Source organism: Dermacentor albipictus, chromosome 2 (genome assembly GCF_038994185.2).
Source record: "Dermacentor albipictus isolate Rhodes 1998 colony chromosome 2, USDA_Dalb.pri_finalv2, whole genome shotgun sequence".
NCBI classification, from domain to species: Eukaryota; Metazoa; Arthropoda; class Arachnida; order Ixodida; family Ixodidae; genus Dermacentor; species Dermacentor albipictus.
Genome location: NC_091822.1, coordinates 142,578,562 through 142,685,650, shown reverse-complemented (window position 1 = coordinate 142,685,650; position 107,089 = coordinate 142,578,562). Strand labels below are relative to the sequence as shown.

The 107,089-nt window shown below is 46.5% G+C and overlaps 3 protein-coding genes and 2 non-coding genes across 7 annotated transcripts; 4 read left to right on the top strand and 1 right to left on the bottom strand.

The window, feature by feature from the left end:
• Nucleotides 1-380: 380 nt before the first annotated feature.
• Nucleotides 381-10,899, top strand: LOC139056130 (vacuolar protein sorting-associated protein 37B-like). Of its 2 annotated transcripts, none has more exons than XM_070534028.1 (5): nt 381-520; nt 2,027-2,174; nt 3,021-3,192; nt 5,332-5,414; nt 6,784-10,899. In XM_070534028.1, the coding sequence occupies exons 1-5, from the start codon at nt 474-476 to the stop codon at nt 7,045-7,047; spliced, it is 714 nt and encodes a 237-aa protein (XP_070390129.1). In that variant the 5' UTR covers nt 381-473; the 3' UTR covers nt 7,048-10,899. The 2 variants fall into 2 exon arrangements, with proteins under 2 accessions (XP_070390129.1, XP_070390130.1); XM_070534029.1 differs by lacking the exon at nt 381-520 and adding an exon at nt 1,388-1,638.
• An 814-nt stretch (nt 10,900-11,713) lies between these two features.
• Nucleotides 11,714-11,785, top strand: TRNAA-UGC (transfer RNA alanine (anticodon UGC)). Its single transcript has one exon. It is a non-coding gene; the product is annotated as a tRNA-Ala (tRNA).
• Nucleotides 11,786-14,408: 2,623 nt separating this feature from the next.
• On the top strand, nt 14,409-14,481 carry TRNAK-CUU (transfer RNA lysine (anticodon CUU)). The gene has a single exon. It is a non-coding gene; the product is annotated as a tRNA-Lys (tRNA).
• A 4,337-nt stretch (nt 14,482-18,818) lies between these two features.
• On the top strand, nt 18,819-23,476 carry LOC139055561 (uncharacterized). Its single transcript, XM_070533075.1, has 2 exons — nt 18,819-20,266; nt 23,301-23,476. Exon 1 carries the CDS (start codon nt 18,845-18,847, stop codon nt 20,060-20,062), a length of 1,218 nt encoding a protein of 405 aa, XP_070389176.1. The 5' UTR covers nt 18,819-18,844; the 3' UTR covers nt 20,063-20,266; nt 23,301-23,476.
• A 2,728-nt stretch (nt 23,477-26,204) lies between these two features.
• LOC139056129 (spidroin-2-like) lies at nt 26,205-56,213 on the bottom strand. Of its 2 annotated transcripts, XM_070534027.1 has the most exons (5): nt 55,870-56,213; nt 47,163-47,365; nt 34,299-34,394; nt 27,523-27,610; nt 26,205-27,489 (listed from the first exon to the last, which is right to left on the bottom strand). In XM_070534027.1, exons 1-5 carry the CDS (start codon nt 55,967-55,969, stop codon nt 27,371-27,373), a joined length of 606 nt encoding a protein of 201 aa, XP_070390128.1. In that variant the 5' UTR covers nt 55,970-56,213; the 3' UTR covers nt 26,205-27,370. The 2 variants fall into 2 exon arrangements, with proteins under 2 accessions (XP_070390128.1, XP_070390127.1); XM_070534026.1 differs by having other exon boundaries at nt 26,205-27,610.
• Between the last annotated feature and the right edge of the window lie 50,876 nt (nt 56,214-107,089).

The following is a 107,089-nucleotide window of genomic DNA, read 5'->3' as shown; positions in this document are numbered from 1 at the left end:
CATTGAAACTGCTTGGATCACTCAGTATGCAATACCGGATGTGTGCCTCTCTTCAAAGAAACTGTGTGACACCAACTTGGGTACCTGGGTACATGCCACTGATTATGTGTCGCTCTTCAATAAACCTCTTTCATGCCAACTTGGCTCACTAGGTACGAGCTGTTCTTCAATGAAACTGATGGCAACTTGGATCATTGGGCATGTGCCACTTTTCATAAACGACAAAAAAAAATCGTTTAAAATTTCTCCTGTACTGGGCAGAATCAAGCACATGCCATATATATTCAGACAATCTGGTTTGAATATATATTCACATGTGCGCCAAACCTTCGCAACAGTGCCCCTACATGCTGCAGCATGTCCAGAGGGAATCGCGGGAGGGGCATGGCTGCATACATGGCGCATCTCCACATTGGCAATACATTTTTTCGCTGCATTACTTCAATGCCACTGCATTAACGTCGACAACCATCATGAGATCGCTGCTGCTGGAATTTTTTCAGTGTCTTGACTCGTACAGGTATGCTTACTGGTTCTGCGCTATCGGCTGTTGTGGTGTAAACATGGTATGTTTAACATCCCCAGAGATGGGAAAGGTATGCTGTGGCATAGCATAAAGAGGCCTACAAAAATATTTGGGGTTCAACCTTTCCTGTTGACATTTAATTTACTCTCCTTATGCTTTTAATGTTCTTGCCCTTTCCCATTGTGCTTTGACCCTTGGATTGAATGTTCTATGCATGCACAAGGTCTGAAGTTCTTTATCCTAATTCCGGGTTGCCACATGACATGGCAGTAAGGTACGTGAGATAACAGGCGATGTTATCTCACGTACCTTACTGCCATGTCTACTTACGTACATACTTCCTTATCTCACGTATGGAAGTATGTTTCCTAGCACTGTTTGCTATGTAAGTAAATTAACAACTCGTAAAAATCTCATCATGGACCTCTTTCAGTGGAAATGCGAAATTTCGCAGCTTTTTTCTTTGCACTATAGATAGAGTCCGCCAACGCTACATTTTATAGAATCTCCATGGCCTATAGACCATGACTACAGTACACTGTAACCATGACAAAGATTGAATGAAGCGGCTATTGGAATAATGAAATGTGACTTTATTGCAGCAAAGGGTGACAAGCAAGGTTCGATACAAGTGGCGACAAATATTTGGGTACGCAAGCTTTATTCGAATGAAGAGAATATTTTCTGTAGGATTTTGTTCCGTACTTTCTGTTAGTAGACCAGCTAGCTTTTGCTGTTTCGACGGCGTTCTTTCTGTATTACTTTTTTAGCGCTTGCACCAAATGCCCACTCTGTGCTCGCAGATAACGCGCTCGTCCGTCCACAAAACGTTTAGGTTTAACGAGAGGGAAAATGAACACGACTGCGTTTTTAAACATTGTACGACGAGGACCACAATGCCCCGAGTTTCGCTTAGGTGTTCTCTGGTGGCACGGTTTATATGATCTAGCAACACTGCGGCCATTTGTTGTCGCTTGCCATTGCTCGCTCGCTGCTTCCTCTTCGGAAGAGCTCTTTCCAAAAATATTGTTTACGTTCTCCTGCCTCATGGATCTGTAATTTGAAGCACATGTTACGAACGAGCTAATACGCGAAGACGTCCGAGACCACAGGTAATTCGCCGTTTCCTTTATTCCAAACGAAGCTGTTGCAATGCCATGAAATGCCCGTTCGTCAGCGCAACTAAAGTTCGTCTGACGCCGGGAGGCTGCATCGGCCCCCTAGGCACGCCCGCAAGCTTCGTCATCTTCCTGTAATTTCTCTTAGCGTCCCGCATAAAGTTAGCCGAGCTTTTCCGATTGGCTGTTGCCATAGAAGCTCCAGTGTGCGCGTCACAGTGGAGCAAGCGATGCGATAACCGCACCTCCCGTGCCGTGGCGTATCCTCCCGATGAGCGTTCTGTATCGGGCAGTCGAATGACGGACGGGCCGTCATTCACTGCAACTAGCGGCGCAATATGCCTCGTCCGAAGCGGCCTCCACCACCTGCTCCTGCTCGCAGGTTGGTCGAGATGCCTTACTACGTGAGCGACGTGAACCCGGACTATACGGCTGCTCTGGGATTATTCCAGCACCTCAACACCGAGGAGCTACAAAAGCTCCTAAACGACGATGACCGAGTCGACAGTATGGTCAAGGATCTCCAACAGGTGTGTATTGCCCGATCGCATGTTCGCACTTGTAATCGGAGCTTATATTCGCGTGTACTGTACTTTCCATGCCTCGCCCTCTGTGAATTTAATACCTCTAACAGGTCGGTTGCGGTTTGTGTTTGCAGCGCTAGAGAACCCTTGCAACCGCGTCTCGATGTTTTGTAGTCAAAAAGCACAGCACAGCGTGCTCCGATTCGGGTGTCATGCAGGAGCTGTCATTGTTGATTAGTGTGATCATGACTTAAAAGACAAACTTTCATGTATTCGTGCTGTGAAGCGTCGTATGATAGTGTATCAGTGTGCGCTATTGCAGCTGCGACTTTCAAATAGATGCACTTTAAACCACTCAGAAGCTCGTCAACTGAGTAGAATGTGGTTCTTTGATTATACTACTTTCTGTAAAAGCTGTTTATCATTCAGTAACTGTATTTCTCTTTCTCTCTTTAGTTTTTTTGCCTTTGTGTGATTATTCAGCCCACCTTTTTTTTTAATGTCGAGCTGATATATGCAGGTTATTATGGCTAAAACTATTGAATGTTGCACTAATACAAATCAGAGGCTTCTAATGCCAGTGGTGACATCTTGTGAAGCTGAGATCAGCATTTGAACACAATGGCTTTCATCGAGCTCTCTCTCATGCATTGAAGCGACAGTAAGGTTAGTTTGTATGTGTTGTCGTCTGCTTTTCTCCTCGGTAGTGTGAATGCTGGTTGTAAAGCACGTCATGGCATCAAGTGATTTGGTGTACGTTGTATGTCATGTGACTGACTTTTCTGCAATTATGTCTGTCATGTGAATACAGCTTTACAGTGTTGTCATTGTACTGCTGTGTGGTTGCAACAGGTGAAGAACGCTGAGAATGAACGTGAGATGCTGCTGGCCAGCAACAAGAGTTTGGCCGACTTCAACTTGTCCCGGGAGCCCAAGCTCAGGCAGTCGCGGCAGCAGCTGAAGGAGCTGTACGAGCAGGCGCAGGAGCTAATGGCTGAAGTGGAGCAGAACAAGAAAGCATTAGGTCAGTCTGTTCATTTGTTTCGAACTTAGGTCAACATTCACTTGAAACTTGCTTGTCTTAGTCCTTTGTGTACTGTACATTCTTCATTGTTCAAGCATTGTACGACAGTAGCAATGCTGACTGGCACAACAAAGTTTGCGTTTGCTGCGTGTAAAATTAGCGCTTGCCTACTCAAGCGCAAAGCAAGATTGGACTCTCGGATATTTTGCTTTGTTTATGCGCTTTCAGTTATTTGTGTTAAAGCAACCTGAAACTGTTTGATGGTTGTGTAGAAATGCAATGAGTCAATAGGGTAGGCACCTGTGATCATCAAGAGCCAAATTTAAATGCTCTGCACAGACTGTGTAAATATTAGGGTTTAAACATCGGCATCACCACAGATCATATCAGTGCCGTTCCCTGTGTTTTCACCCACCTCTGCCAATTCTACATAGAATGGGCCAGTGAGGTTATTCAGGCGGGCGGTCCATTTAGCTTCCCGCGTGGCATAGTTGGGAATACTTAAAGCATGTTGCTGTACTAAGCTTCTCTTTAATAGTATATGCATGCATAGTAATTTGTGGACCTAATGCAATTAATGTAGACATTTTTTTCAAACCAATGGCTCATTTACACTTGAGAATGCGGATCATCTGCTGCAGCGGTTGTCTGTAAACGTGCAATTTGCATGTGTATTTGCGTGCAAGAGAAGGACGGCAATAAAGAGTTCCTTCCAAAAAGCCGATTGTGAGCCTGCTAGGAGGAAGAGGTGGGATGAGAAAGAATTCGACAAAAGATTACAGTAGCGCTTTGGTGATGCTCGCCCATGGGACATGGGGAGGTTACCTCACATGAACATAGGTGCAGCGATGGTAAACCAGCACTCATATTTTTGTGCTGCAGGTGCGTGCAGGATGTAAACTGCAACGACAATGCATGCTGTAAATGATTTAAGCACTGCGCATGAAATTCATTTTGAAGCCTCCATCACCACAGTGACAAGAAAAACTGCACCAGAAAGAGACGTGGGAACACAATCAGTTCAAACCAAGCAGAGGTAGACAACAGTTGTGTCACACCACCATGTAATGCCCGAGGAGACGGAACAGCCTTGATCACATGGAATACACGTTGAGGGGTAATGCCATGGCTTGAGAGGAGGATAATGTTTAGAAATTTGTAGGTCTTTCAGTACACCATGCTCATGTAAAATTCTTGTGATATATAAAATTCACTCATTCTACGAGAAGTGGTCTTTGCGTGGTACTTTTAGGTACGGCTAAAGTTGTTTCAGGGACCCTTTAAGTTAATATTGCTGTGAGGAAAAAGCAGGAGTACAGTCATAAGCAGGGGTGTACTTACAGTATCGTTTTCCAGATTAGATATCAAGGGAGCTTAGCCAGTGATAACAGTTTTGTGGTTGTCTACCCATGCATCATCACCACCCTCCTGGCAGTATAGATCTGTCACAGTGCAAGCTTATAGTGGAGCTCGTATGGCTGGCATAGGGTTTGAGTCCAGTGATGTGAACAACATTGGTGCTTGTGTTGGGATGCAGGGAGCAACTATTGCCGGCTGGAGCAATATTGTAGGCCAAGCCGAAAAGTGGGTGCGACGTCTTGTTGGGACCAGACTAACAAGAAAGCAGTTTCTCAAACTGCTTATGGTTGCATGCCTGCTTCCTTTTTGGAACAATATGCGTGTACACTCTGTAGCAACGTTCTCTCGGTTCGTGGAGAAATCAGCATTTCATCCCCCTTGTATGAAACCTGCAATAATCATCAAATCAAATGAGCACCAATGCAAGCCATGTCCTTCTATCCAGCTAGTTCTCAGCACAACCACAAGTCTTTCTGCCATGTTTGTTGAGCGCTTAGTTATATAAAATTTTATCTCCCATACCCAAGCCGTTAAGCTTCACTGTTGGATTATGAATCCCAGAGCCTCATGGTCAGAAGTGCAGTACCAGGAGCTACAACTATACATAAATGGTTCTTTGTCTTGGCAGCATCGAGCGCAAAAAAAAATAAATAACATAACATAAAATAAAATGTGAATTCAGTGTTTTTGTAACAAATAGACACAGGATTACAACATCACTTTATACTTCCTCACAACAGTGAATTTACTTTTGGGATGAATGCCTTGTTTTCCTCTCAGACTCACTGGGAGGCCAGTCATCCCTTGAGACAACGTTGGCACTACTACAAACCTCAGCAGCTGAGGCAGAGGAAGAGTCAGAGGTAAGGCAGTTTATTAGTAGTGGTGCTAGTTCTCGGCCATTGGTTGTTTGTGCATGTGATAAAAGATTAATGCAATTATTGGCTGTTCACTTCTTGAAAGTATCTGGGAATCTGGCCCCGTAGTAAAAGTGCCACAAAGTGATAACAATGACTAATGGGTACAGGCACCATAATTCCGATGAAATTTGTTTTCTTAGCGTTCATGAGCTGTCAAAGAATCGGTACACACAATTTGCCAGTGCACCATAGTTAATAAGCTATTGAGCCTGGTTACAGCCCGCTGCAGTGTGATTTATACACCATGTGCAGGACCCTGCATACAAAAATAAGTTATTGTGATACGTGTAGGATGCGAAAATGTGTACTGTGGCTTAAACTGCAGGAGAAAACGAGCAGTGAACTTGAGTGTTTTTCCACGTCTGGCATTCGAGCCAGAAGTTGTAGTCTGGTTTCTAAATAATGATGAATGGTGGTCATGGTGCAGCCTTTTCTGCTCTTCCTAGGGTAAAGGTTTATCAATGACAAAGTCGGGTGTGCGATTCCCATATTCCAATGAGTGACTGAGTGCAGATTTTGAGCTGTGACGACTCGGTGGAGCAGTCAAAGCTGCTCCCGCAAAAACCGGACAAGTGAACCGGAACTCCACATGGCGTATTTCTGCATGGTAGTTCTGGCTTCCGTGGTAATGACAGACGCCATGGACGACTTGTCACGGCATGCAGCGTTGCCTTTGCTGTTTGATAGTGACTCGGTTATCATAAGTTCTGGTGCGTGCAACAAATGAAACACAGACAGCGATGCTGAAGCCACCGACCGCTTCCGAGCGGGCATTTGACAGGTTGTTTTGCCTCTACTGGCTGCAAACACTGGAAGTTAATGATCACACACAGGATGTCCTGGGTAAATCTTGATCCGGTAGAGCATTTCCACTCTCACGCTATGCTCCAGCGGTGTGGGTTGTGTTCCAATCGCGGAATAGAGAGGAGTTCTTTACACCAGGAAGAAGGGCTCACTCGCTGAGTCAGTTGGATACTCCGAATCTGCCATTGGAATTTACTATTTAAGCTCCAGTCGAGCCTCCCTTCAATCCTTCACTGGGGCTTCAAGTGGGATTGCTAACTCCCAAGCACTTATGCTGATTGGCTGGGAAAGCACTCAGCTCTGCACACATATTATGGCTTACAAGTGGCGGCAGAGAACAGAGACTAATAAGGAGGCATCAAGATGATAACAAGGCACATCCATCCATCGCCTTCCAATCATCTTGATGTTCCCACATTTGTCCTTTGTGGTCTCTGGTGCTGTTTGTGAGCCATAACAAACCAACTAGCTCAACAATTTTGGTGTTTTTTTGTTTATGGCATTGCAGAAGATAGCCTCAAGCTTCCTGGATGGCGAGAAGACAGTAGAGTCATTCGTGGAAGAGTTTGTGGAAGCACGCAAGCTTGCACACTTGCGTCGCGTCAAGGCAGAGAAAATGACCGAGCTACTGACATGCCGCCTTCCAAGGCCCATGGGGGGCAGCATGCCTAGCCGGCCCGCACCACCGGCGCCTGGTTACCCCCTTCCATCTGCTGGTCCTATGCCTCCTTACCCCACCACACACTATCCAATGCCCATGCCTTTCATGTGAGCCTTAGAGAGTTATCTTTTTTTCCTAACTTCAAGAGTGCCTGCTCCAGGATAGGCTTGGCCGCGTGCTATATTACGCCAAGGAATTTCTATCAACGAGCGGGAATAGCTGACGAGCAATGGGGACATTTGAAAACCCCCCCAAGTTTGCTGCCTGCAGAGCATATTGTTGCCATTGTGGCATGTTGCCTTGTGAAGATTCTGTCTCTGATTGGTACTGTGGTTATGTTGACAATGTGATATTTCTTTCACACTTCTTACTTTCTTTGCTGCTAGTTGATCATGAGTGTAGAGGTGTGTGAATACCAGTAATTTTTTTGACAGAACCGAATACGAATCTAATAGTGCCAGAGGCTAATTAATATAAAACAGTGTTCACATCCTAGCATTTATAATGTTAGCAAGTTTATGTCACTACATTACGCATTACGAAGCATTGTTTACTACAAGCGGAAATGGAGAAAATAGGAAAAAAATAAGGAGTTTATTCGCATGCACAGGGCTCTTGACCGAGTGCGAATTATTATAATATAGTCGGTAAGGTCTGGCTCCCTGAGCATTGTTGCCTGCTCCACTACGTACAGTTCGCATGTTTTATGCTACCTATACTGTTCTCGCAGGGATTCAATTTATTGTACTTTTGTTACAACTTTGTTTGATTATGCAAAACTATGAAAAAAAATATTGTCTTTATAAATAGTAACAATTCACTTTGAAGACCTAATTCGATAGGACACTGTTTCATTCTTTATTAGAAAATTTCGAATTCATGGACCACTAGTCATGACCTTTCTTGCACATTACTATCATCTTTAGAATGTGATTTGTGGCAGATTGATTGTCCTTTTATGTACTGTATTTGCCATGAGGCCATGTTTGCAGCCTAAATCTACACTAGACATCTTGCTTCAGTAAAACTGTCATACAGTAGACATGTCAGGACCAAGCGAAATGTTTACTGAACCAAGTATGTGGGCTATACAATAAACCATGCCAGTAAAACTTTTCAGACCTGTTTCTTCAGTTGGCAAGATGTTGCAAAGGGTTTGGCATTGTGCTCTGCAAAGTAGTTTTAATGGAAAACTTAAAGTGTCCCCCATGAGCAAACAGTTTTTTATGTTGTGCCCATGGTGATGTAATACGCCTACAAGTGAGGATTGTTTTCTCCTCCAGGAGGTTGCTGTGCCTACTATGATCTGTGTATGTGAAATCGCTTACTTTGCACAGTTCTAATATGACCATCTCCTGTCTGGATTCTCTGCACTACTCCTTGCTGGGCTGAAGCAAAAGTGCGAGCGTGTGCGCGAGCTTTAGTTTTAGCCATCGCATTTGCTTCCTGTGCTGATGCTTTAGAGAAATTGTGAAAGACTTAGGCTGTCACTTTTATATTTCACTTTAGAAAGGACAGGCGTAATCTATTTACTATATTCAAGTGTAGGGTAGGAACGAGTGGTGGCAGGAGCGGGTTGGCTTGATATATAGAGAGAATGTGGTTTCGCAAAGTACAAATGTTGGGCCAGTTGGTGCGTAGCTGTTGATGTTTGTGGCACAAAAGGTTAGCAAGAGAAAGAAAAAAGATGGACAGATATTTCTGTTCTTTTCTTTGTTTTCTTTGGTAACCTTTTGTGCCACAAACACAGATGGCACGCACAGGAAATTTTGTCACTGAAATAAGATTGTGCGGTTCTTCGCACTTAGGTGTGATTGAATGCACTGGTGGTGTCAGTCATGTGAACGAAATGACTTGAGTTTTACTGTGTTGAAACATCTCTTGATTCTGCTTGACATTGATGCTGCGCTTTGTTTGCAGGGGCTCAATTTGCATGTTTCGCCTCCACACATTTTACATGTATGCGTATGTGGAGTGACATTGCATGACGCACTCTGGCTGCTTCAGCACAGTTGCATATAAGTTCTAGTTCCCCTGCAGAGTGCACCATGGATATTGCATCACTCCAGAAAACTGTATGCTATGTTTGTAGCTATTTGTGTGACTTCTGGGGTGAATACCTCATGGAATCGTGGAGCCTATGCAGTGGGGGGCGGAGGGGGGAGGAGGGTGGGTTGAGAATAGTGTCACAGTGGACATCGGTCACTGGATCTTGGGGACGGGTGATGACTCAGGATATTAGTGTAGAAATGGTTTGTTCGCTAGAACATTGTCATGTGACCTTTATGCCGTAGTTTCTTTGTATATTTAATCTTTCAAAAGGGTGAAGAGAGTCTGCAGACGCTTTGCGCCAACTTGACTTACACTATCTTGCAATCGGCACAGCCAATATAACGCTGCCTAATCTTGATAGCTTTCCTGGCTGAAATGTACTAGGTAGCCTTCGTCGGTTCTGGCTCCATGGCACATTGACACTGCGTGCTTTCGTACATACATAGAGTATCTTGGATGAAAAATCAGCCGGCTTTCCAGTCAGTTGTACTATGAGAGGAGTGATGCTTTTGTGCAAACTGTGCAGTGCAGAATGCAGTACACTGCAGGTGTCTCATGCTGGAGTCTAGGTATAACGTGTACAACTTTTTAACTTGAATCGCATTGCATCTGGTTGCTGCTTGTATGGATTCTGCCTATGAATGTTGGCATTGAATGCACTAAATTGATGTACAGTGCGAATTATGTGAGTTAAGCAGTGCAAAGCCATTGTGTCGCACACGAGTTGCATAATTCTTGCATAAGTTTATGTTGTTTAGTTGCACTATTTAATGTTGAAAAGTGGAGTGCTGGAACTCTCTAGAGCTGCTCCTTGTATGTACAGTTAAGCCAAAATTAATATCCTTGCTCACGTCATAAATGCTGAAAAAAGGAAGAAATTGTTCAACCATTGAGGCAGCTCTTCGAGTGCACACTGTAAAGCTTCTTTGCTTGTTTTTCTCAAGCTGACTGTCGTACAAACAACACAAATACTACTACTGAAGCCGCTTTGTAGATGTGCTTGTTGCCAGTGTACTAGCGAGGTTAAAAAAATAACAAAATACACGGCAAATAAAAAATTATTCCTGGAGCTATATTATGTGAGGATTCTTTTCCTTCGGTTCTGTTAATTTCTTAATACTTTTTGCATCATGTGGGTGATGCTCGTGTTAACAAATATGTGGCCTCGTGTAAGTTATCAACAAAGAGCAGAAAGACTAGAATGAGAAGAATTCTTGCAAAATACAGCCCTTGGTTTGCCTGGCAGTAATCTAGAGACCTGTCGTGGCCATGTAAGAACATATCAGTACTGCTGCTGTTAGGAATAAGCCATTAGATCTTTGTCTTGTGGGGAGTCATTGCTCTTGAAGAAGCGCATTTTAATTTTAGCTCCATTTATACATGTTATTCGTATATGCATATCTGCTCCTTCAATGTGAGGTCTGTTATTTTTTTTATTTGTCGTGCACGCACACAATGCTGAAGGCATCCAGTTGAATGAGCTGTTTTAATGATGCTATTTGCAGGCTTTCTTTGGTCACATCTTTCTGACACCGGAATAACATGATGCTACTCAGCATTGTTTTTTGAAGCTTGTGAAAAGCATAGCATACTTCTGCGTGATTACATCAGTGGCTGGCAGAATATTTTGCATTACTAGTGTATGCTCCAGTTTATGTGGAAAACACAGGTTGCAGCGTTTTGTTGTGTACTTTTTTTTTTGCCGACTGCAATAACTTTGGGCCTTGGTTTTGTAAAATTATGTGTGAACTCATTCGTCCTTCGTAATGAAATGTATATTGTGCTCTCACTGATGGATACTACGTTGTAGTATTTTATTTGCCAAATCAAAACGCAGTTGTGTGTGTCCCAAGCACAAGTGTGGAAATGCAGTGCTCATTTGCAAATAAAAGGCACATGGTTGTTTCCCTACTTAGGAGTGACTGCCATCTCAATAGTCAAGTTGATTGTGCTTCACTACTGCTGCATGAAGTGGCTATTTTGTGTGGGCGTTTGTTTCTGTGTTGTACATATGTCACTTTAAATGGGAAAAAGAAAAGAACAGTACATGTGGGCCTGCAAATTGTTTTTTCTTTATGGCATCCCAGGAAGCCCTTACTCATACCAGACTTCTCCAATGTTTTTTTGACTGCTCATTTCGATTAAAGAAAAGTAGCTGGAGGAAGAAGGATTCTGGGATAGCCACGACTGATCACTTCTACTTGCCTTTTGTTCACGCAGAAATGAATAAATGCTGTTGCACTTGGTTGCTTCAGGTTATGCTTCATTTTTCCGTAGGAATTCGCCACGATGAAGGTACCGAAAGGATGTGCAAGGTTGATGCGATATCGATATCGTACGTTAAGTGGGCGCACGCTGCTGTGTGTTGTCCACTCGAGCGTAGTGTTCGTTGCCAAATTACTATACTCGCTGCAAACGTTTGAAAGAAAACGGTCCACATAGCGCGCGTGTCGCTTGCGAGTGCTGCGACCGTTGGCGCCTCCGCCTCTCTGCACGCGAGCGTTGGCCTTTGCGCACGTTTGCCGCGTTGAGTCATCTCGCAAGCCGCTGTTTTCACTGCTTTAGATTCTGCAAGCGTGGTTGCGGTAGCATGGAGGAACGAAACACAAGTTAGCGCTTGGGAAATAGAACTAGCGATAGCAAAGTTGCACCGCTACAGAAAACTTGATAACAAAAATACACAAGTCTATGTTGATATACAACTCCGGTCACCCCCTCTGCATCTGGGGGTGTAGCTCAGTGGTAGAGCGTTCGCTTTGCATGTGAAAGGCCCCGGGTTCGATCCCCGGCACCTCCACGGGTATTTTTTGTACTTTTTTTTTTCCTATTCTTACTACATTGGCATTACAAATAATGATGAGCATACAGGTTCGCAAGCGGCGCATCCTCGATTTGAAGCTGCTCAATATTTCTAAGAGGTGGCAATTCATGGTACCCTAGATGATGGCACATAAAATAGTGCTCAGTGACATAAAATAGGCTCCAACTTCAGCATGTTATGCGGCACATCCTATATTTAATGGGCAACGGGAACTATCACGCACTCGTTATTTTGATATCCGATGGCCTGTACAACACGCAATTTATTGGGAACAGGTGCCCGGCAGACAGTCTAAAAGAACGCAAGGTCCTTCCATACTTTTCATGTCGGGGTCCTTCGGGTGAAAGCATGCGTGACGAGTGCGTGTGAGAGTGCGTGAGTGCGTCGCAAATGTGTGAAAGACAAATCTGTGGATTCGGCGTTTTTTGGGTTCAAACCGGGAAACGCACATCGATCTTTAACGGATACTGCAATCGAATTAAGAGCTATTTTTCGCCGTTTTATATCTTTGTATAGAAATAGTTGACGTCCTTCTCTGTGATATGGCCGTTATATTTGCCGGATTTTTGCGAGAACTGCTCAACACGGGCCAAAATGTGCTTTCCAAGCTCAGCGCGTGGTATTGCGGGGCAAAAATTAAAAATTTTGCAGATAATCTGCATTGTGGAAGTTCCTATGAAAGTATTTGTGGGCTTCTGTATTCGATCAATTTTTTTATTTGTGCGCATAGCTTTTAGACAACTCTATATTTTTGTCATCTCTAGGAATTAAATTACTATAGCAAAATAATAAAAGAAGTTTCCTTAATTGTTCTCTAAAAATATAGATTATGTCTACCAACTGTAATAATGAAAGTCTGGTGACAATGAAGAAGGCATAAAGTCGATTTTTGGAAACCATTAATATATTTCTCCTACCTGTTTGGTGCCGTTTGAAAAGAATTCAACTTGCCCGCAAGTGTACAATTTCCTCTTCAGTAATATTTCGGGGAAAGGTATTTCCTGTCACTATTATCTCATATATTCTTAAATAAACCCGTAGATTGTCAGGCGCACCGGATAATTGGGAAAGTTGGTGAAAGCAAAAGTATCAATAACTGCACAATTCTTTAACCCAGCAATAAATCAATAAAAAAAACCATCACAATTCTCTAGATTGTGTCTAATGGTGCATCCTAGGGGACAACATTTATGTCTTTACATAACTTTCACATACACCAGTGATCTGTGAGTGCGACTTTTGCAAAACCTTCGTGAACATCGCGACAGTTTTACTTTAATTTATTTACCTATTCTATTTTCGAAGCAGCTATCTGACTTTGGTGTTTGTAAACTTTGTGCTTGCTTGCTTTTTAACTTACAGAGCTGGGGCAATTTTTTTTCTTTAATTTGACGTGCCAAATAAAAATTTTGCTTCCCGGAGTTCCTAGTATATGAAACAAATCCTTTCTAATTAAATTTTTATTTAATTTTTCTAATGTAAAAAATTTCTTTCAAATCGGTCTAGTGGTTGCCCCGAAAGCATTTCCGCGTTTTACATGTATTTGTAGGGAAAATAATTTCGATCTGGTGTAGAGTAACTCTAAAGTAATGTATAACAGGGTGTTCCAACTTTCATACACCAAATTTAAAAATATGCAAATGCTGCGTAGCTGTAGAGAACCAAGGTAATGTTGTTTGCCGTCGCTTGGACATACTCAGATGAATTTTTCTTTTGCATTCCGCCTAATTACATAATTAGACTCAATTAATCAACTTCTCAAATATTATAATTAGGTGAAACCTGTCAATGAGAAAATTATAGAGCAACATGAAAAAAGCCGACAGATCCCACACCCCGTGTGAATGATGTTATACGAAGCAGTGTGCGGGTAGCCTATGCCAAGTACGGAACGTCAATGAGCGCACCGCGGCTGTTTCTTGAGCTACATGACCCGCATTTCACGACATTCATGTCATGACCTATCATTTATGTTCGTCATAGACTCTTGTCATACTATGCCAATTGTGGTACATACCAAGACACAGGCGGTTGTTTCATGACCTGCATGACACGCCCTCAGCGTGAGATCACTACGCGAAGGCTGATTTTTTCTATTTATTTATTTGCTTTATTTTTTCCTATCATGGCAGAGAGCGAGTATATCGTGATCGAAACGGGCAGCGTGGGCGCTGAGATAATGTTACGCAATGGCGATAACTGCTGGAAATGTATTTAGTGAAAGCTCGCACAATTTTTGTTGCAATGGCCGTTTGTAAGAGTTAATACTCACAAGTTTTTTTTTTTGTTATTATTATTATACCCTTGGTTCAGAGTCGTGCAACACACTAGAGCTTCTGATGGCCGTCACAAGATGGCACCAAATTATATTTAAACTACTTCTTACACTTTTTAATCCACATGAAAAGTAGGCGTCCGGATAGGGAACGTATTGTTTGATCCCTCACTACCCTCTTCTACCCATCCTGCCTCTTCCTTACTTATGCCGTGGCCTCCGCGATCTGCTCAGCACCGGCGCGCGCCGCCGGAGCCGATCGCGGAGGCCACGCTTATGCGAAGGATTAGCTTGGCATGGTCCCATGATGGCGCTGCCGTCGGTGCCCGGCTAGCTCAGTCGGTAGAGCATGAGACTCTTAATCTCAGGGTCGTGGGTTCGAGCCCCACGTTGGGCGCAGTTTTTTTACAATTTTTTTTTGTGGCTTAGGTCGGCTGAGACCGATGGCGGGTTTTGGTTGAAGTGGGGGGCCGTGAGACTTTGATGGCTGGTATGGAAGAATTGGCAATCAGAGGATACGCATGAGAGAGAACACGGTTGTGCTTTTATAATTTCTCCATATGGTATCGGTTATAGCTCAAAATCATTTAATAATCATGTTTCATTTTAAATTTGTTTTGTTTCTGACTTTTCTTCGCATATATATGTAGAATAAATTATTAGTCACAGAACCTTCAAATTTTGCAGAAAGAAGGACAATGTTATACTACACATTTGGAACTCTAACTGTAGATACGTAAAAAAACTAAGACAGAAATTTGACGTCCGAAATAAAAATTTCGCTAACCGGAGTTCCTAGAATTTAACTTTCTCTTTCTAATGAAACAAATCTTTCAAATCGGTCTAGTGGTTGCGCGTTTTACATGTATCTGTAAGAAAAATAATTTCGATCTAATGTAGAGTAACCCTAAAGTAATGTATATACACGGTGCCCCAACTATCATGCACCAAGACTTAAATATTATGCAAATACCGCTTAGCTATTAATTACCAAGGTAATGTTGTTTGCCGTCGCTTGGCGATACTCATATAATTTTTTTGCATTCCGCCTAATTACGTAATTAGTCTCAATTAATTATTGAACTTCTTAAATATTCGAATTAGATGAAACGCGTCAATGAGAAAATTGTAGAGCAACATGAAAAACGCCGATCCCACGTCCCGTGGGAATGATGTTACGCGAAGCCGTGTGCGAGTATAGCCTACCAAGTTAACGAACCGACAATGAGAGCACCAAGACGTAGGCGGCTGTTTCATGACCTACATGACACGCATTTCGCGACATTCATGTCACGACCTATCATTTATATTCGTCATAGACTCTGGTCTTACTACGACAGTTTTGGCACATACCAAAACGGAACCATATCATGGCAGCAGCAAGACGTAGTCACCCGCCGTGGTTGCTCAGTGGCTATGGTGTTGGGCTGCTGAGCACGAGGTCGCGGGATCGAATCCCGGCCACGGCGGCCGCATTTCGATGGGGGCGAAATGCGAAAACACCCGTGTGCTTAGATTTAGGTGCACGTTAAAGAACCGCAGGTGGTCGAAATTTCCGGAGTCCTCCACTACGGCGTGCCATCATAATCAGAAAGTGGTTTTGGCACGTAAAACCCCAAATATTATTATTAAGACGTAGTCGGCTGTATAGATAGATACTGTTAAAGTGGCAAATGTTCGCCAAGAAATGCTTCGCATTTAAGACTCTTGATACAGCTTCCTCGTTGCGCAATGCGAGCTGCATAAAAGCGTTTTTCCAATCGTGAAAGAATTCAGTTGACCTGCAACTGGGAGCAGTTGGTTTCCTATCGGAACCGGTTGGTCCCAGTCAATACCAGTGGGAACCAGTTGGATTCCAGTTGAATATTTTCACCTGGCGAGCCCGCGAATGCACGCGAAATTGCCGCGCGACCGGCCGCTCGAGGCACTTTGCGTGAATTCGCTGAATGCCGTCAATAAAACGTGAGGCGCGACGCTTACGTATGTGAACAGCCGCGATGGTGGCGCCATCTGATTGAGGCGCAAAGTTCAACCAGGGGATAAATACCCATTGCATAATCTGCCACTATCTAGGAGCAATTATGTATCTGATTAACTGCTGTCGTAAAACGCCGGTAGCGATATGCGGAACTGTTAACGTTCAGTTCTTTAATTTTATTCTATACGAGAACGCTTGAAGTAAAAAAAAAAAGAAGAATAAAAAATAGTCCCGAAGGAATTATTTAGTTGCACGAAGCGTCATAATATTTCACCATCAGCGGTTGCTGCCATCCTTGATCCCCCGAAGCCCCTATTCATTAGACACGCGCCGTCAATCACCCCAATACGCTGAATAGCCGTCTTCCACTGAAACTTATTATGGCAGGTTTGAATGTATGACACGCGTCTTAGGCAGAAGCTCCACATGTGTGTCACACACCTCGCTGGCGGCGGACTGAGCGCAACGGCCTTTTGTTTGAAGTTTCACCTGCTGCTCTCGGGCCTACGTCGATCATCAGGCGCAACTGCGCTTGTCTGTAACTCTAGGCCTACTCCCGCGATGTTCAAGAGACGCGACGACCAGACGCTGTCGCCCCCTCGCGGTGTGAAACAACCACTTGGAGGCGACAACGGGGAAAGAGTAACAAAGTACAATACTACGCCCGAAAAAAAACAAATAAAAAAAACAGTATTGCCGTTGTAGGCCTAACAGCGTCAAGCCAAGCAGTTCACTCCAATAATAGCGATAGAACATGACTGACTTAGCCCTCAATAGTGAGATGAGGCTACGCAACGGCAGATATTTCTCTATTTATTAATTTACTTTTTTTCTTCTGTCACCGCAGGGAGCGAGTATATCGTGATTAGAGTGTACTAGACTGGTACACTCTAATCGTGATTGAAACGGGCAGCGTGGGCGCTGCCATATTGTTACGCAGTGGTGATTACTGGGGGAAATGAATTTAATTTTTGTTGCAATCACCGCTTGTAAGAGGTGACATCATCATCGTCATCATCATCATGTTTTATGTCCACTGGAGTTACTGTATATGCTACCAAAGGGTAGCATGTACAGTAACTCTAATGTCCACTGCAGGACGAAGGCCTCTTCCTGCAATCTCCAATTGCCCCTGTCCTGTGCCAACCGATTCCAACTACCGCCCGCGAATTTCCTAATTTCATCTTTCCACCTTGTCTTCTGCCGCCCTCGACTGCGTTTCCCTTCTCTCGGAACCCATTCTGTAACTCTAATGGTCCAACGGTTATCTAACCGGCGCATTACATGACTTGTCCAGCTCCATGTTTTTTATGCGAAGCATATTACGAGAGCTCAACCCAGCTCCTCAGGCGCGGCGGTGTCGCCATGAAACCACGTGACACCGTGACGTCACGACAGAGGAGAAGTGGCTTTGGCTCAACTCTTGCAAGACGGGCTGGGTGGGAATCGAACCAGGGTCTCCGGAGTGTGGGACGGAGACGCTGCCACTGAGCCACGAGTACGATGCTTCAAAGCGGTACAAAAGCGCCTCTAGTGAATGCGGTGTTGCCTTAGAAACGAGCTGTTTCTAAGGCGTGCGTCTCTTGCTCAGGCGCACATTTCGTTGCCGCGCCGAACGCTGCTTTGCTCGACGCTCACCGCGTCCAATGCGGGGCGCGTAGTCGCTGCCCTGTAGCCCATTGTCTTACACCCCTTGGCGGGTCGACGGGAACGCTGTCGCGTTCCACTCTTGAAGGCGAAGCAGTAATGCATGAGTTGTTTCTTCGTCTAGCCGAACCAAATATAGCCAAGCAACAGCAGTTCACCAGGCTAAACAGTGGTTCAACAACTAAAATAAAGGCTAGTATGCTTCGCATCCTGGGCTTAACCTTACCTAAGCCACAGCCATTTTTTCTCTTAATGTCCATTAGAATATCGTCTGTGCCCGTTTGCTCTCTAATCCAAACCGCTGTCTTGCTGTCTCTTAACGTTACGTCTAGCAATCTTCGTTCTATCGCTCTTTGCGCGGTCCTCAACTTGTTCTCAAGCTTCTTTGTCAGTCTCCAAGTCTCTGCCCCATATGTCAGCACTGGTAAAATGCACTGATTGAACACCTTCCTTTTCAATGATAATGGTAAGCTTCCAGCCAGGAGCTGACAATGTCTGCCGTATGCGATCCAACCCACTTTTATTCTTCTATGAGTTTCCTTCTCATGATGAGGGTTCCTATGAATAATTGACCTAGGTAAACGTACTCCTTCACAGACTCTAGAGGCTGACTGGCGATCTTGAAATCTTGTTCCCTTGCCCGGCTATATATCATTATCTTTGTCTTCTGCGAATTAATCTTCATCCCCACTCTTACACTCTTTCTGCTAAGGTCCTCAATCATTTGTTGTAATTCGTCTGCATTGTTGCTGAATAGAACAATGTCATCGGCAAACCGAAGGTTTCTGAGATAATACTCGCAAATGCTTTTTTCTTTATACCAGATGGATGGTAGATGGTAGATGGTAGATGGCACCAAATTATATTTAAACTACTTCTTACACTTTTTAATCCGCATGAAAAGTTTTGTTTGATCCCTCACTACCCTCTTCTAGCCACCCTGCCCCTTCCTTACTCATGCGAAGAATTAGCTTGGCATGGTCCCATGATGGCGCTGACATCGGTGCCCGGCTAGCTCAGTCTTTTTTTTTTCTTTATTGCCTGCTAGGCATACAACAAAAGCAGATACAGTCAGTTATTTAGAAGTGTGTGAAGAGGAAGAAGAAGAAGCCGTGTGGAACGGCTGTGCTCTAAAATGCTCTCTGCTGGAAACAGCGTATCGGCCCCAGGCCGAGGATCGTCGACCCCGTTTTTGAATGAAGATGCAAGCTACAAAGTTGTCCTCCCGCGTCTACCAACCGGTAACGATGTTTTGAATTCTGTTTTCCTTCATGCGGACTTGAGTGGCAGACCATACCGTGCTCCCGACTTCCGAGACGCTCTGCTTGAGGTAGTGAATACTTCAGATATTGTAGGTGTCGGACAGTATCAAATGAGCCATGTATGGATGGTTACTTGCGCTAGTAGTGCGGCAAAACAGACCCTCGTCGCCTGTGGTGAGCTCCGTGTCAAAGGGCTGAAGTGCATGGTGATAGATCCGGAGACTAAAAACATCAAGCTTAAATTACTATGGCTTCCACCTCACCTTGAACCACGACGCGTTGAGGAAGCGTTCCAGGCCTATGGTCAGGTGAAGTCGGTGGAGAGAGAAGCATGGAGATGCACTGGCATGGAACAGTGGGTGACAACAAACCGGGAGGTTTCCTTGGTGCTCAAGGACACTATCACCGTAACCTCAATACCGCACATTATGTCCATTTATGGACACCAGTGCCTCGTACTTATCCCCGGTAGGCCTCCTCTGTGCCTTCGTTGCAAGCGCGTGGGACACGTTCGACGACAATGCAGAACACCGAGATGCTTACAGTGCCATCGATTTGGTCACTCAGCGGACGCCTGCGTGTCCACCTACGCCAATAAGCTTCGTTCTGGGCAATATAGCGCAGACGAGCCACAACTGGACCACCTCATGGATTCTACAGAGGTAGTAGATGCCACCGGAGAGACTACAGGTGGCATTAGGGACGAGGACCAGGAGACTTTGATGCCAATGCCAACCAGTCATAACAGCTCAAGTAAGACTAGCGAAGCTTCCGGCGAGGATGACTCAGTTTGCCCACCTGGCCTAGCAAGCCTTAAAGAAAAGCCCCCTGATGACAAGGAAGAAGAGGAAGAGGCGATGGACATCAGCAAGGCCAGGAAACGTCCAGCACCATGCAATGACGAAGCAACAGATTGTGCACTACCGGCGCCCGAGAAAGTGTCTCCTAGTGCTCAGCAAACTCCCTCTCCTGGTGATAATGTGCCCCGCCGGTTATATCAGCGTAGTCAGGAGAGTGGAACAAAGAAGCCCAAAGGGAGCAAGACCACAGATTTACCTGTGGCCAAGGGCAATGAAATACAAAAGCTTTAGGTGAGCAAAATGGCTACCGCCTTCACCCTCCCTTTATGTGTAGCGACACTCAACGTACGTGGGCTGAGGAATATAAGGCGTCAGCGGCAGTTACTACACGTGCTTAGGCAGCATGAAGTTGATGTTGGTGCAGTGCAAGAGACAAAGATATCGTCTGCTGGTGATGTCAACCTTGCGCTGCAATCTTTTCAACCTGATTACGAGGTGTGTATTAGCCAAGCATGTGGTGCTTCCGCTGGATGCTTTTTGTTAGTCAGAAAGCAGTTAAATCATTCTTCATTGTCGCTGCGTGTTGATGGGGAAGGCCGCCTTATATGCTGTGACCTCTCTTTTCATTCCCGTAATTGGCGATTCATTTGCGTTTATGCTCCCTCAAAAGTGAGTGACAGGAAGGCTTTCTTCCTCTCACTTGCTCCGCTCCTAGATACTGACAGAGATTTGGTACTGTTGGGAGACTTCAACTGTGTTTGTCATTCCAGAGACCACTCATACCTAACTAATCGTTATGATGCAAGTGCTGCTTCCCTGCATCAGTTAACGGAAAATCACAATCTAATAGACGTGGGCGCCTACACCCCATCTTGGGTGTGGTTCACGCACTTTCAAGGCGTCTCCCATGCTCGACTTGATCGTGTGTATGTTTCGACGAGTCTCTGGTCTAACATACACAACTACGCCGTGAAGCCTGTATTTTTCACAGACCACTGTTTAGTAGCTGTTTCATGGGGTCCCCGAAAATTCCGCAGGTTTGCTCCAAACTGGGAACTGTGGAAACTTAATACACAACTTTTGCGAGAGGAAAGTTTTGTAAACAAAGTGAAAGAATTATGGCTAGAAATAACACAATGTCAACAGCTTCCTTTGTTTGCTCGATGGGAAATGTTCAAAAGTAGAGTAAAAAATGAGGTGATTGCCATTTCATGTGAGCTGTCTCAAAGAAAAAAAGCTGAAAAGCATTACCTTCATGATCTACTTCACAAGCTGCACGCTTTCGAAAGCCAGGAACCAGGGTTGTATAGCGATGAAATAAACATAGTTCGCGCACAAGTACAGAAATATGAGACGGAAGTGTACAAAGGAGCAATGGTTCGTTCACGCACAACTCGCTTCACAGAGGAACAGCCCACAAAAAGGGCTCTCGGTGATGAGAAGCGATACGCGCTTTCTAAGCAAATATTAGAAATTGAGTCTGGTGGGTCTATATACACAGACACGCCCCAAATAATAAGCCTATTTGAAGCTCACTATAAAGATCTTTTCGCTGCAGTTAAGCCTCAGAATGGATACGAAGAAAACGCTGATCAGTTTATTTCGCTTATGCCACACTTAGAAGAAGATGATCGACTCAGCGTTGATGGGCCAATAACTCGAGAAGAAATTAATTTTGCCGTTGAAACGCTGCAGAGGAACAAGACGCCTGGTCCTGATGGCCTTAGTGCTGAATTTTATATAAAATTTCAGGAATTCCTGTGTCCTTTTCTGCAGCAACTTTTCGAGGAAGCTTATCAATATGGTGCGCTTCCTCCATCTTTCTATCAGGGCCACACAGCCTTAATACCAAAAAGCACTGATGATGAAACAATAAAGAGAGTAAACGGTTATAGGCCGATATCATTATGTAACGTGGATTACAAAATATTTGCAAAAATACTGACAAATAGATTGCAGACAGTCATTACTAAATTAGTAGGTGATCATCAAACATGCGGAATTCGAGGCCGCTCTATACAGACAAATGTTCATATCGCACGTTCAGTTCTTGAGTGCATTGAGGGTAGTACGGATCAAGTAGCTCTTCTCCAGATTGACCTCGCCAAAGCCTTTGATAAGGTTCAACACGAATTTTTATTCCAACTACTGCGACATCTTCAGTTAGGGGATGTATTATACAATGGTATAACACTTTGTTATAAACACTGCACTACAAAGTTAATTGTGAATCGTACCCTCTCAGATATAATACAACTACAGTCATCCGTTCGTCAAGGTTGTCCGCTCTCGCCTTTAATCTTCGCCATATACTTAGAACCGCTTTGCTTAAGCGTGCTTTGTGACTCGAGCATTAAAGGATATATGTATGCCGATGAGGAAATTAAAGTGCTAGCTTATGCAGATGACATTGCCTTCTTTTGCGTCGATAAGCCAAGCATTACCAAGGCAATAAACGCTACCCTGCGTTTCTGTGAGACTGCAGGAGCTACTGTAAATTTTGACAAAAGTAGAGGATTTTGGCTAGGCATGTGGGCGCTCACTCCCTCTGTATTCGCGAATATTCATTGGAATCAGTCTCCGTTGCGATATCTTGGAGTACCTCTCGATAACTTCCGTAATAGTGGACCTCATTGGGCGTCCACGATAACCACTATCCGTAGAAAGGTGACAACCTGGCAAGGACGTGATCTCTCCATTTTTGCGAGAGCTAAGGCATGCAATACATTTCTCGCTTCTAAGCTTCTTTATGTTCTGCAGGTCTTGCACTGCTCACGTGTCCATGTCCAGGCATTTCATAGAATATTTGCATGTTTTATTTGGCATTCATCATGGGAAGCCATGAGAAGGGACAACCTTTTTCTCCCGCTTGAAAAGGGAGGCCTGGGTCTTGTGCATTTGTTTGTGCGACAATTGGTCATGCGCTTATTTTACCTTAAAAATGTCCGTCATCCATTCCTTCTCGCAGTTAATCGAGCACGGCTTGCGTCACACCTCCCTTTTCTTTTTGTCACGACAAGCGTTGCTCAAGAACTACCGTTATGGGGCTTCTTAAAGGAACTTGTCGACACTATTTCATTCTTAAAAGCCAGATTCAACCTTGAATATTTGTTTACCGTTAATCGCACGTCGCTAAATGCAGCACTTATAGATAACCTTTTCCCTGAACCGCTGTACCGAAAGCCGTATCTGTCTCTATTTGGTCAAGATGTTCTTTGCCGTGTCCGTAGAATGTGCATTGCGCCAGCAGCAAAAACGTTTTTCTTTAAGCTGCACACCTCCACACTGCCAGTTAAAACGTGGCTTCAGGAAAAAGGACTCTATGTACCCTGGAATACAAATTGTAGGCTTTGCAATCAACCCGAGACAATAGAACATTGCTTTATACTTTGTCGTGACGCATTCCTTTTTTGGGACATTTTACAAAGAACTATCAAAAAAGACTTTCCTCTCACATGTTATGGTATCCGGTTCCTTCCTTTCAAAAAGACAGCCAGTAATACACCATATGATTTGTTTATGTTATTAGGACTTTATTCATTATGGAGAAGTCGAATGATCGACAGACATGCCGAGCCACCTCGCTCGACAAGGTCTATCTTCCGAGAAGAGACTGCTCAAGTCCGGAGTGTGGTGGCTACATATGATCCCGTCCCTGAATGGATTTCGCGTCTGGACGCTTGTGTTTGTTTACCAGAATTTTGAACTGTCATTGGACTGTATACTTTCTGTGAATTTGTTTCTCTTGTATGATCATATATGATGTAACTGTAGCGGTTTGACAGTAACGATAATTCCATGCAATAAAGAAAAAAAAAAGCAGATACAGTGCAGTCGGTAGAGCATGAGACTCTTAATCTCAGGGTCGTGGGTTCGAGCCCCACGTTGGGCGGATTTTTTTTTTTTATGGCTTAGGTTGGCTGAGACTGATGGCGGGTATGGAAGAATTTGCAATCAGAGGACACATGGCAGAACGCGGTAGTGCTTTTTAATTTTTCAATATGTTTTCAGTTATAGCTCAAAATCTTTAAATAACCGTTTCATATTTAATTTTATTCGTTCTGACTTACCACAAATGTATCATATATATATATATACATATATATATATACACACATATATATATATATATATATATATATATATATATATATATATATATATATATTATTAGTTACAGAACCTTTAAATTTTGCAGAAAGAAGGACAATCTTATTTGGAACTCTAACTCTGTAGATGCCTAAAGCAATCATAAGGCAAGAGCCTTTTTTTCTTCTTCTTTGTCATTGTGCGACGGCTGCTATGACGGGCTTTTTATTTGTTTCCTAATCTCTCATGAGCTTGCGGATGTTCAATGCAGTTCCGAAGTTGTAATAGCGCTAACTGAACTGTTCACAATATTTATTTTACATACTCCCAGCATACTTACAAAAAAGAAGAAAGGTCTCCTAAAATCGCGTTTCGAGAGAAATGCAAATAGAGCGGCGTCAAACCGCTTGAGTTAAAAAAAAATCCTAGGGTTATTTCATAATTATGATATTTTTCGTGGTAACTGTTATTGTGGCTTCACTCTCTGTTTCTGCGGTCCTTCAATTGCTGTTTTGCGTCGGCTTTCAGTCTGAAGTCACCTTTTTACCCGCCGTGCTTCCCTCTATTGTGTGCGCATTAAAAAAATAAATTATTGGGTTTTACGTGCCAAAACCACTTTCTGATTATGAGGCACGCCGTCGAGGGAGACTCCGGAAATTTCGACCACCTGGGGTTCTTTAACGTGCACCTAAATCTAAGTGCACGGGTGTTTTCGCATTTCACCCCCACCTAAATGCGGCCGCCGTGGCCGGGATTCGATCCCGCGACCTCAGCAGCCTAACGCCATAGCCACTAAGCAACCACAACCACGGCGGGTTAGTGTGCGCGTGGTAATACCCAAAGGTTCCAGAGTGACCACTATGGGTGGGTGTGCTCAGATAAGGATAGACTAAGGGAGGTTCCCTTCTATTTTTAGTTCTCGGCGAAACCTTTATATGAGGAGGGGAAATGTCTCTGTAGAGAGGAATCAACCTTCGTCTCGCTAAACTTGGCACGGATTTCCTCGCCCCCCCCCCCCCCCCCCTCCAAAAAAAAGATCTCATTTCACTAAAGTTGGAAAAGAGCGCTTAACGACTTGCAGATTTTACTAATTCGAAGCCATGTCACGCTAGAATTAACGCATTGCACCTCGCCGAGTTTCTGTTCTCGGTAAATCTACACAACTCGTAGTACTATTGGTCCACGGGAAGTTAAATTCATGTCTCACATTTAGCGAGTTTTTTTTGTTTGAAAAATTGCCGTAATATTGTTTTTGAGGAACTGCCTGCACTCTGGCTCGGACCCCTCATATTTTTCTTTTTTTTGGGTTGGGGGGGGGGGGAGGCATTTTAGCTAAGGCGGTGAAGCTGAAAAATATTTCTGACAAATATACAAAAGGTATCTCGCAAACTAAAAGAGAAGTATGCATCGTCTACACCACGTATTTATTTCTTTATAAAATCTAAAAACGCCAAAATTGCTAAAATATCGATAATTGGAACTTCTTATCGGCAGTTTAAAAAATAATTACCGCCGATCTTGATGAACATTTTATGGAATACCTACCTGGGACTGGTAAATTTAGCAGTAAAACACATGCTGCATTATTTTACTTTAAGTGAGAAAATTGAGCCTATTTAAATAAAAAATAACATATTAATTCTAAACTCATTCTTTCTGTTGTATATAGTAAAGAAGAGTGACCCATACTGTGCCCTTTTTGCCAGTTTTTAGCAATGAAATGAGTTGAGCTTGAGTTTTCGGGGCTCCTGCATCCGTATTCCTACTACGGTATACGTTGAATTGTCCAGCACGCGAGAGGAACCTGTTTCTAGCATTGTCCTCTAATTACATCTGCTATCTGAAACGCTCCCTGTGTAGATGAACGATGCACCCGCCTAGTGGGAAAGCGCGATGACGTCACCGGAGTGGATGAGCCAGCTGAGTTATGTTCAGATAAGGGCAGTCGCAAAACGGGTCCCCAATATCTTTAATTTTCGCCTAAGTGTTTATATTAGGCATAAAAATCCTTCCACACCTCGGAACTGCGACTACTTTTCCAACGCACAGTATTTCTCACACACAAGAAATCTGAACTGAGAGAAGATGCAAGAATGTCGTTAGCGAGTCGCGAAACGTCGCAAACTTTCAAAAGCTCGTGGCATAGAGAACAAAGGTTTCTACACGTTGACCCTCTCATTCCACATCTATACTAACTCTCACGCGGAGTTCATCACGAGACAGGTTTCTCCAGATGGTTTCCCTCGCACTCATTCATCCATCGGTGCGAGACGATGAAATTTTTCTTAGGAGGCCGCCAAGGATTGGCCACCGCACTTATTATATAGCTTACGCGAAAACACTGTCGAAGCAATCATACATGTCTTTATTATCGGATTACTGTACAACACGACGATGCCAGTGGCTACTCTGCTGAAGTCCGACGACGATGGATGCTCGCCATACACGTGATAATTTCGTATACAGTGCGTCCACTCCCTTCTTCGGGTCGCCACACGCGACGCCTATTGGACGTGGTAGCACCTCTCTTCTCCTTTCGTAAGGTCTCGTATAGTGAGTTAGTCATGGCCTCCGAGATTGCCGCGCGGTGCAGATCGCGCACAGTTCGTGTCAATCTTGGAATTTACTGACCGTGCGATTCGGCCGTCTCCAGCGATCGTTTTTGGGAACTAACAGATATACGAGCAATGCACAAACAATAGAAACTTGAGGCGTGCTTTATTTTTTTTCCTTCTGTTTTCGCACAGACGGCGGGATAGCTTATTCTTTTATCACACGTGCCACTTAATGAGCTATATTTCAAGATTGCGGGCTAAGCAGGCGTTTTGCTTTTTGAGAGGACCCCGCACCAAATCCAGTGAAAAAAACAATTTTTTTTTCTGAATTACTGTTTAATGAACATTCTTTTGCAAAGACGTTGCTACTCTGAGGTACAAATGTTGGAAGTAAGAAAGAAAAATACCTCTGCTTCGCACTTTTCTATGCCTCGTCCCCACGGTGCATCCAGCCTCAACAGGCCGTAGGCAAGTTACGAGTCTGCGCCAGAGTCCATGCAACGCTATAATCTTTTCTATGTTCCCCTCCCTCCCCTCTCTCTCCTCTCACACCCTACCGTTGCCTTGTGCTTCCGCCAGTACCGCCAGCTCATGCACCGTGCAGCTCCCCTGGCTACCGCTACTGACGTCACGATGCCGACAGTGACGTCAGCAGCCGCGACCGAAGAGCTTACGGCGAGGTAGACAGACGACAGGCGCCCGGCTCTAAACGCTCTGGCTCACGCTTGAGCTCGTGACCCTTAGGCGCTGAGAAATATCGAGTGACTCCCGCAGAATCACCACTGTACATACACATTTCGCCCGTTCACTCCTGCAGGTCTGTGTGTACAGGGGTCCACGAAGCCTATATGAGGAAGGAGTGTTGGAAGTTTACGGTTGAAGAGTTGCGCAAGGCGCCCGTTCGGCAATCTCGGAGGCCACTGTTGGGCAGGTACTTCCGCACGCTCTAGCTCTCTCAGGCCTTCTTGTGCTTGGCAGCGGCAGCCGCGGCATGTGCAGGGGGGGCGGCCGGATGACCCGCCGCGGGCGTGACTGCTCCTGCGGCCGCGGCACCCGGCGAGACTGCGGCTGCGGCTGCACCAGCAGCCGCAGCCGCACCGGCCGCACTGTGTGGACCGGAAGCGCCCTGATCCTTGACCATGCACAGTCCCTGGTGGCAGGCGCCGCTCAGCAGTTGGCCGTCGAGGGTCCGGGTCTGCGAGAGGTGCACAGAAGGGGCCATATTTAGGAAGTAGAAGCTGCGTAGTGACCGAACAAACATTATTCTTAATGAAAGAAGAAGAAAAAATGCAGGGAAACAGAAGCGCACATTGCTTACAGCAAAAAGGAAAAAAAAGAAAAGAAAACCCCGCAAAAGCAAGTAGCGTACGTACGACAGGATTATCCTGTGTCCCGTGTCCTGCACTTTCATAAAAATCTTGCAACTTCTGTTGATGATCATAATAGTTCCCCAACGATAACAGTAATCGATCTTGAGTGCATTTCCTTCCTTCAACGCTGCTATCCCGGTACATTTAGGTCACGAATGGCATGCGCGTATCAACAGCCATCGCAGAAACGCAGACTTAAGGCATATGAAAATTATTGCTTGGGGACATGATAATAAGCCTCAAAGTGCGTAAGATATTTTTTACAGTGTATACTGTAAAAAATACAGTGTATACGAGAAGAAGAAGAAGATCGAGGGACCCTGGCTGCTTCTTCACATGCACTCCGTAGTTTTCGGGATTTTTGACCCGTCTAACCCAATTGGACCGTCCAAATTTTGGTCGGAACCGACGCCGGAAGCGGAACGGACCACGAGGACACCATTTTCGAGCCGGTGGGTCCACTATTTTTGGATTTACACGAGCTTGAAGATTCCCTACGTGGCCGGCAGAAGCTAGGCCCATTAGGCCTAACACGGTAGCGGGGCTCCACGGCCCTCCCAGCCTCGGCCAGCGGCAGAGGAGCCTGGAGCGATTTCCCGAGTCATCAACCCCAACCTAGCACACCTACCACCCCAAGTTTCGACAAGTTTCATGGCGGAAACACACGATATTATGGATGAAGATTTCAGCGACGCCGCCGGGGAGACCCTCGCCCACGGAGCAGCGGTAACTACTCAAGCCCTGAAAGGCAGCACCCCAGCGACACCAATGTCACAAGCGAATCAAGGCAAGGACACAGATGCGGATTGGGAGATCGCCATATCCAAGCGGCAAAGAAAACGACAACGTAGCGGACAAGCAGAACTTTTGGCGGGAAAGAAGCTAGGGAATGAAAATCCCCTTGACTCGACGAAGCGCACAGATGGCGCACCAGCTGTGACCAAGCAAGGAGAGGGAGAGAGAGCGCCGAGGAGGAGACTGCCTCCGCTCCCCAGAGATGATTTAAAGGTAGTCCTCCGGCCGAAGGGACTGGCAGTGAAAAACCTGCAGACACACCAAGTGGCGCGAGCGGTGGTTGCGGCCACCGGACACGGATGCAGGGCTGAAGACCTCATCATCCGGCTCCGCACGGGCTCAAACATCATCATAATTAGTACAGACAACGAAAGTGCTGCTCAGCAAGTCAGGCGCATCACGCAACTGAAGATTGGTGAGCACAGCTACGACGTCAACGCGCACGTGGCGGCGCCGGAGGGAACGCTGCGCGGGGTCATTCACGGGGTGGACCCGGGGACCCCCGCCGAAGAACTCAAGACAAACTTACGAACACGCACGCAAGGGGTGAAGATTTTAGCGGCGAGAATGCTAGGCCGATCTAGCACAGCTGTTATCACCTTTGATGGCCCCATCCTCCCCAAGCAAGTTTTGTACTACGGGGGAGAGATGTGGTGTTATCCATACAGACCAACGCGGCAAGTTTGCTATATTTGCTGCCAGCAAGGTCACCGGTCGGACGTCTGCCCGACCCCCGGAATCAGAGCTTGCAAGCAATGTGGCCAGAAAGATCCGGAAGAACATCATCAATGTACACCCAAGTGTCTGCTGTGTGGGGGCTCCCACGCGGCGGGCACGAAGGACTGCAAACAACGCCTAAAGTCGACAAACGAACTACGATGGGGACCCCAGGCCCAGCAGCGGCGGGGACGCAGCAGGAGCAGAAGCGGAGCAAGGCGACCGCGCTGGTTCCGGAATGAAGATCAAGAGCGACAGACCGACTACCGGAGTGAATCCAGGAGCCGCAGCCGAGGGCGCAGCCACAGTCAAGGCCAGGGCCGAAGCCGGGAGAGGGACGAGTCCTACCCACCTCTGGGCGGCGCGGGCCAGCAGACCACGACGAAGCCAAATCAGCAGAAGAAAAGCGGCGGAGTTAAGGTGAGCTGGGGAGCCGGCCCTCCCAAAACGCTTTTTGCTCCGCACAACAACATAACCAATAACACAAGCATGCAGACAGAAAACGAGAAGAGGCTTTGTGCCGAAAACAGTAATCTTAAAAAGGAACTTGAGCTCTGCCGCGAAGAAACCCGGCAGCTCAGGAAAAGAATAGACGACCTAATTCAGGAAATGCAAGAGATGAGAAAGGCAGGTTTCTCACCAGTTAGCGCGCCACCACCGCCGCAGCAACATATAGAGAGCACGCAAACTAGCGAGGGGAACACCTCAATTGAAGACTTCAAAGCTTTCATGCAGCAAATGCAGCAGCAAATGCAGCAGCTCAATCAAAAGATAGCCCTGCAAGACCAGAGCTTCCGCAACTACGTAAAGAATCAAACTACACAGAGAACAGTAAACGACGCCAGAGACCGCCTCTACAACGAGCGCAGGTTTGGATCAGAATCCCAGGGAACAAATAACACCAATACATCAACATGGCAGGACCAAACCAACTAGAGATTTGGCAGTGGAACTGCAGGAGCTACAAGCGCAAGCAAGGGCTCCTGCAACAGTTCATTAACACTAGAGGAAATCCACCAGATTTAATACTATTACAGGAAACAAATTGCATCCCAACCCTGAAAGGATATACGTGTCAGGAAAATGGACGAACAGCGACTTTAATAAGCAACAAAATAACAACCATAACACATAAGGAACTAGAAGAGACACATCTAGAACATATAGTGACCGAAGTGATTCCAAAACGGAAAAAGAAAGCGAAGAGCACTTTCGTAATCAATCTATATAGCCCACCTAAAAACAGAGGAAACTTCATTAAGCTTTTTGCGGAAGCGAAGAAGCTTGCAGGGCAAAACACCCTAATAATAGCAGGAGACTTCAATGCGAAGAGTCCGCAGTGGGGCAGTAGAATCGAAGACAAGAAAGGGCGCAGTATCTGCACGGCTGCGGAAAACATAGGCTGCGAGCTACTCACAGATGAAAGCCAACCCACCAGACAGGGTAATAGCGTAAGCGTGGACACGTGTCCCGACCTAACCTTTGTCAGGGGCGCTAAGCAAGTCGAATGGGAGAACTTGCAAGAAAACCTCGGCAGCGACCACTACATCATCAGGGTCAGCACAGAGGCAGAAATCACCAGGAGGAAGATTGGCAAGGCAAGTCTAACAGACTGGGATGCCTTTAGAGTCCACTGTAAACAGCTAAAAGGGGACATAACCTCGGTAGAGGATTGGAGCCATCAACTCAGACAAATAAGAGATCTCTACACAAAAGAAGTGGAACGAACAGAACAAGCACCAGAAGTGGACAAACGACTCCTCAGGTTATGGGAGGCACGACGAGGCCTAACCAAGCGGTGGAAGCGTCAGAAGCTAAATAGAAAGCTTAAGAAGAAAATTGCCGAAATAACTCAGCAAGCAGAGGAGTATGCAACGCAGCTGGCAAGGCAGGGGTGGCAGCAGTTTAGTACCTCACTGAATGGCACTCTAAGCACAGCCAGAACATGGCATATCCTCAGAACACTCATGGATCCGAGCAAGAGCAAGGCGGAAAGCAGCAAATCCATTCAGAGGTTAATCCACCAGTATGAAGGAACAGAAGAACAACTGCTCCAAGCAGTACGGGAAAAATGCTACGGAAAGATCTCGATAGAAGGCTACCGAGGCGACTACCAGGGTGACGAAAACTCAACTACGGACCGACCCATCACAAGAGAAGAGGTCGTCGAGGCTGTAAGGGCTGCAACAAAGAACACAGCAGCAGGGGCGGACAAAATCCGAAACTCGCTAATTCGAAACCTCAGCGACGAAGCAATTGATCAGCTCACCCTCTACCTCAACAAACTATGGGAGGATGGCAAAGTACCAGCGGAGTGGAAACACGCCGTAGTGGTGATGATTCCCAAACCTGGCAAAAAACTCCAAATTGAAAATCTCAGACCAATTTCGCTTACATCATGCCTAGGCAAGCTGTACGAAAGAATAGTGACTCGAAGAATCCAAACGCATCTTGAAGACGGAGGATGGTACCCCAACACCATGTTCGGCTTCAGGGCAAACTTGTCTACCCAAGATATCTTGCTACAGCTAAAAGAAGAGGTACTCGAGACAATGCCGAAACACGGGGAAAACGTGGTCATGGCCATCGACATTAAGGGAGCCTTTGACAACGTCTCCCACGCCGCCATTATGGAGGGGATTAACACCACTAATTGCGGGAAGAAAGTCCATGACTATATCAGAAGCTCCCTAACCGACAGAACAGCGACAGTAGGCCTAGGAGACCTACGGAGTGACGCCTTTCAAACGCCATGCAAGGGCACTCCGCAGGGCTCAGTAATCTCGCCAGTACTCTTCAACATAGCGATGGTCAACCTTACCAAGAAACTTAGCAAGATCCAAGGAATCAGTCACGCAATGTACGCGGACGACATAACGATCTGGACTACTCAAGGCTCACTAGGGGACAAACAAGACGCACTACAAGAAGCTGCCACCTGCATCGAAGAATACACAAAGCAAAGAGGCCTCAGATGCTCCACGGAGAAATCTGAACTCCTCAGGGTGGGCAGACACCCCACTGATGCCCCGCTCGAAGTAAGGCTAGAAGGACAGAACATCCCGGAACAAAAGATGATTAGAATCCTCGGCATGTGGTTGCAAGGAAGCCGGAAATGCAGCCACACAATTTGCCTGCTAAACAAAGCAGCAGGACAGGTGGGCCGAATGATTAGCAGAGTGGCACACAAGCGATATGGCATGAAAGAGGAGGACACACTCAGGTTGGTCAACAGCCTGATAGTCAGCCGGGTCACATACTCACTGCCGTACCATGCAATCACCAAAACCGAAAAAGAGCAAGTGGAGACCATCCTCCGGAAAGCGTATAAAACAGCTCTCCACCTCCCAAGGAACACATCCAACGACAAACTCATGCAACTTGGAATCAGCAACACTTTTGAAGAACTAAGGGAATGCCAGCTCAACGCACAAGTACGAAGACTCAGCAATACAACGACGGGAAGGGCGCTCCTGACAAAGCTAGGTCGGGAAGTAGAAAAATCACAAAGTAGCAGGGCCACAATACCAGACCCACTAAGAAAGAACCTACGCATACAACCTATCCCCCGCAACATGGACCCAAACCTCCATGCGAGTAGGAGACAGGCTAGGGCAGAGTTTTACGAAAAGACGATGGGACATCGGGACAATACAGTCTATACCGATGCGTCCCTATACTCACACGCACACAAAAACAACGCGGCAGCGGTAGTAGTAAATAATCAAGGAGAATTAATCACAGGACTCACGGCCGAGGTGGCTAACATAACCGAGGCAGAGGAAATTGCTGTCGCACTGGCAGCGGAAGAAGGTTATAGAACAGGAATATCGCTCAATATTCTAACAGATTCACAAGAGGCGTGCCGGAGCTATATAAGAGGCAGAATAAGTAACACGGCGCTCAAGATCCTCAGCAGAGTTCCAATCGCTGAGGGACAACCCACACATAACATTATCTGGATACCAAGCCACGCAGGGATCAGGGGTAACGAAGGGGCGGACTGCCTAGCTCGAGGGATGACCAGCCGAGCAGGAACGTCAACCGCCCCAGAGGGGCCACAGATCAACTGCGGGAACAGCTATTCAGAGCTATTAAACCTCTATAAGGGTCTAAGATATCAATATCCGCCACCACATAAATCATTAACAAAGGAGGAGGCCGCAGGATGGCGGAGACTGCAAACGGGCACCTTTCCAAACTTACACCTACTAAGTAGGATGTTCCCCACGCAGTATAGCGCAACCTGTCCGTGGTGTGGAGCTAAGCCAACATTATATCACATTACATGGGAGTGTACAAGAAACCAGGCATTCCACAAACACAAAACACCAAGTGCGGAGCAATGGGAGAGCTGGCTCACCAGCCGCGAGCTAGAGACTCAAAGAGCTCTAATAGCGCACGCGTGCGAGGCGGCCCGGCTCAGTGGAGCCCTGGACTAGGGGCCCATCCATGGCTGAAGAGGACTCAAGCTTCAAGAATGAAGACTTCGGCCTCGACCCGCTAAAACCTTTAAAGAGTGAATAAAGTTTTCCATTCCATTCCATTACAGTGTATACTCCGTTTGTGCTTACGCTCTTCTTTGCGCTGTAAGAAATCTGAATCTCGGTCAACTGGTCAGCTGTACAGTTGCTGCATGCGAAAGTTCACAATCGGCTCTATAGAGACCCGCCGTCTAAAAACAAGTATACTGCTTTTCCTTGTTAAGAATGGGAAAGCGGGGTGGGGTAAAGGGGGGAGGGGGGGTGTACACCTTTTGCCATAGACTGCAACTGTCGCGCTCGGAGCGGACACTTGGACTTTTCAGCGGCAAATGGAAAGCCAGCAGTACCCGGCGTTCCGATGGTTCTCCTCGTTTAACTATTGACCAGCCACGACGCCGCTTAGCTTCGACAATACGTCGACATACGACGTACTCAACACGACATGGTCGTGCGCGAATTCCGGAGACGTTGAAGTCTATGCTTAGTCCACAGTGGCGTGAACACCGACACAGCTCACCTTGCAGGGCACGCCGTCCTCGCCGTCAGTGAAGATAAAGTAGGCTCCCTTGCCTTCGACCATGTACTCGCAGTTCACACGGCATTCCGAGAAGAGCTGCGACAGAAACAAAAGCGAGGCTCAGTCTTGTTGTTTTGCCGCCGGGATCTCGAGACGCGTAGCGCAACGCGGCAACCACATGGCGAGCGATGTGTTTTCAGAGGTGTACTGTCGTGCGGCGTCAGCGAGTTTGCGTTTTAAAGGGAAGCGCTTTTGGCGAACCCTTCCGGTTTCGCGAGAAAAGCAGGCCGTGGCTGCTGCTGATGCTGTAAAGCACAGTGCAGAAGATTAAGTTTTATAGCATTTAATTAAATGCTTCACGAATGCTTCGCATCACTTAGATTCCAACGTGGGCTTTGAATTTGCATGCTTATTAGAGCGCTAGCTCTTATACTCCAGGTACAAACCCAGAAAACGCCTCGTTCCGTAAATCTGACCTTCAAGCTCAGCCAAGGTCAAAGTGGGACTTGGCCTGCCACTATCAGCGGCTGCTGCGTACGCCGCGTGGGCGTCCATATCTTGAAAGCGATCTGCGATGTGTACAATGTACGCCGAGTGCTGGTAGCTTCGTATTCGCGGTGCTTTCGACGCTTAGTTCACGTTGAAGAGAGACGCAACTTGAAGGTCAATTCGCTCGCTACTGCTGCCGCGCCGAGCAGCGTCTGTGTGTTGCGTGATGCCATTGTAGATGCGGTAGTTGCTGACGGCGCCGAGCAGCGCCTGCGTCATTTCCCAAAGCAAAAAACCGTGCTATCGCTCGACAAACTTGCTTTAACCGCGTTCAGCCACGGCAATTTTTACTGACATGTACACATATTGAAACACGAACACTTTTGAGCAAATCATATCATCTGCAAATGCCTTTACACCTGTTGCACCCGGCTTTAGTTTTAGGAGACGACCCACTGGTGCCACTGATTGACTGGCTAAGACATGCTAAGATCTTAGACAAAACAGGCTTTTCACATAAACTGTAGAACGATGCCGCTTTTGCTGCTTTACTTGTTTTTCGAACACCCTGTGGTTGGCGCAGCATAGCCCAAGTCAATTTTGCCTCAATAAACGCTATTTACCCTACTAACTTTTGTTACGCGGTGAAAGTGCTGCCATCACAGACGAAATGCGTGCCACAGCTTATCGCTTCAATTGGCCACTACACGACTACACATTGAACACATTCTGGAACAACAACGCTGTGACCATGCAGTGTACTATATATTAACGCGCCGATGCCGGGCTACACTGACTGACCGACCGACTACGGCGGAAGAGAACAGCATACTGACCACCCATACATATATTTCAATGGAACTGACCTAGAAACGTTGGCAACTTGTCATGTTCGACAAGCATTTGTCGATAATATTCGATAGTATGCGCGTCAATATCCTTTTCTTTCTTGCTTCGTGTCGTTCGCGTATTTGATCGCAAATGAGTCTGCTTGTTACGACTTTTACTTCCTCTAAGTGGTAAAGTTTGGTCATATTTCCAACAGACCGATGCAATTCGAAAGGCCACGCCGAACATCGATCCAAAGACCTCACGAAATCATTGAATCGGTATAGTAGCGATAGACGGTGTGCACAAAGAGCAGAGACGTAGTCACCGCGAGCTTATCACTCACGCTTACTAGTAATTCCTCGTTCAAGGGGAACAATTGCAAGCTCCTATCCCAAACACGAACAAAGTTCCACGGGTTACTCAGTCTTTTCAGACAGGGATAAGAACACGCCGCTTCCTTCAGTAGACAACACGCGTGCGGCCCCGGACATCTAAGGACATCGCAGACCAGGCTATTGCTCTGTATCGTGTGGCTAGCAGCCAGTTGTTTCACTATAGAAGGTCGTATAAGGTGTTGGGAACCCCGCGTGCACCTATTCAATAGGCTAGAGTGTCGTTCGTTGCCCGAATTAACCAAACAGATCGATCCGCCAACTAAGAACCACGCCATCGGAGGAACAAACAGAGCTTTTTCTATACCTGCATCACTTGCGAACGCTGCTCTCTGAGCGAAGCTGCTCCGTTTGAGGCGCTTTGGCGGAAAGTTCCTGCTTTGGTACGTGGTAAACGAGCACCTACTTCCACCGACACAACTGCTTCGGCGTGACGATACCATGCAGCCCCCTTTCCTTCAAAAAAAGTCTGAAAGAAACCTGACTTTAATCTCAAGAAGCTTGCAGTTAATTATTCCGCCATGAACTCATGACTATGCTTCTTTAAGAGCGCCGTTAGCTTATTTGTGGCGATCCCATCCTTAACCCTTTCAGTGTCGGTTGTTTTCGCAGACCACACAGTCCTAGCGTCGGTTTCTTCTTTTTTTTTTCTCGGATATTAAAAAGCGAACAAAACGGGTTATTTTAATGCGATTAGCAGTCTTAGTACGTCACGTAGTTTCAGGGTACCAACCATATATATACATATATAAATAAATAATTTCCCACCAGTCCGGATCACTGGGTAGTCTATAAGGTCGATGGTTAAAGCATCGGGCTGCTGTGTTCAGGGAACAGGGTTCGAAAGCAACTGTCCGGCCAACTTGAGTCAGTGGGTCTGTGGCACGTGTACTTAGGCGGCGCTCTTCAGCGAACCTCTTTCACGCCGACGTAGTTCACTGGGGATGAGGAACTGTGTGTGTGGATCTGGGAATGTATGGCTCTTAAATGAATATCTTTGATGCCGACTTCGAACACTATAGGTATGCACCATTGGGTATGCGTCACTCTTCAATGAACTCCTTTGATGCCAACTTGGGTCGCTGGCTATGTGCCAGGAGGCGTGTGCCGGACTTCAGTGAACCTCTTTGACGCCTATACTTGGGTCACTTAGTACGTGATAGGTATGCGCAGCTCTTTATGTGACCCTCTCTGATGGCAACTACGGTCACTGAACACGTACCACAGGTTTGCGTCGCTCTTCAATGACCGTATTTCACGCCAACTTGGGTAACTATGTGCCACTTAGTGCTGCATACACGCGTCATACATAACGTGTTTGTGTGGTTCCAATACGTCTCTACGTTGTTTCAATGGTAATCGCATTACTGTCGACATTTATCATGAGGTAGGTTCTGCCAGAATTTTTTTTATGTAGCAGGGAAGAAATGACACGGATAATGGGAGTTGCTTTCTCGGTATTATCCACACTTTTATACCCGAGAAGAGGAATAAAACGCGCAGGCAGGCTCGAGCACACCATCGCTCTCTGTACACCTTCACGGCATCAGGGTCGGAATCCGAGGCGATTGAAGTTGCCTCTCTCGGACAACATGCTGTCATCTCCTGAGTCCCAGCTTGGCTCGTATTCCGAGTCAAAAGAGCCACCGCTCCAACCAGCATTTGAAGGCGCCACGCGAGCAGCCATCTCAAGGCGATCATGTGTCCACGCTCAAGGCAGGAACGCTGCCGCTCATTCGAACTCGACCAGACGAAGCGAAGAGAGCAACAGATGAACGAGATACGACAGAGGCCAGAGCCAGCCTGACGACAGCACACAGACCATCAGACCAAAGAACAGACACAGACCAAAGAAGCGACATCGTCGCTGGAAAGGAGGCACGCTGTATAGTGACCAAAAGTAGCGGGAGACAGAACAAGAAAACAGAAAAAAAGAACAACCATCTATAAGCATGTGACAAATGGCAGAACCAGACGAGAGAGGTGGTCTTGTGCTACAGCGCGAATGTTTGAACGGAGGATCGCCGCCGTAGCAGTGTGTACAAGTTCCGGGAGCCATGCATCCCTCCCGTCTGCGGACATACGTGTGCGCTCCGCGCGGTGTGCCCACGTCCACGCAGGAGAGCGTTCCGCAGTCGCTAACAAAAACCCAAACTGAGCAAAACCATGGAGAGGAGAAAATATGCTTCTATGGCTGACTCAACCACCTCGGAGCTTGCCAACTTCCTTTTACTGCGCACATCCGACTGGAGAGAATGGAGAAATTACGGGTTTACGCCACTGACATTGCGGGACAGAAACGCGGAAGCATACCGGTATATGTCAGCAACACTGAAAGGGTTAAATCGATGGGTCTGTCTTTAACCGGGAACACCAACAAACGGGATGCGCTATACACATAACGAATCGGCTTATAATCAGCCGTTTGTGCCACCTTAATAAATGTGCCGGTGGTCGGCCGTAGTGTCTACGGAGTTTCGCAAAGAAACAGGCTGCACCTAAATATCCTCACTACCCCAAATATTATTTGAGCCTTCAAGTCCATACGGTTTCTTTACCTTCCTCCCTTGATATGGCGCGTCCGATCGGCCGCTTTCACGCCGAATAAAGTGGATCGGTCCCGAAGATATGTTACTAAAACTGGGCCGTAATCCGCGGCCGCTTGGATCACGCGATGAGGTCACGTGGTGGAGTCACTGCGTGTATATCGCGCCGGTCTCTACCCGAATCTGTCGCGCGCTTGAGTTTGCCACGCATCCTTTAGGTCACATTATATAAAATGTCACTGAATGAAATTTTATCGAATTTCAAAGGAGCTGACGCTATCCATGACCATCACTACCGATAGTCTCTACTGGTTTAAAAAGAAACGAGATCGTTTCTGTACCTTTTGCAGCGACAACTGTTACCGGCTGTCAACTCGCTTGAATTTGCCAGGTGTCTGCAGTAACGCATTACATCCGAACGAGTTCGCGTCAGTACGTGCTACGAACTAAGTTGGAGAACCACCACCGTCGATGAGCGCATTCTGCGCAACGTGCAGATTTCCCCTGCGCGGCGACAACCATTAATCATCACGGAGTCATTAGAGGGTCTGCTCTATGATTGTGTGCTACACGTGTGCTGTGGCGTAGGCGCACATTTTACGATGCATGCGAAGATTAACTGCCAAACGCCGTGAAAAGGTGGGATACAATGGAGCCCCCACGAAATGTCAACGAAACTGCGCAATTTGCGACATGCTTGTGGGGAACAATGCGTTGTCCGCTCGGGCTGTAAGGCAGTGCAGTCGAAGTATGGAAGTGAGCCGATCCCGAAGGCAATGCATGCTAGCAGAAACGTGTCGAACTCGAATCCCGCGTGGGCGTAAAGGAGCGCTGAAGCCTTTGTTATGTCCAGAAAACGTGAAAAGGAGCAAACAACGCACAGACACGAAGTGGAGCAATAAAGAAAAAAAAAGGAGAAGAGAAAGACGAGCCTCTACAGATTTGCTCAAGTTGTCTATCCCACATAGTGTGTACGAAACAGATGCCTGATAGGAAACAACAACAGCAACAACGACACTGCTTTGAACGTTTCTCGAAACTGCTAATCTATCCTTTTAATTGAGCCTATCATCGTGTCAGTAGCGGCGACAGACGCCACGAAAACTGGAGAAAGTACTTCTAGTAACAGCTGCCGAGGTTAAAGAAAGAAAGAAACAACGAAAGACAAAAAGAAAAAAATCTCCGACAATTACGATACTTCCCAATGCGAAATTTGAGCGCAGCTGATTAGGTGTATTCAATTCTCGATATATTGAGGCAAAGAATTTTAATCTTAACGGCAGGGTTCTCTCGGCGGCGGCGCTGAGCCTCTGCTCAAGCAGCTCGTTTAGCAGCAGCGGCAGACGAAGAATTTCCACCGGTTATGTCTCTCATTGTTCAGTGAGAGAGCGTGAACACAGGAACACGTGGCTCGCGTGGAGCGCAATCTCTATCGGTGGCGGCGCAGGCAAAGTAGCGCATGCGTAGCGGTTCCGAAGCCTACGCCAGCACTTTGTTTCCAGATATGGCATTGGTGGACACGCTCGTCACATGCCTTAGTAATGACGTCATCGGCGACCGGTGGACAGCGTACACTACTATGGCGCCATCTAGTAGCAGGTCGCCGCCGTTGAACGCGTCTCATACGGCACTCCGCTTTACTGCTTACCCTTTCGCCGTGCCCACCTTCTCTGATTTGCTCCCCTTTCCTCCTCGCCCTATTCGCTTTCGCCGTCTTTCATCCTCCGCTGCGCTCCGCGCTCGCTCTCTTTTTAGAACATCGAACCCAGCCGTCTTCACGGCGCAAGCTCCATTTTCGGCAAGCGGTAATTGAATCTGCACGTCAACAGCATCTACTGCGCACCATCTGCGAGCATCATGACGTCGTCAGGTTGATACCGGCTTACCAGGCTCTTGGGCTTAAATGTGGCAGCGCCAACAACGGTCTTCAGTGGACGCGGCAGCACGGCCGTGACAATGTCGCCTCACGTACGATTGTCCGTGCAGTTTCTTGCCAGCCTTCTGGATTTCTCGGCGCACTGAGTGGTCCGGAATGCGTAAACCAATGCAAAACAACTTGCCGATCACTGTGGGTGCATGCGAATTGCCCTTCCTTTCTTTATGCCGAGTGATAATCTTAGCTTGTCCGCTGCGCCTGCCAGGAAAGTGTCAAGTGCCCACCGGTTCAACAAAATGTTGTCAAGGCCAACTTTGTGACGTCGTCAGCATTGGATATCAAAGACCCCCAGCCACAGTGCAGCTTCAGTGGGCGAGGCAGCATGCAGTACAATGCTCACGCGGTGCTTCTTTATGGTGCAGGTATGTTACTAAGATAACGATCACTGTATCCGTTCAGATAACCGTCACTCGCTGCTGTTTACTTGCCCACAAACCGTTGTTCATTCATTTACTCCGTTTGTGCTCGGCTTGTGCATTCTGTGAGTTGTTTTGTTTAAGTGGAGACGTTGAGCTAAACCTGGGATCAAGGGTACCTAAGGGTACTTCTGGAGGAAATTCTGGCACTGGCTCTGGAACACCTGCGCTGTTACCGAGTGGAGATGTGGATGGTTCCGACGGCGACTCGGCATCCACTCACAGAGAACGTTCCGTTTCTACCATGTTTTCCAGACTGCTTGCTGGACAAAATAAAATAGCACAGGATATTTCTGAACTTCGTTCTTCTCTCAATTCGCGCTTCGAGGCTACTGAGCTGCGTCTTAACGCTCTTGAGTCATGCCGCACTGCATCTAGTGTACCTAAAAAAATGATGGATGAATTAAAAGGTACAGTTGGTTCTTTTAATGAGAAAAGGATTTAGCTTTCGATTCTGAACGCCACCTAGAAAATAGACTGCGCCGTAATAATTTGATTCTGCATGAAATTTCTGAATCTTCAGATGATGACAATGGGCATTAGTCAAGGTTGTTACAAAATTTTTCACAGGAACCCTTTGCATGGATTGCCCACAAAATGAAAGGTGCCATAGGATCGGTAGACGTAACAAAGACCGCACCGACCCCATTGTTTTGAAACTTCTAGATTTTCGTGAGAAAGCTCAAATTCTTAAAAACGCGCCTAAGCTGAAGGGCTCCAGACAGTTAACGCATATCTGAGGACTATTCAGACAACGTACGATCTATTAGAAGAAAGCTACGGGAGGCAACTGGAACTGACCACAACAGCGGCTCCTCGACGCGAATAGTACACGAACACTTATTTATTGACAACGTGCGCTGTAACTGGGACGCGCGGACTAACACGATTGTGCAGTCTCGTAATCACGATACCAGGTCGTCTCCTAATTTTCGATGACGCCCATGTGTCTTCCCCGATAATCTCCGAATTTTAAATATTAACGCGAGAAGTTTAGTGAACAAGTTTCCTGGTTCGTTGTCATTAACCTTGTCCTCCTTCCCCCGTACCATTGTAGTTAGGGAAACGTGGTTTCATAGTGAAATTTCCAATGCCGAAGTATCGCTACCAGGCGTTAATGTTACAAGAACTGATAGAACAGAAGGTGGAGGCGGCGGCGTTGCCTTATATCTACACAACGACTTAAAATTTTCTGTGCTTGCTGCTCCTTCTCAAACTGAGTCGGTTTGGCGTAAAGTTTATTTTGAGTCATTGACTTTTGTTGTTGGTGTCTTTTACCGCCCACCTAACTTGATCACAGGCCCGTTGGTTTCCTTGAATGCTTTCATCCAAGAAATAGTACCTCGTTGGTCAAATGTAATATGCACGGGTGATTTTAATGTCCCCGATATACACTGACCGTCGTTATCTCGGCTAGGCCGTGATCCCCAACTATACAGAGAAGCATTGAACTTTTCACAGACTTCCGGCTCAAGAGGAAGCTTTAGCTCGTGCCCAACTCCGACGCGGCCTATTCAAATACATGTAAAAAGAAGAAACGCTTTTATGAGATAACCGCTGGACCGATTTTAATGAAATTTGTTGTATTTGAAAGATAAAGATAAATTCTAGTGACTGCTGGTCGCGGAATTTCGATTTAGGGCCTCAATTTGGTTAATTCGTTTTTCAAAAATTCGAAAGCTTGAAAAACAATAGAAGCACGAAGTTTACAAATTATTAGGTCTGCATCAAGAACAGATATGGCAGTTCTGTAAATGGCATCCATTAGATCATTCAAAGCGGACAAATTCACTATATCAATTTATATCTTACGTGACTTCGTTACGTTGTGTACAAGGGTTCTGCAAAGTCTGTGTTTCCATAATACTAAATGTTTGACATTCACGTGTAACATATCAATTTTGTCCGGTTTAGATGTACTATTAGATGCAATTCACATAATTTCGATACAATTTTTCATTGCAGAGAGACAGAGCTGTAAACGTGATAGTTTCGTTCTCTGAAAATTTGCGATTTTTGCCAATTTTTCATAAAAAATTGACGACTTAAATCAAAAATTCGAAACCAGCGGTCACTAAATTTTAAGTTTCTCTTTTAAATGCAACAAACCTAGTCAAATTTGATGTAGTGGTTGACGAGAAAAAACGAATTCTCCTTTTACATGTATTTAGATTGGAGCACCCGAGCTAAGGCTCGGGTGGTCAGGGATGCCACAAGAGACACGGCAATTTTAGATCTTTTTTTTTCAGCCCTAAGGTCTGTGGTTATGGTTACGAATGTGCTGTCGTTGACGGCATATCGGATCATAAAGCGGTCTTTACATCCATTTCCTATACTGTACGGAAAACCCGAAATATTTATTCTACTATCCGCGATATGAACCGTGCTAGAGTTGGTATAATTGATACACTTAGTGCTTCCTTCAGCCAGTTTGAAGCAGTTAGTCTTTTTGACGTTGTCGATACTTTAATTACATTTTTAGTGATCTCGCTACTTTTTGCATCACGCGTTTTGTACCGTTAAAAAACAAAAAAAAAGACGAATTCAGAGCTGCCTTGGATCCCACGAGAAATTTCGCACCTGTCACGACGACTTGGACTTTTTCGGCGTACTAAACGTACCGGTGACTCTGTTCTTATTGTACAATTCAGTGCTTTTATGGAGGAACTTCGAAACAAAACTAATGCTGCTCGTGATTTTTACTTCCAGGTAACACTGCCAGGTTTGCTTAGAAATAATCCACGCAAATTTTGGAGCTCTGTTTTGCCAAAAGTATCTATCACTGACACTTTTGAAGTAAAGGACACAGTACAAGTGATACTTCTATGATTACAAATGCATTTAATAGTTGCGGTAAATCTGTTTTACACTTGATAACTCCGTTGTTCCTCCTTTTATAGAGCAGACCCATAATTATATTAACGACATTGTTGTTTCGAAACAGGGTGTGCTGAATTTGATTTTAAAACTGGATCCAAAAAAGAAAGGTAGTCCCGACAATATAGACAATGCATTACTCTTTAGATACTCTTTATGGACTAGTCAATATTTAACTGTTATTATTCAGAAATATCTCTCGACTTCTGTTGTCCCTTCTGCCTGGAAAACGGCTAAAATTCTTCCACTATTCAAATCTGGGAATATGCAGTCCTTACTAAACTACAGACCCATCTCTATGACATCTCATTGTTGTAAAATACTTGAACACACAATTTACGAACATATAATTGAATTTATAGAATATAATAATGCTTTATCTGATGCTCAACACGGTTTTCGATTCGGATTTAGCACCACAACCCAGCTTAGTGAATTCACTCGCGATATCATCCCGGTCTCCGATGCAGGTGATCAAATTGATGCAATGTTTATTGATTATTCAAAAGCTTTCGACACTGTGTCACACTCCAAATTCTTGAAAAACCTTACTGTTATTCTTAACAACCAAGCATTGGTTAACTGGATTTCTTCTTTTTTATCCAATGCATCTCAGTACGTACTCTTTAGGTCTTCTCAATCCTCCACTTGCAGTGTAACGTCTGGCGTGCTTCAAGGTTCAATATTAGATCCGCTTCTATTTTTGATTTTCGTAAATTATCTACCAAGTAATATTCCTGTTAAAATCCGCATATATGCAGGTGATTGTGTTTTGTGAAATATTATCCTTAATGATTCATTTGCATCATTTCAATCATGACATGAGACTTGGCAGATGCAAATCAACTTCCGGAAAACTGTATCTATATCATTTACCAAACGTTATTTCCCTTCTCCGCTTTCCTATTCGTATAATGGCTACCCTCTAGGAGATGTTTCACAGTATAATTATCTAGGTCTTCTATTCACTCACGATTTATCTTGGTCACATCACATCGAACTCATGTGCAACCGTGCGCTTAGAAGGTTAGGCTTCTTGCAACGCACATTACGTTCAGCCCCACTTAGTACACGACTCCTCTCTTATAAAACACTGGTTCGTCCAATACTGGAGTATGGCTCTGTCGTGTGGAACCCACACAAAATATCTGACATCTACAAATTTGAATCGGTCCAGAAGAAAGCCGTACGCTTCATTTATCGTCGCGTTGACAGGTATTTTTCACCCAGTTCCCATCTTCTTAGTCTTCAACTCGCCAGTCTCTCTTCTCGTCGTCACATTGAATCTTTGAAGTTTCTTTATACTGTAATTACCTCCCCACGATTTTCCCTACTTAGCAAATACATCGCGCCCGCTGGACCCACAACCATGCACCAGACACCACCATGAGTTGCATATGTCCACTTTTCACCATCATAATTATGCGTTTAAATACAGTTTTTTTTGTCAGTTCTGTAGAATTGTGGAATGCCTTGCCTGGTTGCGTAAGATCTTTACCCCTCGATTAAATTGTATGGTATATTACTAATCATTGATGTTCAGTGCTCTATTTACGCTTTTCCATGCATTGTATTTCCCCACTCCTGCGATAGCCCTTCGGGGCTGCAGTATGTTGAAATAAAATAAATAAACAAATGAAAATATATGGACACAAAGCGCTGCATGAGCGGAGGTCTGTCTGCGGCGGTTGCTGTGAATCGCGCACTCACGTCACCAACGGGCTGCTTCTCGCGATCTCCCGATTGGCGAAGCAGTCGCGCCACTCTACGCTCAATTTGCAATGTTTGCTCCCGTTTGCAGGTTGTCCGCACCAGCCAATGTATCTCGAGATAGCACGTATAGAACAGCACTCAAATTATGCATTAGTGAGTATCGTAATCGCCAGTGAATTTTTTCATCCTTCGGTCAGCTCGTTCCTTCTGCCGGTTACACCGATGCCGAGGCCGACGCTCAATGGGCGCCTAGAGCTACGCTTTAAAAAAGAAAGAACAGTAAGATATACGTGTAACCAGGAGCCGTATTCTTGCTCGATTACTTTGTTATTTCTCTTCCGGTGCGCGTTCATTGCATACGACACCAGACAGAATGCCCATCGCCACAATGAGACACCACTCTGCACGTTACAACACGCAGAATATAGTGTTTCCGAAAGTGATCAATTAAGAATACGGCTCTAGATTGTACAACTCACCAGAATGCTGTATATCTTACTTTTTTATCACTAGCTACAGCGGTCATCTGCTCTGCACGCATTACATGACCTGAGAGAGAGATAGAGAAGTGGTTCTTGTAGGGAAAGGAGGAAAGGCTGGCACTATCTTCTGCAACCTTTGCGGGAGCACGGCCCAGCGCCAGCAGGGGGAAAGATATAGGAGATAGAAGGAGGAAGAAAGGTAGAGAGTCGCCACGGCAGCAGCGGAACAGCCCGGCCGGGAAGGCCCAGTGGCTTCGACCGGAGGAGTGGACTAGTGATAGCCCACAGGAGGTGGTCCAGCAAAAGCGAAGTTGAGGCGGATCAGGAGGCCCGAGGTGGTGAAAAGCCGTTAGGCTATTCGTCTTTGAAGAAATTCCCTAGAGTCTCGCCGAGAGCCCCGACGAGTCGTGGTACTCGATGACACTTGGGAAGGCTGGTAGCTGATTACGACTGGGGAAGAGGATGTCTTCCTGATGACGTGACATTACATGACAATAAAGAAGCAGAGTCGATGAGGCCATGTATTGTGAAGGAGGAAGGGGGAGGGGTAGCGTAAAGTAGATCAAGTTCTGTTATAGAGTGGAGAAAGGAGTGGCCAAGGAAAGGGAAACGCAATCGAAGACGGCAGAAGTTTAGGCGGCTGCGACGAGGTTGGAATATTGTAGGGCGAAGTACACTGACACAAGACAGGTGTAAAAAGCGGCGATCGCACCGGGAGAGGCCTTCGTTCCTGGGCCGCTATTTTGTAGCGATGCCTTATGCCTTATTCTATGCTATTCTTATCATCCACCAGACACGGCCGCCTGATCCCGTTGATAATGTGGGCAGACCGTCGCTCTGACCACTGGCCAAGCGCGAAAAGCCTGAAAAAGCATAGAATCGGAAAAGGCATCGCTACAAAATACCGGCCCTGGGCAGTGGACGTAAAAAAAATGACCAGGGTTAGCTTGGTTAAGCCAACAATGCGTTGCATATTGCGCGAGTTGGGGCCCAGCTTTTTCCTCCGGCTGTCGTGACGTCACGTCACGTGGTTGCGCTGAAGGTCAATGGTGGCTGCCCGGCCGCGCCCGAGGGCTGAACTGAGTGATTGCAATATGCGACGCATAAAAACGCGGGCTGACAAAGACTGCGCCAGCGTATAATCGTCACTCGCGCAACACTACTGCCTCGTGAGCGCGTCACCTTGACGTTGGTGCACTTGTGCGTCTTGTGCTGCGCCCCGTTGCGCGCCATGTCGGCTTGACCGTGGCCCGCTGGTGCTGCCGCCGCGGCGGCCGTCGCACTCTCGGCCGCCGCTCCGTGCTGCGGCGCGCCGCTGGCTGCGGCGGCAGCGGGAGCCGCTCCTGGGGCTGCGGCCGCAGCTGGAGTCGCGCCGTTGGCCCACGCTGAAAGAGTGAAGAAGAACGTGCGCGCTTTGTATGCGCGATCAAAGAGACAAAGTGAATAAGAGCCGGCAAGCAGTACAGCCCTCTATGACAAGCTTGCGGCTCGTCCGAATGTACAACCTCAAAAGGAGGGTGATGTTTCACCGAAAATATAAGCAACCGTAAGCGAGCAAGGACAGCCTCAGCCTGGAGCCAATGTTTGGACAAACGGACTTGTCCTTAGAACTGAGGTGAAACAGCGCGAAAAAGACGAGGACACAAGGAAACAAATACCACAGACAAGCGCTGACTGCCAACTGGAAGTTTATTTGAAAATCACCGGACATTTATAGCTTCATCAGCATAGGCATGCGCACATCATTCACAAAAGCATCTGCAAATCATCATTTTAATCTTTCTTCCAAAAATGTTATTTCTTTTCCCGACAAGGGGGTTGACATTTTGGCTTCGAGACCGGGCTTTCCCTTACGTGCCAACTGTTGGCTTAGTTGTTGTAAAGACACCCACCACGCACACACACACTCACAGACAAGAAGTTAAAAGGAAAATGGATAGACGTTACGGCTTCCGCACATCCCCTATACGACGGCCATCGTTGATCAATTAATATCCCTCATCTTCCTGTAAACCATTTGCCTTGTTTGATTTTTGCCCGAAAGAATGTATTTGGATATTCACTGTTCTTGCGAGATGAAAATAAGCTGCATCATTGCACGATTGTATCGGAACCAGTGTGAAAAGAACGGCGGTTATTAATTTGTGGTGGCTGTCGTGGTGATATTAGCCCAGGACCGTCTGAGCGTCTCTCTCTCTGTCATTAAATAGACACCAAAGGTAAACACGCATGATCTTAACTTGGTCGAGCAGAGGCCTGCATTTGTCATTGTCAGCCTGCATCATTTACCGATGCATTGCTTAGACCACAAATGCAGGCCTCTGCTCGACCAAGTTAAGATCCTGCGCAAGTGCCATAATGACAAAGCACGAGAACTTCTTGAATCATATTACATAAAAAAGAAGGGACAAGCATGTATCAGTGACACATCGGTCATGCTCTACAATAGGGAGGCACGTTTCTTAGATAGTATGTTTAGGTAAGCCACGCCATTGGTTTTTTCTGATTATGCTGCTGATACCCTGAAGCGCCTGCGCTGGCATTGTGTGATATATAAGTGTTTTTTTTTTCTCGAATAAACCTCAGTTGTTAGTTTGCGCCTGTCCTGTCTTCTTTTATGTGATTGTCTAGTAAGCGCAACCAATGTTCCCAATTCCGGGATACTGTTCTGAAGAAAACTCTCTTCTCACGCTGTCCAAAATCCTTTTCTTTTTAATTCAGATGCGCTCGCTTTATTGAACCAAAAGCGTGCAGTTGAGCTGAGAAGGCATCATTTAGAAATACATCAGCGCTACAACGGTTTCTGGTTGTCAGTAACAGCTGACAGACCTAATTATGTGACCGCGTGTCTCGGCAAGATTCTTGCGCCGGATACTGCACTATACATAATAACCGATTAATTTGCTGAAGTTTATACTTTCTTTTTAAATTCAAAAGAAACAACAACAACATCAACAACAATAGTGGCAGCAACACACGCACACACATGCAGATGAAATAATATAAAGAAACAATATGCAGTAGTAACTGGACACACTCCACGCAAGCGGTCACGCAATCATATCTTGCGAAAGTCAGCAACAGGCATGAGTGACTCTTTACGGCTAAACATAGGATTGCGAGAGTGGCAGTCATTATTTATTGATAAATAAATAAATGAATAAATAAATAAATAAATAAATAAATAAATAAATAAATAAATAAATAAATAAATAAATAGTTGTAGTGATGGAGCGACAGCTTAGCTCATTTGGCGTAGCCAGGTGCACTTTGTCGAAACAAACAAACAACCAAGCAAGCAGACATAAACAAACTGGCACTTGAGTATTCCCGTCACCATTTTCTCCCTTAGCGTTATCTGTCGTTTTTTTCTTTAAGGAAATAATGGAAGGAGAAATGCTGCCTACGACTTTGCACAGATATATTATTTTTTAATAGGAAATCTAACTTCAAGATGTTCAAGTACAGTTCAAGTATAGATGTTCAAGTAACTGCTGAGTTGGTGAGCGATCTTAAAAGATCGAATACGTGGCTGGGCAACTTGGTGTGAACGCTAATAACACTGAACCACAAGCTCCTCCGACAGCTAGACTTCGAGTTCGTGCGGTCAGTTCTTGCTTGTCAAGTTCTTGGTCTCGCTCGTAAAGACGGCCAATGTTCACCTAGCCACAACAGCTAGTTTCCTGCTTATGAAATTGTGAAGGTTAATACGTAAAACTGTTCCTTACTCAGTAAGCACCACATGCTTCAAAGAAAAACCACACGTGCGGCTTTACATTTTCCACAATAGGGAAGTGCAACAGGGAACAATCAGTGCATGTGAGCAGCGCAATAACAACAGCTGCGACACCGCAGAACAAAAATTTCTTGTGAGCTCGAAGCGAGAATTCGCCTCCGGCGCCGCACACGAGGACGCACCGCGGTGCCAAAAAAGAATAAAGGAGGATGAGGAAAGGTTTAGCATGATCCAATCATATCCTCACCAAGCATACATTGACATCAGCGTCTGCTGAACATGAACCCCTAGAGGCCCCGCGACAATATTGAAGTGTAATCTAAAGCTCATGCTGTGGAACCTCCGCAGTGGTCACTCAAGTCTAACGATGTTTACGTGAAGGAAGTTATACTCCATTGGAAGGCTTTCCTCTTTACCAAGGTTGATTGGGAATTTCGTGGACAATTGTGGGTTTTGAGATTTCACCACACAGTCTATAGACTGGTCTGCTCAGTTCCTGTGAACTTCGAAACGTCATCTCGACTGCGTGTGACGATGTCTTGAAATTTTGCCGTCGCATAGCCCATGCGACGCGGCAGAACCGGATGGGCGGAGGGCGCGGACAAGCGTAGTTGAAATTTTAACCGTATGTTGCGGTTTTTCCGTTGTACCGCGCCGCTGATGGCTGGTACATGGATTTTTCCAATGTCCGTGCTTGTGACTTCAAACGTTCTTGTGGCGTTTACGCTTTATCTTTCTTAACTTCCAAGAACTCAGTCTCTGCCCGTATGCGCAATCATTCTGAATTGTTGCATGTATATTGCAATATTTTGTTGAAGATTGTTAATTTGCAAAGGTACAACCCGCTTTGATGACAAGAGGACAGTGATTAGGCAAATCCATTTATATTGCCCATCATTCCCCCGCTGACCAGACAGCCGTACGTTCAGCTTCTGTATACGCTAGCGCCAGAGTTTTCTTTAGTAATTCCTGTAATTTCTAGCACTAATTATACGCTTTTAACAGCTGTCATTATCACGCGCACGTTCCATGTGGACCGAAGACGTGACAGAAAAGGCTTGCTGAGATGCGGAATGGCTCTTAAGCGCTGACGCTGTAAAAGTGACCACACCTCATGGCAAACAAGACGTGCGGGAGTGCGGATGGGCTGTTAAGAACTGATGTTATAAAGGTGACCATACGTCATGGTAGACAAGATGTGCCGGAGTGCGGATGGGCTCTTAAGAGCTGATGCTGTAGATGTTCCCATACGTTATGGCAGATAAGACGTGCCGGAGTGCGGATGGGCTCCTAGGAGCTGATGCTGTAGATGTTCCCACACGTTATGGCAGATAAGACGTGCCGGAGTGCGGATGAGCTCCTAAGAGCTGATGCTGTAGTTATGCCCATACGTTATGGCAGATAAGACGTGCCGGACTGCAGATGGGCTCCTAAGCGCCGATGCTGTAGATGTGCCCATACGTTATGGCAGATAAGACGTGCCGGAGTGCGGATGGGCTCTTAAGCGCTGATGCTGTAGAGGTGACCATGCGCCATGGCAGATAAGGCATCCCGGAGTACAGATTGACTCTTAAGAGCTGATGCTGTAAAAGTGCCCATACGTCATGGCATATAAGACGTGCCGGAGTGCAGATGTACTCCTTAAGAGCTGATTCTGTAAAGGGGACCATACGTCATGGCAGACAAGACGTGTCGTAGTGCGGAATGGCTCTTAAGAGCTGGTGCTGTGGAGCTGACCAGACGTCATTGCACATGTGTCGGAGTGTGGTTGGGCTTTTAAGAGCTGATGCTGTAAAGGTAACCATACGTCACGAGGGTCTATACCCAGGTGGTATATAGACGCGTGCTGTTCATGCTTTCTGAGCTGCCAAAGTGGCAGTTGTATGCACTTCGTGTTTGTGCGTAGTTTGCAGGCAGTCGCGTAGCGCCACGTTATGAGGCTAGGAAATATTATTACGATATCATCGAGCGATGCTAAAGGGACGAGCCGCCGCGAGAACGACGACGAAGTGGGTCTGCGCCCTTGGCGCGGGTGAGTGTCGGCCTGGTGGTCTGGCTCCAGTGAAAATACTCTGTATATAGCCTCATTCATCTGTGTTTTTCCACACGTAACATTCTGGTGAAGGTCAGCGATCCCCGTCCTCACCACGGAACTCCGGAGTGGTCGGTACATCGAGCTTGTCACCATGCCTTCCTGTGACGAGACAGGCTCCTAAACGGCTTCGGCTTGTCCGACTGCTCTAATCATCACGGTTGCCCAAAATCGCGACCCTGGTGTGTTCTCTGGCCTGGAGGGAGAGGACGTTCATGAATGGATCAAGCTCTATGAACACGCCAGTGCTAATAACAGATGGGATCCAACGATCATGCTCGCCAATGTAATCTTTTATCTGGACGGCACCCCACGCGTGTTGCACCGAATGCATGACGACGAGATAAACTGTTGGGACAGTTTCAAAGAAAAGCTCAGGGAACTGTTCGGCGACCCCATTGGGCGCAAGGCTGCCGCGAGAAAGGCTCTTGCGTCTCGTGTTCAGACATCTACAGAGCCGTACGTTTCGCACATCCTCGACGTCTTGGCTCTCTGCCGCAAAGCTGACGATACGATGCCTGAAGCAGATAAAGTGTCGCATGTGCTAAAAGGCATCGCCGACGATGCTTTCAGTTTGCTTGTTTTCGGTCACGTCTCGGCCATCGACGCCATCATCAAAGAATGCCGTCGCCTTGAACAAGCTGAGAGCCGCAGTATCACACATCACATCACGCGGCTACCCAACACTACTGCTACGTCGACACGTGAGGTTCGACCGCGTCAGACCACCCCCTGTGACGATGTAACCCATATTGTTCGCACGTAACCCACACGTAACAATATGATGTCGCCATGCTCTCGTTGCACCATCTTGCGACACCTACCTGGAATACATGCGCATTGTTCTTCATCAATACAACAATAATTTTTGACAAGGCTATCTGGGAGTATACGTTATGTATAATTTTGCTACTACACTGCGTCGACATGGAGTGAATATTGCGCGCAGAACGCATTGTTTTGTATGCTTTACAGAATACCCGAATGGGTTGCGCTACCAACACCGTGTATATAGTGCTATCTGTTCATTTTGACAAATTTACCGTTTATGGACACCGGGTGAATCGTGCTTTTGCTTTCTCTCCGTGGTGTCTCAAATGTATGATGGCTAGTAAAATTCCAAATACTGAAGACGTGTGTATAGAGAAAGAGGTAGAGCAAGGGCTGGGAATTTAACCAGACGACAGTTTCCGGTTCGCTGCCCTGCAAGCGTGTTGAGGAAAGCGGGGTTAGAAAGAAGGAAGGAGGAGCGAAAGAAATAACTAGAACTTAGTAACTACTGATATAGGCGTTTGCTGAGTTCTGCCCATGGAGAAAAAATGGCTGTGGCTTAGGTAAGGTTAAGCCCAGGATGCGAAGCATACTAGCCTTTATTTTAGTTGTTGAACCACTGTTTAGCCTGGTGAACTGCTGTTGCTTGGCTATATTTGGTTCGGCTAGACGAAGAAACAACTCATGCATTACTTCTTCGCCTTCAAGAGTGGAACGCGACAGCGTTCCCGTCGACCCGCCAAGGGGTGTAAGACAATGGGCTACAGGGCAGCGACTACGCGCCCCGCATTGGACGCGGTGAGCGTCGAGCAAAGCAGCGTTCGGCGCGGCAACGAAATGTGCGCCTGAGCAAGAGACGCACGCCTTAGAAACAGCGCGTTTCTAAGGCAACACCGCATTCACTAGAGGCGCTTTTGTACCGCTTTGAAGCGTTGTACTCGTGGCTCAGTGGTAGCGTCTCCGTCCCACACTCCGGAGACCCTGGTTCGATTCCCACCCAGCCCGTCTTGCAAGAGTTGAGCCAAAGCCACTTCTCCTCTGTCGTGACGTCACGGTGTCACGTGATTTCATGGTCACCGCCGCGCCTGAGGAGCTGGGTTGAGCCCTCGTAATATGCTTCGCATAAAAGCGCAACAATGTTTTGACGGTATTCTGATGGAATATTGGGTCACGTCTATGTTCGAGGATTATCTCTTCCGACGAAGAACGGTTGTCGAATTTGTTGAGCACAGCGGTTGTTGAGCACAGCGGTTGTTGAGCACAGCGTCTCTGTGCATAATAATAGAGATGTTTAGTTTGTCCGGTATTCCGCTAAAACGCAGGCGGACGCCGGGGCGTTGGGGCGGAGTCGTAAACGTGAGCAGTCTAAAACCCCTTAAACTTGTAAAGTAGTGACACTCTCTTCCTCCGCCTTCACTCCTCCTCGTTTCTTCTCTCTTTCACGCTCCCTCCTCGACCATGGCCCCGCCTACACTGCTCGAGCGTAGCGACGGCGCGAACATGCGCTCCTCGCCACTCCGTAGACGCTTCACGAGCAAAAATGGCGCTGATGCACGGCGCGAGGGTCCACCTGATGCTATTAGGCCAATAGCGACGCGGCGTCGGCCTCGGCCTGAGCGCGCGAGGAGGAGGCAGCATTCTTCAAAGCGTGGCACTACTTTACGAAGTTTAAGGGGTTTTAGAGCGGTCTGCATGGTGCAGCCACCGGGTGGAGCAGCGCTCAAACAGACAGAAACAGCTCATGTTGCAGTGGCCAAGTGTATTTTACTTTGTTGCGAGTGTAAATGTTTGGCAGCAACACGATTACGCCAGTATCGAAAACTTACACCAGCAGCAAAGAAGAATACGCTCGGTTAACGCAATATTAGCTGTTTCTGTCTGTTTGAGCACTGCGTCACCAGGTGGCTGCACCATGCAGACCGCTCACGTTTACGTCTCTGCCCCAACGCCCCGTCCGCCCGCGTTTTACCGGAATACCGGACAAGCTAAACCTCTCTAATACTTCGGACCCAGACAGAATTTCTTTGATAGGTTCCTCTTCACTGCAGTAGTCACGGGCTCTGGTGTCGGCCATCCCTATGCGGAAGGCATAGCCATTGGTGAACGCCACGCACAGCCAGTCTCCATTAAACTGTAATGTCACACAGGGGCAGGTCTGGTGGTACGCGGAGGCTTAAGATAGAGTTCCAGGGTATGTATAGTAGCGTATGTCTCAAGTTGGGCCTGTTCGAATGAGATAGCGTGTGTAAGATTCAAATGTGATCAAATGTATTTCGCAAACGCCTCACGTATGGTACATTGATCTTTATCTCGCCTACTTCTGATAACAGGTGTTAACGTGTTGAAAAATTCACTGCGCAGTGACACCTACGACATGAAATGGGTGCATGCCGATTGATGTGGTGCATCAAAGGTGCAGCACCTATTGGAGCCGACTGTAACCTACCTGTGTTTGCCAACGTGTTTCTCCCTACCCGTGTCTGCCAATAAAGAACCAACAGTTTTCCTGTGACATGTTCAGCTCGAATGTTTGTTTTCAGGCGACTTGCATGTTTGTAATTAGGGGTTTAGTTTCGTTCACAAATGTACCTATAGGCTAAAATCCCCAGTTTCAGGGCGGTTGAGTAAAAGCTTAAAGTGGTATCGCTTAGGCGCCGGATAGAAGCGAACCACTAACTATACTTCAATACTTAACTTAACTTAACTTAACTTAACTTATACTTAACTTTAATTTATGAGCTTATTTAGGCTAATTTATATTTTCTGCGTGAGAATTAGAGTAGCCGGAGACGTACTGCTTCCAATTTCTCCAGTTTGACGTCCCCTCGCCTCTCTGCCCTGTCACCCTAAATGCCTACCCTCCGAGGTTTCGGTGGATTCAAGGAAAAGCGTCGAATTGATGCGCATTTGCGCAAACTACGGTCCTCTGGGACATGGAAGCCTACACGTAACAGCTGCAGTGGTTCCAGGTCTGGAACGCCCATCTCCGCGCCGTTTCTTGTCCGTCACGTCTACTTGCTGCGTCACTATTATCTGACCTAGTAATTTTGCGGGGCTATAGCTCTTGCTGTGTACGACACTCAAAGACATCTTGTCTAACTGCACTTCGTCAAAGGGCTGCCATACGCCCCCCCTCCCCCCCCCCCCCTCCCTACTAACACTCTTTGCATTACGCGAGACACATTCCAAAAATTGTTAGCTTCCGAGATTCGCTCGAAAGGGGCAAAAAAGAAGGAAAAAGAAAGCTATCGCGGTAGCCTCAGACGGCGTTGTTGGATACGGCGGCTCACCTGCGGCGACCTGGAGCGCCAGGACGAGGCCGAACGACTTGAGGCAAGCCATCCTGAAAGCCGCGAACGCTTCTTCCGCTTGCCTCCGCCGCCGCAGCATTTCGGAATGGGAAGAAGACCGAGAAACCCGGCCGGAGCACTCCTTCTCGGAATAGCGAAAGAAAAAAAAAATACTACAACAAATTAAATAAATAAACGCTAAGAGGAGCCTAGCCGAGACGCTCGCAACTCCACCAACAACCGTCGTAATTGCCACGCGTCGGCGTCACGGTTTTATTCCGCGCGTGTCACCTGCGGGCATGCCCCACCGGCCCCGGAGCTGACTGGCTCGAGGGTTGGCGGCTGCGACCGTGGTCTGTGAGCGCGAGCGCAGCAGGCTTCTTTCTTTCTCACCGTGTCGCTCGGCGCCTTACCTTCAGCCACCCTCCTCTCCCATACCTCGCCTTTCCTCCTTCACACTTGCCTTCTTTTTAAAAAAAAAAAATGTCTTATTTAGGTGTTTACCTTCGTTCTCCCACACCCTCGCACCCATCCGCCGAGTTGCGAAGCGTTTAGTTCACATTCACTCACCTCGCTCGTTCGCGTGCGCCCGTGCATATACACTTGCTCGAGACTTGAAAGGACTCGGGCGGCGGCGGCGGCACTCTCACCTTCGACGCATTTTTCTTTTTTCTTTTTTCGAGCGCGCTCGCGGTGTAAAAGTAAATTGCGGTTCCGCTGGGGAGAAAATTACGTGCGCACCGATCACCGCCACGGAGTCAGTCCCGGTGCTGTCAGCCGGGTTTCCTCATATCCTTTTTTTTGTTGTTGTTGTTGCTTCGGTGTCCTATAGCAGCTTCGTTTTCTCCGCCCCCAACCCCTTGCCCTTCCACCACCTACCCACCCCTGCCCTTCTCTCTCTCTCTCTCCATCTCGCTGTGTTTTAGGCTTTAATTAGACGGTCGCCTTCCGTCACGGTTCACCTTTCGTTTGCGCTTGTTCGCATCTGCGGTGCCCTCATAAGATATAAGTGTCTCAAACAATTACGCGGCCGCACACCCCAAGCCGCAACACGAGCGCGCAATTTGGGGGTCGCTGCGTATACCTTGTCGCGCAGGTCCCACGGAGGACAATGTGATTCCTTCTAATAACAGAAACATAACGTCAGCTGCGCCTTTGTGTGTGTGTATGTACGTGACTGTACCTTTGGTATGTGCGAACGCGCACGCGTGTTTAAGGATGGGGGGAGGAGGCAACGGAGAGACGACTAATATTTATAGTTCCGCAACCGCCGAATTACTCGTGCGGGACTTAATTACTCGCAGAGCAGAGCCGCACCACACGCAGTAAGCGCGAATATCAAATTTTCGGGCGACGCCTTCGCACTCGCAAATGAAATCCAATGAGAGAGCGTGTCACACGCTGGTTCAAGTTACAACGGCGGAAACCTTTGAAGCAGCGCGGGGCGAACAAAGTTTCAGACTTTTATAAAACTCGGAGAGCGTGTGCGTTTTGACTTCTCGTAAGGCGTCGCTTGAAACTCGCATATGGTGGAAGGCGCTACCTTACGACGGTACGACGGCTCACCGCCTTCCAAAGCAGCGTGTGGAGCCCAGCTACGGCACTCCTTCCACTTTTCATGTTGTCACGCATACCTCATGTATGGGTATCTAGGCGCCCCCATTCAACATATAGGTATATATATATATATATATATATATATATATATATATATATATATATATATATATATATAACACCCGTGTGCTTAGATTTAGGTGCACGTTAAAGAACCCCAGGTGGTCAAAATTTCCGGAGTCCTCCACTACGGCGTGCCTCATAATCAGAAAGTGGTTTTGGCACGTAAAACCCCAAATATTATTATTATATATATATATATATATATATATATATATATATATATATATATATATATATATATATATATATATATTGGTTGTTTCGGCCAACACTTTCGAAAATCTTGAAAAGTTGCTGTGGCAGGTATCTGCCACAGCAACTTTTCAAGAGCAGCGTACAATACTTGCGCAAGAAACTGAGATGCAAAATCGTCTAAATAATACAAATTCACTAATTACGGTCTTAACTAATTATATTATGGCCGATATTGCAATTTACAAATTATAGCTGTGGAGTTCGCAAGGCGGATCCACTTGGAACGAATTTTCAAGCTGACACCAGTTTCGAGATGTAAATTACTGAACTTTGCGGAGAGATGCATTGGCGTTCCAATAATTTGTTAACGAAACGTCGTTTCATGCAGCGAAGCACACAAGTAACTGGAACGCCAATGCATTTCTCCGCAAAGTTCGGGAATTTATATCTCGAAACTGGTGTCGTCTTGAGAATTCGTTCCAAGTAGATCCGCCTTGCGAAGTCCACTGCTAGAGAGAGAGAGAGAAAATGATAAAAGGAAGGTAGGGAGGTTAACCAGGACTGAGCCCGGTTGGCTACCCTACACTGGGGAAAGGGAAAGGGGGACGGAAAGATGAAAAGAAGAGAAAGTCCACTGGAGATATCAGTCGGTCACTCAGTCCGAATCACAGGCGCTCACTCAATCCGGTCGCTTTCAAATACCGCAGCAGCGCTTTTGTGGCCTTTTGTAGCTGCGATATGCGAGGCCAAGGTCCCAAGATCTTCTTCAAGGTGAACGGCTTCCCATCCAGCTGATTGAGAGCTGTGCAGAGGTCTTGCCTTTCGTTTTCATAAGATGGGCAGTAGCACAGTAGGTGTTCTATGGTTTCCTCGACACCGCAGGCATTGCACTCGGCGCTATCAGCCATTCCAATCAGAAATGCATAAGCATTTGTGAATGCGACTCCCAAACGTAAGCGGCACAGCACTGTTTCCTCATTTCGCGGAAGACCTGGTAACAGCCGCAGTTGCATAGAGGGATCGAGGGAATGCAAGCGATGGTGAGTGAATTCAGATGTGTGCCACTTCTCCAATGTCAAAGAGTGCGCTAGCTTGCCTAAGTGTTGGGCTGCGTCGGTCCGCGATAAAGGTATTGAAACAAGGGTTGCTCCTTCGTGTGCTTTTCTAGCAGCTTCGTCAGCGAGGTCGTTGCCGGAGATACCGCAATGACCAGGCAGCCACTGAAACACGACGTCGTGTCCCTTCGCGATCATGAGATGGTGCATTTCTCGTATCTCCCCGACACGAGTTGTTCACATGACCCGCGACGAAGAGATGCCAGAAGACATTGTAAGGCTGCCTTGGAATCACAGAATATAGCCCACCGATTAGCCGGTTGGTTATTAATATAATCAACGGCACCTCGGAGGGCAACAAGCTCCGAACCAGTCGAGTTTGTCAAATGAGAAATCTTGTATTGGATGCTTAGTGATCGTGATGGTATAACCACTGCGCTGGTGGAGCTGGTCTGAGTGGAAGAGCCATCCGTATATATGTGTATTCGATCAAAGTAGAAAGTGTGCAAACAATCCAGAGCTGCTTGCTTCAAAGCCAAGGTAGGCAGGTCGGTCTTCTTTCTTATTCCTGGAACCGTAAGACGCACTTGAGGTTGTTTTAAACACCACAAAGCTGAGGTTGAACGTGAAGAGGGTGTGAAACCCGATGGTAAGGAGGCACGATGGATGTTGACCTTGTTGGAGAAGGACGCCTGTGGTCGTCGTTCCGGCAGGCACGCAAGAGAGCTTGACTGCATCCGTGAAACATGACGAACATGGGCTCTAAGCGTTTCGGTACTAATATAAGTCGTGATGGGATGGTCTTGAGCCGTTACAATGGTTCCAGCTGTTGAGGCGCTGCGCGGAAGGCTTAGGCAAACACGTAGTGCCTGCGCCTGCACGCTCTGAAGTTCTCGAAGATTTGACTTGCATGTTTTAGCAAGCACGGGAGAACTGTAGCGTAGGAATCCGATGAACAGTGCTCTATATAACTGTAGCATGGAGCCCACTGACGATCCCCATGTTTTGCCGGCGATAAACTTGAAAACGTGAACAATAGATGTGAGCTTCTTCTTTAAGTGGGCAACATGAGGGCTCCAAGTGAGGTCTCGGTCTACAATGACGCCCAAAAACCGGTGATTTCTCTTGTAGGAGATAGGCTGACCATTGATGCATACCGGATAAGGACTCATCGCTTTTCGCGTAAAAGCGACTATCGCACATTTTTCTGTTGAGATGGTAAGGCCTTGTGCGTGAAGGTAGTCAGATGCCTGCGTTGCTGCTTTCTGTAGCCGTGCGCGAACCTGCAGGCGAGTGACCGCTGATGTCCAGATGCAGATGTCGTCGGCGTAGATTGAAACACTCACTGTTTCTGGTAGGGATTTGGCCAGCCCAAGAAGCGCGAGGTTGAAAAGAATAGGGCTTAGAACACCACCTTGGGGAACGCCTCGGCATGTGTAGTGGTCGGTAGTCGGACCATCTTCCGTTCGTACGAACAAGGACCTTTGTGTCAAGTAGTTACTGACCCAACGATATACTCGTCCTCCTAGGTCAATTGTCAAAAGTGCGTCTAGAATGGTTTGATGGAAAACGTTGTCGTAAGCGCCTTTCACGTCAAGAAAGAGTGCTACTGATAATCGCTTCCGATATTTTTGTTGTTCCACAGATGTTACTAGATCGATGACATTGTCAATCGATGAACGACCCCGTCGAAATCCCGCCATAGAGTCAGGGTAAATCTTGTGGTGTTCAAGGTACCATTCGAGACGCATGAGGATCATACGTTCCATGAGCTTCCCGACGCAGCTGGCAAGAGCTATAGGCCGATAGGATGCCAGTTCGAGCGGTGACTTTCCTGCTTTTAGAAGCGGTACCAGGCGGCTGCGTTTCCATTCCTGTGGGACGACACCATCTTGCCATGAACTATTAAAAATGCTGAGGAGTTCTCTTCGTGCTTCTCTGCCTAAGTGGCGCAAAGCAGTATACGTTATGCCATCGGGCCCTGGTGAAGACGAACACTTACAGAGCGCCATAGCAGCTTCTAGCTCTTCCATAGAGAATGGAGCGTCCATACTTGCATCTCGTGTACCGGGGATGTTGCCTAGAGCCATGTCAGGGACTAAAACTGCGCCGCCGGCGACGTTCGCACAAAATTCCTCTGCGACGTCTATCTCACAGCGGTTTTGATAGAGAGCAAGGGTGTTGAATGGGTGTCGTTGCTGGGGACTTGAGCAAAGACCCCGTAGGGTACGCCATACACAGGACAATGGCTTGCGGGGGTCTAGTGAGTCGCAAAAACACTTCCATCTTTGATTCGCTAGCTTATCCATACGGCGTCTGATCTTCTTTTGCATGCGCCGAGCTTCCCTGAGGTCAAGAATTGACTTCGTGCGCCTGTACCTCCTTTCAGTTCGGCGACGTAGTGCACGAAGCCTTTCCAATTCAATGTCATTCTCTGTACGCTTTGATGGATGTGTGAAGCAGCGTGTACAATCTTGCATAGCGTCCGCAATTGTGTCTTCTAATCTGCGTGCAATATGTGTCTTGCATGTGTCTTCTACGCGATCTTGAAAGACTGACCAGTCGATTTGGCGAGAAACAACCGGTAATGTGGCGTCTAGTCCATCAATTCTCACATAGGTCGGTATATGATCACTTCCATGGGTTTCAATATCAGTGAACCACTGCACGCTCAAAGTCAGGCAACGTGACACCAAAGTCAAGTCAAGGCAGCTACTGTACTTAGTTCCTCGTAGAAATGTCGGGCTTCCGTCATTTAGAAGACACAGGTTGTGGCCTGATGCAAAGGATACTAGTGACCTGCCCCTCGAATTTATCCTGGAGCTTCCCCATATATGGTGGTGAGCGTTGAAGTCCCCTGTTATTATCCAAGGACCGGGAGTAGCAGCCATAATATATTCCAGTCTTTTTCTATCAAACTGACTTGTTGGGGAAAGGTAGACGCCGATAAGAGTAAAAGACAGCTTCTTCTTTTTCACAGTAACAGAGACGTATTGGTTACCGTCGTGTGGCGCTACTTGTTGGGAAAAATACGTAAGGTCCTTGCGAATGTAGACCAGAACCTTACTGCTACGGACACACGTGTTGGAAACAAAAGATTCATATCCCGACAGTCTTATGGAAGCTGATAAGTTCGGTTCACAGATGACTAGTATAGGAAAATGGTTTGCAAATACGAACTGTCGAAAATCCGAAATACGGGACCTCAGGCCTCTCGCATTCCATTGGAATATGGAGGCATTTCTCACATCATCCCGGAACGATCGTTGGTGGTGTCGATGAGCCATGGTTCTGCTGTAGAAGTTCTCAAGCACTGGACTTCTGAAGGCTCGCCAGAACCGGACTGATGGCATCCAGCACTTGCAATGCACTTCGAGCTGTTGGTGTCTGTAGCTTGTCCAGAAGAACACGAATAGCACTCACCAGAGAGCTGATCATAACAACAATTTGTTGATCTTGGTCCGCCAATTTATCAGGAACAGACGAAGTGTCCACTGCTGTAGAAGTATCACTCCGCTCAGTAGGGGCATGTAGCTTCGGGAGTGCAGGCCACGCGTCAGCAGCCGTGCTGTTCGATGCACCCGTGTCCTTGGAGCTGACTGCGTTTGGCCTGGGCGGAAGAGTGGGTGGTGATATACGTGTGTGGCGTTCTGCAGAGGCTTTGGAGGGTCTTGATCGACGCCGGCGACGTGATCGTCGTCGCTTAATAGATGCTGCTGCTTCTCGGTGAGACGAGTGGTCTCTAACCATTTTCTTCAATATTTGCATTTCCTTTCGAATCAAAGGGCATTCCTTCGAAGATGCATCGTGAGGGCCGCTGCAGTTTGTGCACTTCAGCACACTGGCCTCGCATGTGTTTGTGGTGTGGGGCCCAGTGCAGCGAGAACAGACGGTAGTGTTATTGCACACACTACTCACATGGCCAAGCTTCATGCACTTCCAGCACTGCAGTGGTTTTGGTATAAAAGGGCGAACTGCGTGTCGGAAGTGGCCCACTTTTACATGCGATGGGAGGGATTCGCCCTTAAATATGATCTTCACACACCGTGACGTGCCGAGACGAAACGCGTTTGTGATGATGGTGGTCTCTGTAGCTGGCTTGATTAAGATTGACAGGTCGGAGTCGACAATGGTCTCGTCAACATCGTAAATTACGCCAGTACGGACTTGTTTGCCCAGCGGAATATAAGGGCGGACTTTCATCCCGCCAAGTTCCGTGATCTTGCGCAAGGAATCCAACGCAGCCGCGTGTTCTACGTCAATCGCTAGCACGTTCTTACGGGTGTTCACTCTGATGTCTTTGATTTCGTTTGGAACCAGCGCTTCTAGATGAGAAGACACGGCTTGCCTGTTGAGGCGTCTCAGGTTGTCAGTGGCGAGAACAGGCGAGAACAGGATGGTGAGCTCCTCGGTATCCCGCGAAGATCTCACGGTGGACTCACTCGAACTCGATGATGCGCTGAGAAATCTGCGCTTTGCTTTACGACTCCGCACCAGCTCGAAGGTGTCGTCACAAGAATCTTCACCGCTGATATAGTAGTGCATGGTGTCGTCGCTGTCCGTGTCGCTCTCGGTGCCGTTGCGCTTCCTGGAGGCAGCCGCCGCGGGCACTGCCGAGTCCGGTGGACGCGCGTGAGACTCCATCTCCATGGCAGTTAAGGAGGAAATAGCAGTCCACTGGCAAAGTCTAGGAAATTCACAAAATGAGTAGAGCTGGAAGAGCCGGCGTTCTGCCTGAAGACACTTCGTCGTCTCAAGTCCACTGCTAGAATTTGCAAATCGCAATATGGGTCATAAGATAATGAGCTAAACGTTAATTAGTGCATTCTTGTTAATTAGTGGATCTTTTTGCGTACTACAGGGTAGCGTATCCTACTGCTGCCGAGTTTTAGCGACGCCTGTTTATCGAAGCTCGACCGACGTTACTATTGGGTAGCGTGGCGTTGTCGGCGGGCTGCAGGCATCCGGTAGACCATGGCGACCAAGCAAGGACGAGACGATTTCTAGTGCGAAACTTGCACGGTTTATTCAAAGGTTGGTGAAAGATGAAGAGAAGGGAATGAAGTGTAAAAAAGGTACCTTTCGGAGCCCCTAAATAGGCCCTCTACAATCATGGGAGGGATCTTGCTTCCGTCGACGTCACGTGACAGGCACAGAGTCTGATTCGCGGAAAGAGGGCCCCGCATCCGGTTATACCAAGCTTCCAGTGATATCAAGCCTCTGGTTATGCCAAGCCTCTGGGAATTGGAGACGCTTGTCCTTCTCTTTTGCGCGTTGCTGGTTCGGGAAAGTTCTCCTGTAGAGTTTGGCAGTTCGAGGAAAGGGTCCCTCTAAAGTCTCACACACACGCAAAAGAGGCCTGTAAACACTGCGGGGTTTCCGCGAGACCGGCAGACACTCGAGATGACCATTGCGAATTAGGAAGTCACGCTTCGTTTCGACGAGGCATGGTGGGTGAAAATCCTTTTTGCACGGCATGCGAGATGCCAACCGTAACACTCGGCGAGAGAAATCAGGAATGGCACTTCCAGGACAAAGGACGCTTACCAAGGAAATGATCGATTGATCTCGCGAGTTTGTCAGAGGCGTCGAAGCGTTAAACATAAGGGGGTTTTAAATTTTGCGCACTCAAGTGGCTCTGGGTACCCGCGAAGGGACCTTGGCGCACCCAAAGCGCCGTGCCTTGCTTGCGTTCTTTCGTACCCCTTTTGCTTTGCCTTTGTATAGACCCTTCGTGCGGAGTATAGTTTCCTCTAGAGGAACTAGGTGGCGCTTTCGGCGGCGCATCGAAAAAAAAAGAAAGATAGGTAAGGCATTAGGCAAAATAAGAAAAAGAGCTTGGTGGCACATCCCACTGCCCCGTTTCGAAGGGGACGGTCACAGCATCCATCCATCCGGCCATCCTTCCATCCATCCAGCCGCGCATTGTCACGAGCGAAAGCGCACAAAAGCGAAACCATGGCCGTTTCTGCACTGCTGCCGTGCGATCAGATGTCGGAGATGCAACTGGGTGATCGCTAATGCACTGTGCTCCATTTATGGTATACAGGATGTGGAACGATGGAGGGAGCACGTGTGCATTAGGTGACTGCAAAGTTAGTAAAGTATATATTAAGGAACGGAATGAACATGGGCAGCCAAATTCACGGACCGTTGTTACACGACGACTGCCTGTATTGTCGGCCTTTCGCTATGCGCGGCTTTCCTCGAGGATTGAAAAAAAAATTCCCTGATGCTCCAGCGCTGTATCGCTAACCGCTGACGAAACAACATAAACCCCGGAACGTCCTCAGGAGTCAATACCACTCGTTACGCAGTGACAAATGGAGTAGCGCCGCTTCCCGGCATAGTAAGTTTTTCGCACGTTACCTACCCACATCCACCCCAACTCACACACAAACTTACGCGCCAAGAATAAGTGAATGGGCACACACTTGAATCAGTGCGCAGAAGCATGTGGGCGACGGCGGACAACAGCACACGAATGTTCGATGCTGAACGCTTCGTGACTGCCCACCGAGTAAGCGAAGGACTAGCGGCAATGTGTCTTTGCTGCAAGCTATTACAAAGTACAGAACATCTACGTTCCAAGACTTGCGCAAGGACAAATTTACCGCAGTCGAGCACACCCGCAAGCGATTAGGTAGAAAGTAAACTATCAGATAGCACCAATGAACATTAATTACTGAGTCTGAAACATGACAAGCGACTGATTCAAAACTATTGGCATATGCAGAACAAAGAGCAAAAAAAGAAAGAAGGAACACTAATTTTGATTTAATTCAGTAGCGAAATGTTTGGACAGCTTCGAGTGCATTTCTAGCCACGCTTCTTGTACACGCACGTACACGCTGTTTGCGCCGTTAGGATAAAGCGTATACGAGCTCAGAAAGCGCTTACATGTCCTCTGAAGCCAGGCACGTACCCAGGGGGGGGCCCGGGGGGGCCCGGGCCCCCCCGAAATCAAGTGGCATGCCCCCCCCCCCCCCTCTCCCCACCCACGCCACCACTCCTCACACATTCCTAAAGCGCCGCCAGATTAATGTTGAGACTTGGCACCTGTTCATCGGTCAGCCTTATGCTGCCTTTTTCACTCCTTTTAGATGGCGGTAGTTATCGGCATTTCTTGTAATGTGAAGGACAGTTTTCTCATAGATTCCGCACCCGCGCGATTAACTCGAGATGCGCTCAGTTGTCACCATCTATTCAACCGTCACGCGCATAGCTGTTGCTTTTGTTAGTTCAACCTTCTTTGTTTAGGCTGATCCTGGGACGAGGAGAGGGATGCGGCTGTCACTGAGCTGGTCTGTACTCTCATGGAACGAGTTGCGGCCGGAGAAAACACCAATTGCGTTTAACTTTTCCCTTTGCTTCATTATTTCCTTGAGTTACGGCTCGCCGCGACGCTGGCAGATGCCCGGAACCATATACACGTGATATGGGTTAGATAAGGTGGGAAATAAAATGATGTGAAAGAGCGTCCATCATGAAACCCTGCAATAACCCAATAACACTTAAACCCATAAGCAAGGTGACTGTCGCCAGTTACCTCATCTCTTTTCCTTAATTGTATAGCACTTTTCGTGCAAAATTGGAAACCGGAAACAAAAATCGCAAGGAGTTGAGAAATTAAGCGATCTACTAAGGGAGAGAGCCAACGCAACAACCAAACTGCAAGCAAAAGCGAATAATAAAAATGTTAACCGTTGTTTATGAGATTATTTATGGATCAACATCTTTTTATTTAAAAAGGAAGCAGAGAAAATGCCGCCGGAAGTGGAGAATAATTACTTGCTTTGAATGACGCTTCTACAGTTATCGGTCGAACCGCCTCACGTAGCCACTTCTCTGCTGTGCTTATGTGGGTGTTTTTCTAACCTTTCTCGGTGAGCGCAGTACGTCTAGAATCGCAGAGTCCTGCGCTCGACGCGGTTGTATGGGACTGGCGGCCGCACAGCGTTACGCAATTCGCGGAACTGTCAAAACTGATCCACAAGGCGAAAATAACTGATATTCGAAACTATAACAAGTGAAAGACTGAAGAAGCCGTAAAAAATGGACGCAGCCTGAAATCAGTAAAAAAGAAACCTGGCATAGGACAAACCATGATGTATGCACTAAAAGATAAGAGGGATAATACCATAAGCAATCTCGAAGATACAGTAAAAGCAGCGGAAAAATTCTAAGCTGACCTGTATACAGTACCCAGAGGAGTCACGATCCCTCACTTAGAAACAGTAATGAACAGGATGCAGAAACTCTCCTATAACTAGCGATGAGGTCAGAAGGGTGCTGCAAGACATGAAACGATGAAGAGCGGGAGGAGAAGGTGGAATAACAGTCCATTTAATCAAAGATGGAGGAGACATAATGCTTAGAAAACTGGCGGCTCTTTATACGAAGTGTATATCGACTGCAAGGGTCCCAGAAAACTGGAAGAATGCAGACATTTTACTAATCCACAAAAAAGGAGACGGTAAAGAATTGAAAAATTATAGGACCATTAGCTTGCTCCCAGTATTATATAAGATATTTACCAAAATAATCTCCAATAGAATAAGGGCAACACTGGATTTTGTCAACCAAGGGAACAGGCTGGCTTCAGGAAGAGATACCTTACAATGGATCACATCCATGTCATCAATCAGGCTATCGCGAAATCTGCAGAGTATGTGGCTTATATAGATTACGAAAATGCATTTGATTCAGTAGAGATACCAGCAGTCTAGAGGCACTACGTAATCAAGGACTACAGAACGCTTACGTAAAAAGCTTGAAAAATATTGCTACATGCGTGTGGTATTTGTTTGTTTGAACGAGGTGCGTGGGCGCCATCACTCCAGAAAAGAGGAGGAAGAACGAACTGGGCTCGCGCTGTGAATCCAACCGGTCAGCGCTGCAACCGTTGTTGTAGATATAATCTGTAAATAGTTTCTCGTCTTACTGGCTCGTCCTTCGCGTAAGAATATATGCAGAGGTTCTACAGCTACCTTAATTCTGCACAAGAAAAGCAGGGAGATACCTATAGGGAAATGGGTCGGACAGGGAGACAGTTTCTCCAAAGCTATTCACTGCGTGTTTAGATGAAGTCAAGCTATTAAACTGGGAAGGCTTAGTAGTAAAGATCGACGGCAAATATCTCAGCAACCTTCGGTTTGCCGATGACATTGTTATATTCAACAACAATGCAGACGAGTTACAACAAATGATTGGAGACCTGAACAGAGAGAGTGTAAGAGTGGGGTTGAATATTAATATGCAGAAGATGACGATAATGATAAATAGCCGGGCAAAGGAACAAGAGATCAGGATCGCCAGTCGGCCACTAGAGACTGTGAAGGAGTACGTTTACCTAGGTCAATTAATCACAGGGAACCCTGATCATGAGAAGGAAATTCACAGAAGAATAAAAAATAGTTTGGATCGCATACGGCAGACATTGCCAGCTCCTGACTGGAAGCTTACCATTATTATTGAAAAGTAAGGTGTGCAATCAGTGCATTTTGCCAGTGCTGACATATGGGGAAGAGACTTGAGAATGAGTTAAGGACCGTGCAAAGAGCGATGGAACGAAGATTGCTAGGCATGACGTTAAGAGAGAGAAAGAGAGCGCTTTGGATCAGAGAGCGAACGGGTATAGACGCTATTCTAATTGACATCAAGAGGACAAAATGTAGCTGGGCAGGTCATGTAATGCGCCGGTTAGATAACCGTTGGACCATTAGGGTTACAGAATGGGTACCAAGAGAAGGAAAACGCAATCGAGGACGACAAAACACTAAGTGGAGCGATGAAATTGGGAAATTCGCGGGCGCTAGTTGGAATCGGTTGGCGCAGGACAGGGGTAAATGGAGATCGCAGGAAGAGGCCTTCGTCCTGCAGTGGACATAAAACATGATGGTGATGATGACGATGATGATGATGATGGTGGAGGTGGTGGGCCCCCCCCGAAAAAAAATCCTGGGTACGTGCCTGTCTGAAGCTGTGGCCAAACCTTCGTGTCGTCCATCCAATCATCGACTACGATATTCGCAATAACAAACGTTTACTGTGCGACATCCACGTCATGCACATCCATTGAGGAAACACGCAGGCTACGGAGGCAGACGAGGCAAGTAATGAACGCGTCACCACGTGATCAAACATGGCGGCGCCCCCAGGATCACCGTGAAACGGCTGTATACTTTTTCGAACACGCTTGCAGTTGTCACGGTCATCGTTGCAAATCTATCGTTACTTAGCGCATTCTATTCGAAGCACCTATCAGTGTCGTTTTTTGGAGCTAAATTTAACCTACGCAGCGTTCGTTGCAGACGTAGCAAATATTTTTTATATTCGAGTGTACACGTGTTCTAAGCAGACTTCCTAAATTTTCAAGCATGAGCCCGACCACGGCTGCAATGAAACCTACTGAATCCGGGTTGTGGAAATTACAAATTGTTCGTTGCTTTTGAACTCTTTTTCTTTGACGTCGAACATTCTGCTGCTAGTGCAAACACAGAGTCAGAAAAGCAGCAGCTGAAGTACTCTCCGAGCTGCCTCCTTACATCATCCGCACACGGCATGCACAGTTTCCTCTTTTCAAAAGTCGCCTCGTTGTCAGAGGCAACTATTTTAGCGCCTTCGAGACACCTTCATTAAGTCTGTCCGCCAGTGAAACTCTATTCGTCCGCTCCGAAAAAAAAAAACTAGGCCTTTTTTTGGTTGAACGAAAGTAATGAAAAATGCCCGCAGCTTGCAAGTTTTCGGCGCGAGAAAACTATGGTATTGCGCCCAGTTGCACACGCTCGGAGGGCCACGAAGACTGCCGTATGTTAGGAAGAAAGTAGCCGAAATTATGGGGGTAAGGGAAAACACATAGGTATCTTTTATTTTTCTGCCGCAGTGCGACGGAAAGCTTATTTCAGCTCGTAAACTTGGACGTTGCTGAGACGAGACGGTGATGGCCCGCTCCTTTGCCTGGGGAGGTCGAGGAGCGTCTCTCTCCTGTACTGAAGCTTTAAAGAAAACGAAACGCAAATCCTCCGACCCACTATAGTTTCGCGCTGCGTTGCGAAATCTCACAGGCTAACCACATTAGCGCGTCCTGACGCGTCTGCGCGTCTTACCACCACGCCTAATGAAGTGCAGGCCTGATGACCAGCGCACTGAATTTATGGCAGATGCATCTTTTCGTTTTCTTCCGCTCCGTCTGCGCCCTCCTCCTCTCTCGCGGCGGGGCTGGCGAGGGGGTTTCGTGTGAGAGAGCGTGCTTGACCCATCTACGAGGTGACCGCTTCGTGCTATGCGGAGATGCACCTATAACTCCAACGAACGATGTGAGGATGCTTTACCATCGGCAGCGCCATATTATCGTTACAGTGCCGATGACCACGTGTCAGCGTCGCACGCGCTTGTAATCCGCACCGGGTGAGCACGTGGTGCGTACGATGATTCATTTATAACATGCAGGGAGCTGCCATACAGGACCGGTAACTGCAAGCAATAGCACCCTGCCGTTTTGCTGCATTTTCCGTGAGTTGAGGAGAAATTGTCTCCGGCAATAGAATCATCAGCACGTGCTCGCAACCTTGCTTGATCGCCATCTTCGCCACATCGCATGTTTCGGCCCTACAGAATCCGCACTCACCGAAACACGCCGCCAACCTTTCTTCACAGCCGTGATCCTATACAGCCTTTTTTAAGGTGCCATCGCGACCTTGCCACTTCAGAACAAATAGTGTTCCCCGCACTCCGCAACTTTATTTCGTCTCCTTGCTTTCAAAGCGAGCGGGGTTATCATAGGTCTCAGTGGCAAAGCGCGCGCTGGCCGAACACATGATGAGCGGACAGGGTGCGGGTTTGACGCCTGAGTTGCTGTCAGCTATCGACGCCAATTTACAGTTTATTGCGCCAAAAAACAATTAGCAGAGTATACAAGACTTATAAATATATATATTAAGAAATAAAGCCGGCAATATCGTTACTAATATGGATGAGATAGTTCAAGTGGCTGAGGAGTTCTATAGAGATTTATACAGTACCAGTAGCACCCACGACGATAATGCGAGAGAACAGTCTAGAGGAATTTGAAATCCCACAAGCAACGCCGGAAGAAGTAAAGAACGCCTTGGGAGCTATGCAAAGTGGGAAGGCAGCTGGGGAGGATCAGGTAACAGCAGATTTGTTGAAGGATGGTGGGAACATTGTTCTAGAAAGACTGGCCACCCTATATAGACAATGCCTCATGACCTCGAGCGTACCGGAATCTCGGAAGAACGCTAACGTAATCCTAATCCATAAGAAAGGGGACGCCAAAGACGAAAAATTACAGACCGATCATCTTACTGTTCGTTGCCTACAAAGTATTTACTAAGGTAATCGCAAATAGAATCAGGAACACCTGAGACTTCTGTCAACCAAAGGACCAGGCAGGATTCCGTAAAGGCTACTCAACAATAGACCATATTCACACTATCAATCAGGTGATAGAGAAATGTGCGGAATATAACCAACCCTTATATATAGCTTTCATTGATTACGAAAAAGCGTTTGATTCAGTCGAAACCTCAGCAGTCATGGTGGCATTACGGAATCAGGGTGTAGATAAGCCACATGTAAAAATACTGAAAGATATCTATAGCGGCTCCACAGCCACCGTAGTCCTCCATAAAGAAAGCAACAAAATCCCAATGAAGAAAGGCGTCAGACAGGGAGATACAATCTCTCCAATGCTATTCACAGCGTGTTTACAGGAGGTATTCAGAGACCTGGAGTGGGAAGAATTGGGGATAAAAGTTGATGGAGAATACCTTAGCAACTTGCGATTCGCTGATGATATTGCCTTACTTAGTAACTCAGGAGACCAATTGCAATGCATGCTCACTGACCTGGAGAGGAAACGCAGAAGGGTGGGTCTGAAAATTAATCTGCAGAAAACTAAAATAATGTTTAATAGTCTCGGAAGAGAACAGCTGTTTACGATAGGTAGCGAGGCACTGAAAGTGGTAAGGGAATACATCTACTTAGGACAGGTAGTGACCACGGATCCGGATCATGAGACTGAAATAATCAGAACAGTAAGAATGGGCTGGGGTGCGTTTGGCAGGCATCCTCAGATCATGAACAGCAGGCTGCCACTATCCCTCAAGCGAAAAGTGTATAATAGCTGTGTCTTACCAGTACTCACCTACGGGGCAGAAACATGGAGGCTTACGAAAAGGGTTCTACTTAAATTGAGGACGACGCAACGAGCTATGGAAAGAAGAATGATGGGTGTAACGTTAAGGGATAAGAAAAGAGCAGATTGGGTGAGGGAACAAACGCGGGTTAATAACATTTTAGTTGAAATCAAGAAAAGGAAATGGCCATGGGCAAGACATGTAATGAGGAGAGAAGATCACCGATGGTCATTAAGGGTTACGGACTGGATTCCAAGGGAAGGGAAGCGTAGCAGGGGCGGCAGAAAGTTAAGTGGGCGGATGACATTAAGAAGTTTGCAGGGACAACATGGCCACAATTAGTACATGACCGGGGCAGTTGGAGAAGTATGGGAGAGGCCTTTGCCCTGCAGTGGGCGTAACCAGGCTGATGATGATGATGATAATATATAGAACTTGAGCGGTGCTACAAGGTAAACAGAACAAGTATTTAATTTCAACAGTTTCGACCGGTGGACCGATCTTCATCAGCTTGTAAACTCGTAGCACCGCTCAAGTTCTTTACGTCTGAAAGGTAGCCTGAAGAATTCCTCTGTTCGTACCAATTGAGCTACCGTAGTGCCGTTTTGCCATCCACTTTCTGGGGTACTTATGTCTGATCTACTAGAACTAACACTGGAAGTGTTGGCCAGCGTCAAAAGGATGTTCCACATCCGCTGCCAAGGCCTTGAGTGGTGGCGCTGGCTAACACTCCCACGGTAGGTAAAACATAAGTACTCCAGAAAGTGGAGGGCGAAACGGCACCGCGGTAGTCCATACATAAGAGCATCGCACGCATAATGCGAAGGCATGGGTTCGTACCTCACTTGCGGCCAGTTGTTTTTTTCATCCGCTTTCATTTCCATTAATTTATAATTTCTTTAACCAAATTGGTAAATACAAGAAATTTCCCTTATGTTTTCCTTGGTGTCATTGTTTGTTGGCTTCTTATGAAATCACTGTACAGGGTGTCTTTTTTTAGATGCACGAATTTTAAAAAAAAATTGTCTATGGCAGATTGCTCAATTCTAACCCTTGATCTAAATTACTCGATGAAGCGGTCGTTACTTCTGCGAGAAACCAAAATGTTCAATTGAATAATAATGTAATTAAGCTATTTATATTTCCAATTAATTACTTTATTACGCCACATATTTCAATCTAGGAATTATAGCCGCTGAGTTCGCACGGCATATCCACTTGCAACGAATTCTCTGGTCAGCACAGGTTCCGATATATTTTCAAAGTGTCCATCGAAATCATTCGTGTTCCAGTTACTTTCGTGCTTCGATGCATAAAACGCGGTTTCTTAAAAAAATTATCTGGAATAATAAAAATTTATAGTATGGGGTTTTACGTGACAAAACCACTTTCTGATTATGAGGCACGCCGCAGTGGAGGACTCCGGAAATTTCGACCACCTGGGGTTCTTTAACGTGCACCTAAATCTAAGCACACGGGTGTTTTCGCATTTCGCCCCCCATCGAAGTACTACCACCGTGGCCGGGGTTCGATCCCGCGACCTCGTGCTCAGCAGCCCAACACTATAGCCACTGAGCAATCACGGCGGGTATATCTGGAACAACAATGCATTTCGCAGGACACATTGAATATCAATATCTCGGAACTGGTGCTGTCCAGAGAATACGTTCCAAGTTGATATGCCGTTGGAACTCAGCGGCTATAACTCTTAGACTGAAATACGTGGCGTAAAGTAATTAAGTGGATAGTTAATTAGCGCCATTCCGATAGTTATTCAATTGAATGTTTTGGTTTCTCGTAGAAGTAATGGCCGCTTCATCGAGTAACCTGTAATCAAGGGTTAGAATTGTGCTACCTGCCATAGGCAATCTTTTAAAAAAATTAGTGCATATAGAAAAGATACCCCGTATATTTAGGCCTAAGTTCGTAAAGGCAAGGCACATATGCAAAGATATTACGCTTGCATGCACCAAGAACGAGGAGAAAAAGCCATTGGAAAAAATTCTAGAAATCTATAAACGTTCTACTCTGCCCATTCCCGCGTGTCGTGGTCAGCGCGTGCCACGATTTCTCGGCCTGCGCGAGGCACGTACTCGTGCAAGCATGTGCCATCGAGCCTCCACGCGGCCTCGTGGTTTCCCAGTTAAAATAACAAGTCACGTTAGGCTATGAGTATAGGCGACTCTTTTTTTTTTTTCTGCATCACTTCGTTTATTGCGGCATGGAGCACGCAGGAAAGGGGGCTTGCATGCAGGCTTGTCATGACTTGGCCACGGTGAAGTCTTGGTATATTTTGACAGGGTCGTCGCTGCCCGTGGAGCACCGCCCGCCGCGACAGGTGCCGTCTTTCAGGAACAGCGTCTGCGCCAGAGAGCGTCGGAAGTGTCGTTAAAAATGACTGTGCGCTTCCTCCCGAAAACAGCGTTAGCTGATGGCGCGCTATGGGCGCCAACAGCAATCACGTCCAACATTGTTCTGTTCATTTCAATGTCACTCTACATATGCATCTGTTTGGGAATTATGTTATGTCGACTGTTCTGCTGTGACTGTATGTGCTAATAGATTTACACGATGTATATACCACCCGCTGACTAGACAATGTGTTATTAGGCGACAGTATCGTTTGTACTTTTGAGACTTTCGACTACATAAGTGTGGAGACATTTGCCATGTATATTGTATGTACCATGCGTTCCTTACGTCATAGTCTTCCTGTGGAAACGTTGCGCGATAAGTCCTGGTGCTTGTGTGAAAAGATTATTTGATACGTAACCGTGAACCCTGAATGATGTATGACGGAACCACCCAAGAGATAAGGAGTAGCCGGCGCCTTAAATTGCGCGCCAACATCTCCTTACATCATATCAATAAAAAAAAACAGCAATCACTGTTTTCAGTCGGGACGAGGGATGGCGATGACGACATAGGAAGAGGGATGCGCAACGGTGAAAGCAAGTTCAACATTCTGGTGATAAACATTCTGAAATGTAATCCGCGAAGCCGCTGCCGGATTCCATATCTTGTCTGTAGTCACTAGTTCAAGTGAACTTAGAGATAAAAGCGCTAAGACGAAACTGGTGTGTGGGCCTCTCCTGCGCGAGCAGCACAGGCGCTAAGCAAAAGCCTTACAGCCAACACGGCCCTCCTCCTGTGTAGAATAGCAAGCTAGAGCACGCTAGCTCAGGCCGACCTCCCCGTCTTCTTTCACATAAACTCTCTCTCTCTCTTCAAAGATCTTTGTAGAGGTGACGATGGCCATTTCAATGGCCGTTAATTCATTCAAATGCATTTCTAAATGCCTTCAGGTCAGTATGCATAGCATATAGAACGCACGCGTGTGTTTGTGAGAGAGAGAGAGAGAAGGAGAGAGAGAGGAACAGGGACACTAGTAATCAAATAAACGGAATATAAACAACCGTATTAGATTGAGTCACAAACAAGTCCAGCTTTGTAAGAAATAATAAATATGAGTGTCAACAGTAACTTAAGCTATAAAAAGAAAGAGCGAGATTAAATTTGAAAACGTATATTTACGCGCATTAAAAACAAAAATGAACATAGTCATAAAAAGGCCCATAACAACACGCAATATTGCGCCTCGCAGTTGATAAATATGAATACTAAGAGTGGTCCACAACAGAAAATGCAAATCATCAGAGTTAGTTTGAAGCATCTCAACGTAATAAAGCTGTCATAGCCGCACGCAGTGAAAGCACACGGACGCTTTTCTAGTAATCGTCCATTTTTTGGAAACTTCATACAAACACACAGCGCGCATCAGAAAATTTGTTCAGATATTTTTTTAAACTGAGGTGCTTGATATAGTTAAGCTGTGTGCCTATGAAATGCCTCAACGTAGCATTTTGACCGGGATTATAAAAAGTGAACCCATTAAATGTTTCGCCGAAAGAGTCATGTATCGATTGACCACAACGCGAGGCTTGAAGCCCGTAGTCCGACGAGTTCATAACAGCTTATAGAATTGCGATGATGTGACTCCAATTTATTTGGGCCAAATAATCTTGGCACAATTTCACGCAGTACAGCGAAGGTGGAACAGCAAATACCACAGGGAGACCATTGTGTCAGTACGTGCCACGCAGGCCCGCTCCGCGCATGCTCCACCCAGTAATGGACATAAACTTCAGTATAAATCCCAGATGGATATTTTACAATAATACAAACTCGGATTAACAATGTGTCGTTATTCATTGGTGTGCATCCGCTAAAGCGGCATCCACCTAACCTAACGTGACCAGATTTCTCGGACGTCAGAGCGGAAAGGTGGGGGAAAGGGTTTCAACAGTTATTCCAAATTTTGTTTATGTGAAGGGAAACTCTTTTCCGAAGCTCTTCAATAAATTTTGACTTGCGTTTCAGCATTATTCGACGTGCTTCCAACACCACAAACTAGAGGCGCGCGAGTGTAAAACTTTTTCGAATGCGAGTCGAATGCGAACAGTCGAATCGAATATCGAACCTTATATCGAATATAGTCAAACGCAGATGCACATGTTTACGGCAGGGGTATTAATTCCGGTACAATTAGCTACCATGCTTGTACTGACTAATCCAAAACAGACGATGAAGTTTATTAAGTACAAAGGATCAGCTTTAAATACAGGATCACTAATTCGTCACAGAAAAAAACTACAAATTGCCCGTCAACTGCTTTTTGAGCCTGGTTTCAAACAAGCTCCTCAAAAAATGAATGACTGCTGTATGATTAGCTGGCCAAAAAAACTACTAATAAATGGTCGCCGAAAAAAAAAAGCTGGTCAATGACTTCTCTGGCGTAGGCCCATGTAAAGGGGACCCGCTGCAAGGAAAACGTCAGTGGTTGTAGCGTACAAAAAAAAATGCTGCGTGATTAGACTGCCAAGAACTCTAAATCACAGAATACAAGGAAAAATCACAGATTGTCATGTAGGTTTCCGCCGCAAAAACCTAAAACAAGGTTTGCATTATCCATTTCGTTTGTGCATTGCTTCAAAAAATTTGTCATTGTTTCATTTTCGGTAATTTGCTATAACTTTTTCCAGCAGACGTAGAGCAGCAGCATGACTTTAACAATAGGCTGCTGCGAAATGGTTGGTAATCTTATTATGTTCTAAAACACCGAATAGTTAATCAACGCATACGAATATTGGTGTGAAATATTTGATTGGTATTAGAAAGTTCGAATATTCTCCCTCGCCCCTCCACCCCTTACCACAAACAAGACAGTCAAGATGGCACGAACACGGTGGGGTCAATGCTCTTTGGCATGGCTACGGTTCGTTGGCCAACGCATTGAGAGGAGGAGGAGGAGGAAAAACGTTTATTTAGCTCTAGAAAATTCTATGAATTTCGCGGAGTCAGATGGTGTCTTCAATCTTCTTGGCAATGGCCGTCTGCCCCTAGTCCAGGGCTCCACTGGATGCCGCTGCCAGCTGGGCCCGTCGGATCAGCCCTAGTTGGACGTCCTGGCGGTCGCTGGAGAGCATTCCTTCCCATTGCTCCGCACTCGGGTTTGGTATTATTGGTGCCGCATTTGTTTTCTGGCAGGCCCACGGTATATGGTAGAGCGTGGGTGTGTCCTGGCACCATGGGCATTTGTCACTGTACTGTGTGGGTTGTATTTTGCGGAGGGTGTTCGGATATGCACCCGTCTGTAGCAGCCTCCAAGCTACGGAGTCCTCTCTAGTGAGAGACCTATGCGGCGAGGGGTACCGCTTCCTGCTGCCCTTATAGTGATTCAGGATAGCCGAGTATTCTCTGGGGACTGGCTCGGTTTCCTCGAGGTCATTGGCGGAGGGTGCTCGGTATGCAGTGTATCCTCGAGCTACCCTGTCGACCTCACGGTTGCCTTCCACGTCCGTGTGACCCGGCGTCCACATTATCGTGTGTCTAATTGGTTGTTCTTTTTCTGGCTTTTTTGTGTGGGGATCTGAGCGGAGTATGCGGAGCGCTCTGTGACCTATTCTGCCGAACATGTAGTTTCGACATGCTGTTTGGGAGTCGCTTAGTATTGTTAAGGCGAACCACTCGCTTGTCCCCGTGTGCTGTTGATCAGAATCGGGTTTCGTCCGCAAAAGAGCCAGGGTTCGCTTCCCGAACCGTTGTAAGGTCGCACCACGGCTGCCACTGCCTCACTTTCGGCAGCGTTTTGCCTTGACACCTGCCTCTCGAGTCTTTTTGAAGGTGGCGCCACCGCAGCCGAGAAAGTGAACAGCCGATTCGGCACCACGGGGCAGGTGTTTCGGGACAGCTCGGGGCCGGAAAGGCCAGAGCGGGTCGAAACACCGTACCACACGTACGCCGTGCACGGGACAGCGGGACCACGGCGCCGAGAGCGGGATGCGCCTGCCTAAATCGGGCCGTCTGATCACCTTAACGCTTCCTGTTGCCTGCTTACAGCCTCCTTATGTCATCTATCTATCTATCTATCTATCTATCTATCTATCTATCTATCTATCTATCTATCTATCTATCTATCTATCTATCTATCTATCTATCTATCTATCTATCTATCTATCTATCTATCTATCTATCTATCTATCTATCTATCTATCTATCTATCTATCTATCTATCTATCTATCTATCTATCTATCTATCTATCTATCTATCTATCTATCTATCTATCTATCTATCTATCTATCTATCTATCTATCTATCTATCTATCTATCTATCTATCTATCTATCTATCTATCTATCTATCTATCTATCTATCTATCTATCTATCTATCTATCTATCTATCTATCTATCTATCTATCTATCTATCTATCTATCTATCTATCTATCTATCTATCTATCTATCTATCTATCTATCTATCTATCTATCTATCTATCTATCTATCTATCTATCTATCTATCTATCTATCTATCTATCTATCTATCTATATATCTATTGTATGTTTTTAAGTAAAATAAAAAGGTAGCACGTGGACAGTTTATCGATATTTTTTCATGTTGCATTCTCTTAGTTTCTTTTTTCGCCGAGTAGTGTATTTACAATTTTACGATAGCCGACCCTAAAGAAGCCTCTAGCTTTTTTGCTTCAAGTCACGAAGGAAGAGCCGGTATACCTTGCAAGGCGAGCCGTCCCTCTTGTTGTAGATGTTGTAGCCTCGGCCGTTCTCTTTCTCGCAGGCAATGAAACACTGCCTGAAGTTCTGAAAGGAAGGACGAAACAAGAGGCGTGTGCAATGCTAACTTAGCACAAAGCTGTCGCAACTGGAGAAAAATGTAACTGAAGCGCAGGTTTAACATGCCCGGTTACTACTCGTGCGCAAAAGATGGGCCTGTACCGCTCGACGTGGCATTAGATTCGTCACCCTTGGGAGACACGACCAGTTCACTGCTGTCTCAAGAGACCATGCAGTGATATTTTTGCGTATCATTTATTCGCTTTTTTCATCAAACGTTTTACTTCACTTCATTTATCCTTTCTTTTTATTCGCGCCTTTAGCAGGAAGTCTAAGCCCTGTCGTCTCGAATTACTGAAGGTATCCGAACGCGGTTTCCTTGGCATTCGCTTTTGGTGCGCTTCGATGTCATTGCATGATGAGAGGGATGGATCTGCACACGTGCAGGCGTGATATACCTGAACAGCGACAATAAGGCGGAGGCAGGCCTCAACGCTACTCAAGGATACGAGCGTATAGGTGTTGCTTCTGCAAGTTGCAGCAATCGGAAAAATAAAAGGGATCTCTTGCCTGTTTAGTCTGTTACTACCAAAGTGTTTGAAGTTCATTCATTCTCGTTAAAAATGACGTTTTGGACGAGCCAGTATTTCTCCAAGGAAAACGAGTATGTGACAAAGCGTATAACAGCGAGGAGCATACGATAAATTTGTGGTGCAAACTTATTCCACTTGCAGGAGAAGATCCCCCCCCTCCACCTAACTTTTTCTATTGGGTACGCGCGAACGTCTTCGTGCAGGACGTGCTTAGATGCCACACGTCTCTTGTTCCTTTAAGTAAGCTGTCTAAGGCTAGTTGGTTTTCTTATAGGAACCCTGCAGGTTAATTTACGTATACTGAATTGCTCGCGTTATCCTGAATAACGTAGAACAGCCTGCTTGACGTTCTGAGCACGCGTTTTCTTGCTTGAGTCAGAGAATACAAGTTCACGAGACCTTTCTGCCGCGCCGCTATAGGTTTTCGGGTACGCTTGGCAGTATTTCCTAATTCTTCTTTAGACAGGGGAGACCGCAAACCACTCGAAACAACCAATTGTAGAGAGTATCGGTGTACAGACCATTCGAACAGTAAGGCAGGAAGAATCACGAGAAGATCTGTCATTGGTACCGTGGTTTTCAAGAGCTTGAATGTCCGCTGTGATCCCTTCGTAAAAACTGAGAAGTCGGATTTAGAGGACGTTTTCCCCTACCATATATGCGAGCATCGTAAGCTTCGACGTCACTGCCCCTGTTACCCCTGTCCCCGCCCTTGCGATACAATCTCGGAAGCCATTCCTGCTTTGAATTATCGGTAATGCATTTCATTTCGTAGCTCCTTGGCGCAAACAAGTCCCTGGTAGCGCTGAAATGGAAGCCATATAGAGGCGAAACAGCGGCAGGTAGGCAGGACGACAGCATTACTGAGGCAAGTGAACGAAGCCGAGATCCAAAATTTAACAAACAGAAATTGAAGCTATAGACGAAAACACATGGCGGACCTCCGTCGTCGTTACCATCCACTGCATGAGCACATGCATTTCCTTTTTCCCCCCCTTCTTTCTGTTGGTAATAACCTTTAGTCTGTTCTTCGGGTATTTCCATTCCAGTCAACTGTGTGTGCTAGTATGCAATTCTCCCGTATTTCGTTAACCATTGTTGTCATTTCAGCGGTCTTTTCTTTACAAAAGAGAGATAGGTAAGCACCCACATGCGCTGAGGGAAAAGTGTACTGACGGTCGGACATGCCCAAGAATTTTGGAAATTGCCCCTGCCGCCATCTGTCAAACTTCACCGAAATACATCAGCGTAACTCTATGGACAGTGTTTATAATATATATATATATATATATATATATATATATATATATATATATCGAAAGGCCGCCCGAATTTCAAAAACTTTCACATAGCACCGCCGAGACAATGCGCACTTTCAATAAAATTTACGGCACCTATTCGTAGCTTCCCTAACTTCCCTGCTGCGTAACAGCAGTGTTTTTTAACATCTATTAATTTAGAGCTATTAATTCGTAAACTTCGTGCCTTCATTGTTTTCGAGCTTTCGAATTTTTGAAAATTCTTTTGACAAAATTGAGGCCCTAAATCTACATTCCGCTACCAACAGTCACTAGAATTTAACTTTCTCTCTCAAATGCAACATATTTCATTAAAAACGCTCCGGGGGTTATTTCAGAAAAGCGTTTCTGCGTTTTACATGTATTTTTGAATGGGCCGCGTCGGAGTTGGGCCCGAGCTAAAGCTTCCTCTTTAATGCTGCACGTGAAGGTACGCTGATGCAATGCGGTGCAGTTCGACAGATAGACGAAGGGGCAATGTCCAAAATTCCTGTACATGGGCCCGACTGTTTGAAAGCCGCCGAAGAAAGTGACGCACGAACAGCGTTCGTTCCTGTTGACATACGCACCTGACAGCGTGCATATACAAACAGCCGAAAGTTATGTGGAGTGACGTTTACGCCCTGTGGCGGAGGGAGGGGGGGAGCCAAAAACGTACGTCTATGGGACTGAGCAAATGCGGACGACATGCATTATGAACGAAGTGTTTTCACAACGGTCTCTTGCATAAAAAAATGACCTTAAGCAGGGAACTTTCAACACTTCTTGACTTACCACCGTCAGCCTACTTGTGAAAGAGAGAGAGAACAAAAATAAAAAGAGAAGAACGGACGCTTGGCTGTTGCACGTACGTTCTTAACGGACAAAGTCTGGCGCCACCTGTGAGCCCATAAGCACACCAAAATCACGGCATTAGAGCGTCTTTGCGTTCCGCCCCCATCGGAATGAGGGGCCGCCACGGTTGGGAACCGAACCGGTGACCTTGTGATCAGTAGCAGGACGCGAGAACCACTGGGGCCACCGAGGCGGATTTAGGGGAACTGATCGTTCGACACATGCGCTCATTTGTTTTTGCGTACAATTTGTACAAGAGCTGCATGACTAGCCAGATCGATCTACTCTGAGTGTTCTGCTTAAAAAAAAATGAAACAACTAGCTTAATAATTGCGGTGTCAGTCGTGATGTCACGGCAAAAGACACCACGTGACAAATATTGGTGTGGCCGCCATGTGGTTGCATGCGCTCGACTGCTTATGCCAGAAGTTGCGGCGCTATTTTCGGAGTCGGAAAGCAGTGTTACCAAACGACTTTGCTCTAATATAACCGCGCTGTTCTGACAACTCTCGTGTTCACGCGTACTCATACATTCAAAAATCGCGCAAGTAAAATTCAACATGACAGAGAGACAGAATGAATGGGTAACCGAGTAACAAACAAAAAAAAGCCTATGATGCAACCGTACTGAATTTCGGCTTCGTGCTCGTCTTGTCTACTTCGCTGTGGAGTATATTCTCTACCTGCGCGATTCTATTGTCCCGAATGCGCAGTTAGCAAAGTAAGACTGTGCGCGTAAGTTTTTCTTTGTTTGTTAAATTCTTGTCAATGTTCCTGCGAAGCACACAGTCTCTCATTTCGTCACTTACGATCTTCCCGGGACAGTAGTCGGGGGCGTTGCTCATTGACATCACGATCAAGGCTGTCCAGAAAACAAACAAACAAACACTGTGAGAGACGTCACGAGAGAGATCCGTAGATTAGAAAGGTAGAGAGCGATGCAACTGTAGACAAAATCTGCAAGAAAGATTAATTAACTTATATACAGTTTTATGTACAAAAACCACTTTCTGATTATGGGGCACGCCGTAGTTGGGGACTCTGTAAATTTGGACAACTTTAACGTGCACCTAAATCTATGTATACGGGTGTTTTTGCATTTCGCCCCCACCGAAATGCCAGCGCCGTGGCCGGGATTCCATGCCGCGACCTCGTGCTTAGCAGCCCAACACCATAGCCACTGAGCAACCGCGGCAGGTAATCTGCAAGAATGAAAACCAGTACGAAAGTACAGGAAAGGAAATATTTAACAGAGTCCCGATAATTTAAGCTTAAGAGCAGCGCAAAATATGAGACGGACGAGAAAAAAAAAACAAAAAAAACACAGGCCAGGTGCCTGTCAGGTTCTTCGTGTCCGTGTCTTCAACTAGCCCAGCAGCCAGCCGGAGTTCTGATAAACGTTGGCAGAGAAAAAAGCCGACCGGGGAGGAAAGACTGCCATTAATGTACGCGCCTCGTTACTGCATAAATTATGGCGCTCCATTTTTTTTTCTCCCGCCGCTGTAGCTCAGTGGATATGGCGCTGCGCTGCGGAGCACGAGGTAGCGGGTTCGATTCCGGCCGCGGCGCCACGTTCATAAAAAGACGGAATGCGAGAACAGTCGTGCAGCGTGCGCTATAGGTGCGCGTTAAAGACCGCCAGGTGGTAAAAATTAACCGGGAGCCCTCGGCTATACGGCGTCCCTCATAACCAACTGGGCAGTTTCGGGACACGTTAGACCCCACAGTTGAACTAATAAAATTTGTTTCCTTTGCTGCAGTCGACATCATACTTCTCAAGTCTTATACGGTACAGCTGGCGCATTGTTGCCCTGTTTGCTTTCACGCCATGAAACAAGCAAGCAAGGAAGGAAGGAAAAAGTGGAAAAGGAAGGCAGGGAGGTTACCCAGTTTAGCCTAACCGGTTTGTTACCCTACACATGGGAGCGGGATGGGGGGGGGGATGAGAGATGAGGAGAAGAGATAGAGAGCCCATAACACGGCACACACATCGTTGAACAAGCAATTCATCACGGAAAAAAGCAAGCAAGCAAACACATCATAATATGAGCCTATAAAACGGGTTTATATAGCACATCTGCTTCATCTAGGAACTTTTCAAGTTAAATTTATCCTATAGCGGGATGCCTGTTTTGACTAAAATGATGGAAAATACTGCGAAGCTTACGCAAGGGCTGACCGCCTGTAACTAAGCGTATTAGATCGCATTGCAGTTTCCATTTTCTCTCGCCGTGCGACGCGGACAGCAGTTTAGTGTAAAGTGAGGGGTTCCTGACTGGTTGTTCTGCGTTTGCAGGAGAGTGAGTGAGTCGCCAGGAAGGGCGCACGTGACAATACGGAAACTTGGAAAAAATACGGTGAAGCGGGGCTAGTCAGAAGTGAGCCTTGCAACGACTGAAGTTGGTATGGGATTGCGTTATACTGAAAGGTAGGCGTTGCTAACACAGAAACAAGCTTGCGAAAACGAAAAATAGGTATTCAGCGCCGCTTCTGTTGTCCCTCTCCTTTCCTTTCTTTTTGTCCGTGTTGGCAAGCGTGCCTTCAGAAACACGGAAGCGATCCATTGTAAAGCAGCGCGCTTTTGACAACACGTCGGTAATGACGTGGCATCACGATGCGCGTGCGCGTGAAATATGAATGCATGGTTTCACGTTGTAAAACTACGAGCGCACGGACGTCGGACTCGCTTGGCGACAATGCCTTCAATAGAAGAAGTTACTTTCATCAATAGCTGGTGTTTTCTTTTCCTTTTTTTTTTGTTCGTGCGAACTTTAGAAATTTTCTTGAATTGTTCCGAAACTGGCGTATTCATATTAACACGAAAAGAAAAAAAGAACCTTTCAGTTGATTGACAGCGCTCGTCCTGTGTTTTTTTAGTCTCCTTGCCATATGGAGTTCAGCTTACAATGTGTGACTGCTTGCAAGATTATAAACGGTGTCAATACGCGAAGACGTGGTAGAAGGCCTTACGTCACGAAGCGCTACCGGCTCAATGCTTTAGTCATTGGAAGACACGAGGCTGACTTTCGATCGCTTTTATACCCCACCGCTAATGATTAACATTTTCCTGGCGAAGGACGGCTCAAAAGTCTACAAAAGGCCGACAGGGCTATACAGTCCTATACCACACTGGTCCGACTTAACCCTTTTAAATTTTTTTGGAAGCGCGTAGTTGAGCTACTGCGATTGCAGTGGTGACGGTGCCAAAGTGAGCTATTTAGCTCTGGCTTAAAGCTTTACGCTTGCGGAAACGCCCGGATGAGATTAAGGACAACGACAACATAAGCGAGGCGTAAATTTCTATAGAAGGTCTCTTTCAGCTGAGTGCACATCGTGAGCATTGCCCCCCTCCCCCCCCCCCAAAAAAAAAATTATAGACTTTCATTGAAAGTCCAGGGAGTGGAGTTATCCTTCTCTGCTTTCTGGTCCACTGTAAATTTCCTCTTGAGGAAACATACTAAACGTACATACTCGGTGATAATGGCGTATCCGTTCGCCTGTGCTATACGATGGAGTTTACGGCTGGGCCGTAGTCATTATTCGACTTCTCCGCTAATGTTCTTTTGTTCATTAAATACAAAGTTCTGGGCTTCACTACTTCACGTAGCAAGATCTAAAGCGCATGTTCTCTAAAAATAGCTGCTTAAAATTTAGGTCCACTGCCATTAAGAGCCTATAGATTTTATGGTTCTTTGGTCGTTTCGGTTGGGCTTGTTAAGGGAGCCCTGAACCAGTCTTTATCGAAGTGGAGAAAGGCATTTGAAGTGAAAATAGGCTATTTCAGAAATACTCTGCCGCAAAAAGTACTGCGACGCGTTCAGCAGAAGCGGAGTAATTGGCAACCAAACACAGCCTCCCCTGTGCTCCCGTTCCTTTGCCCATTCCTTGCACTGCGAAGGCTATGGTGCAGTGGGGGCATGCTCACAATGAGTCTAGACGTTTGCGGTAACGTCCACTCCTGCAGTGAACTGAATTCAACTGATGCAAAGAAGCCAGCGCAATCGTATTTAGAGGCTAGTAAGGGCTGCGTAAAAGCTGCAAAGGAAGCGGGTGCTTCGTCATGGACCATATAGCGGTGCGTGTCTGAGCAGACGCCTTCGGCGCAGCTCCGTCTAAAACCTCCGTGGCACGTATTTATTTTTCAAACGATCTAGGCACGTCAATGTCAATGCAGATATAGAGTGATCGTCCAACTTGTGTCATTCTCGCCTCTGGGATGATGGTTTCTTTGCGCCGTGTAAACGATAGCTGGGTTACGTGGCAAATTGTTAGCATTTGGCGCTGTTCACCTCTTTAGGAGCCACGTTTATTTTTTGCAATGTCACGAACAGCTAGGTAAGACACCAGTTGACGCTTTGGGAGGGTTATTCTTCTAAGCTTTCTTCAGCTGGCATACTTACTTGAGAGTTTTTCTTTTTTTTTCTTTGAAGTTCGCCGTGCAGTCTCATAGCGGCTCATTGCGTGAAGCTGTTAAAGGGTATGTTAGTGTAGCCGTTGACATTCTGCGTTACGCGTTGTCCCTTCAGTTGTAGATTAAAGGAGGTTATTGCGTCATTCAATGTAAATGGTTGATGCAGCAAATACTATATACTACAGTGGTTTTCCGTTGCTTTCTTCAAAGAGCTGTATGGTAAGAATGACAAATTCTACTCAAAAGCGTACAAAGGGTCACAGAAATCACGAACATTAGTGAAACATTCACCGTAAAAGGGCTGCCCAGCTCTGAAAATTCGACATGTGCATTTCATCTGCGTATCGTAACAAACCAGTTTACTTACATACAAAATTAAATTATATGATCTTACGTTGCAAATTCACGATCTGATTAGCAGGCACGCCTTGGAAACTTGGACCACCTGGGGTTCTTTAACGTGCACCTAAATCTAAGTACACGGGTGTTTCCGGATTTCGCTTCCATCGAAATGCGGCCGCCTTGTGACCCGTTTATTCTTCATGTAACATGGAAAGCTCTTTCTCGTGCACATTATGTGGACGGGTTGAAGGAAAAAAAATGTGTATAGCAGCCGTATCTATGTGTCTTTTTCTTTCATGTTTTCTTTTCTTTGAACCACGCCGGCAAAGAACAGTACACCTTCACTGACCTCCGGCAACCCCTCCCTCAACAACAACAACAACAACAACAACAACAACAACAACAACAACAACAACAACAACAACAACAACAACAACAACAACAACAACAACAACAACAACAACAACAACAACAACAACAACAGCAACAACAACAACAACAACGACGACGACGACGACGACGACGACGACGACAACGACAACAACATCAACAACGACAACAACGACAACAACAACAACGACAACGACAACAACAACAACAACAACAACAACAACAACAATAACAAAAAGGAATTTTGGCTACGCCTATACACACGCACTGCTAAATTGAGATGTGTGTGCTTTAACGAATTGCAGCGTATTACGAAATCGTTCACGGATCGGAATTAATCGGCTGCCCGGAACAATACGGTGCACCAGGAAGTATAGGAACATTGCCTCACCAACGAAGCAGAGGATGCGGAGCTGCAGCGTGTCCCACGAACACATGGCCACTGCGGACAGAGGTCAGGCTCCGCTCTCTCGACTGGAACGAGAACCGGGGACGCGGGCCGTCAGGAAATCGCGCGTACGGCGATAAAGACAACGCACAGAAGAAAAGGGAAGGAAATGCATTCTTTTATCGTCTTACGCAAAGCAGAAAAAAATAGTTAGACAAGAAAGACGGTAACGAATCGCTCCCTTGAGTGCAACATTGTTTCTTTTCCCTCCCCGACGTTGTTCGTGTCCGTCCGGTACAATCAATCTGGATCTGTAATTCAAGAAGGCAGCCGCAAACCGTGTTCCTGGTTAACGTAACCAGCAGGATTGCCGCGTTGTTTGACCAGCGCTTTAACCTTGCCCTCATTCAGCCGCCCGGCGGCACGCGAGCCGCGACAGACCCGTTTTGTGTGGGGTCACAAGCGCCGCACTTTCGCTCGCTATAGTTTACGGGTGTCACACGAGTCCGCGTCCCTGATGAGCGGCGCCGGCAATTGGAAGCGTACTGCATGCAATTTCGCACGCTGACCCTTAGCTCTCGTAGCCCATTTGTGCGGGCTTGCAGTCAAGCATAGTCGCGTGGAGGATGTTCAACATGGTCAAATTTCGCTTGCCGAGGTATTCAATGTAGAATAGCAGGGCGCGCGTAGTGGCGCTGTGTGCAGGCTTAGAGCAACGCACTCTCCCGATGCATCTTTCGGCATCCTCTTCAGGTGCTGCACGCAACTTTCGAGGCGAATTACCGAGTCTTGGCATAACGGCCGTTATAATTTGCTTACGACGCGAAAACAAGTCGGTGTACACCTTCTGTTGGCCGTAAGTCGCGGGTATGATAGTTTTTCCCTCGGTCGTCGTGAGCGCCTATTTGACCGACGAAAATGGGCTGCCCGCTTCCTCTGCCACGCAAACACGCCCAGAAAGAAAGAAAGAAAGAAAGAAAGAAAGAAAGAAAGAAAGAAAGAAAGAAAGAAAGAAAGAAAGAAAGAAAGAAAGAAAGAAAGTAAGAAAGGAAGAAAGAAAGAAATACCACGCTTTGACGTTGCTCTCATTCGAGACGACGTCGTTCAGCTCTGTTTCCCAGTTTTTGCGTTTCGGTGGCTTCCTCTCCTTGCACGGGATATTATCCCCGCCCACTATAGTAGCGCGGGCTCGTTCAGCTAGACAAATCCGTTAGCTTGTAGAGGCTCGTTTGGCGAAGCCATAGTAAATCTCGCAGTGCCGCCTGGCGCTCCCGCGCCGAGTATTTGCCGCAAATTTACGGCGTTCCCGCTCGCTCCGCGGAGTCGTGAGTGTCTCACCCTTTGGCGGCCCACGTAAACAAGGAAACATAGAGGATGGGGAGGCGGAGCAGCTAACGCAGCCTGATTGCCGCCAAAGGATCTTTCTCACTCTCTCTCTCTCTCTGTCTCTGTGCCCTCGCGCCCGACTCCAATCTGACCTGTCGCTCGCCGTGAAGTGTTTATGCCGCATCAGCAGCGTGGGATGAGTGCTCAGATAAACTATAGCTTCCTGCCGGCTTTCGCTCGTTTTGAATTTACAGCCTCGTGGCGCCTTCTCATTACGGGAACGAGGTGTTCCGTATAGCGCGGGCGCCGCCGCCTCCGTAGCGTCCGTCGGGTTTTAGCCACGGTCTCGTCAGACCCGCACGTCAAGAAGAGAGCTCCCCACGCCTCTGTTGCCTCGGTACCGTCGCCTGCCGTTGACTCTCCGCGCGTATAGTCAGCGTGGGAGGTGACTGGGAAACCGGAAGGACGGTGGTGGAAAGCTGGCGCGCCATGTGGGCCTGATTAAGTTTATACGCGGATAACTTTCGGAGACAATCTCTGTTTCAAGAGTTCGAGATTCACATATTACGTTTTCACCCTTTTTGCGAAGTACACGATATACGAGACTAATTAGACCCATAGCCGGAGGCTACTCTAGGATCTAAAGTTATCGTACAAAGCGGGAATACGAATGAAAGACGTGCGAATTTTCTGCCGTAGCTTACAAGTAGCTACATAAAGAATATATACAGTGTATGAGACTTTCAGAAATATAACAGAGAAGTGAAAATAATCGAGTTCCATACAGGTATATGAAGAGCAAAGAATGGACTCATAAAGCAAAAGATTGCTTACTCGGCACCTATTCTCCATGGTTTATCGCAAACTTCTGAGGAACGTCTTCAACGTTTATTGGCAAGAGGGCTGCGAGTGTGTCTTGGGGTTCCACAGGCTACCTCGAGTTCTTTAGTAATTGCTGAAGCTCGTCACCCACCATTTCCAGTCATACGAACGGTTGAAACATGCCGACATATCTATCGTATCTTAACCCAACACGAGAAGCATCCATTAAACCTTAGCTTACCGAAAGAAACAGAAGCAAAATTCACGATGTTCCAGAACATAAAGCATTATTACCAAGATTTGAATTATTCAAAGTGGATGTTTGTTACCCTCCCTGGATGTTAAAATGTCCTCAAATAGAATTATCGGTTGAAGGGATTATATCTAAAAGAGACATGTTCATAGTAGCCGCACAACAACTGGCACTCTTCGAAATTTACTCCTTACATCCCCAGTACATCCACGTTTATACAGATGGTTCGTGTCATAAAAATTCCTCGAATTCAGCATTCGTCATTCCACATTTAGCGCTAGAGTAAACATTTAAATTATCCCGAGAGACATCTTCACCGTGGCAGAACTGTTTGCAATCCTGTGTTTTTGGCGTTTCATAACATCCGAAAAACATTCGCTAAAATGGGCTATATTTAGCGATTCGCAAGCCGCTCTCACATTTCTACAGAGCAATAAGAAAAATTCTTTGAACACTTCGCTATTGTATGAGACACTCAAAGAACTTACAAAAGCAAGCGCAATGAACCACGTAATTGCATTCCAGTGGATACCTGGGCACTGCAATATTCCTGGTAATACTGCAGCGGACGCAGCTGCGAATCGAGCGCATAATAACGCGGAGACAACCGATCTTCCTCTATTGCGTAGTGAAGTCCGTCTGCTCCTGAGAGAGATTTCTTGTCGCCTCAGCAAAACTACCTGATTTGATCAGCAAACTAAAAACTCGGAGTTATACTTTATAGAACCATGTATACACTAATCAATGCCAGAAAATCTAAGAGACAACAGGAAATTTGAAACATTGGTACACCGCCTGCGTCTTGGTACTGCATTTACAAAACACTTCTTGTACAGGATAAAACGTATCTCTAGTCCACAGTGTTCTTGTGGCCATCCAGACGAAGATATGAATCATCTTCTGGAGTGCACGAAATACGATCCACAAAGAAGGGTACTGCAAGCAAATTTGTTGATGTTAGACAGAAGACCATTTACTCTAAAAAAGATACTTGGCCCATGGCCAACTGCGGGCCTTCAAAAAAGAGCGTTTCCTGCTCTGAAAAAGGTTTTAGAGGACACCAGCATTTTGGGAAAATATTAGGTATCAGATGATCCGAATACACTAAATGAGTAACACAAGCGTTGTCCGTGGTTCATAATTGGTTTATGTGGTGATCGCAACTTTTACGCAATATGCATGATTCTGTTCTGTACTTGCAGTGCATTACATGTGTTGTGTGTTTTGGCTGTACAAAATATCCGACTTTTTATATGCGTACGTGGACTGAACTAATGCACAGAACTTTGCGACTGATGTACTGTTGGACTGTATACTTTTTATTCATCCAGTGTTCTACTGAGTGCAACATTTCGTGTCGCTTTTCTCCCTTTTTACGCAAATTTGTTTCCTTTGCAAGTGATAAGGAGTAGCCGGTGCCACCATAAAGGCGCCAACCTCTCCTAATATTCACTTCAATAAAAAAAAAAGCTTATATGTATCAAGAACTGAAAAAAAAAACGTCGTGTCGCTTTTGTCGCGCCGAAAAGTGCTCGTGTCGTGCTTTTCCTTCTTTGTCCCTTTAAATATATGCGTTTGCGCTGAATTCTTGTAACCATGTGAATCGACAAAAATGTTTTCTGTGCTCGTAAAAAAAAAGAAGCAAAATAAGAAATTCGCAGCTCCGCCCGAAAGGCGAAGGACTGATTGCGATGGCAAATTAGTAGATAGCTGTACGAAGTAACGATAGTAGTTTTATCGGCCGTATAAACTTGTAAACATTCGCTTACTAACCAAATTAACAATGATAGAATATGTAAGCGTGACTCAACGAGGACGTAAAAAGGAACACACACATAGAGACAGCGCTGTCTTGGTCTGTCTGCTTCCTTCTACGTCCTTGTTCAGACGCGCTTACACATTCTATCATGGATTCAAACCAACTAAATTAACCAGCACCAGCATTAATTAACCAGCAAGGCGTCACGCGCGCACAGGTAAAGATTAGACAGTTTTAGTTAGACGTACGTAGAGGGTTTGCGTACGTAGAGCTTCTACGTGTGAGCAGTGCGCATGCGTAGAATGTAGCGGGCGCGCGCGCGTCTCACGGACGTACGTGAGATTCGATTCTTTGCGTGCGTTTCTTGCGCACGTAGACAGCTTCGCGCGGGAGTTCCGCAAGATCACGAACAAGCGATAGGGGGCCGCGCGCGCGCAGACGGCTCGCACCGAGACACGGCGTCAGGCTTGAATTGGCTACCGCCGTGTTCACATTTCCCGATGGATGGAGCTACGGGGTCCCTCTTGGCGTGCGTCGCGTGCGTGTAGCTATAAGCGTTTCAGATGGCGTGCACGTAAGGTACGTAGGCTTTTCACGTTTGTGTACGTGAAGCCTCTACGTACGTGTAACTAAAACTGTCTGTTAACACATCTCGCTCGACGACAGCGGAAACTGCCTGTGAAAACGCTGGAGTCAGGAATCGCGGCAGCAGCCGCGAGCGAATTGACCTCCGTGCATCTGTCACTTCAACGCGGACGAAACATCGAAAGCACAGCGCATGCGAAGATACCGGCACGACACGTACTCTGAAAACACCGTAGATTGCTTTGAAGATGAGGCCAGTGCGGGCGCACACCTTAGCCACATCGCAGACCGCTTTTAAGACGCACGAGCGCCGGCAACTGGTTGCCAAAGGAGACTACTACGGCGTCCGCGATTCGCGTGGCCAACGCCGTTGCAGACGCCGCGATTGACTCCCCTCTGTACGGAGCGGCGGGCGAGGAGGACATCGAGGGACCGTAGCAGCCGCCGGGGAAGAACGCACCTTGTCCCTCGCCTGACCCCCGGCCTCGCGCGCACGACAGGAGAGGGCACGCATTTGGGCCGCGTTCCACGCTCCATAGAGTTTCCTACAAAAATTACTAGAGGGAACTCTGGCGCTAGTGTCTACGGGAGCTGCAATGAGAACGGTTGTACCAGCATGGGAATTATGGGAAGTACATGGATTTGCCTAAAAACTTCCTCCTTTTGGCTTCAAACGGCTTTGTAAACTCGTCATTTTCAACAGTGTATTGCGTAATAAATAATTAAATAAACATCATTAAAATTGCCCATTGGCAGGATTCGAACACAGGGACTCTAGCACAGAAGCCTGATATTAAAACCATTAAGCCACAGACGCATGTATCGACAAGCGAATGAAACGCCCTTATGAATTTATCGCGGGCATGCCAGTGCCTTGAGACGCTTGGCGCGTTTCGATTTGGCCACCTGGACAAGCTCAGTTGTTGCGATTAATAGCAATCGTACGCGTCCCCGGCGTCTCCTGCACTTCGAAGAATATAGATTGCGCCGAAATATACGACAATAAGATTTATATAGCGCAATATTCAAAGCCACAAGAGCGTCCGAATCCACAAGCACGAAGATCAGACAAGTCCATGTGCTTCCCATCATTCCCATGGTAGGACAACGACTGCAGCGCCAGAGTTTCCTCTAGTAATTTTTGTAGGAAACTCTACGCCTCGCTCGCGCACGCGAGATTGAACCGCGTTCGCCAGCTCACCCTCACGCGCTTTCACTCATAGGGAACATCACGGCGACGCCAACGCCGATGGCAGAAATGCTCCCGGAGTTTCCACATAATTGACATCGCAATAAAAGAAGGACATCAATCCGACTAATACGCACAATAAACAGATTTCGTGTTCTGTGTTGTGCGCCAAATTGTTATAGGTGTCTGTTTTGCTGCTCTCGGGAATCTTACTGCTAATTTTACCTCTCGTGGTATGTTGCGCAGAAATCGTTTGACTCGAGCAAACGGGTTATACGCGCAAAATGTCGAGACGCAGGAAGGTCCGCGCAAAGGGAAAGTTGACAACTAAACCCGATTGTAGCACGAAGTCGCGCAGGAAATCCCCGCGTGGGTTCTTCAAAAACGAAGCTGCGCAGCTGGGGAAATATTCGTTGTGGTTAGGGAATAAATACACTTTCTTTCTTTCCAAGCAACCTAAGCGCGTTTCCACTGCGTTTTAGAGATACTTCACGTTGGTGTCAACTTATTGCTCTGTTCCGTTATACATGGGCTGCTGCAGAGAGATTGAAACGGAGAATACCTCTCCTACTCCATTTATCCACGCGTGTTAGGCAGGAGGAAATAAATGAATAAATTATAATTCTAGAGCAACTAGAGGTAGGAAAATTACAATGGAAGTAATAAAGATAACGCCGCAACGGAGAGTTCCCTTGATGTCTGTCCATGGCGCTAACCGAATTATATGCACACTTTGTATTGCTTATACGCTACATTGCCGCAAGAGCAATCCGTGTACTAAATGAATGGTGTATCCAGTTGTGTACAGTGTAGAGCTTAAGAGGAAGCTTTAGCTCGGGCCCAACTCCGACGCGGCCTATTCAAATACATGTAAAAACGCAAAAACGTTTTTCTGAGATAACCCCTGGACCGATTTTAATGAAATTTGTTGCACTTGAGAGAGAAAGTTAAATTCTAGTGACTGTTGGAAGCGGAATTTTGATTTAGGGCTTGAATTTTGTTAAAAGGATTTTCAAAAATTCAAATGTTTGAAAAAAATAGAAGAACGAAGTTTACAAGCTAATAGCTCTGCATCAAGAACAGATATCGCGATTCTGTAAACGGAATCCATTAAACCATTCAAAGCGGACAAATTTGATGTGTCAGTTTACCTCTTATGTGAATTTGTTACGTTGTTTACAAAGGTTCTGCAAAAGTTGTAATTACACATCACTCCATTTTTCGAGGTTCATGTGTAACATATCAATTTTGTCCGCTTTAGATGGGCTATCAGGTACAATTCACAGAATTGCGATATCATTTTTTCTTGTTGAGTTACAGGATTGTAAACTTGATAGTTTCGTTTTCTGAAAATTTGCGTTTTTCGCCAAATTTTTATAAAAATTTGACGACCTAAATCGAAAATTCGAAACCAACAGTCACTAGATTTTAAGCTTTTCTTTTAAATGCAGCAAACCCCGTCAAATTTGGTGCAGTGGCTGCCGAGAAAAACGAATTCTCCTTTTACATGTATTTAGATAGGAGCACCCGAGCTAAAGCTTCCTCTTAAGGATGTAACTTCATATATAACAAAATTGGACTATACTTATCAGGTAAGGTTATCTGATTCACTAAAAAAAGTCTTTTTTATGTATGCTGGTATTTTGTTGCAGATAACTTGCTGACCACGGGCTAAGTAATTTTTGCATTGTAAAGGGACGCTTGTCTAAAGTTCCAAACGTTTGGTTAACATTCTTCTTTTCACAGCGTACATCGAGCACTGAAGAAGAACGTGGCAGGCGTTCTCAATTTCATGACCACAGAATCACTCAGAAGAAGGGGAGCGGCGTATCTTGCACAGAGAAACGTTTGTATATGCCAGTTCCAGGTCGAAGCCTGTGAATTAAATAGTGTATCTATGCAAATGCATTTCTGTGTTTCGGGAAATTCGATGCTGTTTAATTATAGCATCACCTAACACTCCAAGAATATTCTTGCACTAACAATACATTCAGCTTCTCGTTCTTCCCGCGAGCAGTTCGCGATTGGAATGCTTTAGCCCAGACGTTGGTCGCTCAGCCTACTGTTGACAAATTTGTTGAAATAGTTGGCGCAACAGTATTGTCAATCACTACTAAATGATATGTTATCATTGTCTTTATCATTGTATTGTCAAATGTTTTTGGAAATGTGTGATGTGAAATGACGTATGATGCTATCAATTGTATAACCATATGCTTATCCTTCTTTTGTCTCTTGCAAAATATCATATGACATTGAAACAAGCTCTTTGTGCGTTATGTTTTTGCCATATTATTGCTCTTAACATAGGTCCATGAAACTCTACTCTTGCCAAGTGCCCTTTTGTATTCTTATGTATATGCCTGTACTACTATGTCTACAGACCCTTCTAACCCACTCCTGTAAAAATCCCTGATGGGATTGACAGTATCACAAAATAAATAAATAATAAATAAATAAATCTGAGTTTCAATATAATATAACAATTGCATGATGGTTTTCATAATGATTGCATGATGATTGCATGATGGTTTCGCTTTATCACTGTCAATCTACTTCTCAGAACAGAAGGTAGACGCTTGCTCATCATCGTGCAATTTTCTCGATATCCGACTTAGACGTAGGGATCGCACTATGATTTCCTTCGTTCAGGACTTTTTTTTTGTGAGTCTTGACAGAACGTCTTGTTCTTGTTCATTAGTGAAATGGCGCAACCACTGCAGGGGGATCGGCGCAGAACATCTGCTTATAAGCCCTGTTACCTGTCTTCTTTTTCTTTCTTTGTAAAGCGGGAACGCGGCTATAAGCTTACAGTTTGCACGCATGAAAAAAAAAAAGAAAGACTTGGCTGCTTTCTTTGCCTCTTATTGTTCTTCGTACCTCTCGCTCCTTTTGTTTGTGCGATTATGCGCTGCATTTCACGACCCTACAGCCTGTTTACGACGTAAAAGATAGAAAGGGATGAAGTTATAGAAAGTGCTCGCAGCACATGTGAGAAGCGTTGCGTCGGTGGCCGTGCGAATATAACTTATTGTATAAAGAGATTCTAACACAATCATTTACAACGTGACTACCGCTTTGACCAGCTCATGCGTGATCGCAGCCTCATGCACTTAGCGGCGCGGATTGGAGGGCGATGCGAAAGCCGACGCTTGTGGCCTGCCGACCACGGCAGCAATACTACACGTACATAGGAACAACAATGACAACGACATTGACAAAAGCAAACAGATGAGTCACCGTAGCGACACTTGTACTATACCTACCATGATCCAAAGATGGCAATAGAAAAAGAAAAGCATAATTTTTGAAAGGATTATACAATGTCACCAGTGGGGGCTTAAAATATGATTAGAAATGATTGCAAGCTGTGACCGGTGTACAACCTTCTCGTTAACTCGTTAAAAAAAGGTGCCGTGTCATCGTTCTTTCTTTCATTTTCTTCCGCGGCATCGACGTGAAAACTTATGGGTAGTACGACGCAATTGTCCGACGGCTTTTCCTTCTTTGAGTGTATACTGACATCGTCTCCTGCGTCATCTCTCTTCAGCACGCATAACAAGCAATTGAGATTTCGCAGTAAGACGCTATAAGGAGCCATCCACATTTCCCACGCTGTGCTCGCTCACGCACCCTCGCACTGTGCAGGTTGCCAGCCGTAATGACGTGCATAAGGAACCAACTTGACTGCGGCGAGAAAAGAAAAGGCGAGAGAAAGATTGCTCGAGCTCAAGAAACACGGTCCGAACAATGTTTCCAGGCGGACGTGAAGACCGTTCGCAATGTGCGCGAAGGAAGCGGGCCGCGTATCTCATGAATAGCGCTGCTAATGAATCTAGCGGAGCTCAGGGTCCGAGTGTCGCGCTGCCCCCCCCCCCCTCCCCCCCTCCCCGATTATGCTCGGGCGCACGCCCTGGCGAGAAGCACTCCGTATTTGCACACGCAGTATAATACCGAGACATTCCCTCCTGTATAGCTTCTTATGTATTACGCATTCGCCATGTACACAGGCCGACGCACGCTCACACTCTCTCTGAATATGGCGTGCAAGGCTGTGCCTGGTCACTTTATTTCTTTTGTACTGGTTACCTCACTACGCGTACGAATCGGTCTTTCTGGCAAATATTGTTTTATTAGCCTTCCCGCGTATTGTGTTACAGAGTGCTTCACAGCTACATGCGTTTGTTGGACATAAATCTCGTCACGTTCTCGGTGTAACGCCTGGATGAGTTGCGTTGTTGAGAAAAAAAGGAAGTGGCAGTGACAGCGCAACAATGACAAACGAGCAATGACTCGTACGTGGTATGAGTTTTGCCTGTCTTGTACTACATTTATATACTCTAACGTATGACAAGCTCTCTTAGGAGACCGATGCGTGCTGTGCAAAGTCACCTTCGTGAACAGGGGTGTGGCATTTCTCTCTTGACCATTTGCTGCCAACTTTTTTGTCATACAAAAGGAAGTTGAGATGGTGTCGCATGTGTTTAGTTTCGAACGTTCAGGGCAAAAAAACGGGATGACGATTACGAGACTAGCCTGTTCAATGTGCGAAAGTTCACCCATCAGTGTTATCGTTTATCAGTTTACGTGGCTCACTTTACTCAAGTGCCTCCTTATGGGTGCTCGTCAGAACAGTAAACGAATTTCATAGATATTACTATTATTCTAGCGATCTTCAGAAATTATGGTAGAGTTCGCAGGTAGCTTCAAACACTGAACGGGCAAGCGCTCTACATGCGCTAAATAGGTCTATCTGCTTATCGCCTAGCTCGCATGTTGATGTAATAATAGCAAAAATAACGTGCTTGTGTCGCTAGAGGTACCTATATACACTCCGGCACAGTCCACAGCGCCTACTCCCGATAAATCGTCTGAAGAAGACCGACAAGTGGTTGTGATGCTTCGGTCCCTCATGCCTTCGTGTACTTTTCAGCAAGTTGCGTACTCCGTCAGCGCGAAGTGCAGTGCAAGTGCCAGATGCTCTTAATCCAGTGCTTGCTGCAGTTCCCGAGTAAGCCCCACAGCTCACCCGCAGCCTCCTATTCGCGCAACAACCATTGGCTCTTTGGTCGTCCCAGACGTCATCAACGCAGATCTCCACATGTAACTGCACTTTGGTGTCACGGTGCTTCACTACACATACATTCATCACTTTCTGCTTCGTTTCTTCGTTCTATTCCCGCTTTCCCTCACCCCCAGTGTAGGGTAGCAAACCGGACGCTCGTCTGGTTTACCTGCCCGTCTTTCCCGTCCTTGCTCTCTCTCTCCAGAAGGAGCTTGTTTGGCATTCTTTGCCCAGACCAGGCCCTAGTGCTACTAAAAACACATACATCATCGTCATCACTCCAGAAGAATTCTTCATTGGGCTACTTGGTACATGCTTCTTGAGCACGAGAATTGCGGAGCGAACGGACGGCGGAAGAAAGGAACCCGAAAGCGACGTCGACAGGCACTGAATCTCAGCGCCTGCCAGCGTCGCCTTCGCGTTCTTTTCTTGTTCCGTCCGTTCGCGCTGCCGTTCTCGTATCTGCGCTGCTCATATGCCAACTTAAGACCACTCATGGTGTGACCTATCCCTTTTATATATAAAAAATGAGGCCCGTACCAACTCACGGGTTATCGTATATTGTACAGTGATGAAACGCAGAGGAACTGTTTTTTTTTTCTTTGGCCGGGACTTCTGGGTGAGGAGTGTGCGAAGCATTTTTTTTTCGTCATCTGTGAGGATGACTGCGACAGCCTCGTACAATGGAACACGAACCACGTGTATACGTTTCCTTCCAGCTGCGGAATGTTCTTTCCACCGGCTGCTGCACGTCATGGTTTCAATCGTTATCAGACACAAAATGTGTTTGGAAGCTAGGTGAAATCCCGATGTACCTAACTGCTTAATAGCTCGGTTGACAGACATACAGTCAACTTGGAAGTATACTTGCCGTCTGCATACGGCGGTGCAAGCGCAAAGATATCCTGCTCCATCGCTTCCTTAACAAAGTGAATAAACAAGAATGTGAACAAGGTGTATACTGGCCCACCTGAGGTGACGCCTGCTGCTTCTTGTTTCATACAGCGCAGCGAAACAGAAATACCGGCAAAGAAATTGCAGATAACTGTAAACATTGCGGAAACACCTTAAAGTTGGAGAGCCGAGATGAACACAGAAGCACAGTCTCAGAAACGCACGGCGTAGCCCAGGAGCAATCTAGTTAAAAGAAAAACTAACGAAAAACAGTATCTTACTTATATTCGTGAACTTACCCTCCCTCAACGCACAAGAAACAGAAAAAAAAACGCAGACTCTCACACACACAAAAACATTACTCTTACAGCGAGAAGGTGCTCCGTAAATCAGCTTGGAAATCCGCTTCGAAAGACGCTGCCTTGAAGTTCCCGCAACGGCTTGCCACGACGTCATGGATTTTGACGCCGTCTGCTAGGGTCTAAATCGTTGTTTATTGGCAAAAAAATTGAATACATTGCATATTCTACCGACGCCCTACGTAAATTGAACATGACAAGTTTCGGCAACTTGTAACTAAGCCAACGCGGCCCGAACACGAAAAAAAAAAAAATGCTTTGATATACCTGACGTCACACTGACGTATACCGGCGTTATGGTTCTCGATCAAAAAAATAAAAAATAAAAAAGCTTTGATCTTAACTTTCCTTCCTAATAAGCAACCTGTTATTACGAAATGGACGAAAATAGAGTTTTCCGAGAAAAATTTACCAGTCTACATTAATTTATTGTTACTCTTTAGCGTCACCTTAAGAGCAACGTGAGTACACAGTGACAAACATGATACGAGTATCCCGTAGACTTCCGCGAAAGTAGTTCGCAATTCACAAATAACACACGATTGCTGCAAAGGCTACAGTGCGCGACGCACCGATTTTAGCACCACGACATTATACTGGCAAAAGGAAAGAAAAAAAAAACACAACAAACAAATGAGTGCTTCCAACGGCATAAATAGGGCCTGTACCTCCAAACCAACGGAGCCTGTTCTTCATACCTTTTCGCCGTCCTAACACGTCATCGCCGCGGCGTTTCTGGGAACAACTGGGCCTCTCGAAGTCCGAGCACGGCCGCTCCGCACACGGGCGCAGATCGACGTCACCCTCGAAGAAGGGGGGAAACTCAAAACGGTGAACTCCGCGAGGGGGTGGACGGCGACGTTTATCTCAGCGTGCCCGTAAGCGTCGTCGTCGTCGCGTGGGCAAAGCGGGGTGGCATCCTGCTGTACACGCAGTGACAGGAGCCAGGCCCGTTCGGGCAACGGTCAACACGGAGGCCCAGTCGCGAGACGGATCCAACGTGTGCCGAACGATAGCGCGTGAAACGGCAGCAGCAGCAACAGCTGCTGGGGAACCGTCGTCGTCAGTTTCCGTGCAAACTCGATCGGTCAAAAAAAAAGAAGAAAAGAAAATTGGAGTCTGACGAACGCGTATACAGAAAACGCGTGGAAAACAAGAAAACCAGGTGTCGCGCGGTTTAGGGTGCGTGGGTGTTGTGGGGCTTGAGGAAAGCCGAGGGGGGGGGGGGGGGGGATTCGCGTTGCCATCTTGTTTCCGGCTACTTGTTAAAACGAAACGTCGCTTGTATAAGCCCGTTAAGCGGGCCCCGGGCGAGTGCGTTCGGCGTGCCTGCTTGTTCGGTGGGCACGGCGGCCCGTGCGGCTCCTGCGCGCAGCGGTGTCGCCGGGCGCATTATTCATGAGGCTAGCACTTTTTACGGCGAACCCGTGTGTCTCCACCTTCTGGAGGGACGGCGTGTGTCGGCGCGAGAGCGTACGAGGTGCCAATCACCCGATGCGCGGGGAGAGTGGGCACCGAGGTGTTTCTCTTTGACCGGCGGCCAGTATCGCAGAAAGTGTGTCGCACGCACGAGAAAAAGGGAGAGAGAGAGAGAGAGAGAGATGCAAATGAAAGGAAGGCAGGGAGGTTAACCAGACTTAAAACGTCCGGTTTGCTACCCTGCACTAGGGGAAGGGAAAGGGGCAGTAAAGACGGGAAGAAGAGCGTGACAAAAATGAAAGCATGAGAAAAAAAAATATGAGAAGGGACGAAATGGGGTCATTATAGTCTTTCTAATAGGCCACTGTCACGTAGAAAAGTCAACAGAGCCTTGACCGACTTTTGCTGCGACGACAGTTCACGTCGGAATTCCAAAACTGACTGTTCTGAAAGTGGCCTGTCGTCAAGGCGTGCCAACGCGGTAGAGAGATGGTTATTTTGCCTGCTGGGCAAAATAACCTGGGCATGCGACGCTTAACCCTTCCCACGTGCAGGGTAGCCAACCGGAACTACCTCCGGTTAACCTCCCTTTTCATACTTTTCTCTCTCTCTCTCTTGAATGAGGAAGAAGGCGTCTATGCTCCGAGTATCACGAAATACTTGTGCTTTCTTTTTATTATGTTAATTCTACTGGAATAGATATTGTCGACAGGGAGACAGGAGCGCGCAGAAGGAGAAGAAGAAGGCAAGGACAAGACAGAAATCTACCGCGCACTCATTGCAAGACAAAAATCGGAAGGAAAGAAACTTTGCAGTAGTACGGGGCTATATACGTTGCATATCATCTGCAGGAGAAATGATATATATGTGGGTTACTTAGGTAGTAACACGTGCGTGTTAAAATCTAACTAATGACGAACAACGAACACTCAAAATCTTGCCATGAGCTATCGTTAGTCGTTCGCGCTCAAGTCCGACACCAACTTGGGCGTTTGACTTGAAACAATTGCTGCAGAGGAACTGTGAAACCCGGCGGTAATGAAACGTGAGAAGAATACCCGGCAGAAGTGCAGTATCACCTGCGGGTAAATTTCGAATCTGTGGTGTCGTGACTCGGGGGTCGAAGACGATAGTCGGACTCTTGGAGCAGACGAAGAGGAGGCGCCACCAGCCGCCCCGTTGGTCTGGCGCGTTATTACTGCTACTTGTAGCCATTAACTTGCTATATCTGTACATAGTGTATAAAGCTTTTCGTCTCCTCTTTGCTCAAAAAGTCCGTCTCTCGTCCTCGAACCCGGAGGCACAATAGTGGATGGCAGCTATGGTGTTGGCGAATCAGTATCTAAACAGTGGGTCACTTGAGGAAGATGCAATAAATCAACAATGTATTGAGTGGCCCAACTGTAACCGTATCCTAAGGCGCGAAATTAACTTATAACTGTCAGTATAAACAGACGTGCCGAACTGAAAGTTTGCACAAATATAGTTAAATCTCTTTACGAGCCGGTATGGTTATAGAAAATCTTTGCGTAATAGGAAAGATCTAAGAGCGACAATCAGAGCATAGTGCATTGAGTGGCGATAAAGGAGACATCGCGGTGAATCCTGCGCGTTGGGAGAACGAAATATTATCCAGAAAGCTTCGTTCGGCCGCATATTGAGGGCACACACAAAGTACGTGAGCTATTGTCTCGAGAGTGTGGCAGACGCTACATTCAGGGTCCCGTGCTTGTCCAATCTTGTGAAGGTATCGGTGGGTGTATGCAACACCCAGCAGAAAACTCAAATCAATAGTTGACAGCTTGGACTCCCGTCCCTTTTCAGAAGAAAAGCTTTTGGGCGCTTGGAGGAGTGTTCACTGTGCCCAACGTGCCAAGCGAGATTTACCTCCCCCTCACCATTCCCTTACCACCCATCAGAGTTCAATCTGGTGCCAGATCCAGACCAAAGCATTTATTTCTCCCTATGTGGCAGATTTAGTTTACGTTGGTCTCCATAATCCACAATGTACCACCTGCACCCCCCTGCACCCCCCTGCTTTTTTTTCCCCCTTTTTTCTGCTTCTATTTCTTTTCTTTCCTCCCCGCGTGCCCACTCTCACGCTCTTGTCCCTTCGTCTTGAGAATGAGGCTCACAGACGTCGGACGACAGCGCCTGTTCCCTCTTGTAATCTCTCTCTTTAAAACCAGCCGCCAGCAACAACACCCGCACGTGACGTCACTGCACTAACCCTTTAAAACTAACACGCCGAGGATGACGAGGCCGCCTTTGACGAAGATAGGTCCACCTATCGAAACGTTGGCCAGCCTGTCTGAGGCACTTCAACCCTGTTTTAAAAAAAGTTTATACCAACGTGCCATAAAATCACTTTTGAATTTTTTAAGTGAGACTGGTCTAGACGATCGCCTTTAGAGGCTGTGAGACGTGCAGTCAATACCAAATGTGTTTGCGCAATAACTTTTTGGGACAATATTACTTTTTGTATGGACAAGATTACCGTTACGTGTATGCGCGTTCACTGCGCACCCGCATATTGGATAACGTGTATATAGTATCTCATTGTACCATAACATAATCACCCGCCACCTACCTTTCCCTGTATTTCCCACTTCCCCTTTCCCCAGTGAGGAGTAGCAGGTTAGAAACACGCTCTCCAGGCCGACCTCTCCTCTTTTCTGTTCATTAAAATCTACTCCTCCTCCTATCCAGAAAGCGCAGTGAGTCACGGCCACGTCTTATAAAAGCGTTGTGATATTTCATAAAGTTTTGTCAGCTTATTAAAGAAACATGTTCTATTTTTTTTGCGATCGCAGTAATTGCGCGCGCACGCGCGCGCGCGCGCGAGAGAGAGAGAGAGAGAGAGAGAGAGAGAGAGAGAGAGAGAGAGTCGCAATTTGCTGTGTGCTAGCTACTGCCCTGTTCTACGTGCTTCCTTCTAAGTGCTCATTTCAGAAGGAGGGCTTGCAGATTAATCTTTAATTAATAATGCCTGTCAAACGCGTCATATGGGCGACTCCACCACATCATCCCACACATATAGAACGAAGTATTCAAGTTATATCGGCTTGGAATATTAATGACATGCTTCCCTTACGCGGGGACAGCCCTGTTGGTCAGTGGCTCATCACTTGTAATGCTTCATGTGTTCGTGCTCCTTCATTACAAGGAGCCTCACGAAGGCAATTTTATATGTGAGTTAGCGCTTGGGCCATGACGTGGCCACCTTTTGAGGCTAAACATCAACTCCCGGAAGGTGAGTGCTAGTTTCGGTTGCAAGGAACGCGCGCACTCCAAGCGGTTGCCGGTCATCCTAACATCTTTTTTCTCTCTCTCTTTCTGTGAATTTTAAGTCGGGCGAAGCGCGGGAAGTGGTTATCTTCGTGTGTCCGTCGAGTTTACCGTCGCTCACCCTTGCCACACTCGCTCAGCGATATCACAAGTCGGATCGCGCTTGGTCATCTGCTTCGATTGTCGTCCCAAGTATGAAGATGGGAAATATAAGACAGAGAAGCTTGATCCGGCGTGCAACGAACGGAAGACGCAGGAAACCAGGTCAACAAAGCATAAGACGAAGATGGCTAAATCGGGGCATCACTTGTGTTGCGCGACTCTGTACTGCTCTAACACCGGGAATTCCAGTTATGCGAAGTTTTTCTCGTTTCCTAATGACAGCAGGTAAGCACAAGCATTTCACTCTATTCTTTGACCAGGTATTCATTTTGCATGAGTAAACCAGTTCTGTGCAAGTCTGAGTGGACAGACATAGGAGCAGTGTCGCTCGACCAATTCGTCATGACGGCAGCCCATCTGCTGTCGGTGAAATACCTGTACTGAGGGGCTAGAGCGTGTGTTTGTTGAGCTATACATTTTCTGCACTCTTTGTCGACACATACAGCCAAGTCTAAAGTAAAGAAAGACACAGCTATGGTGTTCTATCAGATTTCAAGAGACGGCAAAAAGATACGCGCACATAATTTCTTGTTGTGTTCGATGCACCACTGCTAAGATATCGAATACTGAAGAAGGTTTAAACTCTTTATTTTATCTGAATTTTGGGGCGTAGACGGCTCCATACGCTCCGCTACCTTGCTTTAGGCACAACTTCGGTGTGTGCAAGTTTTTGAGCACCTGTATTAAAGACGAGGCTCAATGTTGTTTGTTTCGCCGGCAAAACGTATTTAATAATACCAGTAATACAAGCATAGACTATTTAATGCTAATTAAACACGAACTGGTAATGCCCCTTGTGTTGAAGAGTGCTATTAAGGTTTCCGTTATGAATAGCTGGTTCTTTGCGTTGCTGTTGAGTCAAAATAGTGTCCTAGTACTCGCGTGCTTTTCTGTATATATGAATATGACGCAAAGTATGACGACAGGCCGATTATATGCGCTTGTAAGCGCTGTAGAAGTATGCTCCCTCATTCGGCATGTAGTTCAAATAATGAGATCAATTATAGGCTACTTCCTGTTCATGCAGATGCATGTAGCCAGTTTAAAAGTCTGTGGGTCCTTACTTCTCATACTGTCAATGAAATGCATGTATTGTACTCTACCTTCTTTCTGTAAACCACACCATGTGTCGCCATCATAACATACGTGATAGTCAAGTTCCGTGTGACCAGCCCGTGATAGTTAATTTTGGCATTGGTTTAGATCTTCTGGAATCTATGCTCGCTCATTATGCACACAATTTCACTTGTGAAGGAAAATTGCTTCTGCAGATTGACACTCTCGCGCTGGGTGGAGGTCAGTCTTTCTGCAGTACGGAATGTGTGAGTGAAAACAAAAACGTTCAACTTTTACATGTGTTGAGTTTTGGCTGACTGAGAAATCGGTCATCTTTAGTTGATCCATTTCACAACACGCGAACAAAATTAGCGATTGATGGTGCCAGGAAGTTATTTTACCCACCACTATACCTGTGGACTAGTTGGGCTGTAGCCCTAAATTTAACCACAAGTTAGGAATCTCAAAGCGACTACTTTCGGAAATGTCGAAATGTAATATATTACCTGCAAACATTGGTAGTTAACGAAGGTTTGTTACATAAGTATTTTCCATTATAATTGCTTGGAACAGGTGTGTACGATCGCTGTCCCAGTGCTTTAAGAAAATGGATAGAAGCTTCCAAGGTAAACGCGGCGGAAAAAAAAGCGCTTCGTACACTTCAGCGGATTCTGCTCCGCGATTTGGCCCATGTCGCCGCGCGGCCAGCAGACCTGCAAGAGAGCACGAACACAGCCCGCTTGCGTGTGAAGCGGGAAAGGAGGGCTTCGCGGCAAGCCTCCTCCTCCCGGAGGCGCGCCCTCTCACTCTACCTTCTGACCTCATCAGTGACGTCATTGAGGCATTGTTTGTTAATGATTTCCAGTTGGATATCCAGCAACCGCCATTGGTGGAAGTGGCGCGGCCGCCGCGTATCGGCATGAGACCGAGTGCACCAAGGGAGGTATAGGGAGTTTCCGCACCATGCGAAAGCATCAAATGGCCCATTGAGCGGGAGAGCCGGCGTCGCCTGTAGCAGCAAAACACGTTCTGGGTCGGTATTTCGTAGCGATGCCTTTTCCGATTCTATGCTTTTTCAGGCTTTTCGCGCTTGGCCACTGGTCAGAGCGACGGTCTGCCCACATTATCAACGCGATCAGGCGGCCGTGTGTGGTGGATGATACGAATAGCATAGAATAAGGCATAAGGCATCGCTACAAAATAGCGGCCCTGAATTCCCATTGGCCGCGACGCCACGTCACCGATGCGCCTCGGCGTAGCACATACGGCACATACGGCGACGCGACGCAGAACGTCTTCGATGGGCAGCGAAGTTTCGCTGAGAACGAGAACGTCTGTTGGCTCGAAAACATGAAGCGGAGCGGCGCGTAGAGTGGCGGCGATGAGCCCCCAGGAACGAATTTTTTTGATAGTGAACGTTTAGCACAGAAAGAAGGAGCGCAGATGCGTCGACCCGATGTAATGAGAAAGAAGCGTAATTGCGAAAGTCGACAAATACCCCGTAGCAAAACTCGAATGCATTACTCGCGGCGTAAAACTCGAAGGACCACTCAGCGGCGTTCGATTG

Excerpts from the sequence above, each read along its gene's own strand:
- LOC139056129 (XM_070534026.1), bottom strand. The coding sequence starts at position 55,969 with ATGCTGCGGCGGCGGAGGCAAGCGGAAGAAGCGTTCGCGGCTTTCAGG. Across the intron at positions 34,395-47,162 it reads ACAAGTGCACCAACGTCAAG|CTCTTCTCGGAATGCCGTGT; the intron begins GTGACGCGCTCA and ends TTTCTGTCGCAG. Across the intron at positions 27,611-34,298 it reads AGGACGGCGTGCCCTGCAAG|ACCCGGACCCTCGACGGCCA; the intron begins GTGAGCTGTGTC and ends CACCTCTCGCAG.
- LOC139056130 (XM_070534028.1), top strand. The coding sequence starts at position 474 with ATGAGATCGCTGCTGCTGGAATTTTTTCAGTGTCTTGACTCGTACAG. Across the intron at positions 3,193-5,331 it reads GCAGAACAAGAAAGCATTAG|ACTCACTGGGAGGCCAGTCA; the intron begins GTCAGTCTGTTC and ends TTTTCCTCTCAG. Across the intron at positions 5,415-6,783 it reads AGGCAGAGGAAGAGTCAGAG|AAGATAGCCTCAAGCTTCCT; the intron begins GTAAGGCAGTTT and ends ATGGCATTGCAG.
- LOC139055561 (XM_070533075.1), top strand. The coding sequence starts at position 18,845 with ATGCTCTCTGCTGGAAACAGCGTATCGGCCCCAGGCCGAGGATCGTCG.